General features: G+C 49.7%; 3 protein-coding genes and 1 non-coding gene across 21 annotated transcripts; 2 read left to right on the top strand and 2 right to left on the bottom strand.

The window, feature by feature from the left end:
• The first annotated feature begins 256 nt into the window (after positions 1-256).
• EMID1 (EMI domain containing 1) lies at positions 257-75,551 on the top strand. Of its 6 annotated transcripts, none has more exons than XM_059894279.1 (17): positions 257-347; positions 24,571-24,695; positions 43,278-43,391; positions 43,859-43,962; positions 51,342-51,425; positions 52,454-52,515; positions 53,973-54,093; positions 54,333-54,383; positions 54,467-54,556; positions 55,174-55,311; positions 56,359-56,448; positions 56,589-56,641; positions 57,152-57,214; positions 57,317-57,361; positions 64,965-65,009; positions 71,375-71,465; positions 73,869-74,643. In XM_059894279.1, the coding sequence occupies exons 2-17, from the start codon at positions 24,583-24,585 to the stop codon at positions 73,988-73,990; spliced, it is 1,386 nt and encodes a 461-aa protein (XP_059750262.1). In that variant the 5' UTR covers positions 257-347; positions 24,571-24,582; the 3' UTR covers positions 73,991-74,643. The 6 variants fall into 6 exon arrangements, 5 of the variants coding, with proteins under 5 accessions (XP_059750262.1, XP_059750266.1, XP_059750264.1 ...); XR_009497246.1 differs by lacking the exons at positions 71,375-71,465; positions 73,869-74,643 and adding exons at positions 66,120-66,215; positions 70,383-70,467 and having other exon boundaries at positions 263-347; XM_059894283.1 differs by lacking the exon at positions 73,869-74,643 and adding an exon at positions 70,383-70,467 and having other exon boundaries at positions 263-347; positions 71,375-71,463.
• Positions 40,913-41,019, bottom strand: LOC132348288 (U6 spliceosomal RNA). The gene has a single exon (XR_009497416.1). It is a non-coding gene; the product is annotated as a U6 spliceosomal RNA (small nuclear RNA).
• Positions 75,552-76,610: 1,059 nt separating the features above from the next.
• Positions 76,611-82,373, bottom strand: RHBDD3 (rhomboid domain containing 3). Of its 12 annotated transcripts, none has more exons than XM_059895434.1 (7): positions 82,091-82,373; positions 81,459-81,626; positions 79,569-79,758; positions 78,493-78,876; positions 77,404-77,566; positions 77,027-77,314; positions 76,611-76,939 (listed from the first exon to the last, which is right to left on the bottom strand). In XM_059895434.1, exons 3-7 carry the CDS (start codon positions 79,714-79,716, stop codon positions 76,762-76,764), a joined length of 1,161 nt encoding a protein of 386 aa, XP_059751417.1. In that variant the 5' UTR covers positions 79,717-79,758; positions 81,459-81,626; positions 82,091-82,373; the 3' UTR covers positions 76,611-76,761. The 12 variants fall into 12 exon arrangements, with proteins under 12 accessions (XP_059751417.1, XP_059751415.1, XP_059751426.1 ...); XM_059895432.1 differs by having other exon boundaries at positions 82,126-82,373; XM_059895443.1 differs by lacking the exon at positions 81,459-81,626 and adding an exon at positions 81,005-81,141 and having other exon boundaries at positions 82,126-82,373.
• EWSR1 (EWS RNA binding protein 1) lies at positions 82,230-111,022 on the top strand. Of its 2 annotated transcripts, none has more exons than XM_059895430.1 (17): positions 82,230-82,403; positions 86,735-86,771; positions 87,162-87,213; positions 88,459-88,582; positions 93,636-93,822; positions 95,923-96,090; positions 98,199-98,410; positions 99,496-99,676; positions 102,453-102,487; positions 103,021-103,053; positions 103,377-103,495; positions 107,441-107,570; positions 108,404-108,526; positions 108,987-109,149; positions 109,568-109,665; positions 110,188-110,440; positions 110,625-111,022. In XM_059895430.1, the coding sequence occupies exons 1-17, from the start codon at positions 82,391-82,393 to the stop codon at positions 110,662-110,664; spliced, it is 1,968 nt and encodes a 655-aa protein (XP_059751413.1). In that variant the 5' UTR covers positions 82,230-82,390; the 3' UTR covers positions 110,665-111,022. The 2 variants fall into 2 exon arrangements, with proteins under 2 accessions (XP_059751413.1, XP_059751412.1); XM_059895429.1 differs by having other exon boundaries at positions 102,450-102,487.
• Positions 111,023-117,056: the final 6,034 nt, after the last annotated feature.

The following is a 117,056-nucleotide window of genomic DNA, read 5'->3' as shown; positions in this document are numbered from 1 at the left end:
AGCTCTCTCTCCGCACGGCCCCGACCCTGCCTCCCGCGCCCTTGCTTTCATGGCAGGAGCCGCCCCTGCGCAGCCTTGCTCACCAGCGCTGCTCAGTGGTAATATCAGAGTGCTGCGGCCGAACGTCAGCCCTGAACCGCCACCTCCATTGCTCTGGGCCCTAACCCTGTTGACTAACCCAGGACACTCTCTCTCACCACGACACCTAGGAGCTCTCGGATTCTCAAACTGTCTGCTCAGAAGGCGAGTCCTCTGCGCCCTGACCCCACGGTACCCAACAACAGGAAGATCTTTATTTAAGAGCATCCTTTTTGTCTGCTTATAAAAGGAACACATCCCATCAGCAGGTACGTGAGCAGATGAATTATTCTACTTCCATACTATGAAATTCTAAGTCACCGTTCAACACGTTTTATTTGATGTGTGTATACGTAGCTTGAATCTTTTATATTATTGAATTACATGTGCAATTTGGGGGGAAAAAAGCACATTGATTATTTTTTTAAAACTGGAAAGTGTAAAAAACAAAGCAACATTTGCCTCTCACTGGCACACCACGCAGAAGAAAGCAGTTCTTTCTTCTGTCGAAGAGTCAAAATGCTGGGGTGTGTGTTTCCAAGACAGACTAAGCCTGAGAAGCAGCACTTCCCCTGCTTGGGGAAGTCACCTGGGCTCTCAGGGGCGGGCTGAAGCTGCTAGCCTGCCCCACCCCAACCTGAGCCACCCCCAGAGGAACCTGCTTGTGTAGGGGGGCCTCCCAAAAGGTTCTCCCTGGGGCCAGCAGAACACTTGGGCCACAAGCCAAAAGGTTCTTCTCTTTGTTAACTACAAAATAAACAACTCCAGCCCCCCGGGCTACTTGCAGTACAAATGTTTATGCCTTTGGAAAGAGAAAAAAGAAAGACTCTTGCGAGATCTGGAGCAGATGGGCGCCAAGTTTGGAATTAACCCTTAGCAATCGGGGTGTCTGATCTTCAGCCAACGGGTCTGCAGCAGTTTGAGGAGGGTGGCTGATGTGGGCTTCTGCTATAACTTTGCTATTGATGGGCTTTTGAGGCCTTGGAATGCTCTCTGGAAATGACGCGGGCTACATCTTTAAAACTCTGAATTAGGCACTAGGGACTCACCCTGAGAAAGCACCCGACACCACAGCACCCGCTCCAGGTGAAGGGTTGTGAGCAGCTACAGCATTCATACCACTTGGGGCAAGACCCCCTGATGATGGGTGTGTACACAGAGTCGGGGGGGGGGGAGCAACGCCCACCCACCACGGGGCTAACATTTGCTGAAGAGCAGGTACTTTGTCATATCAATGGTGGACATTGATTATATGCTCAAGGACCAGACTCCCTGCTAAACTCGACACACTTCATATTATTTCATTTGATCCTCCCAACCACCCAGTAGGGTGGGTATGGTTATATTCACGTTTCACAGATGAGGAAATTGAGTCTCAGAGAAGTAAAGTCTGCTTTATTTTTTTTTTTAGTCTCATTTAATCTTGGCTGGTTAGGTCCTCCTCTTCAGATGATAGGTGTCCCTTGCCCGAGGTCATCGACCTGGTGAGTGGTGGCAGAGCTGGGACTGAAACCCAGGGCTTTGCAACTTCAAAGTCACCTCCGGCCATCCCTGTCCGTTTGTGTTCACTAACACAAATGACGGTTATCACCTTTCAGACTTCCAGAAGCAATGCCGAACTCAGAGGAGCTACCTGTGGGAGCTGAGTGCACAGACCAGCTCGCCACTTGTGGGTACCCAGAGGGAATGAGAGGGGCAGCTGTCAGCCCCCAGGTCCCGAAGCCCATCATGAAAGGCTGGGGGATCTCAAAGGATCATCCTCCTCCATCTTTCCAATGGGGAAACTGAGGCCCAGAAGGCAGAATTCATGCCCAAGTTGCCACTACGACTTTGCCTCCACAGTCTGTGCCCTTTCCACGGCTGCATGGAGCTTCCTGAAAAAAAACTGAAGGTGGTGGCAAGAACTGGACTGGGAAGATGGGGAGAAAGCTGATCTGGCGTGTTCCCTGGGCCCTCGGTTTAGATGGAGGGCATCACCCAGTTGCTAAGGGTGTTTTTTCCTTTATGCAAAGTCAGCCGTGGACTGCTTCCATCTTTAGCTCCAGCATCTTGTGGATTCAAGGCACCCTTAGTGTCACAAACAGATAGGGTGGGGAGTGAGTGGGCAGAGGGTCTCCAGGAGATTTTAGGGGCAGGACCCAGGAGTATACTCCTTCACTGTACTTCACTTCCTTCCACATCCCATTGGCTGTAACCAGTCACATGGGCTGGGCTGGGTACAAGGGCTTCTGGGAAATGTAGTCCTCCTGAGGGGGAGGCGGTGTGGGAAATGAAATTGGTGAATCCACAGCACTGTCTCTGCCATGATTATTCAAAATCTCACAGTCCTGTCAGGGCCTGAAATGCCTCAAGATCTGAGGGCGGTCCAGTGAGAGTGCTGTTCAGCATAGCATGTAGGAGGAGCAAGTGGGTGAGGCTGGAGAAATGGGCTGGCCCAGCTTGAGAAACACCAGTGGAAAAGTAGCAGGGAGAGAGGGTCCTGATTTGCAGCCAAGCCCCACGTGGCTCGAGTCCCTGACATCAATTCAGCCACGGCAGGAGAGGGACAAGATGGTGCCAGACACATGTATACAATGGAATATTACTCAGCCATAAAAAGAAATGAAACTGAGTTATTTGTAGTGAGGTGGATGGACCTAGAGACAGTCATACAGAGTGAAGTAAGTCAGAAAGAGAAAAATAAATACCGTATGCTAACACATATATGGAATCTAAAAACAACAACAACAACAACAAAACTGGTTCTGAAGAACCTAGGAGCAGGACAGGAATAAAGACCCAGACGTAGAGAATGGACTTGAGGACATGGGGAGGGGGAAGGGTAAGCTGGGATGAAGTGAGAGAGTGGCATGGACAGATATACACTACCAAATGTAAAATAGATAGCTAGTGGGAAGCAGCCGCATAGCACAGGGAGATCAGCTCGGTGCTTTGTGACCACCTAGAGGGGTGGGATAGGGAGAGTGGGAGGGAGACGCAAGAGGGAGGGGATATGGGGATATATGTATATGTATAGCTGATTCACTTTGTTATAAAGCAGAAACTAACACACCATTGTAAAGCAATTATACTCCAATAAAGATGTTAAAAAAAAAAAAAAAAAAGATGGTGCCAGAGCAAGAAGCAGCTGAATGTTAAGGGAAACCCAATAGCCCTGAAGATGTCCAGAGGAGGCCACACCAGCCAAGAGTCCTGGCCAGCTTTCCAGAAAAGAAGAGGATGCAAGGGGGAGCTGGAAAATGAAAATAAAGAACAGAGGAGAAAAGCAAACACAGGGCACCAGGGAGTTCTAAGACAACAGGGACTGGTGCCAGCAGGGCCCACGTCACACAAAGGCAACCTCTGCGGTGACACAGGGCCACACGTTCAGAAAGGTCCCGTGCTTGGCTCTGCTGTCACCATCTTGAAATTCTTAATAATTGTCAAAGAAGGGGCCCCACGTTTTCATTGTGCATTGGGCCCCACAAATTATGCAGCCAGCCCTATATCTAGCGGTATCGGCATGATGACCCTGCCTCCAGGGCAGGGGTACTGCTGACAGAGGCTGCTTTCCAGCCTGATGGGATAGCAAGGCAACAGGAGATGGATCTAGAGGAAGATGGGGAGTGGGGGCTGGTCAGCTCAGGTGTGTCTTGTTCCTTAGTGTTCTCAGGTATAAACATTTAGGAGGGACTGGTTTCAGATTCCACTTGCTCAGGGAGCCAGATTGGGAGGAAACAGGTGCTTGCCGGTGAGAGATTTTTTTAAAAATTGAGAATGATGAACTCTGTAAGAGATGTGATGTTGAGAATGACAGATGATAGATGAAGTCCAGGTGCCCACATGGGGAAATGGGGACAGTGGATTAAAGTGAGAGGGAGGGGCGTTAGACTAGGAGACTTGAGGTTCATCCTAACTTTAGGAACCTTTACCTTCATAGACAAAGAGACATTCAAGGAGACCTGCCTGTATGTTTTTTAAAACCAGTCCTGATGTTGGAGACATCACAAAATCAGGAAATAGGTTAACTAGTCCAAAATGGAAATGGCTGTGGATGGTGGTGGTGGGGATCCTCTTCAAGTCAGAGGGATTCAGACACAGCTGGCAAACTGATGGGACCAGCCTTCCATTGCATTACCTAGAACAGCCCACAGCCTAAGGGAAGAAGGAACCTAGTACAGTGAGCTCAGCCTAGATACAAAGCTTGATTCCAAAGGAGAGGAGTGACTAATAACTGCGCCTTCCTATCATTTGTTGAGTACATGCAGTGCCAGACACTGTGCTGCACACATGTATGAGTTATACTCTGCTGTGTAACGTACCCCACAGTTTAGCAGCTTAAAACAATGAAAATGTATTATTGACAGTTTCTCTGGGTCAGGATTCAGGAGCAGTTTAGCTGAGTGGTTTTGGTTTAGGGTCTCCCACAAGGTTATAATCAAGATGTCAGCCGGGGAGGCCGTCATCTGAAGGCTTGTCTGGGGCTGGAGGATCCATGTCCAGGATGGTGCACTCATGCAGCTGGCAATTTGGTCCTGGCCCCCTCAGTTCCTTGCCTCTTAAACCTCTGCATGGTACTTCTTAAGCATCCTCAAGATGTGGTAGCTGGCTACTGGAGCATATGATGCAAGAGAGAGGAGGATGGAAGCCTCAATGTCTTTTATGATGTAGCCTCAGAAATCACACTTGGTCATTTCTGCAATGTCTTGCTGGTACAGAGATCAGACCTATTCGGTGTGGGAGGCAACTACACAAGGGTGTGAATACCAGGAGGTGAGGATCATTGGTGGCCACTGTGGGGGCTGCGTACTACAGCATGTTGCTTGCATTATCTCATTTAATCATGACAACAGAGTTGGTAATAATATTTTCCCCTACTCGGAGAAAGAAAGTTTGTTCAATATCAAAGAACTAATAGCAGAGCTGGGATTTGAACCCAGCTGTCCCTTGGATATGTCTGAGCTCTATGGTAAGCAGGGATGATGTAAGCGAGGACTGACAGAAATGCTCACAAACCCTGTTAGACCCTGGACTCCAAGCAGGAAGATGTTGCATTTCTCTCCTTTGGAGAGTCCCAAGTGGGAAGGACATCTTCTCCCTGACTCTCCCACAAGCCATTGGGAGCTTTGGCCCCAGGAGGGCACCAGTGAATAAGAGGTAGAGAAAGGTGCTGCATCTCTCCAACCCTTCCTCACTTCTCCCCAAGAGAGGGGGCTGCTACTTCGAATGAGTCTGATTCCAGAACAGTGACTGAGTAGAGTTTACTAGTCACTGTTAGAAGATCCTTCACATACACATACACTACACACATGCACACACACACTGTCTCTCCATACACACATACCACATGCATGCACACAACCACACATGCATAAGCATGCCCACACTGTCATACAAATGTGCTTATCATGCAGGTGCACATGTGACACACACACATACACACACATGCACACAAACCACACACTCTTCTCTTAGGCTTTCTGCCTCTAAGTGACCACATGGTTCATTTTTTCCATAAATATTTATTGAGCACCTACTTATGCCTGGCATGGTGCTGGGTACAAAGGATACAGTGGCATTAAAAATAGGTGTGGTCTCTCCTAGCTAATGCAACAAGACAAGAAAAGGAAATTAAAGGTATACAGAGTGGGAAGGAAGAAATAAAACTGTCTTTGTTCACAGATGACATGATCATCCATGTAGAAAATCTGAAAGAATCAGTAAAAACAACCTCCCAGAACTAATTAGTGATTATAGCAAAGTTGCAGGATAACAAGATTAATATACAAAAGTTAATTAGTTTCCTATATACTAGCAATGCACAAGTGGAATTTGAAATTAGAGAAATAGTACTGTTTACATGAGTACCCCCAAAAATGGAATACTTAGGTATAAATCTAACAAAATATGTATGAAATCTATCTGAAGAAAACCAGAAAACTCTGATGAAGGATATCAAAGAATAACTAAATAAATGGAGAGATATTTCATGTTCTTGAATAGAAGGACTCAATATTGTCAAGATGTCAGTTCTTCCCAACTTGATCTATAGATCCAATGCAATTCCAATTGAAGTCTCAGCAAGTTATTTTTGGATATTGAAAAACTGACTCTGAAGTTTATACGGAAATTTAAAAGACCCAGAATAGCCAACATGATATTGAAGGAGAAGAACAAAGTTGGAGGAATGACACTACCTGATGTCAAAACTTACTATAAAGTTACGGTAATCAAGACAGTGTGGTATCAGTGAAAGGACAGACAAATCAATCAGTGGAACAGAATAGAGAACCCAGAAAAAGATCCCCATAAATATAGTCAACTTATCTTTAACAAAGAAACAAAGGCAATATAATGGAGCAAAGATAGTCTTTTCAGCAAATGGTATTGGAACAACTGGACATCCACATGTAAAAAAAAAAAAAAAAAAAAATCTAACCACAGACCTTACACCTCTAACAAAACTTAACTTGAAATGAATCACAGACATAAATGTAAAATGTGAAACTATAAAACTTCTAGAAGATAATAAAGGAGAAAACCTAGATGACCTTGTGTATGGTGATGACTTTTTTAGATACAACACCAAAGGCACGATCCATGAAAGAAATCGTTGATAAGCTGGACTTCATTAAAATGTAAAACTTCTGCTCTGCAAAGACATATCAAGAGAATGAGAAGACCAGCCACACACTGGGGGAAAATATTTGCAAAAGACACATCTGACAAAGACTGTTATCCAAAATATATTTACATGGGAACATATGTATATGTATAACTGATTCACTTTGTTATAAAGCAGAAACTAACACACCATTGTAAAGCAATTATACTCCAATAAAGATGTTAAAAAAATTAAAAAAACAAAACAAAACAAAATATATTTACAAAGAACTCTTAAAACAACAATAAGAAAATAAATGACCTGATCTTTAAAATGGGCCAAAGACCTTAACATACATCTCACCAAAAAAGATATACAGATGACAAATAGCATGTGAAAATATGCGCCATATCGTATGTCATCAGGGAAATGCAAATTAAAACAACAATTAGATACCACTACACACCTATTAGAATGAACCAAATCTAGAATACTGACAACACCAAATGCTGGTGAGGAGCAATAGGAACTCTCATTCATTGCTGGTGGGAATGCAAAATGGTACAGCCACTTTGGAAGACAGTTTGGTGGTTTCTTACAAAACTAAACGTACTCTTACTATATGATCCTGCAGTCATGCTCCTTGGTATTTACCAAAAGGAATTGAAAACATGTCCACATAAAAACGTGCACTCAAATGAGTATGGCAGCTTTATTCATAATTGCCAAAACTTGGAAGAAACCAAAATGTCCTTCAGGAGGTGAATGTATAAATAAACTGTGCTACATCCAGGCAATGGAATATTATTCAGCACTGAAAAGGAATAATCCATCAAGCCATGAAAAGATGTGGAGGAAACTTAAAAGTGTTTTACTACGTGAAAGAAGCCAATCTGAAAAGGCTACATACTGTATGATGCCAACTATATGACATTCTGGAAAAGGCAAAACTATGGAGACAGCAAAAAGATCCAGCAAAAAGACAGCAGGGGTTAGTGGGGAGGGAGGGATGAGTAGGCACAGCACAGAAGATGGTGAAAATACTCTGTATGATACTTTGATGGTGGATACATGTCATTATACATTTGCCAAAACCCATAGAACATACAACACCAAGAGTGAACTGTAGTGTGAACTTTGGACTTTGGCTGATAATGACATGTCAGTGTAGGTTCATCGACTGTAACAGATGTCCCACAACCATCTGACTTGCTTGAGGCAGGTCACAACTTTCTTACCTCATCTGGGACCCCCGGAGGTCCCACTGTGTTCTCTTAGTGAAACAGCACACAGCAAGCCACAAACGCCAGAGCAGTCAGAAGGAGGGATGCCGCAAAGGAATCCAGCCCTGGTCGCGATATGTTTTATCATCTGGACAAGCACATAAAGCCTTGTGTGGCTTGCTCAGGATCAATGGCCATAATCATTTAATGGCAAAGCGGGACTTGTCACTCGGTGACATCAAAGGCCCCCAAGCCCAGTGCGGGCTCCTCTGAGACTGTTCCAGAACCAAGTTGTATATCATTTTTCTGTTTGTCAATGTCTTGGTGTGTATATTTCACTGTGCAACTTCACGGGAAGCAGGATTTGGGCACCCCGGACCTCCCGTCCGGACACCAGCCCTGAGGACCACAGTCCCACCATGACTTCAACCACAGGCGTTTGGCACCAGTGGGCAGCCTGGGCACCCAGCAGAAGACAAGGGTAGTGGGTGATAACAGATGGAGTGTGCACCTGGTGGGCAGGCCCATGCATGCATGTAAGAGAGCCTGGAGGCCCTCAGCACGCTGAGACGTTGAGGGAGGCTGACCACCCCATCTGTGGCCCAGGCCTGCCTAATTTACCTCTGGTTACAGATGCTTTCCTATATGCCAGGACCAAGTAATTTAAGTCACAATCTGGAATGTCTGTCTGTCAGAGCTGGAGGTCATGCTCTGTCCAAGTGCAGGCACCCCCTGTAACATCCTCAGCAGGTGGCCCTTTACCCCTGCATTCACCTTCCTGCGGCAGGAAGCTTGTACCTCTGCAGGCAGCCACTCCTGCACTTGACAGGTGTGACTCTTACCTGTCCGGCCCTTGGACTCTTGTTGGCCCAGAAACATGGGCCTTGTCCCAACCTTTCTCTCAATCCCATCTACTGCCCTTTATCCCTCTGCCACTGCCGAGGTCAAGCCATAACCACCCCTTGCTGGGTGACAGCAGTAGTGTCCTTGGTGGTCTCCCGCCTCCTATCTATTCTCCACCCTCCCACAGGGGGGCCCTCCTGAACCCAGGGCTGACCAGCTCCTTCCTGCCTAAATGCTTCCACAACCGAACACCAGCCCTAATAACCCCAGTGCTCCCAGGATAATGGGGCTTCCTGGGCTTTTATGATCTGGCTTCAACTGACCTCTCTAACCTCATTAATAAGAAGAAGAAGAAGAAGAAGAAGAAGGTGATGATGATTGCCAACACTTAGCACCTACTGAGCTCCAGGCACTGTTTAAATGCCCCAAACTGCCCTGGTGACACCTTGGTTTTGGCTCAATGAGACCCATTTCTAACTTCTGACCTTTAGAATGGTAAGAGAATGAATTAGTGTTATTTTAAGCCACACAAAGTTTGTGGTAATTTGTTACAGCAGTCATAGAAAACTAATACTCCTATTAGAAATTTAAATTGAGAACTTTAAAAATCTATTAATTTGTTTAAAAATAACAGTAAGTATATTTTTTGTTAGCATAAAAATATTTTTATTTTAAAGTAACTATATTTTTAAAAACATTAGTGAGAATATGGCTTTTTAAAAAATATTTTCGTAAATCTTTTCATGTCTGGCTCCACAGATGATAGCTGGATTCCCATGTCTGCTCCTGCATTCTGTCTGTTGTGATGTATTGTTTTGGTTGAAAATATGAAGAAAATTCAACCTCATACAGATAGGAAGGTGGAAAAAAAGAGGAGCATTTCAATAGCTTTTTCAGACAACAATGGCTATTCTTCTTTGATATAAACTAAAACACAAAATTGGCAGTTTTTCAAAGGTTAGTTGCAGTGTGGAATCTGAAACCATATCAATGGTCTTTGTTATGACGGCCTTTGAATGATTCTGGCCTTGATGCCCCTTTGCTACACAGAGGAGCTGACAGTCCCCTTGCTGGGGAACCCAGGAAAATGCTGAAGGTAACTCAGCCCTAGTAGGAGCTGGGCCAGGGAAAGGACAGAGGTGACAACGGGGTGGAAGTGGCAGAGCAGTTCAGGACAGTGGCATTGGACACAGCCAGCTGAGACCTTTAGAGGCTGCCAATGACAAGCTGACACTGCCCCGTCCCCTCCCCATAGCCAATTACAACTCAAAACAAAACTAACCATAAGTTCCAAACCTTTGTGCATGTTGGAATTAAAATAGCTTCCTTCTAAATCTTCTGCTATCTTCTAGCCAGATTCTGGCTAAGTTTGTCAAAGCCCATCTCTGCTAATTGCTCTGGTCCTTGGGTATCCAGCCTGCTGGGAGTTAAGACAAGCTGAGTATGAGTGCAGATCCTGCTATGCACCAGGCCTGTGGCCCTCAGTGTCCTCCTCTGTACAGCAGGCATCTTAACACCTGTCCACCAGGGTTGTGAGGACCCTGAGATGAGGCTTGTGAGGCATTTTAGCCAGCGCCTGGTGAGTGCAAGCTCAAGTTTGCTGTTATTATTGCAGGAATGCAAGTGACCTTCCAGGTGCCTCCAGCTGGCTCCTGCAGCCCAGATCTTTCAGCCAGTGCCCAGGGCTTAGTGAGGTCAGCTGAACTGTCCACTCTCTCCACAGCTCCATAACCTGGGGTTTCCCTGGAAGCCTCAGGGCTGGGGATGGAGGTGTTGATGAAAATAATCAACAAACAATCTGTAATAGGAATAGCAAAGAGTTTTATCTGAGCCAAACTAAGGACTATAGCCAGGAAGACAGCCTCTCAGATAACTCTGAGAAACTGCTGCATAGAAGCATGGTTTTCAGCACAGTTTTATGTCTTGTCAGAACAAAGAACATTAAACAAGTCAGGGATACATTCCTTCAAGTTAAAAAAAAAAAAAAAGCAGATCAGCATGTACACATCAAGTCAGTATGGCCTTGGCACCTGGGAAGGGAGTCTTAGCATCAGAGGAGTGCCATCCCAGGAAGGGAGGCATTTAATCTTTATTTTTAACATGGGCATTCTTTATTTCTGGTCAAAGCGCCCTTTTCTTTAATCAAAGCAGATGTACAATGTATGTTTAATAGGCCACAAACGGGCTGTACTAGTTAGCATAAAATTCAAGTTAACTCATGTATAAGCCAGAATGACTTCCCCAGACCTCAATACGTGAACATTTCTTTTATCAGAGGAATACAAGGAAATGTCTCAAATACAAGCAACTTTTCCATTTCCTCTTCCCGCAGAGCCCAGAACCACTGCAGCTGCTTCCAGAAGGATAGGATCTGGGAGGACAGGGGGAGGAGGGGAGCAGGTCAAGGAGGCAGCACACTTGTCCCACAAACTTGAAGCTTGTGGTGGACGCTCTGAGGGGCACTGTCCAGATCCCCCTTCCAGGCCGGGGCACCCAGAGCTCATCCCAGTAGCCCAGAGCTCGTCCCAGCAGCCAGGAAGTGGGAACACATGGCTAGATGTCCTCCTTGTCCTCCCTTGGGGGATCTTGTCCGCCTTCAGTGGCTCACTTTGCACAAGTCCAAAGGGCCATACCAGCAGCAGAGTCCCAGTGGCCGGCCAGCTCCCCCTGCCCAAGCCTGCCTTCCTGAGAACAAACTCTTATAACCTGCTCTCAGATCTGGGGTCTCTGAGCTGCCCTCGGGGAGCCCGCCAAGGGGCCTGGGTCCTGCTGGGTGGTCCAGGTGAGCCCCTCACCCTTCCCAGTCTCAAGACCTCCCACAAAGGACTGGAGGAGCCTCTAGTTAGGAAGGGAATGTGCAGCCAGTGGCACATATGTCACACGTCCCTCCTTAGCAGACCCCTCCCCACCCCACCTGAGTCAGAGGAGAGGAGGGAAGTCTCCTTGAAACCTCCCAAGCGTGTGGGGGAGAGGGGAGGGATGGAGACAGAGATGGGGTTGGGGCCTCCTGCCCTTTCTGCAGACTTTGGGGACAATCGGCAGAGTGCTGGTTTCTTCTATCCAGCCTTTGCATCTTAAGGGGAACAGAACCCTAACCTTCCCTGGTGGTGGAATGCCACCCTCAGCTGCAGACTTGCGGGAGGGGGTCTCTGAGGCATGGTGGTTTTGCCCGAAGGGGCAGTTCTGCCCCTGGCACAGGGAGGTGGACAGGGGAGCCAGGGCAGCCCCATGGATCTCTACTGAACTAAAAAGGGGAGGTCAGAAGGGAGATGGGTCAGACTACCCTTGGTTTCCAAGGGTTGGCCATAAAAGGCGTTGCAGTGCCTGCCTTCCTCTCTCTTGGATCACTTGCTCTGGGGAAAGCCAGCCGCCATATTGTGAGGACACTGAAGCAGCCCCATGGGAGGCCTGTGTGATGAGGAACTGAGACCTCCAGCCAAGAGCCATGTGAGCAAGCCATCTCGGAAGTGGGTGTTTCAGCTCCAGTCGAGTCTTCAGGTGATGGTAGCCTTAGCCAATATCTTGACCGCAGTCTCATGAGTGACCTGAGCCAGAACAGCTCAGCTGAGCTGCTCCTGAACTCTTGACCTACAAGAGCAACAGATAACTAATAAAGAGTTCCTCAGAATTTGGAGGATCTAGGTGTGGAGGAAACAGGTTCTGCTCCAACCTTTGTTGGTGGTTGGATTCTTCCGCCCTCAGATCCTCGGGCTGTGGCCTCTTGGCTCTGCCAGGAACCAAAAAGATCTGCACCCAGCTCTGCAGACTGGCTGAGGGTATGGCTGGGCCACCTCCCTCAATGGGTAGAAAAGCTTGTTGTGTGTGTGAGGAGGGGATGAGGGGTGATGATTAATTTGCTACGGCTACCATAACAAAATACCACAGACTAGGTGGTTTAAATAACAGAAATGTATTTTCTCATAGTCCTGAAGGCTGAAAGTCCAAGATCAGAGTGCTGGCAGGTTTGGTTTCTCCTGAGACCCCTATCCTTGGCTTGCAGATGGCCACCCTCTTTCTGCCTCTTCACATAGTTGTCCCTGTATGCATGTTCATCCCTGGTATCTCTTTGTGTATCCAAATTTCCTCTTATCAAAAGGACTCCAGTCATATCAGATTCGGGTCTACCCTAATGACTTTCTTTTAACTTAATTACCTCTTTAAAGACCTTAGGTCCAAATGTGGTTACTTTTTGAGATACTGGGAGTTAGGACATCAACATATGAGTTTGGGGGTGGGCACAGTTCACCTGATACAGGTGCTGAGAGCTTAGTTTTGTCTGAGCCAAGGGGCTGCAGGCAGTGGGGAGGAGCATAAAAGAACTGGGTGTGGGAACAGGACCCATGATCTGAGGAGGAAGAGTGAGGCTCAGGGTAGGCTGCCTGCCACAGATAACTTTCTGGGAAATAGAGGAGCCAGGACCCAAACATATAGTGCCTGTACCCCACCTAAGTGGACACAGAATCCAGTGGGGGGGGTCCTTCTGTGGCCAGAGTTTCATTGGTAGGCCCAGTGGCCACGTCAAGGCCTGGGGCCTTGAGGAGGGTAGAAATTGGAACTTGGGTATCAGCCCAGCCCAGCAGAGGGGACCTGTGAAGGAGATAGCCAGGGAGGCATCTATGAGGGCCACAATGCAGACAGGCCCAGGGCCAAGATGACATTGAACCTGCACCTCCCTCCTGGACCTCTCCTTGCCAGAACCAGGTGTTTACCCACAGACCCTGGACAGACCATCTCTGTACAGCCTCAGCCTTCGCTATGACTGAGAAATATTCCTGCAGTTTCTGCAACAACCCTTGACCTTCTCTTCACTGCCTGGACTCATTCAGGGTTTTTCCACATTCTTTTCAACTTAATTGACATTTATACCACTTCCTACCCCAAAATAGCAGGATGCACATGGAACGTTTACCAAGATAGACCATATTCTGGCCTATAAAACAGACCTCAATGAATTTTAAAGGATTGGAGTGAGCTTTCGCCTTAAGAAACTAAAAGGCAAGAAGAAAAAGGTGAAGAGCAGAAGGAGGAGACGAAGAAGGGGGAGTGGGGGAGGAGGAGGAGGAGATTAGTGAGACCCCAAGTAAGTAGAAGAAAGGCATAAAAATCAACATGGAAATCAAACAAATGGAAAACAGAAAAATAATAGAGAAAATCACTGGAAAAAAAAACTGGTTCTCTGAGAGCAATAAAATTGATTAACCTCCAGCCAGATTGGCCAATAAAAAAAGGAAGAAGACACACTACAGAAGTGCCATCACTATAGATTTTATAGATATTTAAAAAACAAAAAGGGAATATTTTGAACAGCTTTGTGCCAAAAATTTTGGCAATTTAAATGAAATAGATAAATTCCTTGAAAAGACATGATTTACCAAAGATCATTCAAGAACCAAGAAATATCCTGAATACCTCTTTATCTATTAAAGACTTCGAATTTATAGTTAAAAACCTTCCTACAGACAAAACTTGAGACCTAAATGGCTTCACTGGGCCTGCAAATCCCCCCCAACATTTAAGGAAGAAATAATACCAATTCCATACAAACTTTCAGAAAATTGAACAGGAAGAAATATTTCCCAATTCATTCTATGAGGCCATTAATTCAACTGATACGAAAACCAGACAGTAGTATTTTAAGAATAGAAAAATTACAATATCACTCATGAACACAGAAACAAAAATTCTTACCAAAATGTTGGCAAATTGAATCCAATAATATACAGCAAATTCTCTTGTTTTTTGTCTATCTGGGGATGTCTTTATTTCACCTTCAGCTTTGAAAGATAGTTTTTGCTGGGTATAAGATTCTTGGCTGACATATTTTTCCTTTCAGCACTTTGCCTCCATTGTTCCTTTCTCTTTTTTTATATATAAATTTATTTATTTATTTATCTATCTATCTATTTTTGGCTGTGTTGGGTCTTTGTTGCTGCGTGCAGGCTTTCTCCAGTTGCAGCAAACGGGGGCTACTCTTCATTGTGGTGCTCATGCTTCTCATTGTGGTGGCTTCTCTTGTTGTGGAGCAGAGGCTCTAGGCATGCAGCCTTCAGTAGTTGTGGCACACGGGTTCAGTAGTTGTGGCTCACGGGCTCTAGAGTGCAGGCTCAGTAGTCATGGCGCACGGGCTTAGTTGCTCTGCAGCATGTGGGATCTTCCCAGACCAGGGCTCAAATCAGTGTCCCCTCCACTGGCAGGCAGATTCTTTTATTGTTTTTAATAAATTTATTTACTTTATTTATTTATTTTTGGCTACGTTGGGTCTTCATTGCTGCGCGCAGAATATCTCTAGCTGTGGTGAGCAGGGGCTGCTCTTTGGTGTGGTGCATGGGCTTCTCATTGCAGTGGCTTCTCTTGTTGCAGAGCACAGGTTCTAGGTGCATGGGCTTCAGTAGTTGTGGCACGCAGGCTCAGTAGTTGTGGCACATGGGCTTCAGTAGGTGTGGCTCGCGGGCTCTAGAGCGCGGGCTCAGTAGTTGTGGCACACGGGCTTCGTTGCTCCGCAGCATGTGGGATCTTCCCAGACCAGAGCTTGAATCCATGTCCCCTGCATTGGCAGGTGGATTCTTAACCACTGCACCACCAGGGAAGCCCTGCCTCCATTGTTTCTGATGAGAAGTCAGCTACTAGTCTTATTGAAGTCCTCTTGTATGTGATGACATACTTTTCTTTTGATGCTTTCAAGAATTTCTTTTTGTCCTTGAACTTTTTTTTTATTATGATGTGTTTGGATGTGGATCTGTTTGCATTTTTCCTACTTGGAGTTCATTAAGCTTCTTGGATATGTAGATTAATGTTTTCATCAAATTTGAGGAGTTTTCAGCCATTATTTCTTCTTTTTTTTTTAAAGGAATTCCTTTATTTTTATTTTATTTATTTATTTTTGGCTGTGTTGGGTCTTCGTTTCTGTGCAAAGGCTTTCTCTAGTTGCGGCAAGCGGGGGCCACTCTTCATCACGGTGTGCGGGCCTCTCACTATCACGGCCTCTCTTGTTGGAGAGCACAGGCTCCAGATGCGCAGGCTCAGTAGTTGTGGCTCACGGGCCTAGTTGCTCCGCGGCATGTGGGATCTTCCCAGACCAGGGCTCGAACCTGTGTCCCCTGCATTGGCAGGCAGATTCTCAACCACTGCACCACCAGGGAAGCCCCATTATTTCTTCAAATAGTTTTTCTTCCCCCTTTTCTCTCTCCTCTCCTCTCCTCTGGTGCTCCCATTATACATGTGTTGGTGCACGTAATGCTGTATCACATTTCTCTAACTCTCTGTTCATTTTTCTGCATTCTTTTCTCTCTCCATTCTTCAGATTGTATAATCTCTGTCAGTCTATCCTCGTTTGCTGATTCTTTCTGATCTGAAATGGGTGGGGGAGGGAGGGAATGTGCCATGTCTCAAATGCTACAGACTCTTGCTGTTCTGAGATTTACTAGATTTTCTTGAATAAATGTTTCTTTGTTTGCTGTATGCCCTTAAGGCAATTTTCAGAGACTTTAAGTGTGTTTTTTGTTTGTTTGTTTTACAAATAATTGTTATCAATTATAGTTGTTTCTCTGGGGAGAGGGAGCCACAGAGTTCCTCACACCACTATTCCATAAGCCATCTCTGAATATATGACATGTAAAAAGAGTAATACATCACAACCAAGTGAGATTTCTCTAAAGAATACAAAGTTGCTTTAATACTGGAAAATCAATCAGTATGATTCACTGTATTAATAGACTGAAAAATAAAAACTGTAAGAGCATCTCAATAAATGCAGAAAAACATGCATTCCTGTTAAAAAAAAAACTTTAAGCAAGCCAGGAATAGAAGGGAAATTCCTTACCTAATAAAGGATATCTACACAAAAAACACCAAACGACAACAACAAAAATCCTACAGCTAACATCATCTTTAATGACGGAAGACTGAATACTTTCCCCCAAGATCATGAACAAGACAGGCCTGTCTACTCTCACCAGTTCTATTCAGCATTGTACGAGAGGTTCTAGCCAATATAATCTGGCAAGAAAAAGAAATAAAAGGCATCTGTATTTGAGAGAAAGGGGGAAAACTGCCTTTATTTGCAAATAACATGTATGTCTACATTGAAACTCTGATGGAATTTACAAAAAAGCTATGAGAACAAGTAAGTGAGTATAATAAGGATGCAAGATACAAGATCAACATACAAAAATCAATAGTATTACTAGCAACAAACAATTGGAAATTTAAAAAAATTTATTTACAATAGTACAAAAATATGAAATAGGGATAAATACAACAGGAAGTATGAAGCATTGTACAGAACATTGTTCCGAGAAATTTAAAAAGTCTAAATAAGTGGAAAAGTATGCCATGTTTGTGGATCGAAAGACTTAATATTGTCAAACTTGTCATAAATCAATCTACAGATTCAATATAATCCTAGTCGAAATCCCAGCAGGCCTTTTGGTAGACATTGACAAGCTGAGTCTAAAATTTACATGGAAATGCAAAGGACTTAGAATAGTCCTTTCAACAACTTTTAAAAAGAACAAAGTTGGAGGGCTTAAGTAAATGACTTCAAGATATTATAAAGCTACAGCAATGAAGACAATGTGGCATTGGTATAAAAATAGACAAGTGATTTAATGGAACAGAACAAAGAATCCAGAAATAGACTCATGTATGTATATGGTCAATTGACTTTCAACAAAGGTGCAAAGGCAATTTCATAGAGAAAGTGTAGTATTGATATTTTCAACAAATGGCGCTAAAACAATGATAGTGTGCTGAACCTCCACCCCCAAGATACATCCACATCCTAATTCCCAGAACCTCTGAATGTTACCTTATTTGGGAAAATGGTCTTTGCAGATGTAATTACATTAAGGATCATGAAATGAGAAGATCATCCTGGATTATCTGAGTGGGCCCTAAATCCAATGACAAGTATGTTTATAAGAGACACACAGAGGAGAGACATACAAGGAGAAGGTGGTATGAAGTCAGAGGCAGAGATGGGAGTGATGTGACCAAGGAATGCCAGGCAGCCACCAGAAGCTACAAGATATGAGGAAGAGATTTTCTCACAGAGGCCCTGAGGGAGCACGGCCCTGCCAACATTTTGCTTTCAGACTTCTGAACTCCAGAACTGTTAGAGAGTTGTTTTAAGCCACCAAGTATGTGATAATTTGTCATGGCATCCTCAAGAAACTAATGTAGGCATCCATACGCAATTTTTTTAAAAAAAGAATTTTGATCCACACCTTGCACTGTATATAAAAATTAGCTCAAAAATAGATCATAAACCTAAATGTAAAACCTAAAACTATAAAACTTCTAGAAGAAAAGATAGGAAAAGAAAATCTTTGCAACCTTAGGTTAGGCAAAGATTTTTTATTTATATGCTCCTGCATATCCAACACCGAACCTGAACTTGGGCTCCGAGTGGCCACTCAGCAAACTTGTGTGTGGGACGAATGAGGCCATTCCCTGTACAGGCCCGGGATGCTCAGGCCACAGAGCCAGCATTGAATCTCCTGGGGATTCAAGTCGGCCACGTTCCACCCAGCAGGAAAAATTCAGAGCTGACATGAATTCAGACCCCACATACATGATTCTTACTGAGTGAGGCATTGAGACAATCTCGCCCTTTGTCAGAACTGTGGAAGTCTTACTTACACGTAGAGAGAAGCCAGTCTAAAATCAGTCGCTTTTTGAAACCATCAACTCAAGAAATTAAGGATTCTGTCAGCGTGCCCTGAATTTCTGAGGCCAGCAATTAGTTCCTTCTAGATTAAAGGATTGTTGTGTTTCTAATACATTATTATGCGGAGTGGGCTTGCTGTGAATTTTAAAACTTTAGCTAGAATCCTCATTAACTGGGACCTTTTATCTGTGTGCAACTTCTAGAAGAGGCCAGTGGCTAGAAAGTGAGCTGACACATCCAAAAAGAAAAAAAAGCATCCAAGGGGGCGTCCCAATGCACATTCAGCCCGAGCAGCTGTCCCCTCTCCTAACGGTAACGGGGCCATTTCCTCATAAGGCACCAGGCCCAGGCTGGACTTTGTACATCACCCCACGAATCCTTGCCCACCCTGTCAGGTGAACACAGTTGTTATTATCTCCAGTTTACAAGTGAGGAGACTGTGGCTGGTGAAGGGAGGTGAGGACCCTTGCTCAGGCCCGTGGTGGCCCAAGTCTGTCTAACCTCCAGGCTCCATGCTTGGTCGCATTTTCCACTGCATCCCCTACTACCTGGACAGTGAAGATCGCTGTGCAGAAGGATGACTCCAAGGCCTTTTGAGTCCACCATCCACCTAAGAACCATTCCATTGTGGAGTGGTGCCCAGGGCCATTTACATGCTGGGAGGGAGCCATGGAAATGCAGCCATGTATGAGGCGGAGGGTGACCCAGAGGCCAGGGTCTCCATCCCATGTCTGGGAACCTCGGGATTCTTTTTTTTTTTTTTTTTTTTTAAATTAATTAATTAATTAATTAATTTTTGGCTGTGTTGGTTCTTCGTTTCTGTGCGAGGGCTTTCTCTCTAGTTGCGGCAAGTGGAGGCCACTCTTCATCACGGTGCGCGGGCCTCTCACTATCGCGGCCTCTCTAGTTGCGGAGCACAGGCTCCAGACGCGCAGGCTCAGTAGTTGTGGCTCACGGGCCTAGTTGCTCCGCGGCATGTGGGATCTTCCCAGACCAGGGCTCGAACCCATGTCCCCTGCATTGGCAGGCAGATTCTCAACCACTGCGCCACCAGGGAAGCCCAAACCTCGGGATTCTTTCAGGCAGGGTCCAGCCTGGCTGCACTTATGGCAGAACCTGAACTCAGATGCAGCCCTTGAGAGGAGATTTCCAGGACCTGGGTCAGACGCTGGCTGAGCCACCCCACATTAACCTAGGTCCCCTCAGTATTTTAGTCAATCCTCGTTTTTAGTTCACATGGGTTCACATACATAATGTGTGTGCACACAGCCATCTCCTCACCCTATCCCAGCCCCCGGCAGGCTGGGAACCAGTGCCCACCTCCCCTCAGTCCAGTGCAGGTCCCTGGAACCCTGGGGTCTCCTCCTAGAAACTTTAGAAACTCACAAGGGAGTGGGTCAGGAGCTCTGGCCCCCCTAATAAAATGCCCCCTTCCAGCTCTCCAGGCGAGAGGTCAGGAGACAGGCAGCCCCGAGAGCAGACCCATCCCAGGGCCTCCTTCCTCTGGGCCCACGGCACCTACCTAGAGCAGAGGGGCTGCTCAGCACCTCCTGCCAAGGTGGCTGGAGCTCACCACCGCACAAGCCGCTCACAATAGTCTTCTCATGGAAAATAAAATCTAAAGGAAATTCTGATACATGCTGCAACATGGATGAACCTTGAGGACATTATGCTGAGTGAAGTTAGCCAGTCACAAAAAGACAAATACTGTATGATTCCACTTATATGAGGTCCCTAGAGCAGCCAAATTCATAGAGACAGAAAGTAGAGTGGTGGTTGCCAGGGGCAGGAGGGGAGGAGGGATGCGGAGTTAGTGTTTAATGAGGATGGGGTTTCAGTTTTGCAAGATGAAAAGAGCTCTGGAGATGGATGGTGCTGACGGTTGCACAACAAATATGAATGTACTTAATGCCACTGAACCATACACTTAAAAATGGTTAAAAAGGTAAATTTAAATGATGTATATTTTGCCACAATATTTTTGGTAAATTTATGTATTTTATTATTTTATTTTATTTATTTATTGTTTCTGTCTGCGTTGGGTCTTCGTTGCTGCGCGTGGGCTTTTCTCTGGTTGAGGCGAGTGAGGGCTACTCTTTGTTGCGGTTCCCGGGCTTCTCATTGCGGTAGCTTTTCTTGTTGCGGAGCACAGGCTCTAGGCGCACAGGCTTCAGTAGTTGTGGCACATGGGCTCAGTAGTTGTGGCACGTGGGCTCTAGAGCGCAGGCTCAGTAGTTGTAGTGCACAGACTTAGTTGCTCCGTGGCATGTGGGATCTTCCTGGACCAGGGATCGAACCCGTGTCCCCTGCACTGGCAGGTGGATTCTCAACCACTGCGCCACCAGGGAAGCCCTACAATTTTTTTAAGTTAAAAAAAATATCTAAAATTTCCCTTCATCAAGCATCCTGCTATTCCCATTCTCCCACTGAATGCTGGCAGCAACATTTGGAGGTAACTTCTACTATTATTCTCATTTAATAGGTAAGAAAACAAAGAGGAGGGAGGTGACATGAGTGGCCTGAGTTCACCCAGCAAGTAAGTGTAGAGCCAGGGCTTGACCCAGGGCCAGACTGCAGGACCTGCTGTCTCCCACAGGGAGCCCTGGCCGCAAAGGGAGCCGCCCTTCCCTGATTACTTGCTACAGCTCTGCTCTGATTCCCCTGCCAGGGGCTGCAGACAGGATCCAGATGGTGGTTCCCCTGCTGACCAGGATGGGGCCGAATTGGAAAACCCCTCCTCCAGGGTTTCCAAATGCATCCCAGACTTCTGTCCTGGAAGTGCCTGGTGCCCTCTTGCTGGGATGGTGAGGGGCAGAGAGGCAGCCGAGCCTGGCCACTGGTCTGGACGGTGATTGTTGTGGGCGACAGGGGTTGGCACCAACCCAAGGTACCCCTACAGGCCCTGGAATGCCCAGTTTCCTCCGACCGTGAGACTCATCTCATCCTCACCTGAGCTCGTGCCCTGGGGCCACAGTAACAAAGTATCACAACTGGAGGGTATAAACAACACACTTATTGTGTCACAGCTCGGAGGCTGGGAGACTGCAGTTGAGGGCTCAGCAGGTGCCTTTGTGGGTTGGGAGGGAGAATCTGTTCCATTGCTCTCTCCACCTCCTGGTGGCCTCAGACATTCCTTGGCTCATAGGTGGCCTTCTCCCTGTGTCTTCACATCATCTTCCCTCCATCTGTCTCTGTGTCCAAATTTCCCATTTCATAAGGACACGGCCGTAGTGGATGAGGACCCACCCCAATGACCTCATCTTAACTTGATCATCTACAAAGACTCTATTTCTAAATAACGTCACATTTCAAGGGGTGGGACTTCAACATCTTTTAGGGGGACACCATCCAACCCATAACTCTGTTCCACTACACTCTTACTCCTCTCAGCCTCCCTGGAGGCCAGTGGGGAAGGTTCTGAGGGTTGGGGACGTTTGCAAAGTGAAAGAGTATTTCACGTACTCTCTAAGGTTTTGTGAATTTATAACCATCATCGCATGTACTGAATGCTCGCCGTGTGCCAGGCACTGGGCATACACACTCCCCCATCCTTAGCTGCAGGGCAGCTGTTACCATCCCATTTCACAGGTGGGTGACACAGCCCTCAGTTGAAGGAATGAAGCTTAGATCATTGCAGTTGGAGTAAAAGGCAATGCCTGGGAATTCGGGCAGGAGAGGAGGTGTGAGGGGGAGGTTATTTCTACCTCCTAAAAGTCTTCGGATCTGGTGACTTCTCTCCATCCCCACGTGCCTGCCTGTATCCGTGTCCTGGGGCTGCTGTAACAAATGACCATAGACATGGTGGCTTAAAACAACAGAAGTTTTTTCTCTCACACTTCTGGAAGCCGGAAGTCAAGATGTCAGCAGGGCTCCCTCTGAAGCCTCTAGAGGGGGATCCTTCCCTGCCACGTGCAGCTTCTGGTGGCTCCAGGCATTCCTTGGCTTGTGGCTGCATCCCTCTCGGATCTCTGCCTCTGTCTCCACATGGCCTCCTCTTCTCTGTCTCTCCTCCAGTGTCCTTTATAAGGACATTTGTCCTTGGATTTAGAGCTCACCCAGGTAATCCAGGACGATGTCATCTCAAAATCGTTAATTACATCTGCAGAGACTCTTTTCCAAATAAGGACACCTTCACAGCTTCCAGGATGTGGACATATGTTTTGGGGGTCACCATTCAACCCCTTCTTATAGTCCCAGCTGCCATCATCCAAGCTGGGCCACTGCAACTACCCCGTCTCCCAGCCTCCAGCGCGCACAGCCAGAGGAATCTTTCAGAAGCAGAGACCAGACCCCAGTCCCTTCCAACTTAAAGCCTCACAGGCTCCCAGAGCCTCAGGAAGCTCCCTCGGCCGGGTCCTGCTGACCTCTTAGGCCTTGGATCTCCCTGCTCCCCTCCCCGCACCCTGTTCCCACCACACTGACCTGCCCTTGGTTCCTGCAAGGGTCTACGTGTGCTCTTGCCTTCAGGCGTCCCCTGTGCAGTTACCGCCACTCCCTCTGCCTGGGATTCTTCCCATGGGCTTCACCTGGATGACTTTTGCTTGTCTACCAAGTCTGTTTAGAGAGATTCTCCTGCACTCCCCTTGACAAGTGAATCAGGGGCCTGAGTTCCCACAGCCTGTCCCCGTCACGAGTCGTCCCAGGGGGTTATAACGTGGGTTCACCTGTCTTTGCTCTCCGGACTACGAGCTCGGCCCGAGCAGGGCCCACCTCACCCACATCCATCCTGCTCACTGCAGAATGGCCGCCACCCGCTGCAGGGCACAGCTGGCGTCCTGCAGTGTGTCTGGGGGAGCGTGAAGGTCAGACATGGCTGGATCTTTCCTCCCACCTCCCACCCCGGCCCATCTTCCTTCCTCAGAGTCTAGGGAAACACTTTTTTCCCACCTTTAAAATCTTAAGTTCTGTTTGAATGTATGTATGTGTGTTTCCTATATAATAGCTTTATTGATATATAATTTACATACCGTACAATTCACCCAAAGTGTACAAGTCAATAGTTTTCAGTGTATTCAGAATTGTGCAATCATCACTACAGTCAACTTTAGAACATTTTCATTATCCCAAAAAGAAATCCTATACATATGAGCAGTCATGACCCATTTCCCTCCAACTGCACCCCTTCCCCAGCCCCAGCCTCAGGCAACCAGTAATCTCTCTGTCTCCGTGGAGTTCCCTATTCTGGACATTTCATACCAATAGAATCTTACAGTACGTGGCCTTTTGTGTCTGGTTTCTTTCACTTAGCATGATGTTTTCGAGATTCAGCCACGTTGTAGCATGTGTCATCACTGCATTCCTTTTTATTGCCTGAATAATATTCCGTTATATGGATAGACCACTATTTATCCATTCATCAGCTGATGGACATTTGGATTGTTTCCACTTTGGGGCTATGATGAATAGTGATGCTGTGAACCTTTGTGTGCAAGTTTCTGTGTGGATATATGTTTTCATTTCTCTTGGGTCTATACCTAAGTGTGGTGAATGTGTTTTTCTTAATTAAAAATAATTTATATTTTAAATTACAAATGCAAAACACGAGAGATCACCAAAGCCACAAATTAGAAACAAGAAAATACAGACACATCCATAATCCCTACAAACAAAGATATCTGGTGTCCTGCCCTGGAAACATCCCTTTGCTCTTGTTTACTTATATGGATCGTGAACGGGAGGCTGTGTATGTGGAAACTGTGACAACTCCTGGCCCTTATATTCAACTTCCTCTGATCTCTCCTGTGACTTATCAATAAAGAACCATTCAGCGCAGATTAGAAATGAAACCAGCTTTAACTTCAAAGGACAAACAGCTAAGAGTTTAGCTAACAGCTAAGAAAGAAGGAAGATTTTCAGCTGTCTGGAGATGGGGGAAAGATTTTCAATGGGGCTGGAACTTCTCATTCTTTGGCCAAAAAAAAAAAGCACTAAAAAGAAGGGAAGCCCAAACCCCAAACAAAAATCATCTAGGGAATCATTACATCAAGATAGATGGATTACAAGTGATTTATTTTCTTTTTGAAAAAATTTAATGATATTATATTATTATAATGTTTTACCACTAAAAAGATTCTAAGAAGGCTTTGAGGGATTACTGATGAAAAAGAGTGATTTTATAAAACCCAGCAATTCTTAAGGAGAGTGCAGCCAAAAAGGCCTTTTTTGTTCTTTTATAGTTTCTTCCAAGAATGGGCTCACTGAGACAGAGGCCGAGTGAGCAGACAGCCGCAGACCTGAGGGAAGCTATGAACATCTCAACTCCAAGAATGAGAGTTGCCTGTGAGCACATAGGAAAAAGCAGGTAAGAAAAGGCATTAAAAGTGTCTCTCTTTAAAACGATTGTGGGGAAAAAATGGAAATTCTTAACCATTCATGACCGGTAAGAAAGGCTGAAACTTCATGTTTGCTTTCTTAAATATCTTGCTGCAAACCTTTTCCCAAACTATATGTTCGTTATTACAAAAATAATTCTTATAAGCATCCCTTCTTAAACAGATATTAGTAATTCTAATATTCATGATCAAGTGTTTTAAAGATTTCCACTTAAATCTAAATCTAAAAAGTATCATTAAACAGAAACACATTCTTGTCTACTCAGAAGCACAGTCTAGAGGCGGCTGGATGCCTGGCACAGAAGCTGCTGCTTTCCACTCCTTCACCCAGGGCAGACATTGCTAAGTGATCACAGCACTCTTTTCCACCAAACTAAAGACTGTCTCTGTATCCCTATCTATTCTTCTCAAAAGGTAACTTCTAGGCGTGAATCAGAGGGGGCAAAAAAAAAAAAAAAAAAAAAAAACCACTCATTAATGTGCAAGTACAAACCCAAGGCGCCACCTAGTGGCAGAGCTTCCTAATTGCAGGCAGAGTACAACTAAAACTATCCCGTTTTATTTATTTTTTTAAATTAATTTTTATTTATTTATTTATTTATTTATTTATTTATTTATTTATTATTTTTGGCTGTGTTGGGTCTTCGTTTCTGTGTGAGGGCTTTCTCCAGTTGCAGCGAGCGGGGGCCACTCTTCATCGCGGTGTGCGGGCCTCTCACTGTTGCGGTCTCTCGTTGCGGAGCACAGGCTCCAGACGCACAGGCTCAGTAGTTGCGGCTCACGGGCTTAGTTGCTCTGCGGCATGTGGGATCTTCCCGTACCAGGGCTCGAATCCGTGTCCCCTGCATCGGCAGGCAGACTCTCAACCACTGTGCCACCAGGGAAGCCCATATCCCCAGTTTTAGAAAGAACCGGATCCCTGGGCCAGCAAAGCCAGTAACGATGACAGTAAATAAACTATGCAGTCTAGTCTTGAGCAAATACAGTAGCCCTCCTAGAGAAAAGTTTTGTATTTCAACATGGGTTTTCCTTGCTTTAGCCCAAGAGATTGGCCAATAGAAGAATGTCAGGCAACAACTAGTAGCAACAAAGGGCCTTTAGAAAACCCCAAATTCTTCCCCAATATTCTCTTTGCCAAAGACTGACTCTTCTGTCTGTCAGGTTCCCGAGCTGCCCAGATTTCTCATTCTGCAAACTACATACACCATGCCTCAGAGTCACGTGGGTACCTTTTCCTGAGCAGAATATGCCAGGCCCTGCATAAGGAGCTCATCTGAAGTCTCCTCTTAGCAACCTAGCCTGAGACAAGTGCTGCTATCCCCATTTTCCAGGCAAATACACTGAGGCTCAGAGAGGGGAAGCAAGTTGGCCAAGGTCACACAGTGAGGAAGATACAGGCAGGATTGAAACGTCCTCCTGGCCAAGCTGGGGCTACAGACCCCACAATGTCAGCGCCTTCCTGAGAGCAGGCTGCCCTTCTTGCTGGAGGAGTCTAAGCAGGTCAGCTGTGCTCCTGGGAACGTCCCACCGGGGCAGGGCACAAGCAGCCCAGATGGGCCAACGGGCCCCATCAGGAGGGGGCTGGGCACAGTGCAGTGTCCCAGGGCCAATTTGGGACCTGGACTGTCCCGACCACCTGCTCCAGGGCTCTGCAGCAAGACGTTGAGTCGCACTCTGTGGTCACTAGCTGTGCAGTTTATCAGCCTCCCTGGCCTCCCTTTCCTGGGCAGAATACCTCTGCATGGGTGGCTGTGATAATGCATGCCGTCTGCAGGCACATAGATAAAGGCTTGGGGCTGACTCAGTAGAAGACAGGTCATTGCTGCCCACCCCCCACCCCGTGCTCCTCTCCACCATCCTGTCCTCCTGCGGTCTCTCTGCTCTCTCCACATCGCTGTCTGCCTGTGTGGCTACTCTGAGCCCCACCTCTTTCCATGTCAGGCCCAGCTCCTCCCTGCTGATGGCAGGGCTCAGTCTCTCTGTCTCTGTATGTTTATCTCTGTCTCTAACATTTTCTTTTTCTCTCTCTTATCCTCCCTCTCTCTCTCACCCTCCTCTTCTCTATCTCTGTCTTCTCTCCCCTTCTCTTCCTCTTCTTCCCTCCCTGGGATCAGGGGAGGACACAGTCAACTTCAGCTTCTCCTGGCTCCAGCGGGTGGACATGGGGGGCAGCCCTGGCTCTCTGCCAGGTCCTTCCCTCTGGCCAGGGCCCCCACCTCCCCATCACCTCCCTGAACAGCCTCCACTCAGGTGTGTCATGAGTAACCGGAATCCCTGGGCCAGGCCTGCTGAGGACAGAGGCACAGGGTTCTTCCCGGGAGGGGAGGGAGGGGCCGCCTCCCAGGGTACAGCTGGTTCAGAGGCGCAGCTCCTGATCCAGCCCTGGCCCTTGTGGATCCTCTGCCTGCCCAGAGGTGGAGACCCATGTCAAAACTTCACCCCAGCACCCAGGGGCCCTCCCAGGATGCAGGCAATAGCAGCTTCCAGAGCTGGAATTGTAAGAGTTGCCATTTCATATGTGTGCATGCGTGGGCGCACACACACATGAATTTAATTCTTAGGGCAGAGGGTGAATATAATATGTATACTTTTTGGTATTAATATTTTTCAAACCATGCAAAAGGATTCACAGTGAAAACTAACACCCTCAGTCCCTCAGTTCACCTTCCCAAAGGCAGCCAGTTAGCAGTTTCTTGTGAATTCTTCTAAAGAAAGTAAGTGCATGATCTGAGTACTTACGGGTAGATATTCCTGCAATTTCCCCCCAATGGCAGCATCCTTTACACACAGCTGCACTTACTTTTTTCACTTAACAACTGATCTTAGAAGTTCCATAATCTAGGGACTTCCCTGGTGGCGCAGTGGTTAAGAATCCGCCTGCCAATGCAGGGGACATGCATTCGAGCCCTGGCCCAGGAAGATCCCACATGCCACGGAGCAACTAAGCCTGCCTGCCACAACTACTGAGCCTGCGCTCTAGAGCCCGTGAGCCACAACTACTGAGCCTGCGTGCCACAACTACTGAAGCCCATGTGCCTATAGTCTGTGCTCTGCAACAAGAGAAACCACCACAAAGAAAAGTAGCCCCCACTCGCTGCAACTAGAGAAAAGCCCATGCGCAGCAACAAAGACCCAACGCAGCCAAAAAAAAAAAAAAAGTTCCCTAATCTACCTCATCTTTATATATATAAATATATATAAGCCTTAGCTTTATATGTATATGTATATATAATTCACATGCCACAAAACTCATTCTTTAGTATGAACAATTCAGTGGTTTTTAGTATATTCAGAGTTGTGTAACCATCGCCACTAATTTTAGAACATTTTCATCACCCCAAAAAGAAACCCCCCCAAAAAAAAAAAAAAAAGAAACCCCATACCCACTAGCAGTCACTCCCCATCCCCTGCCCCCAGCCCCTGGCAACCACTAATCTATTTTTTGTCTCTAGGGATTTGCCTATTCTAGACATTTCATATAAATACAATATGTAGCCTTTTGTGTCTGGCTTCTTTCACTCAGCATGATGTTTTCAAGGTTCATCCGTGCTGGAGCATGTATCAGTACTGTGTTCCTTTCAATGGCTGACTAATATTCCACCGTATATGTATGCCACATTTCACTTATCTCTGTTCTTTTTACTGGCAATACAGCATTCCACTGATGGGTGTACCTTAATATACTAGTCTCCTGCAAGGAGCATTTAGGTTGTTTCCAGTCTTTTGATACTACGTACAGTACTGCAGTTAATTTCCTTCTGTTCTTTGCAAATATACATGTAAGAAACTTCCTCACTGTGGAATTACTAGGTCAAAGGAAGACACATTTTGCCTTCTATTACATATTACCAACTGTGCTCCAAAGAGGGCATATGTGAAGTGACATTTTCTCCACATCCTTGCCAACTCACTTTTTCAAAGATTTTAAGTCCTTACCATCAGTTTTGGAAGGTGCTATCTCATTGTGGTTTTCATCTGCAATTTTTTCTTTTGAGTGAAATTGAATGCCTTTTCATTCTGAGTTGTCTGTTCATAACTTTTGTCTATTTCTCTATTGGGTCATTGATTGATGTTATTGATGATTTGTAAGAGCTCTTTACATGTGGAGGAAATTAGTCTTTTTTTCTGATTGATATGTTGAAAATTTTTTCCACAGTTAATCATATTATTCTTTTTCAATGCAGAAATTTTTATGTACCCAGTGTATCCTTTATGGCTTCTGGGGTATGTAGTTTTCCTAGTACTCTTAGAAAGATTACGGAAAGGGCCCAGCATCTATTTATGATCCATCAGGGGAATCAGACAAATCAACAGATGGCTCCTGCATAGAACGCTGTGAGTGGAGAAGCCCAGTGGACATGTGATCCAGTCTGGGGGTATGGGACACCTTCCTAGAGGCAGGGAGGGGGTGATGTCTGAGCTGTGACAGAAGGGGGAGTGGGCATTGGTAGGCAGAGGGGATGGGATGGGAAACCCCTGCGGTCCAGCTGGAGAGCACAGGGTTAGCTGGGAGGATAGAGACTCTCTTTGGTATCCCAGGGTCTGGGACACAGGGAGGATGAGCAGGCCAGGCCACATTCAGTTCCCACCCTGAGGGCAGCAGGGACACTGAAGGTTTCCCTCACAGGGAAATACCTCCAGTCACCTTTGGAAAGATCCCAAAAGACTGGAAGGATCAGAGAGGAGGTGAGAAGCCACCAAGGAGACTGAAGCCACGTCCCATAGAGGGTGGGGAGGCTGGAAGGGACAGAGCCGAGGAGTGGGCAGATGGAGAGGATCCAGGCTTGGCCCTGCAGGGCTGGACAGGAGGGCAGGGCAGGGAGAGCCTGGAGTCCAGGTGCTCCAGGGGTGCACATCCCCCATGCTGTCCATCCACTTATGACTCCCTGGGCCAAGCCACGGGCTAGAAATCCATTTCTTCTGGGTCCAGCAGCTCCATCTGCCTTACAGGGCTTCCCAGGCACAATTTATACCAATGCAGGCAGCCCAGAGCCTATTGGTCAGCCAGTGCCAGGCAAGGGCAGTAGATGGCAGAAGGACCAGCTCCTGCCTCTTAGGGGTGTGGGAGTGTGGGTCTGAGGGAGGCAGAGCCTGTCGTGCAGAGGATGGTGCTGGGCTGGCACCCTGGTCCTGCCCCCTCTGCCCGGTCCCCACAGGAGCTGAGACCGACAACCTGGGGTCCTCTTCCCCAAGTGCTCTTCTCTCTGTGTCTGTCTGTCTCTTTTTCTGTCTCTCTGTCTTTCCATCTGCCTCTCTCTACATCTCTCTGGCTGACATCTCTCCCTCTGTCTCCAGCTTGCTGGCTCTCTTTCTCTCTTTCTGAGTATCTCTCTATCTCTCTATATCTCTCTCTGGCTCTTTCTCTCTCCCTCTCCTCTTCCTCCTCAGAATCACTTCCTCAGAGTGGAACCCATTCATCCTGGGGGTGTCAGGTGGGGCAGGCCCACATGCTCCTGGCCCAGCAGGCACCTCCTGGGACTGGCAGGGCTGGCAGGCAGCTCCAGGGTCTCCGCTCTGAATGGCTCCTCTTGCCTGTCCTTCATGCCTGCCAGGTCCATCTCAACCACAGGAACTTGTGGCCACCACTCCAGATGCGTCCAGCAGGGGGTGGGTTTCACCTCACTGTGGCCGGGAAGAGGACATTTTCCCACACAGAAGGCCCTTTCACTTGGCAGACCTTGTTCCTAGACCCTTGGTCACCAAGCATCCCCCTTACTAGCCTAGAAGTGATTACTAGCCCACTACTAGTGATTTAGGGTTTAAATGAGGAAGAATCCCTGTTAACTGGGCCCCAACATTTAACAACATTCATTAACACTCTAGTGTAAATGAGCCAACCTCTACCCCCTCCAGCTAGGTGGATGTTGCCTAAGGAGACCTCATTAGTCTGTTTTTGCAGGAGGAGAGATGTGGAAAAAGAAGCAGAGCCAGGGATACCCAAAGAAGGGAGGTAGGGCAAAGATGGGGGGCAGAAAGGAGGGGATTTGTGGGCAAGGAACCAGAGGAAGGGAAGTGGGACAAACATTGTTAAGGAGAAGGCCTCTTATCTGTCCATTTCTTCACAGTCAGCAAAGCACAGTCACAGGAAAGTCCCCAAGTCTTGTATCCCTCCCTCCCCCGGTTTCCAGATGGGGGCACTGAGGCCCAGAGAGAAGGGACTCACTGTAGATCATGCAGACATCCAGGTGTCCGAACTCCAAATACAGGTGCCCTGGCTGCCACCGTGTCGTCTTCCCCTGACCCAAGGTGCCGGTCTCTCCCCCTGAGGATTCCTGAGGAGGGCAGGAAAGCCCTCTCTCGGAGCCCTAATTTATGATTTTCCGACAGCTTCCTTCCTCCCATCACTCCTTCCAGCTCCAGTCCCAGCTCCATGAGGAAGGAATGAACTGGGTGAGAAGGGCAGCTCCATGGAGCATAAATAACTTAGCTGGGCAGCTGCAGGCTCTCCGGGTCCCCCAGCATCCCCGCCCTGGCCCAGCGAGGGGCCGCAGGGCCAGGCCTCCACATCAAAGGCACAGAAAGCGGGCATTGTTCCCTAACCTGGAAGGCCGGCCCACCGGCCCTGCCCTTTGTCTGGGCAGAGGCTTCGATGGCAATGGTGCTGGCGCTGACTGGGCCCCTGGGGGCTCCGGGTACCCCCAGGCCTCTTGGGCTGCTCCCTCCCCTATAGAATGGGCACGACATGGGTACAGATCAACTGGGGCACCTGGGCTCACACAAGCTGGTGTGCAAGCAGGGCTAATTTTATGGACCCCCCCACCCCCAGCCAGGGAAACTGTCCTTGGGACATAGTCAGAGGGAAGAGGTCCTTAGCACAGGCTCCAGGGGCAGTTCACAGGGAAGGGAGGCTGCGACCCAGGTTTGTTTGCTGTTAGAAGAACAGCATTTCCTGTTTGGATTAGGCCGGCTGGATGTGTCAGTGAATCCACACCAGAAGGGCTGTGTTTCCCAGACCCCATGGCCTGCTCCCGGGTTGGGTGTGTGTGTGTGTGTGTGTGTGTGTGTGTGTGTGTGTTTATGCATGTGCTCCCTCTCACCTCCTCAGCCTCCCGACGGGAGTCTAAATCTGAGCTGAGTTCTCTTTTTGCCCAAAGAAACCCCCTTGCAGGGTCAGAGGGCAGCAGTGTGGCCTAATGGGTAAGCGCAGAGGCCGGCACCCATCACTCACCAGCCGTGGGCCCCGCACCTGGGGATAATATGGAGGCCTCTCGGGTGTGGGAGAAGAGGGCAGGCGACAATGCAAGCAAAATGCTTAGCACAGCGCCTGGCACACGGTCAGCACTCAGACCGGACCGGAAGCTGCTGTTGTTGCTGGCGGTTGTGGTTCAGTCTTGGCAGCTGAGAAGATCAGCCCCCCAGGGAAGAGGCCCCACCCACAGGGGCCTTGAGCCAGCGGGCCCCTCTCCTCCCCATCTCAGCAAACACTGAAACCTCAAATGACCAAACCCAGGTCCCTGCAGCATTTCCTGCCCTTCCTGCTCAGGGGGGAAAGAGGACCAGAAAATAGGCTGATATCCACCAGGAGAGTGCACCCTCAAAAGGGGGCTTCATACTGTGCCCCAGGACCACCGCGCAGAGACCCAAAGCTTTAAAAACTGCCTTGTTTTTTGTTTGTTTAATTGAAGTATAGTTGATTTACAATGTTGTGTTAGTTTCTAGTGTACAGCCAAGTGATTCAGTTATATATATATATTCAGTTTTTCAGATTATTTTCCATTATAGCTTATTACAAGATACTGAATATAGTTCCCTATGCTATACAGTAGGACCTTGTTGTTTATCTGTCTTATATAAAGTAGTGTGTATCTGTTAATCCCAAACTCCTAGTTTATCCCTCCCCCGCTTTCCCCTTTGGTAACCATAGGTTTGTTTTCTATGTCTGTGAGTCTGTTTCTGTTTTGTAAATAAGTTCATTTGTACCATTTTTTTAGAATCTACGTGTAAGTGATATCATATGGTATTTGCCTTTCTCTCTCTGACTGACTTCTCTTAGTATGATAATCTCTAGGTCCATCCATGTTTCTGTAAATGGCAATATTTCATTCTTTTTTATGGTTGAGTAATATTCCATGATATATGTATATACCACATCTTCTTTATCCATTCATCTGTCGATGGACACTTAGGTTGCTTCCATGTCTTAAAACTGCCTTGTTTTTTCAGGCAAGGAAATGAGGCTCCGAGAGGGGAGGTGACTTGTCCCGGGTCACACAGTGTCCAGTGGTTGCTCTGGAATTGACACCTAGGCCTATGGGGTGCTGAGCCTATGTGGTAACCACCAGGCTGCACTGGCATGGGGGTCTAGCTCTAGTTTTAAATAAATACCCTGGACCAAGGGACCCCAGCCTCAGTAAGGATAGGACCCTTTCTGATGTCAAAATGTTGATCACAGCTTTTCCTGGGAGCATCCATTGCTGGAGAAATTCGCAGTGGCCTGGAGCAGCCACCAGTTTGGTGATAAAGGAACATATATGCCATTCATCACAGGAGCATCTCAGACACGTTGCAAACAGATGTGGTAGTGCCTCCTCATTCTGTGGCCCTCCTGGGCCTTCCCAGGACAGAAGCCACTGCCCAGCACTTCCCCTTCCTAAAGAGCTGCATACCCTCCAAAGTGCCCTTTGGGGTGTTGGGGGTTTTTTTTGTTTTTTTGTTTTTTAATTAATTAATTAATTTATTTATTTATTTATGGCTGTGTTGGGTCTTCGCTTCTGTGCGAGGGCTTTCTCTAGTTGCGGCAACTGGGGGCCGCTCTTCATCGCGGTGCGCGGGCCTCTCATCATCGCGGCCTTTCTTGTTGTGGAGCACAGGCTCCAGACGCGCAGGCTCAGCAATTGTGGCTCACGGGCCCGGTCGCTCCGCGGCATGTGGGATCCTCCCAGACCAGGCCACCAGGGAAGCCCCGGGGTGTTGGGTTTTGATCGTGGCCACCTGACCAGGCCTCAGATGGGCCTGGGACCATCTCATAAGATGGCCCCTTGAGAGTGACAAGTTATCTAGAGGATTAAGTAACTGATCTAGTTGTGTCAAAAATAAGAGCTAACCAGAGAGGTGCAAAGCTGCTTTTCTTGGGGGTCAGACAGATGGCACATAGAGGTGCCCAAAAATCACAGATGGAAGGGAGGGAGGCAGCTCCCTTAGGGGGGCAAAGTTGGCACCATGATGACATTGTTGGAGGATGTGAGGAGCCCTTGGGGGAACCACGTGAAGCAGGGGACTGTGGGGGCCAAGGCATATCTCATTCCTGCACACACCCCATAAGGAACGTGCAACTGTTCTCCTTACAAAGAGAAACTGAGGCTCAGAGAGGGGCAGGCCTTGCCCCAGCTAACACGGGCAGAGGGGGCAGAGGGAGGGTTTGAACCCAGCTCTCACTGCCTGCCCCCTCGGGAGACAGGGGTCGGCTCTCTCCACTGGCACACCCTCCGCCCTCTGACTCAGCCCAGGGCCCTGTGCTGCTCTGGTGAGTCTAGGAGAGGTAGTCCCAGGAATCAGAGGTCAGGGCCAGCATGCCCTTCTTGCTGGAGTGTTTCTAGCAGAGATCCTAGATCTGGACAAGCCACAGCAGGATCCTGTAGGACAGGCCCCCGGTGCACTGCCACGGTGGTAGGGGCTTCACCAGCCTGGGACTGCCTGCTGCCCATCAGTTCTGGCAGAAGGGGGTGGGGGGAGGTCAGAGACTGTCCTGGAGTTTGGGGAGGGTTTGGGTGCCCTCTGATGAGAACATAAACACACACTCCGGTCACAGACACATACATCACACACATGCACACAGGCATCACACATTTCACATGCCCCTATCACACCTGCACACATATGTATCACACACACATACCATACTTTCATACACTTTGGTAGGATTCACAGCCCTCTCCCCAGAAGCTCATCCATGTACCCCAGATGAAGTAACTCCACTGTAAGCCAGTCCTTTCCTTGTCACTGATGGGGAAACCCAGGCCCAGAGCAACTGATGTCTGCACTCTTCCTTAATTGTGCTAAAGAGCTGACACCCCCTCTGAAGTCAGGAGACCTGGATTTGAATCCTAGCTCTTCCAACCACTGATGGGGTGCTTTAGGCAGATGACAGCTCCTCTCTGCCTCAGTTTCTCCATCTGTAAAATGGTGATAAGAGTGGACACTGACTTTATGGGGTCAGCCCAGGTCTTCTCCTAGGGGGACTACGAGTGCCTGGGCCTCCTTTTTTCTCTCTGTAAAATGGGGATAATTGTGCCCACCTCACCCAGAGTGGTTTGAAGATTAAACCGAGAGAGGATGTGAGGCGGCGGTGAGGTGCCCTGCACACAGTGGTGCTCACTGCTCGGGAAGCCTTTGTTGCATGGATGGACAGTCCCTCGTGGCTCGGGAACTGGAACCCTCAAAAATGTCGAGAGGGGATGACACCCCCGCATCATTAGCCCAGGCTTGTTGGGTTTGGGTCCTGGCTGCGTCTGAGACCGTGGCCCAGCCTCAGCTCCCCACTTTGCAACACGTGGGAGGGCACCTCGAAACTGGCACCGCGCCCCCAAAAGGGCCACGCGGCGCAGGGCGCCAGGCTCAGGTGGGCACCTGGCGGCCTTCCTGGCGGGGGTGTCCGGCCCCCCAGGGCTCCTTCCGGGTTGGCAGCGGCGGCGCAAGGGGCGGGGGGCCGCGCGGAGGGGCCGGGCGAGGCCGGGAACGCGCGCCCCCGCCCCGCGCCCGCCTCCCGGCCGCCCTCCCTCCCGCCGCTGCGCTGGGAACCGGGATCCGCGCGTCCTGGGCGGCTGGCTGCGCGGGCGGGGACGCCAGGCTGGGGGCGACGGCGAGGGGCCGCGCGCGGAGGGCGCCGGGCGCAACATGGGCGGCCCGCGGGCCTGGGCGCTGCTTTGCTTCGGGCTCCTGCTCCCGGGAGGCAGCGCCGCGTGGAGCGTTGGGGGAGCCCCGTTCTCTGCACGCAGGTAAGGGCTGCCCCCACCCCCCGCACCACCTCTGTGCCCTGCCAGCCCGGGGTTGGGGACAGGGACTCCAGGCACCGCCCCCCCCCCCCAAACTCCGTGCAAGCCCGGGATTGGGAAAGGGACCCGGTTCCCCACCTCATTGCCAGCCCGGGTTGGGGCAGGAACCCTGGGCCTCCCCGCTATCTGGCAGAAGCTCCAGGCCCTGCGGGGGTACCCTACTTCACGTATACGGAGCCGGCAGTCCCCCGACAGCCTTCTCCACCCCCCACCACTTCACCTCCAGAGCCCCAGGGGGTGGTTTCCCCCGAGGGAGGAAACCACCAAGACTTCCCCCACCCTCTCCCTAGGGCCCCCTTCCTGCACGTAGGAGAAGCCCAGGACACCCTCTAGCTGACACTTGGGGGACCCTCCCCGCTTTACTGTGCTCCTGGCTTTTTTTTAGTATCCCAGCTATTTGTTTTCCTCAAAGGAAGAAGACTGGGGTGGAGTTTCACAGACCGAGGGTCAGTGTCGGCCCCCAGGGACCTGGCATTTTGGACTGCGCTGGGAGCAAGTGCTCTGTCTTCCTGCTGCTCTCTCAGGAGCAGGGAGAATTCTGTCTGGTGGTGTTTATGGAGCATCTCCCAGTACCAGTGAGGGGGGCCCTTTATGTGCAGTGTTCAAGGATTGAATGAGGTAGGGAACTCTTGTCCCCATTTAGCAGATGAGAAAATTGAGGCCCCAGACGATTAACATAATCTCATTGACCATTAATAGCAGAACTGGGATTCAAATCTGTGTCTTTCTGGCCTTGGTGACACTGTTTGAACCTACCCAGGCCCCTCTCCTGGCTGTAGCCCCTGCCCCTGCCCCTGCCCCTGCTGGGGTCCCCTCTCGAGGGCCAGCCGCCACTGTTGTCTGAGGCAGACAATACGGAGTAGCCAGGCCTCTCCAGGCCTTTTCATCCCATTCAAAGGCCTGCCCGGCCCCCACCCCCTACGGGCTCAATTCTTTAATTCTTTTCAGAAATTCCATTTTCCCAGTGGTCAGGGGCCAGCGTGCCCCCACTGGGCTAGCAAGAGCAGGTGACATGGGCAGGGCTGGAGGGCAGAGGTGGCCGTGGCATCAGAGGCCAAAGGAGCAGTTGTCTTGAGACAGGGACTGACGGCTGGCAGATGTCACAGCCACCACCATGCATGCTGACCTGGGCTGGCATTTCACCTGTACCTATCCCCTCCAGAATCTTCCCGACTGCCATGGGAGGCACACATTTTTATGGTCCTCATTTCATAGAGGAGGAAGGTGAGGCTCAGAGAGGGGACATGACCTGCCTAGGGCAAGGATGTGAACCCCCAGGGTCCCCAGTGTCAATCTCAGGATGATGGTTGAGAAGGCATAAGTCCTGGACTGCCCTTCAGCCAGTCCACTGCCTCGCAGCCTGGACTCCTTGGCCCCCCAGGACTTGCTATGTGGGAGCAGAATGGTGTCTGTGGGCAGGTATCTGGTGGTCACTGAGGACTGTCACCCCATCTGATCATAGAAGGCTCACAGTGGCCTGAGCATCACAAAAGCTCTGTAGGCAATGCTGTTGCTCCCATTTTACAGATAAGAAAACCAAGGCCTAGAGAGGGAAAGGCACCTCAATCTAAGTCAATCAGTTTCCAGATCCAGTGTACTTTTCACCCCAGCAGCTCTCCTGGAGGAGAGCGAGCTTTTGTCAGCTTGGGGAGCTGAAAAAGGTTTGCAGGTCGTGGTAAGGAATTAGGGGCTCTGGCCTCAGATAGAGCAGGGTTTTATTCCTGGCTCTGTCACCCACTCAGTGTGTGACCTCAGGCAGGTCTCTTCAGGGCCCCAGGTCTCAGTTCCCCTCTCAGTTTCCTCACTGTTCCCCTCTTCCCTCCCCTCGTCCCCTGCACACAGGCCTGTTCTGAGGACAGTCCCCCATGGGAGGAACCAGTGCAGGACCTGATGTACAGTGGTTCCTGCTATGACCAACATTAAGTGAGAGGAGGGACCCCTAGCCAGAGGAGTCTGTGGTTCTTGGCTGCCAGGACCTCCCCTTGTGGCCCCATCCCAGCATCATTGGAGACGGCATGAGGATGTTGCTCCCCATCAGCCCTCCCTCCACCCCTATCCCGGTGCCCCAGGCGCCCCTTGGCAGCCGAGAGACCAGAGGGAGAAAAGAGGCTTTGTGCCTGGGGAGGGGGAGGCCCGGGAAGGCATCCAAGGGGCCGCCCCCAGGCCCAAGAATGTGGCAAGACTTTGAGACCCCCGGAACCAGGGTGCCCGGGGCTGTGCAGAGCTGCCTTGGCTCGCCCTTGCCCCTATCTGCCCCCCCAGTCCCTGCTAGGGGTGCTTCCTGCCCGTCTGAGGGCCCTTCCAGCCTTTAATGACCCATCTCAGTGTCTCAACGCTGTGGCTGTAGAGTTGAAGCCGTCACCGGTGTCCTGGTCCAGGCTTCTTCCCCTGCAGTACTGGCTTTTTTTGGGCAAATCCAAGAATCAAGGAGAGTGGAGAATTTTCTTCCCCACCCCCTCCCTTGGGAGCTCAGATCCCAGCGCTATACCCACAGGGGTGACCTGGGTAGGTGACCTCTCTTGGAGCCTCAGTTTCCACTTGGTAGAATGCAGAGCCTGGCAATCCCTATCCCAAAGTCAAGGGGGAGGACCTTGTGTGGAAGGTACAGTGCTGGTGTCCCTCAGGGAAGCCCCTGGACCACAGCCGCCTGGTGTGGGCCCTATGTCACGGTCCAGAAACAAGAACTACCAAAAGCCGTCAGCGCTGCGCTAAGGGCTTTGCCTGAAACCTCCCTTGCTGGAGGAGAGTCTGCTGTCCCCATTTGCAGATGGACAAAGTGAGGCCCCGAGTGGGTCAGGGCTTTGTCCAAGGTCACCAACTTAGGAAGCAGCAGAGCCAGTGTGTGGGGTTTGCCTCCGGTGTGGGGTTCTGACTCTGTTCACCCCACCCCCACCCTGTGGGTCTTCTTTCTTTCCTCTCCTTTTCATAGCGTCCCTTGGCCCCCAGCCCGCTTGGCTGCCTCCTGCAATTAGCCCCTATCACTGTTCCGGATCACAGCCCTGGGCCCTGTGGAGACAAAGTCCCCTGAGCTCCTCGTGGCAGGGGGTGGAGGGCAGATGCGGGGGGGGCCCTCGTGGGGGTGGCCAGTGCCAGGCCGAGCTGGTCTGGCCTGTTTTCTCTTCTCCCGGCAGCCTCTGGAGGCCCAGGAGGTGCTGAGTGGGCAGAAGTGGCAGGCCCAGGAGAGAGGTGCTGCCTCCTCCCAGCCCCTGCCATTGTCCCATCCCACAGGAGGTAACCCAGTGTCATCGGGTTCCTGGGTGGCTTATCACCAACCACGCCCCAGAAAAGAAGCTCCCAAGGGCAGCAGGATGGGGGCGGGGCCTCCAAGGACTGCGCCCATCTGTGGGAACCTGGGTCCTGGCTCATCTGCCCAGGGCCACTGTCTGTTCTCAGTCATTCAGTCATTCAGCAAACCTCCCTGAGCGCCCCCGGGCTGAGCCCCATACTGGCTTGGTCCCCGCCAACGCCCTCCCACAGCACCATCGGGGGAGGAAAAAGCTCAGGGCTGCTGTGAGTGGCTGAAGGGGGGCCCTGCAGGTGCCCAACTGTGCCCAAAGCCTCAGGACTGAGACCCAGAGGATGAATAGGAGTTTGCTAGAGCAGGGAGAGGGCTTTCCAGGCAGAGGGTATCTCCTATGCAAAGATCTGAGGTGGGGAGAAGACGCGCATGGGAGGGAGGGCAGGAAGGAGAAAGAGCAGCAGCGCAAGTGTGCAGGACCCAGCGGTCAGGACTTGCAGGGTGACGGGCAGCGTGGGGGGCTGTGGACTTCAGGCCAGCAGCGCCCCTGGAAAGTGGACGGAGGGGTGGGCGGATGGCGGAGCCAGGCTAGGACCCTGCGGAGGAGCTCGGGCTTATCCTGGCAGCAGTGGGGCTGGGTCTTCAAGGCCAGGGAGGGGCAGCGCGTAATTATTGGTGACCCCCCAGGTGGAGGGCACGAGGGGCTGACCTTGAACCCCACCTGGCCAGAGTGTCACCTCCTGTCTAAAGTGTCTGCTAGCCAGCCATCAGCTCCGTGTCTCCTAAGCAGGGGATTCAAGCAAACTCCAGCCGGTGGGAAATAAACCAGGGAACCAGGCAGCAACTCACATGGGGGACATTTTAAGTAAGGAAGAAGAAGAAAAAAATTGTTTTCTCTAGCTTCCCCGTGGTCAAAAGAATTGCTAGGGCAATTGTGGGCAGTCACAGGCCTGCCTCCCCCAGTCCAGTCCAGGGGCTGGGCATGGGGGGGTGTGTGCACACATGTGTGTGAGGGTGCACAGCCCTGTGTCTGCAGGTGTGGGCCCGAGTCCAAGTTGGACAGTCATTTCTGTGGTTATGTGTCCTGCCAGATTGACCTTGGTCTGATTGCGTGCTGTAGTGTGTGTGTGTGCGCGCACGCTTATGTGGGTCTGTGTGTGCACATGGACATGTGTGTCTGGAAGTTGTGTATGTGGGTGTGTCTGTGTGCTTTCATGTCTGCATGTGTGTGTGCATATTGATGTGTGTGCATGTGTGTGAGTCTGTACACTGGCATGGAGTCTTCAGTCCGTGCCCAGGGCCCTCCTCCTGTGTCCCATGCTCTGACCGTCCTCTGCCCAGGTTGCTCCCTCCCTCCCTCCTTCCTCCACTCACAGAGCCCCTGGGCTAGGCTGCGGGACATCACACAGGCTCAGGGAGCCCCTGAGTCCCCCTGAACTTGTACCCCAAGTTTTATGCATTTTTGGGGGGAGGAGCGACAGCTCACATCAGTCTCCAAAGGGGCTTATGTCCCCCCCAAACAAGATCCCAGCGGGTTTTAAACCACAGCTCTGGGGACCCAAAGGCTCTAACGGGTGGGGGGGGGCCTTTCTTTTTTTAACATCTTTATTGGAGTATAATTGTTTTACAGTGGTGTGTTAGTTTCTGCTTTATAACAAAGTGAATCAGCTATACATATACATATATCCCCATATCTCCTCCATCTTGTGTCTCCCTCCCACCCTCCCTATCCCATCACTCTAGGTGGTCACAAAGCACCCAGCTGATCTCCCTGTGCTATGCGGCTGCTTCCCACTAGCTATCTATTTTACATTTGGTAGTGTATATATGGCCATGCCACTCTCTCACTTCGTCCCAGCTTACCTTTCCCACTCCCCGTGTCCTCAAGTCCATTCTCTACGTCTGCATCTTTATTCCTGTCCTGCCCCTAGGTTCTTCAGAACCTTTTTTTTTTTTTTTAAATATGGAATGCTTCACGAATTTGCATGCCATCCTTGCACAGGGGCCATGCTAATCTTCTCTGTATCGTTCCAATTTTAGTATATGTGCTGCCGAAGTGAGCACTGGGGGGCCTTTTTGAAATGCATCTTTTTAAACATAAAATCCCCACTTGCTCATTAGGAGAAACATTTCCAGCCTGTGGTTAAGAGCACAAGCCCTGGGGTTAGAAGAAGCTGAGTTCCAACCGTGACAGTGTCGCTCATCGTGGGTGCCTGGGGCACATCCCAGACCCCAGAGCCTCAGTCTTCCCATCTGTAAAGTGGCACTTATAATTAGGTGTGTGGAAGGCCCTGGGCACAGCTCCTGGCATGGTAAACGGAGGCTGCTGTGAGCACAGGGTCCTGAGTGGATGGAGCTCATCTAGGCATGTGATTTTTCCTCACTTAATACACACATAGGGAATTCCCTGGTGTCCAGCGGTTGGGACTCCGTGCTTTCACGCCAAGGGCCGGGGTTCGATCCCTGGTTGGGGAACTAAGGTCCCACGAGCTGCATAGCGTGGCCAAATAAAATTTAAAAAAAATAATAATACACACATAGCTTTATATGTACATACATTTACAGTCTTTTGGCTTTCTCTGCTTTTCATGTATTAATGGAAATGTCATTCTCTTGGTCCACACATACTTTTTCCCCCTTAACCAGGCACATGGAGACCTTGAACTCTGTCACAGCACCTGGTTCTCTGTGTCTAGGGGTCCCACTTAGGCTGTTCCAGTTTTGCGCCATTCCTGACAGTGCTGTAACAAGCGCCTGGCACCTCTGCTGTGGGTTCCCTGGCCGAGGGCTCTTTTGAGCTCCTGCCCCATCACTGGGCTGATCAGAGCCACCCTTCTCTGGCTTTCCCACCTCTGTGCGGTCGGCCAGGGTGTTTCCTCCTCCTGGACTGATTTCAGCGTGACACAGAACGGTGAAGGGACTTCCGCAGAGTCCCATAGCGAGTTTGTCAACTGGTCCCAGCCAAAGACTTTCTCCTTCAGGTGGGCTGGGTGGGGGTGGGGCTGCAGCTGCAGGGCTGGGTTTCCGAGGTGGCAGGCACCTCCGTGATGGCTGGGACATTCCAGGTGCTCACCGGCTTTCAGCCCTGCACGGGGTCACGGGCCTGCGTTTTTTTGCTGGTGCTGGGAAAGGAGTGACCGTTTCAGGTGACCCTTCTCAGCTTGAGCCCCCACCCCACCAGACTTTCCTTTGTGGCCTGGAGCCCAGGGTCAGCAGGTTCCCAGGCTGAGGCCTTCACAGAGCCACAGACCGTGGCTCAGGAGGTGGGGAGGAGACGGGAGCTGACGTGGCCTCTGGGATGGAGGTGGGGGCCAGGCTGAGCCGTCCACATTCCTGGGTTCAAATCCAGATCTGCCATGCACCAGCTCTTTAACATGAACAATTGTCTTCCCCTCCCTGAGCCTCAGTTTACCCCTCTGTTAAATGGGGGGGTGGTTCCTGGTTCACTGTGGGAAGATGATGTAAATACCTTTAGCATACAGGAGGTGCTCAGTATGTGCAGTGCAAGATGATTATTCGTTGGCATTTGAAAAAGTCAGTCCTCCATGCTTGGGATATTGATTGTGCATCCCAGCTGTCACACAGAGGGGACCTGAGGATAAGTGAGACAGAGCCTCTTTCTCACATGCCTCAGGGAGGGAGAGGGCAGACATGAATCGAATCACCAGCTTAATTCAGCATGACAGGGATACAGAGCGCTTAGGATCCCAGGCAGGGAACCATCGCTTCTACTCAGATGGGGGTGGAGGTGGAAGAGGACAAGGGAAGAGGTGACAGCACAGCGGGGCTTCGAAGGTAGGAGGTGTCAGGAAGAGAATTGGGGGAAGGGTGCTCCAGGCATCAGGTCCAGCATGAGCAAAGGCCTGGACAGCAGGAGTGGGAGCAGGAGACTTGGAGGGCTGAGGGTAGGGCTAGGCAAGGGACACCGCCAGGTTTCCATTGTCCAACCCTCCCTCTGGGGAGAGAGTGAGGGGAAAGACACTCACTCGCTGCCCTTGTCCAGGTGGGAGATGGGAGGCAGTGGTGGCCTGGACGGGTCAGGGTTGGAAAGGAGATGCTGAGGAGGAAGAGCCCTGGTGAAGATGCCCTGCTCCCGTCTGGCCCCCTGCAGCTCGTTCCCCAAGACCTCCGAGAGCCCCCAGCACAGCTGTCCCCTCCAGGGTTCTGGAATTCACTGCTCAGCCACTTCAGCCCAGAGACTCCCACCAGGGCCCGAAGAACTCAGAGAGCTTAGGGGTCTCCCTGCCTGGAGACTCGGGGCTCCCAGAGAGAACGTGGGCTGCGCGTGGCACCTGAGCTTCCTCTCTGCTGGTCTGTTTCAGGAACTGGTGCTCATACGTGGTGACCCGCACCATCTCGTGCCACGTGCAGAATGGCACCTACCTGCAGCGCGTGCTGCAGAATTGCCCCTGGCCCATGAGCTGCCCTGGGAACAGGTGAGCAAGACCGCGTGGAGCAGGAGCTGCTGGTGTTCCCGCTGTGGGCACGGCCTGGTCGAAGGGCTGGTGCTGGGGCTGGGACCCAGTGCAGGAGATGCCTGGGACCCCAAGGGTGGGCGGACAAAGGGACCATTGTCCATTCCCAGCGCCTCCCCTTGACTCTTGGGCCTTCCTTGGGGGAGGGATTCCAGCATTCACCTGCACGCCTTCGCTAGGTGAGCGTTCAACACTGGGGACAGTCTAGCCCAGCTCGCAGGGGCTTCCTGTCCAGCTGGTTTCTAGATCCCCCCGGCTGGGGGCTGGAGAGGGAATGGAAGGGCTGAGTCCCAGAATGCATGAGGAAAGAGGCTCCAGAGGGACCTGGCGGTGGCAGAGGACCCTGGAGGCTCTGGGTTTGTCCCCATGGATGGTGGGAGGGGTGGCGGAAGGCCCATCTGAACCGGGCCACCTGGGCGCTCTTTCAGCTACAGAACCGTGGTGAGACCCACATACAAGGTGATGTACAAGACGGTGACAGCCCGCGAGTGGAGGTGCTGCCCTGGGCGCTCGGGGTCGAGCTGTGAGGAAGGTAGGACTGCCCCAGGCGCAGACCAGGTGCCTCCCCTCAGGTGTGTGGGAGGGAGCTGTAAACCATCGCTGAGTCAGTAGGTGCTCAAGGGCGCAGCGCCACACTTACTGGGGCTGCTGCACAGAGCTGCCGGCCAGACGCAGCTGGGCCACAGTGGGTGTCTGCTGTCCCACGGGTGTTGACCACCTGCCTCTTGGGACACTGTCAGGACCCCTGGAGGAATTTCATACATGCTGGGTAGCTCACGTCTTAGGTCACACATCCCAAGCCTTTCCTCCAAACTTGGGGACATTTCCATGGGAGGTGGTAACGGTGCAGGGAAGCAAAGCACCACTTAGTGCAGTGGGTCAGCAAGGTTGGGATGGCTACACCCAGTCTGCAGGTGAGGAAACCAAGGCTGTGTGATGGGCACACAGGGGCGTGTGATGGGCACACAGCTCCTAAGTGGCAGGATTCGAACCCAGGTCTGCCTGGCTTCCCCCAGGCCCTCAGGGATGGGAGGACTCAGCTGGGCACCCTGTGTGCGGAGTGTGTCCCAGGCAGAGGCCCCCCTCTCACCCCCCACCTTCTCTGCGTGCAGCTCGGTGGTTTGGGGCCAAGCACCCAGCAGGGGCGCAGAGGAGGCAGCCCGCCCCTCCCCTGACCACACAGCTACCGGCAGCGCCGTCTCCTCGAGGGCGCCTACCTCTGCTGAGGGGTCCAGGCTGCATCCACCCTCACTGCCTGGCTGAACCCAGTGTGCTCCGAAGAATGTCCAGAAAGAGGATGGACTGGCCTAGAGCCAGTCTGAGAACCAGGCCCGTAGGCCCCTCAATAGAAAGAGGCATTCGGGGCCCCCAAGTAGCACTTTAATGTGACTATCGGTCGAAAGATGCATTCTGATTCCAGAAACACCGACGTGTGAAACACAGCCTCCGAATCAAGGGAAGGTGATGCTTATAGCGCCATTCATAGATGTTTCTTGAGAGATTTACACACTTCACCTCCCTGGGACCCCACAGCAGCCCCAGTTCACAGATGGGGCAACGGAGGCCCAAAGAGGTGAAGTCATACGGGGTGGGGGCAGACTCCCCATGGAGTGGGGCAGGGAGGGAGCCTGGTGGTTTTCATGTGGGGTGGGAGAGCCCCCAACACAGCGGGGGAGGAGCAGCGTGGCCAGAGGGAGGGGGGAGCTGCCCGACGTCCAGCAGGGGTCCGGTACAGAGAGGCAGCCCTTTTTACAGATGGAGAAACTGAGGCTCAGAGAGGTGAGGGGGTTGACCTGCGGTCACTCAGTATGTGAGAGCTGGGACTGGGACCAGCCTGACCAAGCATCCATGTGTCAGTGCCTCCAGGCCTTGAGGCTGGATGGCAGGGAAGGAAACTGGCTGAGACTCTCACCAAGGCAGATGTGGGAGGCTGGGAGGAGCAGACAGGAAGGGAAGGGAGGGGGCCAGGAACAGCGCCCTCCCCTACATGCTGGGAGGAAGAGGGGGAGGCAGAAGGGCCCCAGGGGCAGGAGGGGAGCCAGCCAGGAGGGACTGTTACCAAGGAGGCCACAGAGGAGCTGGTGGTAAGGAGGGGGTGAATCCCCAGGGTGCGGGGGCCCCCTGGGTGCAGAGCGCTTGCCCATACATAAGCCACTCTGTCCCTGGCTCCCCTCCCAAGGGCAAACCTTCCCAGGTCTGTGGGGCCATCGTGGAGCAGGTGGCGGCAGCGCCCATGCCCTTGAGTGCAGCAGCTGGAGGCTGTGCATCCACGACCAAGCCAAGGGCTGGGGCTCTGCCGCGGGGGTGAGGTGGGGGTGCGAGACAAGGACTGGGGCCGGGCCAGCCCTGACGTCTCCCTCGGCAGGGCCTTGGGGTTCCAGCCTGGGGATGGGCCAGCTCTGTCACACACCAGCTGTGTGGCCTTGGGCCGGGTACTCCCCGTGCACCGTGCAAGTCGTTGTGCAGGGGTATCGGGACGGGGGTGGGGGAGGCTGCAGTTCACATGGCACTTGTCTCGTGCCCACTCAGAGGGAGGGGCACCTTCTCTAAAGGGCACCAAGCTGCCTTGTGCTCTTGCAACACCTGGGGCTCTCCTGCCCTGGGCCTCAGTGTCCTCACCTGTGAAATGGGCAGGATCATACCCATACTCAGTATGTGAGAGCTGGGACTGGGACCAGCCTGACCAAGCGTCCATCTGTCAGTGCCTCCAGGCCTTGGGGCTGGATGGCAGGGAGGAGACTGGCCCAGGCTCTCACCTGGCTGCCTGCTACCACCAGAAACAACGGGCAAGGAATGGCCAAGGCCAGAATGCATCACGTGGGCTGGTCCTGATCCCCTGAGTGGCCTGGGCTGTTGGGCTCTGCTGAGGGTAGGGCTGTAGTGATCACCCTGCCTCTGGGGGCTCCCCGCAGACTGATCTCTCACCCAACAACCCCATTGTCCAGATGATGAAAGTGAGGCTCAGAGAGGGTACAGGTCTCACACAAGGTCACACAGCAAGTAAGCATCATGGCTGGGATTCTCCCAAGGGCTCTGACCTGAGGTCTGCAATGTCACCCTGCCTCAGACCCTCCTGCAGTCATAATGATGTAGACTTTATGACTGCCACTGTCATAAAGGGGGAGGAAAGCTGCCACTGTCCTCTGTGCTGGGCACCATGATTTGTACTCACCTGCATCGTGCCATCATGTCACGGTACAGAAGGTCCAATTGTGGAAACTGAGGCTGGGAGAGAGGAGTGCCTTGCTCTGGATCACAGCTGGATTCAAAGCCCTTCAGTCTGACCAGAGCCGAGGTCTTTCCTCTGCAGCAGCGCTGGCCAAGGACTTCGTGGGGCACGTGTTCAGACAGCTGGGACTGACGGAAGCCAGCCTCTGCCCCAGCTCCTCCCAGATAGAAAGATAGAGGAGAGGGGGCTCCCTCACCTTCCCCTCCCCATGGGCTCCCCCAGAGCCGGGCAGCCTCCACTTTCCCCCTCACTGTCCCCGTCTGTCCGTCACACCTGTCCCTTCCCCATCCGTGGACCCCCACAGCCCTTGTCTTCTGTGGTGGGGAACAGCAAGGGAAGAAGTTTGCCCAGGGTCACACAGTAAAAAAGCTTAAAAGCAGACGGAGATTCCAGCCCAGTACTTCCTGGGCCCCTCGGCCTCTCCACCGTCCAGGGCTGGACCCTTCCCAAACACGGCTCTTGTGCTCTAACCAAATGCCAGGTTGCAGTGCCAAGCCTGTGCCTTACTCTGCGGATTCAGAATTCTGCAAGTTAAATGCTGTTGGAATTTGCCCATATCTGCCACCCGTCTACTCCACTCCTGTCTGGGAGGCTCAGTGGCCCCCACCTCCGACTCCCACCAGCGTATCCTCCACCCCCAGCCGGGAGGCTCCCCCTCTGCCCTCCCAGCTGCCCCAGCGAGGTGCTCCAGCCTCGCCCTCCCTCCGTTTTGCCTGGGGCCCACTATGGCCTTCTCTCCCACCCCAGAGCCTGGGCAGTGGCTGTCCTCTCTGCCTGTAACCTTCTTGGCGCTCCCGCCTGGCTCCGAGGATCCCCACCCTTTCATCACTAATCCTGTCTCTCTGGTTCCTGGAACGGGTCTGGCGTTAAGTGGGTGCACGGGAAATGAGTGGAAACCTCATTTTACCTGCAGAGGGACCAGGACAGACACAGACCAGGGCTTCCCAGAGGGCTTCTGGAGAGTTCTTGGAGCTCCCAGCTCCAGCCCTGACCCCAAACCCTGGCTCAGGCCAACAGTAGCAAATATTTACGTTTGCAAAGTAAATTCCCGGGAGGGGAGCTGGGCTGGGGCAGGGGAGGCTACGCTCATGTGGTCTGTGGTCACTGGACCCAGCAGACCTGGGGGGAGGGTTATGAAGGAATAAGCCCCTCGGAGAGAAAGTCAGAACTGGAGCCCAGGGACACTGCCAACGTCTCATACCCCCGTTCCCGGCTGAGGGTGGGATTTAAACACCATGCTCTGCTCCCCTCTTCTCCTGCCCTGGTCCTGCTGTGTGGACGGGCAGCCTCGCCTCTCTGGGCCTCAGTGTTCTCATGAGGATCTGTTGAGAAGGAACATGAGACACTGGGCAGAGGGAAGGGCGGCTGCTTAGGGGGGCACAGGGCTAGAAACTGCAGATGGCACTGGCCTTGTGGAGGTCAAGATGGAGTGATGAGAGCTTGTTGGTGGGGGGCTTTGGTGGGTTCCCTGGTCTGTCCAGGAAGGCTTTCTGGAGGAGGTGACATGGGAGCAGTGGCTGTGGGGATGAGGAGGCAGCGCGCGTGCGTGTGTGTGTGTGTGTGTGTGTGTGTATAGGGCTGGCCGGGACCTCCCAGATGGTGGGAAGTGGCCCACAGTCAGGGTCCCGGAGTGGAGCCAGGGTTTGTGGTCCTGGGACTAGCCGGGAGCTCCTTGGAGGGCGAGGTTGGGGCTGGGGAGGGACCCTTCAGGGTGGACCACCAGGCTGGGGTGAGGGGGGCTCTCAGCCCCCTGGGGCCCGCTCCAGGGGCCCTGGCTCAACACCAGTGGGAGGGAAATGACTTTTTTAAAAAAATTTTATTTATTTATTTATTTATTTATTTATGGCTGTGTTGGGTCTTCGTTTCCGTGCGAGGGCTTTCTCTAGTTGTGGCAAGCGGGGGCCACTCTTCATCGCGGTGTGCGGGCCTCTCACTATCGCGGCCTCTCTTGTTGCGGAGCGCAGGCTCCAGACGCGCAGGCTCAGTAGTTGTGGCTCACGGGCCCAGTTGCTCCGCGGCATGTGGGATCTTCCCAGACCAGGGCTCAAACCCGTGTCCCCTGCATTGGCAGGCAGATTCTCAACCACTGTGCCACCAGGGAAGCCCCGGGATGTGACATTTTTATCCTACAGGAGACCTTCCGCAGCCCTAGGCTTTTTACGTACTGGAATCTGGTGTGGTGTAGGGCCAGTTACACCATGGTTCATCCCTGAAAGTATTTCTGTCCGTTTATTAGAATTTGGGGGGAGCTTGGGGGGCCATTTTTTGTGAATCTTGAATCCAGAGCCAATATTTTCTGGTCTTTTTGACAGTTTTTGTTATTTAAACTTTCTTTCTTTTTTTTTTTTTTAATTTTAACTCACAGTTTCTTTGAGCCAGTTATGTCTGCACTGCTGGTCAGACCATGCTTTCATTAGTTTTTCTAGTTCCCTCTGGCTCCCAGTGAAATGTCCCAAAGCAAGTGGGTTGAAAAAGAATTTCCAACCATATGTTCACAGATTAAAAACTCGGGGACACCCTGGCATGACATTCGAACCCTTATGTTCATTTTCAAGACAGTCATGTCTGCCGTCCACATTATTTTGCCTTTTATTTTGTTTGCTTGCTTTAAATTCATTTTCAGCCAGTGATTCATGCATTCCTCAACAAGAGGTTTAGTGAAGCCCTGAGGCCCTACTGCGCGCCAGGCACTTTCCCCAGCCACTCACAAGACGGACGAGGTCCCTGCCTGGTGGAGTTCACGTTCCAGCCAAGGAGGGCGGAAGATCAGACCGGGGAACTGGCAAGCAGATAACATGTTAGAGGGTGGAAAGTGCCATGGAAAAAATGGAAGACGATAGCAGGGTGGTGGGGAGGATGGGCAGGGCGGACGCTCTGCCCAACTTCATCCCAGAGAAAACCCAAAGTTCCATGGGTTTGGAGGGACGGCCTCTTCTTTTGGTCGACTTCCTGGAAGCAGCCATCCAGTGGCCTTTTACATTTTCACCTGGGAGCAAAGGGGATGAGGAGGGCTTACCGAGGCCGTTCTTCTCAGGAACCAGCATTCTTGACGGGCACCGTGCCTCCCTGCCTCTGCCCAGGGGAACCTGGGGGACTTGCAGTGCCAGGTGGCCCAGGAGAGAGGACGACAGGCCCTGGAGTTAGACTCACCTGGGTTCCAGTCCAGGCTCCAGCCTTCAGCTGGGTGACCAGTCTCTTTCCCTCTCTGCGTTGTTTCCCCCCAAAGGGAAATATTCATATTCACTCATCCATTTATCTGAGCATGGGGTAGGGGGGCAGAAGAGTGGTAATACCAAGCTACTCTGTGCCCCAGTTTCCCCATCTGTAAAGCAGAGGGGTTACTAGCACCCACTCACAGGGCTTCGTGAGGACAGTGAGTTAAGACTGTTTATGAGAAGTGCTTAGAATGTGCCGGGCCCAGCATAAGTGCTGCACAAGCATTGGCTGTTATTATTATTACCTACCTTGTAGGATCGAGCTGGGCTTAGCACCGGGCATGGCTCATGGTGGCATTACCACCCCCCACTGCTGTTGTTCTGCCCACAGAGCCCCCAACCCCTGCCCCAGTCGTGGGCTGCCAACCCCCTTCCTCTATCCCAGGTGAGATTTACCCCCTGTGAGAGTACAAGTCGCAGGCCCCCAGGGAGAGTATGCTGGGGATGTGGGCCCAGCCTGGGCGAAGGCCCCGTGGTGGGACCCGGAGAGGGTCTGGCAGCAACCCTGCTGGGGGTTGGCCAGAGGGACCCGTCTGGTTTGAATTCCCGGCGCCTCTCACTCCCTGCACCAACCCACAGCCTGGCTCTGAGCTGCCAGGCCCATGCCTTATTTGGGTCTTGTCTCCCCCCAGGCGACACTTTGCGGCCTTAAAAGGCAGGCCCGGGCTGTGGGGGGGGGGCAGTTGCCACTGCTGGCTTCAGAGCCCCTCCAGCTGCACCCCCCGCCCCTGGCTTGGCCAGCCCAACCCTCCAGCTATGGAGAGGACCAGGTCCCCAAAGCCAGACCAGCCAGGATGGCCTGCTCCTCACAGGGGTGGCGGCAGGGGTGGCCTCCTGGAACAGGCCCCCGTGCCCTCCCAGGCAGCCAGCCTCCCTCTGGTTTTCATTTAAAACCAGAGCTGGATCCACTTCGGTGTCTTCTTACCAAGTGGGGCAGGGAGAGGGTGGATGGTGACGTTGCTGTGTTTATTGAGCACCTACTGCATACCAGGCCCTGTGTGTGCTCAGTGAGCCCTTTGCATGCATGGCCATCCTCAGGCCTCACACCAGCCCAGGAGGTGTAGAGATGTTATGATCCCATTTTACAGATGGGAAAATCAGCAGGTCCAGGGAGGACAAGTCACACAGGTCAGCAAGTAGCAGGGCTGGGACCTGACCTTGCATCTGTTGACTCTAAGCTCTTAACCCATGCAGCTTGCTGGGGTTGTTGGAGAAGCCCCCAGCCTCACCCGTGGCCCCCACCCATTGCCAGCCCCTCTCCCCAGCCCCGTCAGGTTGATAACCTTGTCCCAGCTCAGCCCAGTTCATGCTGTGTGACCCAGGTAAACTGCCCCACCTCTCTGGGCCTGTCTCCCTTTGCACTAAGGGGAGTAGGGATCCCTCTGTGGCTGCAGTGGCAGGTGGGGGGGGAGGGGGACAGAACAAAATGTCACAGCCAGCAGGGCTCTCACCCTCACTGTCCGTCAGTTGTAGGCTCCTCTGGCTTCGTGGAGCCCGGGTGGTCGGGCAACGCCATGTGGCGGATGGCACTTCGGCCCACAGCCCTGTCAGGTGGGTCCTGGGGCAGCTGCTTGGGGTCCCCCTGGGCTAGGGGAGGCTGGAGGGGCTGGTGGTGACTGTCCTAAAAGCCAGCTGGGCCCAGCAGTGGAGGGTCAGGGATAGCACCCTGCGCTTGTCCACCGCAGGCTAGAAAGAAAACTGGAAGGTGGAGGAAGGGCCTCCCAAGGAGAGTCTGACCTGGGCCCAGGCACCTGAGACCCAGGACCCCCAGAGTCTTGCAGACACGGGTCCAAGCCCCCAGTTTCCTTTTTTTATTGAAACGACACTTTTCTGAGTGTCTGTAGGATGCAGGGCACTGTGCCAGGAGCTTTCCATAATCAATTTGTTTAAACCTCACCCCAGGAAGGCATCATTGTCGCCACTTTAAAGAGGAGGAGGCTGAGGGTCAGAGAGGGGACATACCCTGCCTGGGGCCCCGCAGCCAAGAAGGGACAGCGCTGGGCCTCGACCCAGGGTTTTTGCCTGTTACACAGTCACTCCACCCTTGCTCTGAGCTCAGCCTTCCCAGGTGTGAACGGGGTGACACTTGTCCTAACACACAGGATCATGGTGAGGACCGGAGAGGCGAGCTTGTATCGTGCTCGGCGGCTGCCCGGCACTGTTATGAATAACGTTGCGGTATCAGTGAGGAGGCCAGGGAGCTGGATGGTGGTTCTGGAAGAAGGGTCAGAGAGTGGCACCTAAGGCCATCCCAGTCTGGACTGTAATGTGTCAGTCCCCAAAGCTTCAAGCCGAGGCCAGCCCCGCCCATGTGGGATGCAGTCGTTTTGGATGAGGAGTCAGATCCCTGGTCCTGCTCTGAGAGAAACAGTCCCCTTGGAGGCTCTGGAGCCAAAGGACACCCACAGGGCATGGCTCACCCTGGACAGGCTGTGACTCTTTAGCCCCTTCCCTGTGATGGGCTATCTCATGGGTTGGGGTCATCAGGTATCTGTCCCCTCCCTCCATCCTGCCCCCAGGGGCTGAGGGGCTCCAAGGCGAACCTGGGAGCCCTGGCCCAGCCTGCTTCCTCCCTGCAGGTTGTCTCAACTGCAGCAAAGTGTCGGAGCTGACGGAGAGGCTGAAGGTTCTAGAGGCCAAGGTGGGTGAACAGCTTCCGGGGCAGGCAGGCACCACCCTCCCATCCAGCTTTCTCAGCCTCCCTTCCAGTGCCCACCCCGGGAAGCCTGCTCACAGTCAGACAGCCTGGCCTGCTCTCCTTCCAGGAGATCCATGAGGTTCTCCTATCCCCATCCCACCCAGAGACTCCTAGACACCCCCCCAGAGCTCGTGGCTGGGTCCCCTCATTGCCCCGTCACCTTCATCCTTTATCCCACCCACCCATGATGCTATCTTCCCAGTTCCAGAAAGCAAAAACATCTATTGCATGTCTCAAATTATCTCAAGATAAAAAGTTTTTAACCATTAAAAAGTAAGACATTCTAAATTTAGAAACATGAAAAACTCAGCACCATGAAAAACCTACCAGAAAACCATTGGCCTCTGTCGCCTGTGCCTCCAGAGAGAGCGATTGCCAACATTTAAGCATCTTTTCTTCCAGATTTTTTAAACACACATAGAGGCATTTACATTAATCTGCATATCCATTCCCTCCTCTAGGAATTTATCTTAGGAAGATTAGTTGTGAAGATGTTCATCCAAGTGTTAATTAAGAGGGAAATTTGAAAACCAAACAACAGAAGGGGTGGTTGTGTAATGAGCAAGTGTGGCTCAGTGGGATACTGGACAGCCATTAACAATGCCTCCATTTTCCAACACGAAAAGATGCCCCTGATCTATCTATCAAGTGGAAAAACCAAGCTTCTAAACAGCATGGGTTAAAACCCCCGTTATGAGGTGTGAGCACCCCAGGAACCCCACCCTGCTCCCCAAGCTCCCTCCCAGGGGAAGCCGGCATGAGGGGCAGCTCAGCTCAGGTCTGGGGGCTGGGTCTCAGTTCCGGGTCAGCTTCTCTCTGGGCAGGTCTACACGGCCCCCACTTTCTGGTCTGCGGGCATTCTGGCCTCTCTTAATCCTCAGTAAGTGGCTCACGGGACACCGCTGACCCTTCAAGCTCTCCCCTCCACTGGGTCCAAAAGTGGTTTTGTACACACCTCAGCACCTCTGTTTCATGCCAGACCCTCCCAAATTTCCCTTCAAATTTAGTAAAAATCCTTGCAGCCTGTGGTGCTTTAACAGACCAAGAGAAGTTTCATATTATGTATGCATATAAATATATATAAATATACTTATTAACATTCAGGTAAGCATAGGAAAATACCGCACGGCCCAGCAAACACGAGGACAGTCTCAGAGCTCAAAGTGGGTGACTGTGATGCTGTGTGATGACTTTTCTACAATGAATGTGATGAATTGTGCATTTTGAAAACCATAGTCACTTCTGATGAAGTTCTGGGCCCCTGTGAGTCCGGGTCTCCACTCCAGGCTGGGTTCCGCCAGCCACGTGGCCTCCTGCCCCCAACACCAGGGCCCCAAGCTGGCCTGACCCTGGCAAGACCCTGGTACCCACCCCATCCCTATTGTCCTCTTCCTCCATAGGTGGCGGTGCTGACTGTCACCGAGCAGGCAGTGCCCCCGACCCCAGCTGCCACCGAGGACCCCGCCCCGCTCTGGGGTTCCCCAGCTGCCCAGGGCAGCCCCGGGGATGGAGGCCTCCAAGGTGAGTGGGTCAGTGGGGAACACGCTCCCGTGTGACGATGAGTTGGTTCCAGCCCCCTCCCTGCTGCTGACTCCCAGCTTGACCCCCTTGTGGGCCTCAGTCTTCCTAGTTTTCCCTTGGGCCTGAGGGGATGGTCTCCAGGGGCCCCTGAGCACTGGAGTCCTGGGAGGCCCAGCAGCTGGTGGAGCAGGGGTAGGAACTCTAGACACCACTGACCCCTGCCTACCCCTCCACCCCAGGGCTACCAGGAACCAGAGAAAACGTGAGGGCCCCTCTGCTCCCCCGAGATGGTAGGTGCTGGCGGGGCGGGCAGGGCCGGGGGCAGGCCAAGCGCAAGGCCGGAGCTGCGGAGCTGATGAACTTTCTCCCCCAGATCGAGTTGGTGCCCGGAGGCTTCCTGGGCCCTCTGGCCCCAAGGGAGACCCTGGCAGCCGGGGCCCAATGGGGATGAGAGGCCCGCCAGGTGAGTGCCCACAACACCGGCCCTTCCAGCTCCCCTGGCCAGCCCCGCTCAGGTGAGCCCAGGCTGGGGCCTTCCTTACCAGACCCTGCCCTCCTGGAGCTCCCAGACCATGGAGGCTAGTGGGGGGTAGGCCTAGGCAGGGGAGAAATAGCAGTGCCCACCCCACGTGACCAGGGTTCTTATGGGGGACATTGCAGCTAAGGGAGCCCTAAGGAAGGAAGCCCAGACCCAGCCTGGATGGAGTGGGGGACGGGGAGGGCTTCCCAGTGGGAGCTACACCTTAGGTGAGGCCTCAGAATGACCTGAAGTGCACACCAGGCAGCGCCAAGGGAGGATTGATAGAGGGAGCAGCTCGTGCAAAAGCCTAGAAGAGAGAGGAGAGAACATTCTGGAAATCAGCGTCTGCTAGGCACCTGTTGTGTACCAAGTGTCCACTGTCCTGAAGCCCCAGGGGAGGGCTGTGTTCATCCCCCTCATAGGCGGCCAGGGAGTCTGGCCTGTGGCCTCTGGAGCCGTCTCGTACCCGCTGCCCCTGGCTGCCTCATCCCTCCCCCTTGCAGCCACCCTGGGCCTCCCTGCCTCTTGCATACCCACCAAACCCCCTGGTTCCATTGCAGGTCCGCAGGGCCCCCCAGGGAGCCCTGGCCAGGCTGGAGCTGTGGGCACCCCTGGAGAGAGGGGACCTCCAGGCCCCCCAGGGCCTCCTGGCCCCCCAGCCCCACTTGGACCACACTACACCCGGATCTCCCAGCATGGTGAGTCCCTTGGGGTCACAGCAGGTCCAGGTGGTGGTGGGGTGAGGCTGGCATGACCATCTGCCAGGCACCTTCTGTATACCAGGCTTGCCCTTGGGCCATAAGTCACCTGATCCTCCAATGGGCGCTGTTGTCACTGATGAGGAAAACTGAGGGCCAGAGAGGGGAGATCACACAGCCAGGGTACAGGGGGGCCGGCTTCAGATCCACGAGGCCTCCAGAGCCTGTGCTGGGAACCACCAGCATCAGGCCCTCCCACCAAGCCTTGGAGTTGGCCGGGATCCAGCCCTCAGAGCACTGGGAAGCTTAAGGCCTAGCAGCAGGACGTGAGCCCTGAACTCCCAAGGCCACAGCCCTGCCTCTGTGCTCAGAGAGGCCCTGCCCCCTCCACCCAGCTGGGCCCTGACACGCATCCTTCACCTTCTCCGAAGCCTGACTTGCATGCGCGCTGCCAGGGGTCAGCGCTTGGAGTGCCAGGTTCAACCCCATCTGCATCATACCTTTGGTGCGTGACCAGGCACCATTCATTCATTCTCCCTCTCCAAGGGACTTCCCTGGCGGTTCAGTGGTTAAGACTCTGCCCTTCCAATGCAGGGGGCACGGGTTCGATCCCTGCTCAGGGAACCAAGATCCCACGTGTGGTGGGGCGTTGCCAAAAAAAAACCAACAACAACAAAACATTCTCCGTCTCAGAGCCTTATCTGTATGACACCCATGCACAGAAGCTTGGCACAAAGTAAGTGTCAAAAATGGTAACTTTTATTATTATTCCCATTAGGCATGTGACAGTACAGGCTCAGCAGGGTAGTAGACACTTGCTGTATGTCACTGGCTAGACTCTGGCAGTGTCTCCCTGCTTCCTGGTCCTGCATGGCCAACAGTCTCCTGACTCCCCACCCTTGGAGTGGGTGCCTGGTGGCCCCAGCCATTCTGCAGGCTGTCCCACAGGGCAGTCAAAGCTGGCTTGGCAGAAGTGACAGGTTAAAACTGACTGCCCCACTCTGCCCCGCCCAGCCCAGCCCTGCTCACTCATCTTTCCTCCCCCAGGGGACCCATTTCTGTCCAACACCTTCACTGAGACCAGCAGCCACTGGCCCCAGGGACCGGCTGGGCCCCCAGGCCCCCCAGGACCCATGGGTAAGTTGAGTCCAGGTCTAGGGTAAGGGGCAGGGTTGAGGGATGGCAGAGACACTAGGGCTGGCTATCAGGAGGGAGCTGATGGTGGACTTCCTGGCATAGTACTGTTTCGGACCTGAGGACATCATGTCTTATTCCAGGTCCTCCTGGACCTCCTGGTCCCATGGGCATCCCTGGGAATCCTGGACATATAGTGAGTATTTCTCCATATACTCCCACTCTTCTGTCCGTCCATCCACCCCCCAACACCCAACCCATCCATCCACTCACCTATCCACCCACCCACCCACTCAACCACCCATCCATCCATCATCCATTCATCCATCCTTTCATTCATTCATTCAAGCATTTATGGAGCACTTAATGTGCAAAATACTTTCCATAAATCTTCTTATTCAGTCCATGTAACAAGAAGCAAGTATTGTTATCACCTAAGGCCAAGAAAGGTGGAGATTCTTGCCCTAGGGCTGTGGCCAGCACATGGCAGCTTCCAGATCAATGCAGGGACTGTCTGACTCCAGGGCCATCGCTCTGAACACTGAGCTGTATGAACTTCCTGTTGTGTGCCAGGCATTGGGTGTGTGGTGAAGGGCCCAGAGGCCCAGGCCAAGCTGGGGTGCCCTTCCCTACCCCTCTGACCCCTAAGTCCCTGCCCACTCTACCCTGCCCCAGCACAAGGCTGAGGCCCTGTCTTGTTGCTCAGGGACCCCCAGGCCCCACTGGACCCAAAGGAATCTCCGGCCACCCAGGAGAGAAGGGCGAGAGAGTGAGTATTGAGGTGGCCCTGGGTGGAGGATTCTGGGGAGTCCTGGGCACCCTGGGTCAGACCCTCTGACAGCGCACTCCATTCTTCTCCTCCCTCCTACAGGGACTGCGTGGGGAGCCCGGCCCCCAGGGCTCCATGGGGCGGCAGGTAAGTGATGCTGCCCACCGTGCAGCACCCCCTCCAGGATCCCACAGGCCCAGACCCCTGCCATGGCTCCATCTCCTATGGCCAGAGCCCCTGACCCTCCCTGTCTGGTCCAGAGCAAGCTCCATCTCCTTTCTCACCCCCTGTCTCAGGGTCCCATCAGCCTCTTAGGATCAGGCTGCCTCCATCTCCCTCACTCTGGCTCTGTGTCTCTGTACCTGTTTCTCTTTCTCTATCTTCCCTCTGTGTCTCCATCTCTCTCACTCTTTGTGTTTCCCTCTTTCTCCATCTCTCCAACTATGACTGTAGATTTGTCTGTTTCTCGCTCTAGTTTGGTCAGTTTTTGCTTCATGTATTTTGAAGCTTTGTTATTAAGTGCATACACATTCAAGATTTTAATGTCTTCTTGGTCCTTTTATCTTTATGAAATGAATATCTTTCTCTCTGGGAATACTTCTTGTCTTGAATTCTATTTTGTTTGATATTAAAATAGCCATACCAGCTTTCTTATGCTTGGTGTTTGCGTGGTATATATTTTCCAATCCTTTTACTTTCAACCTGTTTGTCTTTCTATTTAAAGTGCATCTTGGGCTTCCCTGGTGGTGCAGTGGTTAAGAATCCACCTGCCAATGCAGGGGACATGGGTTCGAGCCCTGGTCAGGGAACTGGGATCCTGCATGCTGCGTGGTGTGGCCAAAAAAAGAAAAAAGACATACTTGAGTCTTGCTTTTTTTTTTAAAACAGTCTAACTATTGAGTTCATTTACTTTTTTTTTTTTTTTTTTTTTTGGCCACACTGCCCAGCTTGCAGGATCTTAGCTCCCCAACAAGGGATTGAACCCGCGCCCTTGGCAGTGAAAACACAGAGTCCTAACCACTGGACCACCAGGGAATTCCCCATTTACATTTATTTATTTATTTGGTTGCCCTGGGTCTTAGTTGCAGCAGGCAGGCTCCTTAGGTGCAGCTCACGGGCTCCTTAGTTGCAGTTCGTGGTCTCCTTAGTTGTAGCATGTGAACTCTTAGTTGCAGCATGCATGTGGGATCTAGTTCCCTGAGCAGGGATCGAACCCAGGCCCCCTGCATTGGGAGCATGGAGTCTTAACCACTGTGCCACCAGGGAAGTCCCTCCATTTACATTTAGTGATGTATATTATTATTGATATGGTTCTGTTTAAGTCAACTATCTGGCTATTTGTGTTCTGTTTACCCCAAGCTCTCCTTTATTTCTTTTTTTTCCCTTCTTTTCCTGCCTTCTTTTTTTTTTATTTTAGATTTTTAAAAAAATTTTATTGGAGTATAGTTGATTTACAATGTTGTGTTTCAGGTATACAGCAAAGTGAATCGGTTATACATATACAAATACCTGCTCTTTTTCAGTCTTCTCCCGTATAGGTCATTACAGAGTATTGAGTAGAGTTCCCTGTGCTATACAGTAGGTCCTTATTAGTTATCTATTTTATATACAGTAGTGTGTACATGTCAATCCCAGTCTCCCAATTTATCCCTCCTCCCCCCTTTCCTCCCTGGCAACCGTAAGTTTGTTTTCTTCATCTGTGACTCTATTTCTGCTTTGTAAATAAGTTCATTTGTACCTTTTTTTTTAGATTCCCTGCCTTCTTTTGGATTGAGAATTGTCCTGTGTTGTCTCTACTAATGACTTTTTCACTATACCTCTTTGTGTTATTTTTTTCATGGTTGCTCTAAGGATAATAATATGCATCCTTTTACTTGAATTAGTATTATACCTCTTCATGTATATATAAGAACATTGCAACTGTATAATTCACTCCCTTCTGTCCTTGTGCTATTGCCATCATATATTTTACTTCTGTATTTGTTATAAATCCTCAATACATTGTTGTTATTGCTTTAAACAGTTGACTTTTAAAGAAGTTTAAAAAACAAAGAAAAATAGTCTTTTACATCTCATGATGTATTTATCGTTTCTATACTCTTTATACCTTCCTGTAGATCCAGATTTTCATATCGTATCATCTCTCTTGAGCCTAAAGAACATCCTTTAGCCTTTTTTGTAGTGTGGGTCTGCTGACAACAAATCCTCACTGCTTTTGTTTATCTAAAACTGTATTTAACCTTAATTTTTGAAAGATATTTTCAGTGGATATAAAATGATAGGTTGGCAGTTTTATCCCCCTTTATTACTTTAAAGATGTTGTTCCGTGGTCCTCTGGCTTACGTAGACAATTACAATTTCTCATGAGAAACTGACTGTCATTCTTATTGTTTTTCCCCTGTACATAATATGTCTTTTTTTCCTTAGGCATTTAAGACTTTCTCTTTACCCTTGGTTTTCATCAGATTGATCATGATGTAGTTGGCTGTGATTTTCTTTGTGTTTATCCTGCTTTGGGTTGGCTGAGATTCCCGGATCTGTAAGGTTGCTGGGTTGTGTTTTTCGTTGGTTGTTTTGTTTAATGAATAAAATTCTTTTTTACAGCATTTTTTGAGTTCACAGCAAAATTGAGTAGAAAGTACAGAGAATTCTCATATACTCCCTGTCCCCACACGTGGATAGCCTACCCCACCATCGACATCTTACATCACAGTGGTGCATTTGATACAATTGATGAACCCACATTGTCATGTCATTATCCCCCAAAGTCCATAGTTTACATTAGGATTCATTCTTGGTGTTGTACATTCTATGGGTATTAATAGATGTATAATGACATGTATACACCATTGTAGTATCATATAGAATATTTCACTGCCCTAAAAATCCTCTGTGCTCTGCTTATTCATCCCTCTCTCCCTTCTAACCCCTGATCTTTTAACTGTCTCCACATTTTTGCTTTTTCCAGAATGTCATATAGCTGGAATAATACAGTATGCAGCCTTTTCAGATTGGCTTTTTTCACTTAGTAATACACATTTAAGGTTCCAGCGTGTCTCTTCATGGCTTGATAGCCCTTTTTTTTTTTTTTTTTTGGTTTGAATAATATTCCATGGTATGTACCACAGTTCATTTATCCATTCACCTACTGAAGGACATCTTGGTTGCTTCCAAGTTTTGGCAATAGTGAATAAAGCTGCTATAAACATCCAAGTGTAGGTCTTTATGTGGACATAACTTTTCAATTAATTTGGTTAAATACCAATGAGTGCAATTGCTGGATCATATGGTAAGAGTATGTTTAGTTTTATAAACTTTTTTGTAAGTTTTTGTAAGAAACTATGGTCACCATACTATATCTTAGATCCTTAGATTAGAAGTTAGTCATCTGGGAGTTCCCTGGCAGTCTAGTGGTTAGGACTTGGCACTTTCACTGCCCTGGGTTCAATCCCTGGTCAGGGAACTAAGATCCCTCAAGCTGCACGATGCAGCCAAAAGAAAAAAAAAAAAAGAGCTTAGTCATCTTATAACTGAAAGTTTGTACCCTTTTACCAACCTTTCTCCATTCCTTCCCTCCCCACAATCCAGTCCCTGGCAACCACCGTTCTACTGTTTCTCTGAGTTCAACTTTTCTTTTCTTTTCTTTTTTTTTCGCATTCCACATATAAGTGATACCACACGGTAGTTGTCTTTCTCTGTCTGGCTTATTTCACTTAGCATAATGCCCTCCAGATTCATCCATATGGTCACAAATGGCAGGATTTCCTTCTTTTTTAAGGCTGAATAATATTCCTGTGTGTGTGTGTGTGTGTGTGTGTGTGTGTGTGTGTGTAACCCACATAGTATTTATCTGTTCATCAATCAATGGACACAGGTTCTTTCCATATCTTGGCTATCATGAATAATGCTGCAATGAACATACGTCTTCAAGACAGTGATTTCCTTTCCTTTGGATAGATAACCAGAAGTGGGATTGCTGGATCATACAGTAGTTCTATTTTTAATTTCTTGAGGAATCTCCATACTGTTTTCCATAATGGCTGTACCAGTTTACATTTCCACCAGCAGTATACAAGTGTTCCCCTTTTTCCACATTCTCACCAGCATTTGTTATCTCTCATCTTTTTGATAACAGACATCCTAACAGGTATGAAGTGATAGCTCAAGTTGTGGTTTTGATTTGCATATTCCTGATGACTAGTGATGTTGAGCATCTTTTCACATACCTATTGGCCATTTGTACGTCTTCTTTGCAAAAATGTCTATTCAGGTCCTTAGCCCATTTTTTAATTGGCTTATTTGGGGGTTTTGCTATTGAGTTGTATAACTTCCTTATATATTTTGGATATTAACTCCTTATTGGACATGTGCATGTGGCTTGCAAATATCTCCTCCGATTTCATAGGTTGCCTTTTCATTTTGTTGATGGTTTCCTTTCCTGTGCAAAAGCTTTTTAAATTGGGTTGTTTGTTTTCTTCTTGTTGAATTTTAAGAGTTCTTTGTATATTTTGCATATACAGAGATACACCTTTGTACACCTTTATCAGATGTATCTTTTGCAAATATTTTCTCCAAGTCTATATATAACTTGTCTTCTAATTCTCTTGACATTCACTTTTGCAGAGCAGAAGTTTGTAATTTTAATGAAGTCCAGCTTATCAATGATTTCTTTCATGGATTGTGCTTCTGGAGTTGTATCTAAAAAGTCATCATCAAACCCAAGGTCATCAAGGTTTTCTTCTATGTTATCTTCTACGAATTTTATAGTTTTGCATTTTACATTTAGGTCTGTGATATATTTTGAGTTAATTTTTGTGAAGAATATGAGGTCTGTGTCTAGATTCATGTTTTTGCATTTATATGTCCAGTTGTTCCAGCATCATTTGTGGAAAAGACTACCTTTGCTCCATTGTATTGCCTTTGCTCCTTTGTCAAAGATCAGTCAAATATATTTATGTGGGTCTATTTCTGGGCTCTCTATTCTGTTCCATTAATCTATTTGACTGTTCTTTAGCCAATACCACACTGTCTTGACTAGTGTAGATTTATACTAAGTTTCCCTCTAAGCACTGCTTTCACTATCTCCCACAAATTTTGCTAAGTTGCATTTTTATTTTCATGTAGTTCAAAGTATTTTAAAATTTCTCTTGAGATTTGTTCTTTGGCCCATGTGTTATTTAGAAGTCTTTTGTTTAATCTCCAAGTATTGGAGGAGTTTCCGGTTATCTTTTTTTGTGAGGGGGGCTGTGCCTCGCGGCTTGTGGGATCTTAATTCCCCGACCCGGGATCGAACCCATGCCGCCTGCAATGGAAGCTTGGAGTCCTAACCACTGGACCGCCAGGGAATTCCCTCCAGTTATCTTTTTGTTAGGGATTTCTAGTTTAATTCCATTGTGGTCTAAGAGCATACATTGTATGATTTTTATTCTTTTTAATTTGTTGAGATATATTTTATGGGCCAGAATGTGGTCTATCTTGGTGAATGTTCCATGTGAGCTTGAGAAGAATGTGTAATCTGCTATTGTTGGATGAAGTGGTCTACAGATGTCAATTTTATCTGGTTGAGTAATGGCATTGGTGGATTCATCTATTTCTCTTTGCAGTTCTATCGGTTTGGGCCTCACATATTTTGATGCTCTGTTGTAAATTGCATACACATTAAGGATTGTTATGCTTTCATGGAGTGGTGACCCCTCTATATCCACGATAACTTTCCTTGCTCTGAAGTGTGCTCTGTCTGAAATTAATATAGCTACTCCCACCTTTGTTAAAAAGTTAATTTATTTTATTTTATTTTTGGCTGCATTGGGTCTTTGTTGCTGCGCGCGGGCTTTTCTCTAGATGTGGCGAGTGGGAGCTACTATTTGTTGTGGTGCGCAGGCTTCTCATTGCCGTGGCTTCTCTTGTTGCAGAGGACGGGCTCTAGGTGTGTGGGCTTCAGTATTTGTGGCACGTAGGCTCAGTAGTTGTGGCTCGCGGGCTCTAGAGCGCGGGCTCAGTAGTTGTGGCGCACAGGCTTAGTTGCTCCGCAGCATGTGGAATCTTCCTGGACCAGGGCTTGAACCCGTGTCCCCTGCATTGGCAGGTGGATTCTTAACCACTGCGCCACCAGGGAAGTCTGAGGCTCTGTTAATTTTTTAAAAAATCTTTCTTCTCTCTGTGCTTCACTTAGAATTATTGCATTGACCTGTCGTCAAGTTAATTGATTATTTCTTCTGTTATGGCACATCTTCAGTTAATCCCAGCTAATGAATTTTTTATTTCAAGTATTATCATTTTCATTTCCAGGATTTCCATTTGATTCTTTTTTCATAATTTTTGCATCCCTCCTGAAATTCCCCATCTCATCACCCATTGTATCAATTCCACTAGATTCTTTTATTTAAAAAAAAATTTTTTTTTTAAAAAGCTGGTATATTAACTCTGCTCTTTTTTTTTTAAATTTTAATTAATTAATTTATTTATTTATGGCTGTGTTGGGTCTTCGTTTCTGTGCGAGGGCTTTCTCTAGCTGCGGCAAGCGGGGGCCACTCTTCATCGCGGTGCACGGACCTCTCACTATCGTGGCCTCTCTTGTTGCGGAGCACAGGCTCCAGACGCGCAGGCTCAGTAATTGTGGCTCACGGGCCCAGCTGTTCCGCGGCATGTGGGATCTTCCCAGACCAGGGCTCGAACCCGTGTCCCCTGCATTGGCAGGCAGATTCTCAACCACTGCGCCACCAGGGAAGCCCTAAATTTTTTTATTTTTGGCTGTGTTGGGTCTTAGTTGTGGCAGGCGGGATCTTTACTGAGGCACGCGGGATCTTTTGTTGCGGCACACGGGCTCTTCACTGCGGCACGCATGATTCTCTCTAGTTGTGGCGTGCGGGTTTTCTCTTCTCTAGTTGTGGCATGCCGCCTCTGGGGTGCATGGGCTCTGTAGTTTGCGGCACGCAGGCTCTCTAGTTGAGCAGCGCGAGCTCAGTAGTTGTGGCGTGCAGGCTTAGTTGCCCCACATCCCCTGCATTGGAGGGTGGATTCTTTACCACTGGACCACCAGGGAAGTCCCTCCACTATATCCTTTAACGTAGTTGTCACCGATATTTTAATCTCCATGTCTGGTAATTCCAGTACCTGGGTTGGCTATGGATCTGTTTCTACTGACTGATTTTTCTTTTACATATGGGTCACATTTTTCCATTTCTTCACATGTCTAATAATTTTGTATTGCATCCTGAACAATATAGACAATATAGTGAAGACAGTCTTCCTCTGAAGAGTGTTGAGTTTTGCTCTACGGTGTGGCTCCAACTCAGCTTTGTGACTTTAGGATGGGCAGTTCACGGACCATCCAAGGATTAGAGTGGAGTATTTATACAGATTTTGCTCCCTTACTGTGGCTCCCTGCTTTCCAGCATTTCCCCTCAATTTCCTCCTTCTTTGGCAGTCTTGACCCCAACCTCTGACTCCTCAGGCCAATAAGACTAAAGATTCTTGCTTGAGCTGTTTGCCAGGCAGAGGCGGCTGGGATGAGCCCTCAGAGGAAAAGCCATAAATATACTGATGTTACCCAGTGCGGTTCCCTTCTTTCTAAGGTCAGATATCCTTCAGTTACTGGCTGCTCTTTATCACTTTCCATTGCCTTCAAACAGTTGTTTTTTTGCATTTTTATCTCGCCCAAACGAGCTACTCTCTGTCTCATCCTTGCTCAGCCTCTCTTCCTCTCTCCATCCTCGCCTCTCTCACTGGTCCTACCTCTCTCTCCTTGCAGGGAGAACCTGGCCCCAAAGGAGACCCTGGTGAGAAGAGCCACTGGGTAAGCTCTAGCCCAGCACTGACCTCCCACTGCCCCCCCGCCCTGGACACTCAGGAGATTATTTGGGGGTGGGGGCACCCCATCCAAATCCCCTTTGCAACCTGGTCTCCAAGTGGGGAGCCTTGCCAGTTCTCAGCCCCAGCGTCCTCCCCAACCCTGTCCCTCCCCAGTGGGCAGGGCCAGCCTTATCAGCAGACCCTACATTCTCTGTCTCTGTCTTTATCCCTATCTCTGCCTTCCTTCTGTGGCCTTTCCAGGCCAGGGTGACCCTGCCAGTTCCTCCTGGGCAGTTTGGGCTGACCCAGTCCAGACTGCATCCCCTGCCTCCATAGCCCCCTCCCAGCAAGGGCTTTGGCTTCTGCTCCCCTGTCTGCAAAAGAAAGGGAAGCATGAAAACAATATCCACACAGAAGAACGGGACAGGAGGCCTTAGGAGAGCCATGAAGCAGGGGAAGGGAGGTGTAGAAACGCTGAGGTACACAGGAGCGCTTCGGTAAAAGGGACAGGGCACTAGACACCACCATACACATGTGAATCACAGGAAGGGAGACCTGGAAACCACCATGGACACATTGTACATGGTAAATGAGGTCAGGGGACCTAGATCCATTGTACCCAAAAGACCTATAATTAACATGAGGTCCCAGACACCATCACATACACAGGAGACCCATGAGGAGTGGGAGGAGAGGCCTAGAAACTGCCATACGCACCAGAGAACCATGGAAAATGAGATGGGGGATCTAGAAACCACTGTACACAAAGGAAGCCCATGAAGACTGGGACGGGAGGCCTAGAAACTGTCACATACACAGCAGACATAGAATAAATGGGAAAGGGGACCTAGAAACCACATGTGGAATCCTAGAACCTTCACAATCATGAGAGAGACTTGCAGTGAATGAATTTCAGGGCCTAGAAATCACCCACCCAGGAGACATGGGGGGAGGACTAAAAGCCCCATGGTGCAGGGACCTGGAAACCATCACTGACATAGGAGACATTTGGAAAACTGGATGGGCTGGGGGTAGACAGGAGAGGCAACTGGGGAGTTCTTTTGGAGGCTGGTATTGTGCCTCCCTCCCTCCTCCACCCCTCTCCCTGGTGCAGTCTGGCTGGGACGCCCTACTTCCTGGCATGCATTAGTTAATGAAGACATGGGAAGCACCCAGCGCCTGCCCTGCCCTCTCTGCTCCTGATTGTGGGGTCAGTGATGGATACAGCCGTGGGAGCCCCCCACCCTGCACGAGCCCTCCCGCATGTCTTTCCTTGACTTCTGGGGTCCTGCTACCTCTCTGGCAAGCCTCTCCCGGCCCCTCACTGCCACCCCACTCCCTTACCCACCCTCTACCCCCTAGTGGCTCCAGAGCCTCTTAAGCATACTGCCTGCTTGGGTGTGAGCTGGGCTGGGGGTCAGCTAGACCTATGTGATCCCAGCCCTCTGCCTCCTCTAGGCCCCTTCACTGACCTCTCCCAGAGACCTTTCGTTTGGAAACACATTTTTCACCCAGCCCAGAGGAGGTGGGAGAGGTGGGATGAAGGCTGAATTAGGCTGGGCAGCCCCATCCCTATATGGGGGTCCCAACAGGAGAACAGATGCCTGAACTCTCCCAGAACAGACTTCAAACTCAGGACCACCTGTGGGAGGGCCCCCCCCCCCAAGAGGTAGCAGGGCCCCTGCCCATCCACCTGCTTTCCCCTCACCCACCTGCACTTCTGCCCCTGCTTGCCGCCTGCCTGGGAGGGGACCCGCTGGGCTGGGGGCTGCATGAGGCTTTGGGGGCTGGGGGACCAGCTCTGTTGGGGGCAGGTGGGGATGAGGTCTGTGTGGGAAAGAGGCCTGAGGGCTCCTATACACACTCCACCTACCAACCCCCACTTAGTGAAGCTTTTGGAGCCACTGACCTGGCTGTGGCTCAGCATTGACACCCAGTGGTCATGAAGATGCACTGCAGGCACTGCCTGGGAGTGACGGGGCTCAGCTGGCCCATCTAGACCAAAGCTCATACCCCTTATTCAGACAGGAAAAACTGAGGCCCAGCTCCACAGAGTGAATTGTTGGCAGAGCTTGAACTGAAGCCCAGGCTTTTCAGCTCCCAGGACTGAGGGAGCCAGCTAACTTTCCCCAAGCGCCTCCTTGGTGGGTGCCAGGCCCCAGGCTGGGCACTGTGGACATAGATGTGATTTGGACACAGTCCCCATCCTCAGGGTGGTCACAGTGGGGTGGGGGGAAACAGACCAGTAACCAGCAGTGACAGGACAGCGGGAGCTCAGCTATGATTGTGGAGGGGTGGATTTAGCATCTTCTTGGATAAGGAGACCCAGGCTGAAGCCTGGCAAGGGGTGTTCACGCAGAGGAGAGGAAACATCACATGCAAAGGCCCTGGGGCACCCTGGGGCCCAGGGTGTTTGAGGAGCTGCAAATACTTGGAGTGACAGAGTGTGACAGGCAAGGAGTGAGACAGAGGTCATAGAGGCTTTTAGGACTTAAGAGGCCATGCTGAGGAATTTGAACTTTGTTCTATGGGCAGTGGGGAGTCATTGAAATATTTATAAGTAGGGAAGTGACATGGTCAGATTTTTGTTTGCAAAAGATCCCTCTGATTGCCATGTGGAGAAAGGATGGGAGAAGGGAGCAGAAAGAGAGACTAGACAGGAGGCTGTCCTGGTCACCCTGGCAAGAGGCTGTGGGGGCCGGAACTGGAAGGGGGACAGTGAAGAGGGACAGATGTCAGTGGAGCTGAGAGACACTTGGGTACTTGTCTGGCTGTGGAGAGGGGAGCGAGAAGTTAAGGGAGACGTTTACAATAGTAAAAGAGAGAAGAGAGCCAGGAGAAGCTGGCCTGCTGAGTTTTCTCCATGGAGAATGGGGAATGTCTACGTGACAGCTGAGTGGGGGTGTCCAACAGGCCCTGGACACTCAGGCCAGGATTGGAGGGCACTGGGACGTCATCGGTGCAAACAGCAGGCCACCCACCCAGAATATTTTTTTGGCATTTTCCCCCATATTTTTGCTTTGAAAATTTTCAAATATATAGAAAATTTGGTACAATGACTATCCTTGTACCCTTCTTCTAGACTGACCAATTATTAGTATTTTGCTGCTTTTGTTCTTTCGCTCTTTATATATCTATAGATCTTTTTTTTTTTAATTAATTAATTAATTAATTAATTAATTTATGGCTGTGTTGGGTCTTCGTTTCTGTGCGAGGGCTTTCTCCAGTTGCGGCAAGCGGGGGCAGCTCTTCATCGCCGTGCGCGGGCCTCTCACTATCGCGGCCTCTCTTGTTGCGGAGCACAGGCTCCAGACACGCAGGCTCAGTAATTGTGGCTCACGGGCCGAGTTGCTCCGCGGCATGTGGGATCTTCCCAGACCAGGGCTTGAACCCGTGTCCCCTGCATTGGCAGGCAGATTCTCAACCACTGCGCCACCAGGGAAGTCCTATAGATCTTTTTTTTTCTAATCCATTTGAAAGTAAGTTGCAGACCTCATCCACATCTCCCCTAACACATCAGCATGTGTCTTGAAAGAATATGGACATTCTCCCAAAGAGCCACAGTAACACTGTCACACCTGAGAAAGGTGACATTAATTCAGTGAAATGATGCCACTTAATATACAGCTTATATATAAATTTTACCCATTGTCCCCAAAATGCCTTTTGTAGCTGGTTTAAAAAAAAAAAAGAAAACAAGATCAATCAAGATTCATGTGTTGCATTTGGTTGTCACGTCTCTAGGTTCTTTTAATCTAAAATAGGCCCCCTGCCCTTTTCTTCTTTCTCTTGACTTTGTCATTTTGTGACTGTCCCACTGTCTAGATTTGTCTGACTGTTCCCTCGTGATGAGATGCAGGTTAAATACCCTTGGCAGGTGCACTAACTGGGGATGTAGTGCCCTCTTATTGCGTCTCATCAGGAGGCTCATGACATCAGCTTGTCCCATTGTTGATGCTGGCAGTGGCTTAATGTAATTTTTGAAGGTCATCCATGTTTAGATGGGTGTAATACTTGAAGAGAGATTACTTTAGTGTGACCCAGTGACCCCCAGGCCCAATGGCCAGTCAGTGGCCCCATCCATGTGATGTGGACAGGACAGCCAGATCATAAGGGACAGTCTCAGCATGGCCACAGTGGGCTTGCTCAGAACAGACATGTTGGGAGGACTCTTGATTGTTAGATGTTTTTGTGGGAACAGCTTCCTTGAAGGTAGTAATTGTACCAAGATGCATATTATACCTCATCCCTTCATTTAATCTGTACTAAGTAAAGCACTCTGAGAGAGACTCCCAGATGTGTCAGGGCTGGAATATTTCTGTTGCTGTCCCGGTGCTCTGTCAGAATTACGATATCTACATTCCGGAAATAGCTTTAGTCTGGACTCGGAAAGAGGAAGGAGTGAGGGAGTGTGGAGTTTTGGCAAGACCATGGACCCTATGCTGGGGGAGGAAAGGACAGACAGACAGACACTGGGAAGAAGTGAAGGCGAGGGCCAGCTGGCGGTCCCTGGCCAACACCGGCACCACTTGAGACAGGAGACCCCAGAGCAGGGAGGCCTAGGGGAGGGGTCTGAGGGCCGCTGCCGCATCCCCGGGGCCTGGGTGCTGGAGACTCAGCTGAGAAGAGAGGGCGGGGCTGAGGGCTGGGCTCCGGGATGTGCAGCATATGGACCTGGAGTAGTCAGAGCCCAGGGAGGGATGGGCTCAGAAGGGCTGGGGCGGGGGCACCTGGGCCTGAACTTCAGCTTTGCCGGCATTTTAAGCCTGGCTTCCCAACAGCGATGCCACACAAACATTTTCTGATTTTACTCTTACATGTTCATTTGGACATGAGTGGGAAGGATATCGGTAAGTAGCCTGATCCCACCAATGGAGTTAATTAGGGTGAGACAAATACAGTATTTAAGGCAAAACTGACTCAGTTTAAAGACTGTTAAGTAAAGAAGAGTACAAGTGGCCCAGGGATGTGGCAGGAATCATGCAGATGATGTGAGAACAACTGGTTTCAGGCAACAGAGATGGAGGAGGGGCCGGGGCTCTGCGGCAACCTCTGGGCAGGTTCTGTGGCAGGCTCTGGGACAGCAGTGCCGCCCCTGCAGACTGGCCTCTCCCCGCCCCCAGTGCAGCAGGATTTGCAGTGGTGTGAGGAAAGAGCAGCCAGCTGGGTGGGATCCTACTGAGGAGGTTGCTTCCGCCTGCCTTGTCCCCCTCCCATCCTCTCCTGGTCTTGTCCTGGCTGTCCGTGGGCCCTGGGCTGTGGCAGGTGGTGTGGAGCTGCAGGTGCATGTCCAGGGTGGGGCATGGGCCTCCAACAAGCTTTGCAGGGCCCCCTCCCCTGCCCCCTTCACGGCTGCATCTGTCTCTTTCCTCCACAGGGGGAGGGGTTGCACCAACTACGCGAGGCTTTGAAGATTTTAGCTGAGAGGGTTTTAATCTTGGAAACAATGATTGGGCTCTATGGTGAGTAGAGACAGACAGACGGACAGACAGCCCAGCCCCCGCCTGCCAGGCTTCCCCAGGCCCTCCAGGGTGGAGCTGCCTGGGTCCAGTCAAGAGGCTGGATAAGGTACCTGCCCTTCTCCAGGTGGGGACCTGAAAGGTCAAGACCACCCATCTCTCACTGACTGGTCCCTTGTCCACAGGTGAAGGGGGTGGCCCTAGAAACCCAGGCCCCCACCCCTGTGGTAAGACCTGGGGCTCCAGACATTGTGGGTAATGTGGTTTCCAGGCCTGCAGGGGAACCAGAGGTGACAGATTTCGAGTCTGAAAGGAATTATGGGCAATGGAGCCAAACTCCAGAGCTGCAGGGGATTGTGGGTAACAGAGCCAGACTGCAACAGTGCAGGGGGTTGTGGGTAATAACGTCAGAGCCCAGGCCCCCAGGAGGATTATGGGTAATGAATCCAGACCCCAGTCAGGCCTCAGCTCAAGAGAAATTGTGGGGAACAGAGCCAGTCTGCAGGCCCACAGGACAACAGGTCATGGGGCTAGACTCCAGAAGTGCAGGGGACTGTGGGTGACAGAGCCAGGCTCAGGTCCCAGGGGACTCTGGGTAATGTACCACCCACCAGTTCTGACCCCAGAGGCTCTCACTGGGCAGGCCATCCTGGCCCCAGGGTCCCCCTTTAGTGGCCTGAGAGACCCTCCCCCAGGCATTCACCCACTAGTTCTCCACCTATCTGGTCACTTGAGGAGCCAAGCGAGTCCCGTCCCCACTTAGAAGGAGCAGCCAAGGTCCCAACAGAGACTCACGCCCAGGCTCCTGCCCGGAAGCCAGCGGGAACTGGCCCCACCCCCCTCCCTCGGTGCCCAGCCCAGCCCCCGGAGGCCGGACACGCACCGTCTGCTCTTCTCGATCTCCCATCAGGCTCCTAGCTTACAGAGCTTCCTGCAGCAGCAGGCTCAGCTGGAGCTCCTGGCCAGACGGGTCACCCTGCTGGAAGCCATCATCTGGCCAGGTAACGGCAGGGTGGGCAGGCAGGGGCAGCCCCTGCCAGGAAGGGCCTGGGAAGGGCCTGGGGACACAGAAGGCGCCTCCCAATACTGGATCCAGACTAGCAGACAGCCACTCTTCGGCCCTTCCATCCGGCCAGCAGACGGTGTCTGGCACAGAGGAGGTTCTGGTAACTAGTTCTTGAGTGAATGAGCACCTGCTCTGTGCCAGGTACCTCGCTGGCACAGGCTCCAACAGATAAGACAGACAGGGTCCTGCTGTCATGGAGCTTAGGGTGCTGGGGGGAAGCCCTGGAACTGGGCGTTAAACCTAGGGTGATGAATACCACAGTGGAGTGAATACAGGTGGCTACCAAAGCCCACAAGTGCTCCTGATGCAGGCTGGGGGGTGGCAGAGGGCATCTCAGGAGGGCTTCCTGGAGGAGGAGGCGTCTAAGTGGAGACCTGAAAGGCAAGGATTGGGGGCAAGTGAACAGGCAGAGGAACAGCATGGACAAAAGCCAGGAGACCAGAGAGAACCTAGAGGGACAGTTCCGTGAGGTTGCTGAGGGTGAGAACAGAGGCTAGAAGATCTGGCAGGGCCCCGTTTGAGAAGGTCCTCCAAGGTAGGTCAGGGAGGCATGGAAGGAGGTTAGACACCACCTGGCTGTCACAGTGGTCCTAAGGAGGTCTCTCCACATTAAACTGGAGCCTGTGGCTGGCCCTGGAGAGAGTCAGGGATTGGCCACCCTGTTCCTCATCTACCCGTGAAGAGGCCCCAGCCCTTCTCCCAGCTGCCCCATCTCTCAGCCCAGTCCTAGCGCATCAGTGCACACAGCCTCAGACATCATGTCCAACCTCCCATCTATTTTATAGATGGGGAAATTTGAGGCCCCCAGCAGGAAGAAGAGCTAAGGTTAGAGCCAAGCCTCCCTCATTTGGCAAAACTGTAGGGCACACCTACTGCAGGCTGGGTCTGAGGCAGATCTCAGGGTACCCGCCTTGGGGAGCTGCCCATCGGGTGGTGGGCAATCCTCAGCATCTGTAGAGATGAGGGCCATTGGGTACAGGAGCACCAAAGGATGTGTGTGAGGAGAAGCCTTCCTGGAAGATGGGACCCTTGCATTAGTCATGGAAGGTCCCTACAAGTGTGCCAGGAGGAAGAGGTGGGAGGACAGCCCCCGTGGGGACAAAGGCCTAGAGATAGGAAGGTGTGTGGGTTCTGCTTCCAAAGCTGCTCTCGCCATGCCCCAGGGCTTCCCCAACTTCTGAAAATTCAGACCATCTCCCAGACCTCCTCCCCTCTCCCAGAGGAAGGACCAAGGACCAAATCCCAGGCGCTCAGCTCCTTGTCAGGTGTCCCCCGATTCCCCTCTCAGGAGGATTGGGAGGGGAGTCAGAAGGGACACACTGTGGCCTTGGATCTGTGCTCTGCCCCCCTCAGCCGGCTCTGTCGCCAGCAGCCCAGGGAGGAAGTGCCAGGCACCTGGCAGTGTGGCCAGGAGGAGGGGAGTAGAGGAGATGGAGCCTTCCCCATTGGCCCATCATACACAGCAGGTGCTAACAAAAGACCCCGATGGGGCTCATGTTTAGATTATAATCAATAATGATGATAATAGTAACAGCTGTCATACATCCAGTCTACCTGGGCCGGGAAATTTACATCCATCATCTCCAGTCCTTGCAACAAGCTTTCTAGGTTGGCGATACTGTGCCCACTTCACAGATGAAGAAACACAGGTTCAGAGGGCTCGTGTGACTCCCCCAGGACATAGGGATAGTAGTGGTGAGGCCAGGGGTCCGCCCTAGGTCGGGCCTCTAAAGCGCTAGCTCTTTGGGCTCCATCGGCAAAGGTTCCCTGACCCCTCTGCTTTGCTAGGCACTGAGTGGGGCCCGGGGGAAACCAAGGCCCTGAATCTGATCATGTCAGAACAGCATCTCATGACTGACTCACAGTGACCAGACCTGCAGGAGCCCTGGGTTGAAAACACACCAACCTAGTGACCATAATAATCCAACATTTACTGTGAAAACCACTTTCCACTCTTGGTCACATTGAACACTCTGCAAGGGTGTGACAACAGGAGTGTCATCCCCACATTCCAGATGAGGCTTAAAGGTTCTGGGACTTGCCCAAGGCCACATAACTGGGACATGGTGGGGCCAGGACTTGGCCTGAGCTGATGTTGGAACCTGAGCTTTGAGCTACCCTCCTCCTATGCTCCCTGTTTTAGGGCATGAAATGTTCCTTGACTGTGATTGCAGATACCTGTCTGCCCCAAGGGCCCCATATCTCAGCCCAGAGGTGCATGGGACACAGGGTCAGAGCGCTAGACAGTTATGAGTATGAGGGTATAGCTCCCTCCCTGGCATTGCCTTCAGTGGGAAGCTGGTGCTCACCAGAGTCAAAGTGTCTCTCCTGTGAACAGGGTTTCGAAGGCTCAGCCAAGTCCTCCATCCTGGGGCCCTCCCCCTGGAAAAACAACCCATCCTTCTGAGCTGCCTAACCCCTCATTTAACTTTGAGAGGGACTGAGGTGATAGTTACATAAGGCTTCCTGGAAGAGGTAGGTCCTGATCTGCGTTTTGAAGGTTGAGTAGTTTTCCAGGTGGGAAGAATGCCAATTAACCGGTTTTACTCTTGGGGGCCAGCTTATTTGCAGGTTGGGGCATAATCTCACCATAGCCAAATCGGAACTGACTTCAGTAATTACTGGAGTTGGCCAGGGCCTCTGTATCTGGAACTGTCCCCCTGGTTTTAGAGATGAGACAACTGAGGCTCTGACAGAGGTCCAAAGCCACACAGTAGGTCAGTGGCAGAGCCTGGCCTTCCTAAACCCTTCCCCACTACAGGTGGCCTAACCTGAGGAGAGAGGAAGAGTGAGGCTGATGCCTGGCCTTAGTTTACCCAGCTCTGAAATGGGAATGATTCAGGGCACACCTCCGCTCCAAGATACGTTAACGAAAAAAAGAGCTATACTGTTTATGGAGCATCTACTACATGCTAAGCATTTCAGAAACATGGTGGGTTCACTGATCCCCACTTGACAGAGAAAATCAAATAGAGGCCCTGAGTGTTCTAGCTGGGTTAGGGGCTAATAACTCCTGGGGGTAGGGGCACTAACCAGCTTTGCAGACCTCCTTCTTTTCACACACCTCTGCCTCTCAGACTCGGGCAGAGAGCCCCACCCCCCCCCACCCCCCAGAGGGCCAAGGGAAGGTGGGCACCTCACACAGACATCACTAACCCGGCCTCTTTCCTTCCCTCCCGCAGAACCAGAGGGGTCAGGGGCAGACCCTGCCGGCACGGGCACCCCCAGCCTCCTGCGGGGCAAGAGGGGAGGACACGCCACCAGCTACCGGATTGTGGCCCCCAGGAGCCGAAACGAGAGAGACTGAGTGTGGTGGTGGCCCCTTGGGGAGGGCCAGGCCAGGCTTCCCTTCCCAGCCTGGACTTGGCCAGCTGCCTCCAAGGTCCGCCATCCGTATTTATTAATATCCTCAGGGTCCCTTCTGCCACCTAGGCCTTTGGGGTGGGCATGTCTTGGTCCTGGCACCCCATGCGCATCTGCCTCCTATGAGGCTGAGCAGGGACTGGAGCCTGACAGGGAGGTGTGGTCCAGGCAAGAGGTGAGGCCTTGCTCAGGGCCCTGGGCCTCAGTTTCCCTCTGTGAAATGGGGTGATGCAGGCCTGTGGGGAGGGGCGGCAGGTTTGGAGCTTCTGTCTTCTCATGAACTGCCCGGCCATCCAGGCCCCAAGCAACAGAGGGAGTTGGAAGCTGGGGCTCTGCCCGGCCCTCAGCACACCCAGGGATGATGAGAGCGGGCAGTCTCACCTCCCCACTCCCCAGCCAAACCTGGGGGCCCACCTGTATCCCTTGTCTCCTTGTTTTCTGGTGCTGGGTTCCTGGCCCTGAGGTCAAGCTACCTGATCTGACTGGACATTCAGGGCTCCTTGTCTCAGTTCTGACCCCTGAACCCTCAGTCCTTCTCATGTCCCAGGCGGAGGGGGCATGGAGAGGGAGGGGCCACCTGCTCCCACAACGGCTTGTGACAGACACCAGGAGGTAGATGTGTATCAGCCAATAAAGGCACCCAGCCTCATTGCCCACCGGCCTGGTCTCAGTGTGTGCTTAGACGAGGGGCAGCCGGGCAGGGCCAGCAGCCTCTCTTCTCAGTGGCCTTCACTGTCCACCTGCAAAGCACGACTGTGAGGCCAGGGCTCCCCTGGCCATCACCTGGGCAGCTGGGGAATGGGGGTAGGTGAGCAGAACAGAGGGTCAGGCCATCCCCACCCCCTGGCCAGGTGTCCAGCAGGAGCTACCAGACCTCGGGGCAGCTTACCTTCTCTGAGCCTGTTTCCTCACCTGTAAAATGAGACTGATGGTGTAGTCCTCAGGTTTCCCAGTCTGTGTCTGGCCCCTGGCTGGTGACCAACGGCAGGGTTGGTCTCTGCGGCCCCTCCACTCTGGCCCTGGCCTGGGGTACAGCCTCACGGGTGACCAGAGCACAGGCCGCTCCGGGACCTACAGCCCCCTGTACTGCTCCTCAAAGTCCAGCTTCCCGGCCCCTCTGCCTTGCAGAGTTCCCATCGGTGACTCACACCCATGCCCCACCCTCTGCCCTCTAGGCTCTGGCTACACCTCCCCTCCCTGGGAGGGGGCAAGGACTGAGAGGGGCCAGGAGGGAGGAGCTGCTTCTTCAAAGCCGAGGAAGCTTCTCCCCCACAGCACGCCCACATTGCTTCCTGCCCCCGGGGGCCCCGCAGGGCCCAGCCACCGGCCTCAGAGCCTGCCCTGGGCCAGGCCTGAGGACACGTACTGAACTGGCCCTTGTCCAGCAGGGACACAGGGGGCTGTGGGCAGTGAAGGGATGCTGTTCCTGGCGAATCAGGGAAGGCTTCCTGGAGGAAGGTCTCCGTGTAGGCCAAGACCTGAGGATGGGTAGAAATTAGCTGGGAAACAGATGACAAATGCTCCTTGGCAGAGGGTCCAGCCCAACAAAAACCCTGAGGCGGAAGCTCGGTAACACTGCGTCTCTGGACATCAGGGAGCTGCTCTCCTGCAGTCAGCTGTTCGTTCACTGCTCGTTCATTCTTTCATTCATTCATTCATCCCCCTGATGCTAACGTAGAAGGGTCAGACACAACTGCTGCCTCCAAGGAGGTCCAGGTTGAAAAGTGAACTGGTTTTTATTCTAAACAGTACCAGGGCAGGATGCTGGGGGGCCGCCCCTAAACCCACCCTGACTCTCAGCAGACAGGGCTGGGCTCCGACTTCCCACCCACAGGCCAGGCTTCTTCTCACCTGAAAGCCTGCCTGTGCTAGGGGGGCCCAGGACCCTCAGGGTGGGTGGGCCCACCCCTCCCCTGAGTCACCAGCGCCTCGGTGCCCACCTCCCCACCAACCAGCAGTGACACGGCACCCTCCACACGGCCCGTGGCTGCCAGGGCCACCACCGCCTGCTCTGTGGGGAAGCCCATGCGCTCCAGTTGCTGCAGCCTGTGGGAAGAGGGGACAGGGAGGGAGTGTCAGGGCCGCCTCCAGCCCCCACACCAGGGGACCCCACCCCTACTTACCCCACCTTACCGCAGGGAGGAGACAGAGGACTTAGGCAGCCGGAGTGGGCTCTCGGGACCCTGGGCTGGCCCCTCAAGGAGCGAGGCCTGGATCCCCTTCTGCAGTATCTGCTCGTCCAGGGCTGCCCACAGCGGGGTCCCTGGGGGGAAGCTGGGCCCAGACCAGGCCAGTCCCACCTCTGAGGAGCCCTCCCAGAGCGGCTGCACAGGCCCCAGGCCTGGCGGGAGCGGGGCTGAGCCTTCGCTGAGGGGCCAGAGGCTAGGGGAGGCCATGTAAGGAGGTCCAGGGGTGGGTGGCCTGGAGGGGCAGAAGCAGAAGAAGGCCTGACTGCCAGCCACCGGCATGGCTTCCACCACCGGGGCCAGTGTCCTCGGCATCACCCTCACCTCACTCCGGCAGGATGGGTGACAGGCAGCTCACCCTGGCTGCCTGGGGTGGGAAGGAGCTGGAGTGGCCAGCACCCTGCCAGGGCCCTGCACAGGACACCCTCCTGCAGTGCCTGCAGCCGCTGCTCAGAGATCTCCAGCCACCGGAAGGCCCCAGCCGCGTCTGTCTGCCCAGGGCAGGGCGGCCGGTCAAGGAAAACCACATCCAGCCAGGGGTGAGCCCGCGCCACATGCCAGGCCCTGTGCCAAGTGTCTGATGGGAATTCCCTCCTGTCTCCTCACTGTGGCCCTGCCAGGGAGGTGTCATCACCCTCGTCAGCAGCGGAGGCTCAGAGAGGAAGAGGGCCCTGCCTGAAGCTACCCAGCCAATGAGAGGCAGAGCCAGATGTGCCTCATCCCAAAACCTGTCTCATCCCCATTCAGCCGCCCCCTGCCCGCTGTCCCCTGAGGCCTGTGTGCCTGCTCAGGCCTGTGACACCAGGCCCACCCCTGGGCCCTGCCCCAGCCAGGGCGACATGCTCCCCTCTCCAGGATTCAGCCGGGTGTCCCCAATCCTAAACGACTCCAGGGTCAGCCTGCACCCACTGTTCCCTCTGACTGCACTGTTGTTCCCGACAAGCATTAAGCGTCTTTAGAGCAAAAGTCTGTGTTTAACACACCTGCACCACTGGCTGCAGGTCGTTCCCCCTTTTGGTGCCAGGAGAGTCGCAGGCTCACGCTCACCCTGGTCCTTACACCCTCTGTACTGTCTGCCGGGCCCATGCTCTCCTTTTCCACTTCTCGTCACCTGAACCCCTCCTTCTGCATGGTCTCGGCGTAGACCCACCTCCACTGGTACGTCCAGATTAAGTGCCTCCTTGGGCCCCTCAGCTCCCAGGCTCTCCTTTAAATTGTAATTGGTACCTCTACATGGCCACAAGCCCCCAGTCCCCAGCCCAGAGCCAGGCGAGAGTAGGACTTGGAGACGCTCCTGGGATGTGTGTGAATGTGGGGGCCTGACCCCTTGTGCCAATTCCTTCCCAGGCACCCTGGGGGCCCAGCCACAGAACCCACACGTCCATACGAGCCCTGGGCCAAGGCAAAGGATACAGGCCAGGCCAGCCAGGAGGCCGCAGAAGAGCTGCAGGAAGGGCGGCTCGGAGCTGAGCAGTGGTGTCAGGGCGAGCAGCAGCCACGGCAGGAGCCATGGTGGCAGTGCCCCACGGGGCCGTCTAGGGTGGTAACCCTGCCCCGCCAGCATGGCCAGGTGGACAGGCATGTATCCACAGCCCCCGGCTGCACTGGACACCCCGAGGCCTGCCAGCAGGACAGCCATCAGCCCGGAGGCCAGGGCGAGGAGGGTGGAGGCATGCAGGAACCGCAGTGTGCCCAGGTGGCACTCCTGCCGCCAGCCCAGCGTGGGCAGGAGCAGCAGGCTCAGCAGCAGCCCTGGGAGGGCCTCGTGGCCCAGGGCATGTGTCAGCAGCCGGTGCGCTGGGAGAGAGAACGGGCTTATGTGCCAGGTTAGTGCCCCTAACCCCCAAGGCTGGCCCAGGTGTGCCAGATGGGGAAACACCCTCCACCAGGGCCGCCCACTAAGCCAGCCTCCCCTCCCCGGGAGCCAAAGTCTGCCCACTGCCAGTAGTTTAATCACTGGTGGTGGGGACCAAGGGCTTCCAAACACTGTGACCGCCCCCCTGCTGCTTTAAGTAGAACAAGCCAGACCCAACACTCGGTCTTCTTAAGAACAACCAACCATGGATAAGTCACTTCACTTCTGTGAGCATCATTTGGGTTCCTCAAATGTAAATGGAAGCTGTCATTCTTGGGAAACAGGTGTTCAGCTGGGGTCACTCCTCAAACCCCTAGTGCCTCCTTCCTGTTTTTGGGCTTAACTGAAAGTCTTAGTTTATTTTAAGGGAAAGCCACCAGAAAGGGGAGCCGTCTGAAAAGAATTCCTACTCACAGGCTCCCACCCCTGTGCTGGCCCCTCTGCCCAGGGCCTCGGCCCTCCCTTCTTGGCTGTAGTTGAGCTGGGCATGCTCCCGTCCAAGGCTGACCTTCCCCGGGGCCCTGGGTCCTGTCCTTGCCTGACAACTGCAGGATGCATGCTGCTCCTGCCAACTGGTCTCAGGCCCTACAGCAAGTCTCCTGCCTCCTCCAAGGCCCATGTGGCTGGCCCTCACCCTGCCAAGGGTCCAGCAGCAGCTCTGGGGCCAGGACAAGGCTGGGGCCGGCTCCCAGCAGCCACAGGCCGCTCATGAGCAGCATCAGGACGGAGGAGGCGAGAGGCAGCGCCGGGGTCAGTAGGCCAGGGGGACCTCTGGCATGCATAGCTTGTCTGAAGGTGATCAAAGGTGGTCTTGGGGCTGTGTGCTAGGGGTAAAGGAAAACAATAACAACAGTTATTATTGCAGCTTTTATCTGACTTCCTTTCGGCTACCATACCAACAGCACAATTTTACAGATATAAAAAATGAGGCTGGAGAGGCGGGTGCAGCAACTTGGCCGTAGAGGACCTCAGAGCCTAACCATGTGTTTAGCCATCTTGCCATCCCACCGATGTGTGAGTATGGGAAGAGGCCAGGCCAAAAGGTCTCTGAGCCCTGATGGGCCCTGGAAAGGAGCCTGGAGTGGGAAGCACGGGGAATGGGAAGTTGAACGGGGGCCCTGGACTCCCCAAATTTTTTGGATTTATGCAGTCCCCCAGGGTAAATTCAGGGCCATCTCCAGCTTTCCTCTGCCTCCCTCTTCCCTCAGGCTACAGACCAGTCACCTTCCTCCCTCCCTCCTCCCCTCCACTGACTTAGAGCTCCAGGTGGCCTGAGCTGCCCTTGACAGAGGGGGTAAGGCCAGCCAAAGGGCAGGCAGATTAGAGAGGGGGTGGAGCAGAAGGGTTGGAGGAGAGGCAACAGGAGTCTCACACCCTGAGTGCATACAGTGACACTGGACAGAGACGTCCCCTTCCTCGAGCCCCGACCACAGCCCCTCTGACCCTACCCTCCCTTTCACAGAAAGATTTCAGTATCCACTCCACTTCTTCCTGCTGTGTATCTCTCCCTGGGCAAATCTGGAGCCTCTCCTTCCTCATCTGTAAATTGGGGATTAAAAAAATCCATTCCTCATAGGATGAGAAAAAGGAATGGACTCAGGCAGTCCCACAGCTCCTGCTGGATAAACTGTAGCCATCCTGGCTGTCCCCAACAAGGGGAAGCCTGAACATGGAAGCAGCTGCTCCAGCCCTCAAATGTGCCAATTTCCTGCCCATGAGGCAAGGCTTTCTCTCCCATTCTCCCTCCTCACATCCAGCCTGTCCTCTAGGCCCTGCTGGAATCCCCTCACTCCTGTACCCTAGCCTGTCTCAGGACTCCCACTGAGCTGATTTTATAGGGCAGGAAGCAAAACCCCAGAGAAAAGAAGGCTGCTTCATCAGCTCCCTTGTCATGGGCATCCTTGGCATCAAAACCCACCTGCCAGTTTCCTGCAGGAAAAATACAGAAAACTCCTCTGCCTGTGACGTCCTTCCCTTCATCTCTCTAACAGCAAACTCCTATTCACCCTTTGAAGCCCAGCTCAAAGGTCCCCTTCCCCTCCTCTGGTCCCTCCACATCTTGGAACCTACCCTATACAGTGAGCACCGCCTGGCCTGTTTTTCTCTAGGCAGGTGGTCTGAACTGGGGGAGGAGGGGTGCTCCTCTTTCTCATGGTCAAGTTCCCCAGGGTGCTCCTAGCACATAGCTCGTGCTTTATGTGTCTTCACTGAAAGAAAGACACTAGCTTTGCTCCGGGTCCCGCTGAAGGATTTGGTGAGCCCTGCCCTTCACTGGGCGTGGGCATCTGCCTAGGGAGACTGGGTTGAATCCAAGAAGTCAGCCAGGTGCCAGCCTTGCAGGGAGCCAAGGCACCCACTGCCAGCCTTCTCCTGCACCCTCACAACCATCCTCCCCCCCCCACCCCGTGTACTTTAGCAAGAGTGAGAGACTTGCCCATGGACCAGCAGAACTGGGATCTGAACGCTCCAGGTCTCAGTCTCTTTATCTATAAAACGGGGCTGTGCAGCATCAGGCTCTGCCTACCTTACTGGGAAGCCGGGAGGACAGAATGGTAAGACAGGACACGGACAATTCTTCCGGGTGATGGACAGTGTGTGTGTGTGTGGGGGGGGGGGTCCCAGGGTGTGGGTGGGGCTCAGCTTTGTGACTTTAGGAAAAGTACCCCAAGTCCTTGGGCCTCAGTTTCCCCTTCTGTAAAAACAAGGTTGTTGGATGAGAGGTGATTAAAGGGTCTTCTCAACCTCGACCGTTACTGGGGGGCTCTCGGGCCGGGCGCTACGTTCGGAGCCTCCCATCCAGCCCACCGGCCTTGGCCCCCTCCCCCGCGGACCGGGCCACGTGTCTGGGGTACTCACGGCGCAGCGCACCCCCCGCCCCCAGAAGGCCGAGTAGAGCCCTTGGCTGGGAGTCGGTACTCTAGCCTCCCGCCGACGCCCGAGCGCCCCGAGCCCATTCTGCTCGCCCTCGGGCGCGTGACCCGGGCTGACCGGTCGGCACGCCACCCCCTCCTCCTCCGCCGCCGCCCGCCGATTAGTCAGCAGTTGTTCTAGGCCCCGGTCCCTTCCCCCAGCCCTCCCGCCGGCCTCCGTTTCCCTCCAAGGCCGACTCTTCAGAGACGGTCCCTAGAGCCAGCGGGAGTAACCATTCCAAACAACCTAGCATCGACCGGAGAATCACTCCGACTTGTTACCAAGATCCGCTCGCCAGCCGCTCCCGCCCCTGCGGTGCTATTTTGGCCCGCACGTCACATCCGGTGCTCTTTAGAGAGGATTAGGACTAGAGTTGCGGGCGCGAAGGGCGAGAAAGCTGTGGTTCGTCCCTCCCTTTCCCACCCCCGTGGCCTGGCCCGATGGTAGCACCCGAGGTTGCGGGTTTCGCGCCTGCGCAGTGCGGCGCCTAGAGGGAAAGCGAGAGGGAGACGGACGTTGAGAGAACGAGAAGGAAGGAGAGAGAAAATGGCGTCCACGGGTGAGTATGGTGGAACTGCGGTCGCTCCGGCGACTGCCAGGATGCCCAAATTGGGGGCTGCTTGTTTCTCGGGGTGGCCGGGACGACTGAGTGGACCTGCCGAGAGGGACGTGAGGTACCCGTCGCGGTTCGAGAAGCTCGACGGCCGGAGTCCCCCTCCGCTCCCTCCCCTCCCCCAACGGGGCAGGCCGGTTCTGGAACCTTCCGGCGCCCCCCGCGCGCCGGGGGCTCGAGGCGGCGGGTACGCGCGGGGCCTGCTTTGGTCTCCATTGTGTGGTGGCCGTCGGGCCCTGCGCCCTGGGCAGCCCGCCACGTGGGCGGGGCCTGCGGCCTCTGGGGCCCCGCGTGGGGGTGGGAGGGCTCGGCTAGGCTTCGGGCCCGACACCCCGAAACCGGAGGTTGGGGGGGGCCGGCGGCGGCTTGAGAAGCCGCAGGCCCGCTGACCCTCTGACTCTTCCCCACCCCAACCCCATTTCCAGGGCGGCAGCCCAAGCCCGAGCGCTCCTCTGCCTCACCGAGAAGACGAGGGAAAAAAAGCAAATAAACAAAAAAGGTTTCGCGGATTTGTGAGCCGAGGGGCGCCGACCTATGAGCGGGAGGCCCGTCATTCTTAAAGCCGGGTCGGCTGGGGCGTCCGGGGCCGCCGAGCTGCCTCCTCGGCGGGCTCCAACCCCCAAGCCGAACTTTTGCCCGAACTGGGCTTTAGACGGAGTGCCCCCCCGCTCCTTTACAGCCCCCCAATCGGCTGCCTCTTCGGGATTCGCTTTTTACCATTATTAATTCTCCTTACCGCCCCAAAAATCAATTCCCAGGGCCATTTTTCAGCAGACGGCAAGGGAGATTTTTTGTATAAGGCCAACCCGGATCGTGTGGCCAGAAATTCCCACCGAAAGAAATTTCTGGCGTCTTTGACTTAGGGGAAGCAAAAGGCCCCAGTCGGTGTTTGAATTATACTTAAGTAATCGTTTCGCACGTTTATTCGCTTAGGTTAAGCTGAGAGGCTTGTTTATTTCGTGGACTGATAGAAGAGAGCGGAAGGAGGCGCGGACTGGACTTTGAAAGCCCGGGGTGGGAACTGGAATATGATGTTTGGGGTGTTCCTTGACGCTCAGAGTGTGTAAGAGAGTAGCCTAAACGTGACCTGCAGTTTGCAGCCTGTTCCTGCACTAACTTGTGGTTATTGGTCGAGTGGGGCATTTTTGCCTCCGGGGGTGTTCTTAGGCAGCCTGACTCCAGGCCTTTAGAGGCAGTTGGAGAAGATGGAAGATGGGAAAAGCTCTGGGTCCTTCAGAGTTTTAATTTGAAAAGGGTCCAGAATCCAGCAACGGAATGACAGTTTAAGAACTCTCCGCAACTATGTTGTCAGTAAACAAGCAGGTAGATGCTGGCTGTTAGTGCCAGGGTACAGAGTGCCCCTAGAAGAAAGAACTCTGAAATAACCACAGTCTTAGACACATCTTGGTGGGAAATGGTTTCCTCAGAGCCCTTTCCACCTTCCTCTTCCCTGCAGTGTTAGGATTTTGTAAGGGGGAGTGCTACTCTCCCTTCCCTGTTAACGTTTGGGGAGTAAATATGTGTGTTTGCAAATTTGTGTGTGGCTGGACTTGCCCCTTTTTCGTTCTACTTTGTTCAAGCTCTGTTTACTGGTAACCACCACATACTATATTGGAAGTACAATTGTGGATTATGTAGACACACAGTAATAGGCCTGGCTGGGGGCCCTTTGGGGGGTCATTAACTTATCTGGACTTTGGTTTCCTTTCAGTCCAAATGAAGAGGTTAGGCTAGACCTTTTAAGAGCTTTTTCAGCCTTCAGCTTCTGACCTTACAGCAAAGTATTTTGGCTCCCACAAAGTTGTCCCGTAGTGACTTTAACTCATGATGTAGTCTGAAGCTCTAAATCTCTGCAGTTTTGATCGTGACTGCCTTAAAGTATCTAAAAGCCACCACCTTGGGTAATGTTAGTTGTTTTTCCTCCTCATGTGTAGCATATATAGAAAAGTACCTAGAGTATATGTCCACTTTAACGAAGAATTACAACACGAACTCCCAAGTAACCACCATTCAGACCAAGAAATAGAACATTGTCAGCACTCTGGAGGCACCCCCCCCCCCCCCCCCGCGGTCACAGCCCCTTCTCTCCTCAGCCGGTCCTGTATTTTTAGTGTAGTCTTCAGCTGCAGATTTGGGAGTTAAAAAAACAAAACAAAAAAACATAACTGCTAAATAATCTGACCAATGTATAACTGTAGATTTTTGAGGCCATATAATGTTTGTATGCTGTAGGTAGATAACATAAGTTCTCATGAAACACATTTGCTACTTCCCGTAGCCCACCAATATGGGGCTAAATCAGCTGCTTTCCCATGGATCTGAGATCATTCCTTGTTCATGTCAGCTTCGCCACTTTGATGTTTTACATAACTGTTCTTGTGTAGCAGTCCTCTTGCAGACATTGAGCTTATATGTCAGCTATTTAGAATAATTTCTCATACAGAAGCCTCTGCAGAAGGTAGTTTGAAATATTTGATTTTTGATGCTTCGTTGGTATGTTTATTTTGTAACTACAACATGGAAGAAGTGATTTGCATTTAGTTTTTTATATGTCACATACAGAGCTAAGATTGTCTTGAACAAATCAATTTGTTCATTATACATAGCCTTTGGCCATTGATTTGATAATGTTGATTCAGGGTTCTGAGTTAAGGGTGTACAGAGGAAGGAAAGTGGTCAAGTGAAGTGTATAGAGATGAAGAATGAGCCAAGTTAAAGAGATGGATTCAGCAAAATGCTCTGGGGGCAGGCCAGGTGAACTGTGAAGCAGGCTTTGAATGGAGTGGGGTTAGAAACCCCTCCACCAAGAGCTGTCAACTATTGCTTTCAGATGAGGGACTATTTTCTGATTGGAAAAGAAAGGACCCTTTGGTCTGCCTTAATGACAGTGTTGCCTTCTAACATAGAATAAGATACATAGTTCTTGTGGAGAGCAAAGAATTGGGCAGGAATTTTAAAAAATAATTACTTTAACTTCTTTAAAAATATATGTTTGATTCAGTAGTGCCATGAAAACCTATTAACCATTTTATTTTCTGTTTTCACTACTTGCAGATGCCTCAGTGGACCAGAGGGGTTTTTTTGTTTTCGTTTTTAGTCCTTTTTTATGCGTGTTGTAAATTTCTTATGAAAAGGAAAGTTGTAGGAAGCTTTACTTAGAGAGGAAAGGGGAAGAAAAATTGTTTTTTTTTAAGTTGAAATCACTTGAGTTTAAAAAGATGATGTAAAAAAAAAAAAAAAAAGATGATGTTACCTAAAACCAAGTTATTCCCCAAAAGATTAAATGCTTTCTCCTCTGCCAGTTATCATGATTCTGCCTTGACTGCTTCACTGGTACTTAAAATGTGTCTAGTTTTTAAATTATTCTACAGATGTAGCCCTCATACAGTCAGCAAACCCTTTAGAACACTGGATTGAGATGATTGTCCTCTTGTTTTCTGCCATTTCATTTCACAGTCCTCCTAGGGAATTATGGTTGGTCTAACTTGCTAAAGTGAGGGAGTGATTTTTTTTCTTTAAACTAGTTTTTGAGGAGGTGTAGCTTCTGATGTAACCATTCTGGTGTTAAACGTTATATTGTTGCATGCCTCCTTTTTATATGAAAGTAAAACTTCGGATCCTCTTGAGTTTATCTTGTTCTCCTGTTAGTTTTAGGATGATGATCATATATTTGAAATGACAGCCTACAGTTAAGGGAAGTTTGTAGTCATGGGAACATGCAAAGTATCTTTGCCAAATCAGATGATCTTGACCTCATTAGCTGGCACTTTGTTCAAATTTTCTGTTTAACTGGCTCAGGTTTTTTTAGTTTGGTGTTGAAAGATAAGAGGTACTCATTTGGACCTGTGTTGTCCTGTAGGTCCTCTCAATACCGTTTTTTGGGGTTTTTAAAAATATATTTATTTTATTTATTTATTTTTGGCTGTGTTGGGTCTTCATTGCTGCGTGTGGGCTTTCTCTAGTTATGGCGAGCGGGGGCTTCTCGTTGCGGAGCACGGGCTCTAGGCACACGGGCTTCAGTAATTGTGGCGCACGGGCTTCAGTAGTTGTGGCGCACGGGCTTAGTTGCTCCGCGGCATGTGGGATCTTCCCAGACCAGGGCTCGAACCCGTGTCCCCTGCATTGGCAGGCGGATTCTTAACCACTGTGCCACCAGGAAAGTCCCTCAGTACAGTTTTTAAAATTCATCTTCCTGCCACCTGCATGCCTTCCCCCCTTTTTTCCTTTCTCCTTGTAAACGTTGGCTTCACACTATTTTCTTTCCTTGTTTTCTCTAGATTACAGTACATACAGCCAAGCTGCAGCCCAGCAGGGGTAAGTCAGACTTTTACAGCAGTACCTTGGGTGTGATTGGTTGTTTTTTAGGGTACAGAGCCTCCTTTTTTTTTTTTTTTTTTTAATTTATCAATTTCCCCCCTCCTTTCCTTTTAATTAATTAATTTATTTATTTTTGGGTGTGTTGGGTCTTCGTTTCTGTGCGAGGGCTTTCTCCAGTCCCAGCGAGCGGGGTCCACTCTTCATTGCGGTGCGCGGGCCTCTCACTGTCGCGGCCTCTCTTGTTGCGGAGCACGGGCTCCAGACGCGCAGGCTCAGTAGTCGTGGCTCACGGGCCTAGCCGCTTACAGAGCCTCCTTTAATTGTAGAGGATTTAGTAATGGAATCTGGATTTCTATATTCAGTTCTTGCATTTAATTTCTCTTACAGCTACAGTGCTTACACCGCCCAGCCCACTCAAGGATATGCACAGACCACCCAGGTAATCTTTAAGATAATTAGTTGTGGCTGCATCCCCAAGTAAAATATTTCCATCAGCCACTGAAACAATAGCTAGCATGAATCTTTTTCAGAAATTAGGTAGTAGAAGAGTATAATGTGCTTGTAATCATAAAATACACAGGCGTTTAAACTTTCACAGTGGGAGTGCCATTGTAATGAAACCATCCTCAAACTGGGAGTTGCTAGCTCTCCTTTCCTTCCTAGTATGGTTTCTCAAGTTAGGTGTTCTGCTCCATGCTTGTTCCTTCTACATATTTTGTGTTTAAATTTATTTAATTTAATCATACAGCAGTTCTGCAGAGGAAGGTGATATTATGACATTTTGCAGATGAAAAATTACAGTGCATAGATATTACACCATTCGCCACTGGTCACACAGTAAGTGATGGGTTAGCTCTTATGGCTGCCTAACTATAGGGCTTTTGAGCTCTTTCTAGTACATGAGTCTATTCTAAAGTCTAGGCCAACAGATACTAGAAATTAGCCACCTAGTGTTCTCAGTATCATCTCAAATTCTGAAATGGTCTGTGGCATAAAATGGATATAGTAGCTCTGCCATGGAAACATTATAGGACAGGCAGAATGTGATGTCTCTAGCTGATCTTACATAACTGGTCATTCACGTCTAGAATGTGATCTCGCTAATATCTGAAAAAACAGTTCATTCCTTGCCAGGTTTTAAGTATTACTGATGTCCAGGTTCAAAAGACAGCACTCTTGCTGTCTTAAGAATATATGCAGTGTTCTTGTTCATTTTCTTTGAAGTGGTATGATAATTTTTAAAATTTTGTCTCAAGCTGAAAATATAGTTTTCAAAATCGTCTGACAGATTTTAGTCCCATTTTCATTTTCGTTGTTCATTTTATCTTCCTAGCATTTGTTTCCATTTGCTAAAACTGCTACACTAAGTGCTGGCGATTATACACCTGTTCCCTCATTGTTAATCATTTGAGGGCATCTTGTTAATCTCCTGTATCGTTAAATTGTGGTTTTGCCTGATTATCTCAGGAACTTTTTTGTAGTTTATGAAAATATGAGTGGATTAGATAAGGGGAAACAAGCATTCATGATACTGCGATCACTTGTCTGTTTTTTTAAAATCTTTTTATTAGAAAGCATATTTTTGACTTTGTTTTTCCAATTTAGGAACTTAGAAGTCAGTCCATTTTATTGCTAAAATACAAGATTCATATATGAAGTCCTTAAATCCATTTTCTTTGAGCAGGCATATGGGCAACAAAGTTACGGAACCTATGGACAGCCCACTGATGTCAGCTATACCCAGGCTCAGACCACTGCAACCTATGGGCAGACCGCCTATGCAACTTCTTATGGACAGCCTCCCACTGGTAAGACTCTAGAGAGACTTTGGGGTTACATTAGCTAGGGTGTTTGCTAAGAAGCTTGTTACTTGTGCTCTTGGGTGTATATTCTGGTTGATACCTTGGCGTTTGGGAATCCTTTATTCTTAGGAGGAGCTGGGGGTTTTTTTTTTGTTTTTTTCCTTTTCCTTATATTCTCCTTGAGGGATCTCTAATAGAATGTGGGTGGGATAAATTCCAAAGGAAAAAAGAACTTTTCCTTCTAACTATTTTATACAGTGTATTGAGTAATCTCACGACAAAATGGAGAATATATAAGAGATTGTGCTAATGCTAATACTGGGAAAGAATGAGCCTTCTTAAACTGAGCTGCTTAAAAATCAAACTGATTTTCACATCTGTTTGCTTCATCTGATAGTGTGCCCTCTACTTTTTGTTTTGTGCTTTCCACAGTAGAAGGGACCAGTACAGGTTTGACTATCCTGCTCATTCTTGCATGGGAATTGCTTTCCATCTTGTCTAACCCTGTAATGTTAACCCTTTAGGTGTTTTCATTTGTTTAACCCTCAAACTTTCTAACATCACACACAATAAGGTGCTAATGGAAAACTGCTTCAGGTGCCATTCGCAGATCCATGTCCCTTTTCTTTATGTGATTTTGGGAAAGGTTTCGCTTTGTTTTATTTTACATTATTTTGTGTCAAACCTTAATAATAGTTGCTCACCTTCTCAAAGGTATTTCAGGTGACTACTCCCCAGCTGATTTCCCCCTATTCCCTGAAGGATAGATTGCATGATTAGATTTATTCAGAGGAACAGATTGCCACCTTGCATGTATTATGTTTGTCTGTTGGTTGGCTTCCAGTCCAGACACATTTTATTTTCTGTTTAAGTGTTAATGAATTATTTTAATTCATAGTATGTCTTAAATATATATGTAACAGCATTCCAGGCAGCAAAAAAGAAAAATTATTTTAAGAATTAGAATAAATTGTATCCTAATACTGGGGTTGAAAGTGGAGCCTGTGAAAATTTTACAATAACTTTTTTATGTTTGGTGCTGTGTGACATTTCAGGATCCCTACCTTAAAGATGTAAAAACTTTTATTTTTCAAACTGTCTTTAATCCCCAAGTTATATATGGTCTATCAGAGTCATTAGTAGGGAGAAACCCACCTGTAATTTATCTCACTTCGTGACAATGTCCTGGATTTGATGGGAAGTATTTCCTAATCTATCTCATTAATGCATATCATTGAATAGGATGGGAAATGTTTAAACTTTCTGTGGGTGTTGGCAACTGTAGGAAAAGCTGGAACTGAGACTCTGCAGTTTGTATTTTTAGCACAGAATTTTCAAATTGTGAGGTGAACTTTACATATTCAAGCTATTATGTTTTTAATGAGATGTAATTGACATATATAACATTAGTTTCAGGTGTACAACATGATTCAATATTTGTGGATGTTGTGAAATCACCACAGTAAGTCTAGTTAACATGAATCACCACACATCCTTTTGATGAGAGCTTTTAGGATCGTCTCTCTTAGCAACTTTCAAATATACAATACAGTATTGCTAACTGTAGTCATCATGCTGCAGATTACATCCCCATGACTGATTTATTATAACTAGATGTTTTGTATGTTTTTGACCTTAACTTATTTTAAAAATAAGTATCATCTGAAGTAATACAGCTTAGATCTAGCCTTTGGAGCCTTTGGATCATTTTATAAGAACATGATAAAGTCATTTATAGGAAATACAGTAGCCTTCTAGATTCTGTGGAGCCATGTTTTTGCTTTGTAGTTTATGGAAGTTTATGTAGTTTATGTAGTTTACCCTTCATATCTCCCCAAATTCTTCCATCAACTTTTGGAGTGTAGGAACTAAAATTAAACCTAGTGAGCAAATTGAGGCTGAACCAAACCAAGCAGGACCCTGACAGTAGTAAGTAGGTTCAGGAACACTTAATACTTTTTTCCTTACCTCTTACTGCCTTTACACATAAAAGTCATTGGATAGGGCTTCCCTGGTGGCGCAGTGGTTAAGAATCTGCCTGCCAATGCAGGGGACATGGGTTCGACCCCTGGTCCGGGAAGATCCCACATGCCGCGGAGCAACGAAGCCCATGTGCCGCAACTACTGAGCCTGTGCTCTAGAGCCCACGAGCCACAACTACTGAGCCCACGCGCCGCATCTAAAGCCCGCGTGCTCTAGAGCCCATGCTCTGCAACAAGAGAAGCCACCACGGTGAGAAGCCCGCGCACCACAACGAAGAGTAGCCCCTGCTCGCTGCAACTAGAGAAAGCCCGCACACAGCAACGAAGACCCAACACAGCCAAAACTAATAAATAAATAAATAAAAATAAATTTATTTTTAAAAAAGTCATTGGATAATTATTGGAAGAAATATAAAAAGACACTTCTAGAATATTTTAAAATTAAGCTTCATGAGAAGGGAGCTATATAAATCTCAACTCATTAATTGGAATAGAAATCTTAGACTTTAGTTTTTATCATTGACGTTGAACAAAAATTCTGGTTGGTTTGTGTGATGTTTCTTACTACCTTTTTCCTTAAATTTATCAACACATAGTAGATATGTTGTCTTTTTGCTGTTGGTCTTTTTTACTGTCATTAAATCATTTTACTCTTTTAATTCTTGCTCATTTCGATTGGCTGCTTGTGTGGGTACTACAATTAATTAAAAGATTATTAATTTAAAAAAAAGATTATTAATTAACCCAGTGTCTATTAGTGTAATCTTCAGCACTGCAAGGCTCTGTTGCTGGATACTTTTATGACACGAGTTATTGCCCTTGTCACTTTTTTTTGTTGTTGTTGTTTTTTAATTGTTCTTATAAATCTTTTTTTTTTTAAATTGTATTTATTTATTTTTGGCTGCATTGGGTCTTTTTTGCTGCCCGCGGGCTTTCTCTAGTTGGCGTAGGCGGGGGCTACTCTTCAATTCCGGTGCGTGGGCTTCTCATTGCGGTGGCTTCTTTTGTTGCGGAGCACGGGCTTCAGTAGTTGTGGCTCGCGGGCTCTAGAGCACAGGCTCAATAGTTGTGGCTCACGGGCTTCGTTGCTCTGCGGCATGTAGGATCTTCCCGGACTGGGGCTTGAACCCGTGTCCCCTGCATTGGCAGGTGGATTCTTAACCACTGTGCCACCAGGGAAGTCCTCTTCTTGTAAATCTTATAGATGGCCTGTCATGTAGGGGAAAAAAAAAATCTGTGTAGGAGTAACAGAGTAGGTGGAATTAGATTCCAGTTAAATAAATGAGTGCTTTATGTGGTTGACATTAGGATTCTGCAAAGAACTTTTAAATTAAATAAGCAGTTCAGATGGATAACATGCCAACTTGAAAAACTTCCAGTGCTTGGGGCTCCCTGTTCTGTGAAATACGCTTTCATATACACTTCAGCCCAACATATTTGAGAAGGAAATATGTGTATAATTAATTTCAGAATTTCCCTAAAATGTTTGAGATGGAGAAGAAAGTATTATACTCTGTGCTACAAAAGATGACACTTTAGATTGTACCAAGGGAAGTTGGTATTTGTTTTTTTGGCTGTTGGTATTTGTTGGTATTTGGCTAAGTTGGTATTTGTATTTATTTTTGTGTATATAGTGAGGACACTTTATTCTAACTGAAGTTTAAGTACTGAAACATTTTTACTTTAGTGAGATTTGGGTTTTTCTTTGATGGACATAAATGCTGACAGCTAGACCCAACTTTTTATTGCATGGCTTAACTTGTGCTCATTGACCATGAGGGAGGAGTAGGAGGGAGGGAAGCCAAGCACCAGGAAAGGTTATAATACTTCTTATAGGAAAGGGACGCAAGTTAGGAGCTGCAGGTCCAGGGGTGGGAGTTGTCACATTCCAAGCCCAAGTTCCAGGTGAAAGGGCATGGATCCCGGGAATTCCCTGGCAGCTCAGTGGTTAGGACTCCAGGGCCTGGGTTCAGTCCCTGGTCAGGGAACTAAGATCTTGCAAGCCGAGCAGTACGGCAAAAAAAGAAAGAAAAGAAAGGGCATGGATCCTGCCTGGTTTGGCAGAGGCAGGAACTAGGGAAAGAGCCTAGCTTGGTCTCTGCACGCCTGTGACAGCAGGTCTGTAATATTTGGTTAGGGAAATAGCAAGGGGGCTGCAGAGTCCATCTCCAGTATTGCTGAGCAGGAAAAAGACTCATTTGCTCGCGGTGGGTAAATAAGGGAAATGGGGTGGGTAATTTGATGACGGGCTTAGAATCTCAAATGGTTTTATTATGTGAAAAACATTTACCTTTTCAATGTTTATTTTGGGAATGTTAACTTTAATTTAAAATAATTTATCAGAAAAGTTAAGTAGGGAAAACCTTTGTTGGTCATATGTACGTAAGCAAATATAATTTGTAGTATGTGTTTATTACTAATGTGCCATTTCAAATCTTAGTGCTGGTTACAAGCATTTTCTTAGTTGTTTGTTACCCGAAACAAAATTAGCAGTTCTTAGAGTGTTTAATCAATTGTTAACATCTCACTGAAAATTAAACACATGTTCTCTGCAATTTCCAGTTCCCTTAAACGTGAACTGCCCATGATGCTTGGGGCTGAAAGCAAATAATTCCAAATGATAGGTTTTAATGCTAAAACTTGTACCTGGATCATTATTTTATAGCTACTTAAAGATGTTGTGTCATTTGCCTTTTACTTCCCTTTCTGGGACATTTTATTCCTGTTGCAGTATAGAATTAGTGAAAGCAGACTTGTCCCCTATTGAATGCTTTCGAGGTGGGGGCAAAGGGAGCCCTTTTTTCTATACCAGCACTTTCTTTGGCCTACTCTCTTTCCTCCTTTCTTTTAGGTGTGGTTTAGAGCAAAAGAGACAGTGCTTTGCTGAAAACTGAGTATTTTCAGAGAACTTAGACTTTAAATATTGGTTTGTTGCTATTTTTACTGAAGGGGAAATATTTAAAGGAGCTAAATATCATGATGGTTGAAAGTAGGTGGTTTACAGATTGTCTTGTTAATGAGTGTCTAGGCAGGTCTCTGAAGAGCCAGAAATCTGACATAGCTCTCCTTTATTCCAGGATATTCTACTCCAACTGCCCCCCAGGCATACAGTCAGCCTGTCCAGGGGTACGGCACTGGTGCTTATGATACCACCACTGCTACAGTCACTACTACCCAGGCCTCCTATGCAGCTCAGTCTGCATATGGCACTCAGCCTGCTTATCCAGCCTACGGGCAGCAGCCAGCAGCCACCGCGCCTGCAAGGTAAGGCCCCCTCACCTACTCCGAACGCAGCAACCTCAGGCTTTCAGAAAAGAGAGCAAGCCTCACTTAGAATGTATGACTTGGTTCCTTTGTAATGCTTACTCACATACTTAGGTGTTAACTAATTGTTCTTCACCAGGTGCAGTCACACCACAAACAATACTCTTCATTTAGTAGAGAAATGGTGCCATCCAGGGGCCAAAATGAGGAATGTCACTGAGTGGGGTTGTCTAGTTTCAGAAGAGTGGACTTTCCGGTAGGAGGAAGCTGTTGTATTTACTTTGCTAAACCCAGAAGAAAATTGAGTGTGGTTTCCTCACAACAGAACAACTGATAGAATTGTACTTTGATGCTTTTACCTTTGGTTTTATTGACCCTGTAAATGGATAACACCTTTCTCTTTGGGAAAAACACTGTAGTTCACAGTTGGGGTAGGGGGTAGAATCATGTGGTTCAAGAAATAGTCACACGATCCAGTTGTCAGTAAAGGATATATCCATATCCAGAAGTCAAACGTTGGTGACATGATTTTCTCTGTATTATGTATTGGCTTGGTAATCTAAATATCCCAGGCAAGTATAAATTCTTAACTGGGTGCCCTGCTATAGGGTGAATATTTGAGCAAAGTTCACACTCCGTCACACCATTGTAAAGCAATTATACTCCAATAAAGATGTTTAAAAAAAAAAAAAAGTTCATACTCCGTGACTGATTAGCAAGTAAACAGTATTAATTATGACTTAACAGAAGATTTCAGGTCTTTGCTTTAGGCAATGCACTTAGGTGGCTTCTGCATACAGTCTTGAAGGAACATTGAATTGTGGTTTGAAAGAAGACTTTTTAGGGAGTAAACAAGAGATCAACTTGTAACCTAGACTTTTTGTCTGCTGTAGAGGTAAGAAATTAGCTCTGGCAAACACTCATGAGATTACTTCTAAAATGCACAGTGAGTAATCAGAGCTACTTGGTAGTTTACCTCTTCTAGACAGCCTGTGCAGTGGTTAGTGTTAAGCTGATTCCTGTAGGGTCCCAATTCAGTTGACCTAGAGTGTTCTCAGATGTTTGAAGTCCCCTTTGATGCTCCATTGCAACAGTATATCCAAGCCATAGCTGGGGGTTGGGGGTATATTACTAATTGGTCTTTGAATAAATCATCCTTTTTGGTTCCTTTTTCTTAATTTTTCGATCCTTAACACTTTATAACAGCTGTCTTGTGATCAGTGATAGCTACTCCCTTTTCCCCTGGAAAGAGGGGGCTTGTGACCCGTTTCAGCTCTTTGGAGAAACCGGTGCTTCCACATCCTCCCTGGTCTGCCTGCTGATTCTTGGGCTTTGCTTAAAATAGCATATGCTCATTTTGCTACAACCCTGTTATAAACTGTTAAGGTAAAGGGATTATAGAAACCTCTTTTTTTTCCTTGGGATTAAGATTGGTTTTCGTCCCTTAACAAGGATGTTTTCCAGTTCACCTGAGCGTGAGAGGAGTGTGTGTGTTTGTCTGTCTCCATCCCTGTGTGTGTCCCTGCCCTACTCTGGTATTTCCATTATGGAGACTGAGGCAGGGTTAGATTAATTTATGGCAGTTCAAGTTAGGAAATGTTTTTTTCAGGTCTGTTCTTAATAGATGAGAAACATAAAAAGAAACATAAACCCACAGATTGCCCAAACTTATAAATGCCATGGACTTATGTAAATGTTACTCTGACCCAGAATTTGCATTATTGTTAAAGTTTCTTGTTTGTCTTTAATGGTCCTTTTTGAGAAAAGGCATTTTCTTCCCGAACAAACCACCTCCCCTCCCACATCTCTTAAATGGGCAGCACAAAGTATTGTAACTGCCTTTTGTAGCTGCTGATATGGAATGAATGGAGCATGTAGATGTCTCTTCTGTGGATGAGATTAAGTCTCCCCCATCTTTAGTGTTGTCTTCCAGCAGAAACAGTTGGACTGACATTGGGTTTTGATGTAGTTCACTTTGCAAATGTATATATTTCCAAGCTCAATACTAACATTGCTTATTGCTCATAGATTGTAGAGTTCTTACCCAAGAGTTTTGTGGTTGAGAAAAAAGAAGTCTCACTTTTTTATTTCTCCTTTTAGACCGCAGGATGGTAACAAACCCGCTGAGACTAGTCAACCTCAATCTAGCACAGGGGGTTACAACCAGCCCAGCCTAGGATATGGACAGAGTAACTACAGTTATCCCCAGGTACCTGGGAGCTACCCCATGCAGCCAGTCACGGCACCACCATCCTATCCTCCTACCAGGTCAGTCTTCTCATTTCTTGTTCTTGTGGCCAGTGAGCTAGTAGAATAACAAAACAGATTTTTTTCAGGCTGACCAGCTTGCTTCTGCTTCCTCAGGTGGGCTACGTTATCTTACTCTCCCAGTGATAAGCCTGACCACATATTGTACATTAAAACCTCAGTCCTAAGTTCTGATAGCAGTGCCCGACAGTCAAAAACTCTTCTCTAAATACGTTTTTATCACTCTAGGTTTTTTCTTTTAATTTTTTTCTTTTAGTTTATTCAGATGAGAAACAATGAAAGCAGGTAAACAGAACCATAGAAGCCACATTCTCCGATGCATTTGAGCTGGGTAAAGTGCAGGGCATTATTTTTTCGAAAAAAGAAAGTTCACCTTAATCATTTTATATTTAAAGGTTCATTCATGCACCAGGCTTTTTTTTTTTTTTAAATACATTTATTTATTTATTTATGGCCGCATTGGGTCTTCGTTGCTGCGTGCGGGCTTTCTCTAGTTGCAGCGAGTGAGGGCCACTCTTCGTTGCGGTGCGTGGGCTTCTCATTGCAGTGGCTTCTATTGTTGCAGAGCACGGGCTCAAGGCGTGCAGGCTTCAGTAGTTGTGGCACACAGGCTCAGTAGTTGTGGCTCGTGGGCTCTAGAGCGCAGGCTCAGTAGTTGTGGAGCACGGGCTTAGTTGCTCCATGACATGTGGGATCTTCCCGGACCAGGGATCAAACCTGTGTCCCCTGCATTGGCAGGCAGACTCCTAACCACTGGGCCACCAGGGAAGTCCATGCACCAGCCTTTTAACGGTTAGGCCAAGGCCCCTCCTTTTGACTAAGACTTTACTTGTTCTGTATTTTGTCGTACATTAACCACACCAGCAGCTACAATGTCCAGTTTTGGTTTCTTTAAAGTAGAGGAAGAACTGCAAGTTCTCACATTTAATTTGATGCAAGTTTTCAAATGAATTGTCTGAATTGTGTCCTAAAGTGTTAACTTAGTTTTGGTAGAATTAACAGTTCCCCTTTTTGTACTCATTTCATTGGTTTATACATTAAAGTACAGCAGACATGAGCAGGCTTATGAGCAAATACAGCTGACTGGTAAGTGTCTCTGTTCAGCTTGGAGCAGCAGTGGGCAGGGCTCTAGCAGTTCTTCCACAGGGCCCACCCACAGCTGTCATGCTGAGAGCACTTAATCTGGCTAGTGGAATAGGTGCACTTGGTGTGAAGAGAGGCCTTTGAATACTTAACAGCTGTGGTGAGGGAGGTGGTGATACTTAAAATTGTTGTTCTTAGAATTATAATTGTAAAATGTGTTGTCTTTTTGGTTTTTCATTATCATGGTTCATCCAGAGTTTAATACCAGTTCTTTCAAGCTTTATTTCTGTGTAAGAATGTATCTTTGTTTAGTTTCCCTGCCCTGTAGTTGACATGTGTGAAGATGAATATCAATGTAATAACTCATCTTTCATACAACGCCTTGATACTGACATTTCCTTGTCCATCTTTTCTTTATTAATGCCCAGATTTTGTAGATGATCAGGCATGTCTGAAAGTTTGAAACTGTATACATACCAAAGCAATTTGAAACTTAGACTTATCCTCAAGAGAAAAATGGCCAAACACACACCAAGTGGCCTTTTAGCTTCAGAAAAATTGTCATCACTCAAGGGAATTATTGGAGGCAGCCTTAGAACTGAATACCGCACTTAACTGCCTCATTTTTCTCAGTGCCTTTTTGCTGGGGCAACCTTCCCTGGCAGCACATCTGCCTATTTTTCCCTTAATACAGGAAGCACCTAAACTCCCAAATTTGCCTTGAATTTGGTTGAGAATAACTATTGTTTTAATGAGGGTGGGGGTAAAGGAGACGCTCTAGGGTTGTACATTTTATAGATGGGTTGTTTTTAATAATATCCTCTCCCTTCCATTCAGAGCTTTATTCTGAATACAAAAATACTTGCTTATTTTAAATTCATTGTATGTTAATATGTAGAAAGTAACTGCATTTTAAAGGATTTCTATGCCATGTACTATTAATGTCTCATGTTTAGGGGACTAGAAGAAATAACAAGTCTCTCCTTTCTAACAAGCTCTTTTTTTTTTTTTTTTTTTACTTTCAGCTATTCTTCTACACAGCCGACTAGTTATGATCAGAGCAGTTACTCCCAGCAGAACACCTATGGGCAGCCGAGCAGCTATGGACAACAGAGTAGCTATGGTCAACAAAGCAGCTATGGGCAGCAGCCGCCCACTAGTTACCCCCCCCAAACTGGATCCTACAGCCAGGCTCCAAGTCAATATAGCCAACAGAGCAGCAGCTACGGGCAGCAGAGTGAGTTGCTAAGAGAGAAAACCAAATAAGAATGGTTATGTTTGGAGTTTCTGAAATGGGGAAATGCTCTTTACTGTTGTGTACTTTTGAACTCCAGGATGCATCTTGAAGGTATCATATCCTGGCTAATATCCTGGCTTTTCTCCAATTTAATTGTTATTAGTATGCCTTACAAGAAAAGAGAGTTTGTAACTGACCAGAGAAAACGTTGTAGACTGCCAGCCCTGCTCTCTTTGGGGAGGTTATATGCAGTGAGTGAAGCCAGCATTTCTTATGGCCTGCCCACCCCAGCTTATTAAGAGAGAGTGAGCAGGTAGCTATTGAAGACTACTGCAATTTTGATAGTTAACAAAATGCTATGTTTTGTTTTTGTTTACATTCATAAAACAAACCAAAAAAAGTTTCACAGAATGCTTACAGTTTTATGTGGAAAAGCAACCAAAAACTCAAAAAACTGTCTTCACAGTTTGATCTCTACCTGGATTGTTGTTGTCTTTTAACTAAATTCCATTCTGAGTATGTCTCATTATGACAATGAGATGAGTAGTGCTACTTGATGGAGACTACCCCTTAGCAACCCCCAAGAAACCTGGCTCCATTTTTGTTTCTTGAGTGTGGTTTAAAGAAGCAACTTTTTTTTTTTTTTTTTTAAACAATTACATGCATGTAACTTACACCGACTTTTTTTTTTTTAATTGATTAATTAATTTATTTTTGGCTGTGTTGGGTCTTCGTTTCTGTGCGAAGGCTTTCTCTAGTTGTGGCAAGCGGGGGCCACTCTTAAGAAGCAACTTTTTAAAGACATCTTAGGATACAGAACCCTGTAAACTGTTGACCAGAGTCCTTTTTTTGTTTGGGAGTGGTCTATTCTAGACGAACTATATGAGGTTACTTCAGCCTTAATGAGCCAGCTGTTCTTGTTGAACTTTAAAAAGCCCGCTGATCAGGGGTGCTTAATCAGGTCTAAAGAAGATGGTACCTTGGTTTGTGCCTTGCAGTTGAGAATTCTATGATTCCAGGAGAAAGTACAACAGGCAGTGGTGTAAATGCTGGTCCACGGCTTACAGATGTGACTCTTTCCTCAGGTTCATTCCGACAGGACCACCCCAGTAGCATGGGTGTTTATGGGCAGGAGTCTGGAGGATTTTCCGGACCAGGAGAGAACCGGAGCATGAGTGGCCCTGATAACCGGGGCAGGGGAAGAGGGGGATTTGATCGTGGAGGCATGAGCAGAGGTGGGCGGGGAGGAGGACGCGGTGGAATGGGGTAAGAGCAAACCTTTTCTCCTTTTACCTAATTTTGTTTCATCCATAGGATTTTCAATGGCAAGAAGGGACTGAAAGACATAAGAAATTTATTTCTGCATTTCCATGGATAATCTGATGAGCCCAAGCCATCTTCCAAAACATGGAAATGTCATCTCTGTGGCATATCTATAGAGGCAGTTTGCTTTTTTCAGTGCCAATCTGCTTGGTTGGGATGGGGAGAACAAAGAATGGTTTTGAAACTAGAGCTTTCAGTTCCCTTCATGGTTTCCAGAGGTCAAAAGCCTCTGTGGGTAATAGACTTGGGATGGAACACACACAACTCTTATAACAACCCTAGGTATTTAACTAATTGCTTCTGAATGGTTGTCTTGAAATACCTGGTATATATACTGCAAAAAAGGAATGCAGCTGTCTTCCACAATGTTTGTCCCCAACTTCTTTTTGTACTCGGAACTGTTGAACATAATGATGAAGATCTTGGTCCCATAACCCTTGAACTATGGCCTGAGGTGCACCTGGTACACAAGAAGTCCAATAGCTTTTTGAAGAGTAATGTATATAATTATGGGATCACTCTTCCCATTGGAGATTTTGAGAAGTCTAAATCGGTTTGACCATTTTAATTTATGGCACAATCTGGTTTAGAAAACTTTGTTTAGATCAGTAACATAACCCTGCTACTTGTGCCTGCCCTTCCCCTCCCTTCTCCCATACCCTCTTCCCTTTCTGGTGTCTATACTTTGATGAAGGTGAGGTATAATGTTGGTTAACATAATCCAGAAGGCTTAGTTCTGTGTGTGTTCTGTCCCTATATAAATAGTTAAAAAGTTATGCAGAATGTTAATGTAAGTATAAATTGGATTTGGTGCCACTGTAGGTTCAAGGAAAAACTGAATAGAATTTCTTTAGAAATGTAGTTCAAGATTAAATACATTAAAAAGTTGGTCTTTATTTTTTACATTAGCAGTCTGTTTACTATTGAACAATACTGGTTTAAAATACTGTTTTGCATATTCTGCATAACTTAAAAAGTCTTCGGTGAAATCTTTATTGGAAGAAAGTCATTTTACAAGATGCAAAAACTTATGAATAATTTGGTATAAAGTAAAATTAATATTCTGATTTGAAGAGTGTCATTCCATTATAAAGGTTTCACCTTCTCTATGGATGTTTTAAGTAGATGTAGACACTTAAAATCACTATCATCACGTTTCCAATCACCTAGAATCCTTAGTATTTTTTGATTGCAAAACCAATTTCAAGTTTATTCATTTTAATTCTCCAGAAGTAATAATTCTACTAATTTTGCTAGACTTTGCTAGTAGAGGGGTTCCCTCTTTCTGGGTGAGAAGTCTCTCCTGAAGCCATAGAAAACATCATGGCTTTCCTCATAGGTTTTTCAACAGACTGTGAAGCAGTCGGTTGGATCCTTTGGGGACAGGACAAGGGCTTTCCCCTCTCCCCTCTTTTTTATTGTGGTGTGGTGATGGTTTTCAGTGTCTTCTGCAGGTAAGGCACTCAATGTTGTTAACATGCCCTTTTTCATTGCCTCAGTATTTTGATATTTTCGTTGGCTGTTAAACGTGGAAACTTTTTAACATGCTTTGTCGCATTTATATGCTACAGGTTACAAAGTGAGAGCCTTGTATACACTTCAATACTTAAAAAGTACCCGTACTCAGTACTCAGCCGGCAGCATAATGAAAAGTGGGACTAGACACGGTGTCCATATGGAGAGGAAAAATATACATAGAATATTTTTAACAAAATGTATTCATTGTATAAATGGAATCCTTCTGTAACTTTGGTAACTGCATACTTGTTGTTTGGTAATGAACCAGAGGAGGTATAATACTCTAGAATTGTGTAACATTAAAGTGTAAACTTTTGTGTTTAAAGAGAGAGAACATTTTATGGTGTGTACTTTTAAAAAGGAAACAAAGCTGCATGCAACAGCTTGAAATTGTATATTCAGGTATTAAAGGTGCAATACTGGTTAGAAAAAGCTCAGGGCCTCCCACTGAGGAGCTGCCTTTATTTAATTTTTTAAAAAACAAAAAGGCCCAATTCATATTTCTTCCCCCTTTAAGATGTGTAAGGCGGTGATTTTATACTGCCATTGTCATTGTTTTCAACTGATATGTCTATAAAGTTGCACCCCCAGTCCGTGGAGCCTTGGTATTTGTTGTAAATTCTCCTTTCACAGCGATTGTTAAACCCATTAGTGCCCTGAAATGTATGGCTTTATGCTGAAGATCGGCTGGATGTGTCCTCTGGTGTGTGTTGTAGGCCTTTACTTTGGTGTCTCCTGCTTTATTATACTGTGACTTGTTAGGAAGCCCGGGGCCTCACTTGACTCTCCCCTGGGAGAGGTTGAGGGTGCACCTTTATGAACATGAAAAGATTCATCACAGCAGTTACCCCAGCTTGCTACTTCTCTCCACACCAAGCTCTCCCTGTTTTTCAGCTGACGGGGTGGGTGTTTGGGATGTATTTTTTCCCCCAGTTTGCCAAGTATTGCACTATTAATACCAGCCCCCCGAAATGAAAGGAACCAACCACAGTGGTGTGTACAATCAGACGAGCAAGGTTGTATATAAAGGAAATTTGAGCGAGCTGCCCTGAAGAAAGGCATAGTGACAAGATGAGAGAGATGCATTGTTTGGAGATGTGTTTAGCCAGTGCCCTTCTTCCCCACGAGCCCCCCCAAGGCTCAGAGCGGTACTGGCTTTTAAAGGGAAAGGCCTTCATTTCTTCGTTTATCCCCCCAGCAGCGCTGGAGAGCGAGGTGGCTTCAATAAGCCTGGTGGTAAGTTTTTGAGTATTACCATGGATAGTGTTTAAAAAAAATACCGTCAGTTTTTAGAAAACTATAATTTTATATTAGTTTCATAAGCGGTTTAAAAATGATCTATACAAAAGAGACTAATGGGTACTGCCGGCATTGTCTTAGGGGTAATAAGGTTAACCTATGGTTACAAAACGAAGGGTAACTTGAAGTATTGAGCAGCTGCTTCTGTAATATGGGGGAGAATACAGTTTTAAAATTTGGTTTATTTGGAGGAAAAAATTTGACTTAAATTTAACACTAATTTGGCACATAAGCATTGAGAGTGTATTTGGTTAATGGTTTAAAAGCAAACCAGCAAAGAAAAAGCAAACCCTAGCAAACCTTTCACAAATGTTAAAGGGGCACTGCTCCATTTTAGCAGTGCGGGTCATTTTGAATTTAATGAAGCCCCATCAAATGGTGGTGTAGTAGATAGCTATGTGTGTTTGTAAGGTTTGTAGCTTGCAAGACGTGCACTAACAGTATTTTATATGATCTTTCCTGGTTGGCAGGACCCATGGACGAAGGACCAGATCTTGATTTAGGTAATTCCGAATTCCTGATTTTTATATTGTGCTTTATAAATGAATAGCACAGAAGCAAGTGCGTGTTGGGGTTCAACAGCCTGGTAAATCAATGGGATACTCTTGCTGTCAAGAGCAGTTTGGGGCTTCCTTTATCATGAGTGACTACTCATAACCACCTTAAATAAAAATAAACTAAACCAAGAGTTCCATGTCATTCTTACTGGTAGGGTTGGTAGTTCTCTTAGCTTTGTGATGAATACCAGTGGGCAGTAGTGACCATTGGTTAATAAGCCCTTATGGATACATGACAATAACTCCCTTTGTCTACTTTTCTCTGGAAGGCCCACCTGTAGATCCAGATGAAGACTGTGACAACAGTGCAATTTATGTGCAAGGATTAAGTGACAATGTGACTCTAGATGATCTGGCAGACTTCTTTAAGCAGTGTGGAGTTGTCAAGGTAAGTAAAAGCGTGACCATGTGATTTGGCAGATCTTTCAACCACAGAGCATTTTAAAGAGAATTGACTTGAGAGTTTCTGAAGTTGCTTGACTTTCCCTTCTGGACTGTCCATATTGTGGTTTGCTCCTTAAAATACAAAAAGCAAAAAACAAAAATTTTTTATAGAAAAGAAAAGCTAAACATGATTAAGCATACTTGATAACTCAGGGTCATTTTTATAATTATCATGTTAATTGTAAGACTACTTAACATGAACATTACTTATTGTGAGATATAGAATATGACATAGTTTTAAAAATAATGAACACTTACGTATCCATATCCCAGCATAGGAAGTACGGCTTTATGAGTACCTTTGAAGTACCTGGTATATGTCTTCCCTTCCCAGTTTTACCCCTTCTCTCAACTCCCATCCTGAAATTTATCATTCCCTTTCTTTACTTTATAGATGTGTCCTCAGTAATATTTTGTTTTACATAATTTTGAAGAGTATTTATTAAACACTACTGTAAGGCAGTATACTGGGAACAAACAGATAAGAACCCTTGGAGTTTACATATAGTGGGGAACATACTGTAAAAAGGAATATAGTTGTGCTATGTTCAGTGATCGTGATTGTTAGGGAGGAAAACAAATACAGCAAGATAGAACAGGGATAAAATGAGGAACAGAGCCACTAGGAGCAGGGAAATAATTTCAGAATAGTGGAGGGGATAGTGAGGCAGGAGCTTGCCTGGCAAACTCAAAAGAAGCTAGTGTGGCTAGAACGGTTTGGTCTGAGCTGCTGTAATGGTGGTGGGGTTATTAATTAGATGAGGAAAACTAAGAGAAACTGGGATTTTGAAAAGTGTGGGGGGGTCCCTAGGTCAAAATTTCAAAAGTCTGGGCATCTTGTATTTCATTCATAAATATATCACAAGTTATTCGTAAATTCTCTTAACAGGCTGCTTCTAACTTTTTAGTTTATAAGCCATGCTCCATTGAATGTCCTTGTACCTATCTCCTGGTGTGCTAGTTTCTCTATTGTGTATATAGTTGATTCTTGTTATTCATGGTAGTTAAGTTCTATAAAATCACTATAAACACTGAATTAGTGAATGCTGAGCCACTGTCCCTGGGGGAAGTATGTACACATATACACATACACATCTCACATATATTATAATCATAAATTCTTAAAAAATTCATCCTGATAGATCCTACTCACTTTATTTTACAAAGAAAAAAAGATTCAGAAATGAGACTTGCCCAAGTTGGTATTCCTATTCATCCATTTAGTCCCAGAGCCAGAACTTCTTACAGAACACTGCCCCATCCTCCCGGTCTCTGTCCTCTGGTCATTTCTAGAGAGAGCTAGAACGAGAGGGGAGAGCGTCATCTTGTTCCTTCTCAGCTGGGAACATGTGCATCTGGCAACATGTGTTTCACGCTCTGTGCATGTCTGCAAGTAACCACAAAAAGTGCCACAAGTATTGATTTTGGTAGGCAAAATACTGATGAGTAGGCAGATTTGCAAATCTGAACCCACAGATAATGAGAACCCACTATGCCCAGGTGTAGAACTGCTGGTTCTTACGATGTGTACAGTGTTTAACCTCAAAATAACTGTCTGGCTGACCAGCTTAGACTCCCACTGGCACTCTGACTGCACACCTGCCACACCCTCACTGGGAATCACCTTTTTTTTTAACTTTCACTAATCCGGTAGAAGAAAATGGAAATGTAATTTAATTTGCTTTTCCCTGATCATTAGTAATGTTATAATGGCACGCTATCTTCTTTGAAATGCCTGTTTGTGTTTTGTACGCATTTTTCATTGGGTTGTTTGTCCTTTGTTGATTTATTAGTGGTTCTTTATTGTCTGAATGCTGATTCTTGTCTTTGTTGCAAATACAGGTCTCCCAGCTTGTGGCTCACTTTTTTCTTTTTTTGGCCGTGCCACACAGCTTGCGGGATCCTAGTTCCCCGACCAGGGATTGAACCTGTGCCCTCAGCAGTGAAAGGGCAGAGTCCTAACCACTGGACCGCCAGGGAATTCCCTGTGGCCCACTTATTCACTTTTTTTTTGATGAGTAGAAGTTCTTAATTTTACTGTAGTTGAACTTAGAGGTCATTACCTTACGGGTTTGTGTATTTTTTTCCATTTGCAAGACCTTTTATTCCGCAACATCTTTTGAAAGAGCCATCTTCTCCCTGGTGGTATATAATGCTTTCACATAGAAAGTACACCTCTACCTGGAGCTGTTTCTTGGCTGTTTTGTATACTTGGTTAATTTGCGTGATCCTATGCTAGTAGCACTGCTAATTACTCTGCTCAATATTGATACCTAGTAAGGCAAATTCTTCCATTTTATTCTTTTTCTTCAGAAATGTTTTGTTGTTTACTCCTTGCTCTTCTATATATATACATATGTTTTAGAACCAGTTTATGAAGTTCCTTAAAAAAACCCAATTGGGGGAATTCCCTAGCCGTCCGGTGGTTAGGACTCCACACTTCCACTGCAGGGGGCACTCATTTGATCCCTAGTCAGGGAACTAAGATCCCATATGCTGTGCAGAGCGGCAAAAAAAAACACAAAAATCTATTGGATGTTTACTGAACCTGTAAGAATTTTATTTATTTATTTTGGCTGTATCGGGTCTTCATTGCTGCACGTGAGGGCTCAGTAGTTGTGGCACACGGGGTTAGTTGCTCCGTGGCATGTGGGATCTTCCTGGAGCAGGGATCGAACCCGTGTTCCCTGCATTGGCAGGCGGATTCTTAACCACTGCGGGGAAGTCACCGAATCTATAAGAATTTGAGGAGAATTGATATTTTTATAGTACTGAGTAGTTCCCCGCCCCCCACTCCCCATTAACATTGTATTTCTCCATTTATTAGGTCTTTGGTAAAGCCAATCTCCTTAAAAGTTTTGCAGATCTTTATTTTATTTTTAGATTTATTTTTTAGTTAATGGTCTATTTTGAACGGCATTTTCTGATTCAGCGATTTTGGTAAATCTTAAATCATATAAGGAGATTTCTCTCTACTTGTGATTTATATGTTGTTTATCTGGGTATGTGGGGTTTATTTGTAGTTAAGAAAGCAGTGTTTACTATCAAAGTTTTGTAAAATTAAAGATTTTAAACTGACATACCCCATCATTCATACCACTATTTCGCCACATTTCCTTTCAGTGTTTATGTGAAACATAGGTATCAGCATATATATATATATATATATATATATATATATATATGTATATAATTTATTTATAAATGCAGATAAGAGTTTGATCATATGCAAAAAACACATAAAGCCATATTCTTGTGCAGTGTGGCTCTTGAATTCAAGCCACTTGCATCTGGTGTTGAGCTGAAAAACTAGTCAGCTGTTCTGTCTCTGGAGGAAAAACTGGCTGTGTTGAACTTGAGATAATCAAGACTCCTTTTAGCACACTCACAGCCCTGTATGTTGTACTTAATGTTTCAGGGTAATTTTTACTTTATGTGATGTGTGTCTTATATGATGGCATCAAAGCCTGACTGAGTCCTAAGAGGTGGCTGCTCACTGGGTGCCTGTTAGTGTGACCCACAGGGTGCTGGGGCAGGTGCATGGACACAGGAAAAGGTGGCTGGGGAAGGAGTGGGACCTGTACTGTTCATATACACAATTTGGAACTTTGGTTTTATGATAAAACCTATTTTGGTTTTATGATGAAACACATCTAAGAGGAAAAGTCTTCTAAGTACAGAGTTGTGGTAGCTATTTAGGAAATAAGTTACCCATAATTCCACCACTCAGAGATAAACTATAACAACATCCTTCTGAATGTGTGTCTGGAAAATTTACTGCTTTTGACAGTTTAAAGAACTTGGATGGGGAAAAAAATTTCACATGGATTTTTTGCCCTGAAAACTAGTATATTCTGGTCACAGCTTAATTATGCTATTTTATGCCTAGATAAACAAGAGGACTGGACAACCCATGATCCATATCTATTTGGACAAGGAAACAGGAAAGCCCAAAGGCGATGCTACTGTATCCTATGAAGACCCGCCAACTGCCAAAACTGCTGTCGAGTGGTTTGATGGTAGGAACCCTAGGTCAACAAGCGTGTGCTCCTAGCCTTCTTAGCTCTGCCTCCTCTGGGGCACACAGAGGGTCTGGTAGCAAGTGTTGCCTGTGTCAGCTTGTGGGTTAAGAAAGGGTCTTGCTCTGATGTATTTAATTCTGGCTGCTAGAATGTTGTTCTCTTAAAGTGGTTCTAGGGACCAGGGACAGATAGGTTCTCCCTCTGTGTGGCTATAGGGCATGGCAGGAAGGAGGACCTCAAGAGCCAAAGGAGCAAGAAGACCCTCTTTCTTCTCCTGGAGGAGCACTGGATGGCTGCTGGGAAGTGCTTGTCGCGCTCCCCTCAGCCACGTGAGGGCCCGGGCACTGACCATGGGTTAAGAGATCCCTTACGTTCAGTCGTTGTTCAAAGCCTCATGCTAAAGTTGTCATTCTTGTCTAAGCACAGATGTCAGAGGTGCAGAAAGTCCCACAGACATCTCAGCCGTATACATTTGCATTTACATATATATGTGGCTTTGACATTGATGCTGGAATTTCACTTCACACAAAACCAACTTTAAAGTGTCAGAAAGTTCTGCCTCTCCTCTATTGGCCACTTCCTGCTCTACTTGTCCTTGCTTCTCACCCTATTTTTTGTTTTTCTGTTTGTTTCTTTTAAAGGCTTTTCTGGCCTTGCCTGTAAAAATCTTAGGGAACATCATGGGTGGGCACACTTGATGAAGCAGGAATGGTTGGTTTGATAATAGGGTGGGGTTGGTGAAAAAGGAGTCATCTAACCTTGCCTAGTCCCTCAAGGGGACTAAGAGTTGGAGGTTGGGAGTAATTGGCGTTCTGTTAATCTTGTTTCAGGGAAGGATTTTCAAGGGAGCAAACTTAAAGTTTCTCTTGCTCGGAAGAAGCCTCCAATGAACAGCATGCGGGGAGGAATGCCCCCCCGTGAGGGCAGAGGGATGCCGCCGCCGCTCCGAGGAGGTATTTTACTGGATACTGTCTCTGAGCTGTTTCTGTGTTGCTTTGGAAGTTTTTTAGTACACTTGTCTTTGAGGAACTTGGTTTCTAGAGTGAAGGCAAGCCCATTAGCAATACTGAAAAGGTGTGTAGAATCGATACTAGACTATTGGATGCTGATGGTAAAAGTTGGTGGGAGTAAAAGAAAAAGAAGAGGATGGGTGGGTTGATTGGTCAGGGAGGCTGGAATCCCCAGGGAACCACGCTGCCTGGGGTTTAGCCCTGGGCTGTTCTCTTCATCTGCCCTCCTCAAGTTGTTGTGGAGCTAACTGCAGTGACGACAGTGACTAGCCCTCGGGTCTGTGGGAAAGTATGGGCCAGGTGATGGGGCAGCGACAGCTGTGATCTCTGAGTCCCTTCATGAGACGTATGCCTGTAGCACATCTGGTGCTGCAAAGAGGTGGTTTATGCTTTCTTATTGCAGGTCCAGGAGGCCCAGGAGGTCCTGGAGGACCCATGGGTCGCATGGGAGGCCGTGGAGGAGACAGAGGAGGCTTCCCACCAAGAGGGCCCCGCGGTTCCCGAGGGAACCCGTCTGGAGGAGGAAACGTCCAGCACCGAGCTGGAGACTGGCAGTGCCCCAATCCGTATGTACTTCTCCGGGCACACTGACACTAGTGCAGTCTCCCTACATCTTGCCCCATTCCCATTCTGGAGAGGCCTGCTGGATTCTTTTCATCCGGAGGAGCGTAATGATGACCCTGATGGCTCTGCTGGGGGTGGCGGGGGTGGCCTAGTCGGTCCTTTACCGGCTGTTTTGGAGCCTTCGGGAGAAGGTCACAGTCCATTCGACTCAGGCCCACATGGTTGTACAGACACTTCGCTGGATCAAACTCTGGTGCTATGGTGTGTTGCTGCCTGAGGCTACGGCTCAAAAGCCGTTTTCTGTGGACTGATCCTCTTAGTGGTGTTGGACCCCGGGATTCAGTGATTATGGTGGTTTCTGCTCAGGTGGTGCCTTCACTTGTTCAATAAGTGATACTGTTGTTATGTAACTTTATGCAGGGGGTGTGGAAACCAGAACTTTGCGTGGAGAACAGAGTGCAACCAGTGTAAGGCCCCAAAGCCTGAAGGCTTCCTCCCACCACCTTTCCCACCCCCGGGTAGGTACCCTCAGCTTCTTGGCACTAAACCTCTTGTGTTAACTTGGTGGGCTTGGTAAACAAAATTCAGCTGCCCAGACCAGGTTGGTGATTTCAGCAAGTGCAGCCCTGGACACTGTGGCTCTTTAAGTTACACGGTTGACCCTTGAACAATGCGGGGGTTGGGGCGCCGGGCCTCTGTGCAGTCAAAAAAAATCCACTTAAAACTTTAGTCGGCCCTCCCTCCATATCTGTGGTTCCACATCCTCAGATTCTACCAACCTCAGATCATGTAGTACTGTAGTTTATATTTAGTGGAAAAAAAAATCGATGTATAAGTGGACCCATGCACCTCAAACCTGTTGTTCAAGGGTCACCTGTAGTTCCATCATCAGTTCTAAATTGTGACCCAGGTGTTCGGGTGAGTAAGTATCCGTTTCTGCTGTGGGGGAAGACAGCAGATCCTGAGGGGACCTCTGCATTCACCCATTCTCTCTGTCTTAGCACTGAGCTGGCCTCTCCTGTACTTTCCCTTACCTTTAGGCGGTGACCGTGGCAGAGGTGGCCCTGGTGGCATGCGGGGAGGAAGAGGTGGCCTCATGGATCGAGGTGGTCCTGGTGGAATGTTCAGAGGTGGCCGTGGTGGAGACAGAGGTGGCTTCCGTGGCACCCGGGGCATGGACCGCGGTGGCTTTGGTGGAGGAAGACGAGGTGGCCCTGGGGGACCCCCTGGACCTTTGATGGAACAGATGGGAGGAAGAAGAGGCGGGCGTGGAGGACCTGGAAAAATGGATAAGTATGTGGTGGTAGAATCAGCTGTGGAGCACAGGGCCCATTGGGCGGCAGGCCATTCCCACCTTTGGAGCAGGTCTCACCCGCTCTGTGCGAATGAGGCAGGAAGCTCAGCTCAGGGCTGTGGAAGGGCTTCCTTTCCTCTCTCCATTTTAACACATTGCCCCTTTTTCCTTTTTGCCGTGCAGAGGCGAGCACCGTCAGGAACGCAGAGACCGGCCCTACTAGACGCAGAGACCCCGCAGAGCTGCATTGACTACCAGATTTATTTTTTAAACCAGAAAATGTTTTAAATTTATAATTCCATATTTATAATGTTGGCCACAACATTATGATTATTCCTGTCTGTACTTTAGTATTTTTCACCATTTGTGAAGAAACATTAAAACAAGTTAAATGGTAGTGTGCCGAGTTTTTCTTTTCCTTCTTTTAAAGATGGTTGTTTAACTAACTAAGACTAAACAATGGGAATCCCTTGTGAGCATGCTCAGTTATCATTGTGGAGAACCAAGAGGGCCTCTCTGTAACAGTGTTCATGGTTGTGATGTTTTTTTTTTTAAATAAAATTCCAAATGTTTATAAACCATCATCCTTCTCGGCCTCTGTTCTGCAGCCACTGCACATCTACTTGGAGCATGCCCCCAACCCCCCAGATCACAGCTCATTCAAGCGTCATGTGTGAGGAAATCTGAACGGTCAAGATGTGACAGTGCGGTGTTGGTCACGGTGCTGCTGGCAAGGAAAGGGGGTTTGAGTGTCACTTTGACCCTGAGCCGTGTCTCAAGGGGACGTCATAGCCCAGGTCTGTCGGATTTGCAGTGGGGGGCACTGTGTTGGGGATCCGTGGCTGGGAGCCCTCTGAGGGAGCTTTGGGTCACAGGGCCCTCTGTGAACGCCCCTCCCAGCAGTGGTGGAGTTGGTGGGCCTCTGAGGCTCCACACACTTCAGGATGCAGGTCTGCCTTAGTGACAGCTAAGGAGGGGAACCGTTTTTATATTTCGTACTCAAGTGGTAGTGGTTGGTTATTGTGCTTCCTTGATGTTATGGGGTTAGAGTTTGAAAATTAGGTAAACAGCCTAAGACTAAAATGGAGGCCTTGGTTAAGATTGCCTTCGTTGCCTTGTGTGGGGTCAGAGCACATTTCTGTTGTTGGGGAGGAGATGTGAAGAGCCCCAGACCCATCACCTGTTGGCCTTGTGGTCAGTCTGGTCTCTTCTTGGAGCCGCATAAGTATCCAAAGCAGGCCAGTAGGTTTCAGTCATTCAAAGATCCAAGGCTCTTAACACGTCCATCTGGGAAAAGCCATTTTCCAGGTAAGCAGTTGTAACTTAATCCATAAATGTGTCCCCAGGCAGATGCTCAAGAAACTAACTTCGGCCTTAACACACCCACCCAGTCAAAGATAGCTAGTGTCCTAAGGCTCAAGGAGAGATTGTCACCTTCAGCCAGGGGAAGGGGCAAGGGTTTGGAGTGAATTTTCCCTTCCATCCCCTGCCCAGTGGGAGCAGGGCCTGGGGAAGCGGGTACACTGCTCACAGCACCCTGCTGGCCCCAAGGTCTGACCACTCACCCCGGGTCTTCTGCTCTCTCCCCAGCCCACCTGGACGTACTTTACATTACAACTCTGTGGTTTCCTGTTTCTTTTTCTGCATTACCAGCCCATTTCCCAAATGAATACACATTGCGCTTGCACCTTTGGAAAACCTTCCCTTACCCCTCATTAATCCCCATCCAGCCACCAAGCCATTTTACTGTTTCCTCGGCATCCACCTCCTCTCCCTTCCTAGAAACCACTTCCAACCAGTCTTGCCTCTGCTGAGACAGTAGCGACCTCCATGTCACCAAATCACTGGTGGTGCCTTCCCAGCCTCTGCTGCCCTCCTTCTCTGCCTCACCTCTAAATACAGGAGCTCCCAGGCTGTGATAGGGCTCCTCTGACCCCTCACTGCTTGGCTGACCGCCCACCCTTCTCCCAAGTGCCAGCTCTTCCCAGGATCTGATGGGCTGAAAGGGCTGGATCCTGCCCCGCACCTCCCTCCACCCCATTCTCAGCAAGAGGAAGAGTTTGTCCCCTCATCCTGAACCTTGGAGTTCCTCATTGACTCCTGTTCTCTCAGACCCCAAAGCAAACCATCAGGCTCTCCAAGACGCAGCACCAGAAACACCCATGCCTCCCACGGCCCTCTCGCAGGGCTCCCAGCTTCTCTCCACCCCTCTAGCCCTTACCCCCCAGAGGCTGACCGACCTCACCATTCTCGAAACCCTCCGGAGGCTCCTGCCACGCTGGCCACGACCCATGAGATCTGGCCTCCCTCAGGGCCCCGTGACCCGAGCTGCCCTCTCTGCCTTCCTCCCCGCAGTCCCACCACACAGGCCAGTGCTGTTCTCGCAAGGGGCCAAGGACGCTCCCACCTCAGTCTTGGCAGGTGTCAGAGCCAGAGTTCACACTCCTGAGGCCCGAACGCACCCACGACATCACCGGTCTCCGTCACCGGGCTCCTGCATCGTGCCAAGTGCTCATCAGCCCCTGAGGCAGGAGTGAGCACCCCGTGGCTCAGGTGAGGAGATGAGACTGGCCCTCAGGCCCGAGGGGGCTCCTCAGAGCCTACGCTCTCCCTCTCCTGACCTGCCACCCACAGGCATCCTATTTCTAAAGGGCTGGGTGCCCGGTCCACCCCCTCCCCGGCCTGCAGCACAAGCTAGGGGACCACGAGCAGCCCTCCCAGCAGCTGCTGCAGGGACAGCCACCAAGTGTGACAGGCGTTGCCTAACTCCTGCCCAGAGCTTGAGGCCCCCCGCAGGAGCAGCCTCGCGTCCCTGGCGCCTTGGCCCAGGGGAGGTACTTACGTCAGGCAGGCCAGGTCCTCTCAGCCAAAAGAAACGTCTGGACTGCACTGACCTCAGATGCCCTCAGGCAGCGTGGGTTCCAAGCCCTGTCTCAAAGGGCTGCGCAGAGCTGGCTGAAGCCTGGGGATGGGGTGGGGAGTGGAAACCGGGTTCCTCACGCCGCTCCCAATTCTCAAGAGCTCCTGGTCAGTCACACTTAGAATAAAAATTTCCGGCACACCCTCGCGGTCCCACAAGACCACACCCCGCAGACCCAGGCCAAGGTTCAGGGGTCAGTGGGAGACCGATCTCTGCCCCTACGCGTGGACAAAGGCTCACAGGGAGTGGCTCACCTCCAAGGGAGGAAATTGGGGCCGAGGACAGTGCAGTGACAGGGCCAGACCCCACGCCCCTAGGCCCAACCACAGGCCCTGGAGCCGCCCCATCCTGCCCCACTCCTAACAGCTGCCGGGCGCAGGGTGAGCGTGAGCACAGGGAGATGGAGGCTGGTGGGAAAGTGGGCCTTCCAGGCTTTCTGGTGGTCCTGCTTCTCCTCCGGGGCACAGGAGGCAGCGCAGGGGAGCTTGGGGTCACTCACCCCACAGCCGGGGCAGGAGCAGTCGTCATGGTTGGACCCACATCTGGACAAAGCATCCTGAAGCCCCCCTGGGTCACCAACTCATCCTGGGCCATGCTCACAGGTCAGTCTAGCCTGGAGGGCATCAGATGGAACCAGCCAGGACCTGAGCTGCTCAGTGCCAGGGCTGGGGCCTGCCCGCAAGCCCATTGTCCAACCTCTGGCTGCAACCAAGGCCAGCAGGCTGCGCCCTAGCACCCAGCAACCGAGGCTGGAAATCCAGCCGTGTGCCCGTTGCCCAAGGGCCAGCCTGAGCCTGCACTGGAGCCCCAGCATTCTGTACTCGAAGGTGGCCTGCGGGGTCTGTGGGGATGGGCTCAGGACAACCATAGCCCAAACCTCTCGTCCCACCAGCGGTGTCTATGCTTCCCTTGCTCCTGCCAGGAAGAGGAGAGGACGCCTTACGATAGAGGGGGTCAAAGCCAAGGCCCTCCATGGCCTGGGCCGTGGGTCTGGCCACACCAGTGGGCACCACACCTGCCATGTGTCCTAGAGTCAGAATATTGGAGTCTCTGGTCTGCAGCGGGCCTCTGTGATGGCAGGCCACAGCTCAGGGGACTGGAGATAGAGAGGAACAATCCCCCCTCGGCTCCTCCTCCTCAGAGGAGCAGTGGATGTATGCCCTGGCTGCACTCGGCTGAGTAATAACATTTTCACAACTCTGTGGTGTGACTACTGTTGTCCCATTTTACAGACAGTGCAACTGACTCAGGGAGCTTAACCGTCTCACCCAATGACCAACAGCAGGGCCTAGGTTCAGTCTGACCTCTCTTGTGTCCAGGACCCTGCAGTGACACGAGGTATATATGAGCAGGGGTCAGATTCCTGCACAGCTGCTGACCACACACATCCCTTTCCCCTCTCTGGGCCTCAGTTTCCCAAAATTGTAAAAGGAGAACACATAAAAGCATTGTTTTGAGAATTTAATTACTTAGTTTCCACACCCTGATCTTCCCCTGCCCCATCTGCAGCAATCCTGTCCTCCCCAGGTATCAGTGGCCCCAAACCTGGGACTCTGTCCTCACCTTCACACCCAATTCACCAGCACATTCTATCTGCTTTCCCCTCAAAATACAGCCAGAATCCAACTCCTCTCAACATTGGCACCACCTGGTTTCCTCCAGGGCCCCTGCCCTGCCCACCACACTACCACAGGGAACCTGTTATGACCTAACTCAGGTCACACCCCTTCCCTGCTCTAATTCCCTCCATGGCTCCCAGGTCCCTCAAAAGAGGCGTGGCTCCCCCAGCCCCGCCTCCATCTGCCTCCACCCAGCCTCACAGGCCACCTCCCTCTTTCTTGAACACACCAGGCACACACCCACCTTGACCTTTGCCCTGGCTATTCCCTGAGCCTGAAACACTTTCCTTCCAGATATCCACACAGCTCCCTCCCTCACCTTTACTGATCACTGATCAAAAATTACAGGCCCGGGACTTCCCTGGTGGTCCAGTGGCTAAGACTCCGTTCTCCCAATGCAGGGGGCCCAGGTTCAATCCCTGGTCAGGGAACTAGATCCCACATGCTGCAACTAAAGATCCCACACGCTGCAACAAAGATCCCTCTTGCCGCAACTAAGACCTGGCGCAGCCAAATAAATAAATAAATATTTAAAAAAAACAAACAGGGACTTCCCTGGTGGCACGGTGGTTAAGAATCTGCCTGCCAATGCAGGGGACACAGGTTCAATCCCTGGTCCCAGAAGATCCCACATGCCGTGGAGCAACTAAGCCCGTGCGCCACAACTACTGAGCCTGCACTCTAGAGCCTGTGAGCCACAACTACTGAGCCCACATGCCACAACTATTGAAGCTTGCGCACCTAGAGCCCATGCTCTGCAACAAGAGAAGCCACCGCAATGAGAAGCCCACGCACCACAATGAAGAGTAGCCCCCGCGTGCAGCAACGAAGACCCAATGCAACCAAAAATAAATACTAAATAAATAAATTTTTTTAAAAATTGCAGGCCCATCCCACCCCCACTCCTGCTCCCTGCTCTCTTCTCCCCAGTGCCTTGTCCCTGTTGCAGCCCAGGAGCCACCTCTAGACTGGGAGCCTGGGAGCTGGCTCTGTTTTGTTCTCTGCTTTTTGCTCTTGGTTTGCAGTGCCAAAAGACACAGCACCCAGTAGGCTCCATGTCAATGTCAGCCGTTAGTTACTACTTCTAGGCATGGGCCTTCCTCACTCTGCAGTGGATGGAGGGGGCTGTGGAGAGGGTAGAGTGGGACCTGCATGACCTGGGTATTGGGGTAAGAGCCCACCTTTTGAAAGGTCATGAGGACTCAGTGAGATGATGCATGTGAGCAGCCTGCCACCAGGAGGTCAGGCACATAGTAGGTAACAAATGCCCCGATCCTTGAATGAGAGTATTCCCATAATAGTCATTGTTCAAATCCCGGCGCCACCAGCTACTCTCCTGACTCAGCCCAAGTTTGGGCATGAGTGTCCCTCATAGAGGTGACTCATTGGTTCCTTCAGGTCAAGGGTACACAGCTGGCCTGGCACACAGTAGGAGCTTTATTAAAGCTCTGAGCATCGGCTGTTGGTGGTGGTGCTTCCCCAAAGCAGCCCCGCCTGGCCAGTGAGGCTGCTGCCCAGCCAGGCCTGGTGTCCCCGCCCAGCCGCAGCAGGGGCAGGATTTCCCGCTGGTCCCAGCCAGGTCCCTCCTCTGCAGTTTGAAAAGAAACCAGCGGGTCTTAACTCTCCAGAGCCAGGCTGCCGCCTAGCCTCTGCCGTTCATTCCATGCCCCACCCCGATAGCCAGAGGTGGTCCAGGACTGGCCTGTCCCCACTGCAGGGTATGGGCCGCAGCGTCAGAAACGTGGGCCTCAGCCACCCACCTACCCACCCCCAGCCTCAGTGTCCTCATCTGAGAAACGGATTCCCCTAACCTGAGGGTTAACAAAGAGCATTCGATAAGGAGCCAGTGCTTGAGTGGGGGTAAAACGAAGCCATTCTCCCCCTCCCCCAGGCCGGCGTTGCTGATAGGAAGCCCGCCACCCAAGGCTGGACGGCCTCATTTATCTGACCTAAGGAGGTCCATTCCGGCCGGAGGTGACTTGCATCCCCAGGCCCCTATCGCTTCCTGAGTTCGTCTTGGGAACTGCCCGTTTGTGCTCACCCGGGGAGGCCACTATCTGGGGAGGCAGAGCAACT

This window comes from Balaenoptera ricei, chromosome 14, assembly GCF_028023285.1.
Source record: "Balaenoptera ricei isolate mBalRic1 chromosome 14, mBalRic1.hap2, whole genome shotgun sequence".
In the NCBI taxonomy this organism is placed as follows: domain Eukaryota; kingdom Metazoa; phylum Chordata; class Mammalia; order Artiodactyla; family Balaenopteridae; genus Balaenoptera; species Balaenoptera ricei.
Note: the sequence above shows the minus strand (reverse complement) of the source record. Positions and strands in the feature narration are given on the sequence as shown.

What these genes read in the sequence shown, in the direction of transcription:
- EMID1 (XM_059894279.1), top strand. Translation starts at nt 24,583, where the DNA reads ATGGGCTCACTGAGACAGAGGCCGAGTGAGCAGACAGCCGCAGACCTG. An exon ending in GGGGTCGAGCTGTGAGGAAG is followed by an intron (nt 43,963 to 51,341) that starts GTAGGACTGCCC and finishes ACTGTCCGTCAG; the next exon opens with TTGTAGGCTCCTCTGGCTTC. An exon ending in GGGGATGAGAGGCCCGCCAG is followed by an intron (nt 54,557 to 55,173) that starts GTGAGTGCCCAC and finishes GTTCCATTGCAG; the next exon opens with GTCCGCAGGGCCCCCCAGGG.
- RHBDD3 (XM_059895434.1), bottom strand. Translation starts at nt 79,716, where the DNA reads ATGCATGCCAGAGGTCCCCCTGGCCTACTGACCCCGGCGCTGCCTCTC. An exon ending in GCTGCTGGACCCTTGGCAGG is followed by an intron (nt 78,877 to 79,568) that starts GTGAGGGCCAGC and finishes TCTCTCTCCCAG; the next exon opens with CGCACCGGCTGCTGACACAT. An exon ending in TCCTCTGTCTCCTCCCTGCG is followed by an intron (nt 76,940 to 77,026) that starts GTAAGGTGGGGT and finishes CTCTTCCCACAG; the next exon opens with GCTGCAGCAACTGGAGCGCA.
- EWSR1 (XM_059895429.1), top strand. An exon ending in CCATCCTATCCTCCTACCAG is followed by an intron (nt 96,091 to 98,198) that starts GTCAGTCTTCTC and finishes TTTTACTTTCAG; the next exon opens with CTATTCTTCTACACAGCCGA. An exon ending in GCCGCCGCCGCTCCGAGGAG is followed by an intron (nt 108,527 to 108,986) that starts GTATTTTACTGG and finishes TTCTTATTGCAG; the next exon opens with GTCCAGGAGGCCCAGGAGGT.